At 34.4% G+C, this 144,179-nt stretch overlaps 8 protein-coding genes, 1 long non-coding RNA gene and 3 pseudogenes across 10 annotated transcripts; 6 read left to right on the top strand and 6 right to left on the bottom strand.

The window, feature by feature from the left end:
- Positions 1-4,634: 4,634 nt before the first annotated feature.
- LOC148578600 (uncharacterized) lies at positions 4,635-7,573 on the bottom strand. Its single transcript, XM_088499660.1, has 2 exons — positions 5,697-7,573; positions 4,635-5,613 (listed from the first exon to the last, which is right to left on the bottom strand). Exons 1-2 carry the CDS (start codon positions 6,493-6,495, stop codon positions 4,655-4,657), a joined length of 1,758 nt encoding a protein of 585 aa, XP_088355786.1. The 5' UTR covers positions 6,496-7,573; the 3' UTR covers positions 4,635-4,654.
- Positions 7,574-54,325: 46,752 nt separating this feature from the next.
- Positions 54,326-54,688, top strand: LOC107619704 (cysteine proteinase inhibitor 1-like). Its single transcript, XM_016322000.3, has one exon. The coding sequence runs from the start codon at positions 54,326-54,328 to the stop codon at positions 54,686-54,688; it is 363 nt and encodes a 120-aa protein (XP_016177486.1).
- An 11,864-nt stretch (positions 54,689-66,552) lies between these two features.
- Positions 66,553-66,918, top strand: LOC107619711 (cysteine proteinase inhibitor 1-like). The gene has a single exon (XM_016322009.3). The coding sequence runs from the start codon at positions 66,553-66,555 to the stop codon at positions 66,916-66,918; it is 366 nt and encodes a 121-aa protein (XP_016177495.1).
- A 20,431-nt stretch (positions 66,919-87,349) lies between these two features.
- Positions 87,350-90,103, bottom strand: LOC148578599 (uncharacterized; annotated as a pseudogene).
- A 4,535-nt stretch (positions 90,104-94,638) lies between these two features.
- On the top strand, positions 94,639-95,036 carry LOC148578598 (cysteine proteinase inhibitor 1 pseudogene; annotated as a pseudogene).
- Positions 95,037-96,246: 1,210 nt separating this feature from the next.
- On the bottom strand, positions 96,247-102,708 carry LOC110266809 (zinc finger BED domain-containing protein RICESLEEPER 2-like). Its single transcript, XM_088503118.1, has 4 exons — positions 101,089-102,708; positions 100,733-101,008; positions 100,545-100,601; positions 96,247-96,624 (listed from the first exon to the last, which is right to left on the bottom strand). The coding sequence occupies exons 1-4, from the start codon at positions 102,706-102,708 to the stop codon at positions 96,247-96,249; spliced, it is 2,331 nt and encodes a 776-aa protein (XP_088359244.1).
- Positions 102,709-111,929: 9,221 nt separating this feature from the next.
- On the top strand, positions 111,930-115,953 carry LOC107636673 (putative MO25-like protein At5g47540). The gene is made up of 11 exons (XM_016340168.3): positions 111,930-112,445; positions 112,644-112,805; positions 113,024-113,142; positions 113,627-113,701; positions 114,147-114,240; positions 114,314-114,373; positions 114,567-114,635; positions 114,777-114,875; positions 115,224-115,268; positions 115,370-115,472; positions 115,549-115,953. Exons 1-11 carry the CDS (start codon positions 112,326-112,328, stop codon positions 115,623-115,625), a joined length of 1,023 nt encoding a protein of 340 aa, XP_016195654.1. The 5' UTR covers positions 111,930-112,325; the 3' UTR covers positions 115,626-115,953.
- A 5,402-nt stretch (positions 115,954-121,355) lies between these two features.
- On the bottom strand, positions 121,356-122,530 carry LOC148578597 (uncharacterized; annotated as a pseudogene).
- A 1,926-nt stretch (positions 122,531-124,456) lies between these two features.
- On the top strand, positions 124,457-127,930 carry LOC107636682 (inositol-phosphate phosphatase). 2 transcript variants are annotated; one of them, XM_016340176.3, is made up of 12 exons: positions 124,457-124,598; positions 124,706-124,761; positions 124,860-124,910; positions 125,002-125,082; positions 125,252-125,355; positions 125,450-125,534; positions 125,736-125,790; positions 125,871-125,914; positions 127,021-127,089; positions 127,176-127,276; positions 127,375-127,431; positions 127,572-127,930. In XM_016340176.3, exons 1-12 carry the CDS (start codon positions 124,586-124,588, stop codon positions 127,666-127,668), a joined length of 813 nt encoding a protein of 270 aa, XP_016195662.1. In that variant the 5' UTR covers positions 124,457-124,585; the 3' UTR covers positions 127,669-127,930. The 2 variants fall into 2 exon arrangements, with proteins under 2 accessions (XP_016195662.1, XP_020959437.1); XM_021103778.2 differs by having other exon boundaries at positions 124,540-124,598; positions 124,706-124,774.
- Positions 127,931-128,791: 861 nt separating this feature from the next.
- On the top strand, positions 128,792-131,006 carry LOC148578596 (uncharacterized). The gene is made up of 2 exons (XR_015902511.1): positions 128,792-130,709; positions 130,762-131,006. It is a non-coding gene; the product is annotated as an uncharacterized LOC148578596 (long non-coding RNA).
- Positions 128,912-130,910, bottom strand: LOC107636700 (cytochrome b561 and DOMON domain-containing protein At5g47530). Its single transcript, XM_016340196.3, has 2 exons — positions 130,057-130,910; positions 128,912-129,800 (listed from the first exon to the last, which is right to left on the bottom strand). Exons 1-2 carry the CDS (start codon positions 130,684-130,686, stop codon positions 129,207-129,209), a joined length of 1,224 nt encoding a protein of 407 aa, XP_016195682.1. The 5' UTR covers positions 130,687-130,910; the 3' UTR covers positions 128,912-129,206.
- A 3,168-nt stretch (positions 131,007-134,174) lies between the features above and the next one.
- On the bottom strand, positions 134,175-136,957 carry LOC107613248 (inositol transporter 4-like). The gene is made up of 4 exons (XM_016315156.3): positions 136,882-136,957; positions 135,889-136,502; positions 135,097-135,810; positions 134,175-135,021 (listed from the first exon to the last, which is right to left on the bottom strand). Exons 2-4 carry the CDS (start codon positions 136,426-136,428, stop codon positions 134,524-134,526), a joined length of 1,752 nt encoding a protein of 583 aa, XP_016170642.1. The 5' UTR covers positions 136,429-136,502; positions 136,882-136,957; the 3' UTR covers positions 134,175-134,523.
- Between the last annotated feature and the right edge of the window lie 7,222 nt (positions 136,958-144,179).

The following is a 144,179-nucleotide window of genomic DNA, read 5'->3' as shown; positions in this document are numbered from 1 at the left end:
CCAACAGATAGCAGAAAAGGGGATACTGTCGAAGCCCCGACCACTGAAGGACAGGACGGGAGGAAACAAGAACCTCTACTGCGAGTACCACAAGGGTTACGGGCACAAGACCCAAGACTGCTTTGACCTAAAGGATGCCCTCGAGCAAGCTATCAGGGACGGCAAACTCGCCGACTTCTCCCACCTTATAAGGGAACCAAGGAGACGCAACCGGGACAACGACAGCGAGGACAGATCCCGACCAACAAGACGACGACAGGAGCCAGAGGGTGACGACCACGGTCTCACGGTGGTAAACGTGGTGACGGCCAGGAATACCGCCCCGAGGTCGAAATCGGCGCAGAAGAAAGATGCCAAGGTCCTAGCGATCTCCACCCCACCTGGTAGAGGTCTTAAGGGTCTCCCACCTATCTCTTTCGGCCCGGAGGACCAATGGTTCGACGAATCGCCGGAAAGTCCGCCCATGGTCATCACGGCTAGGGTCGGAACTGGCCTCGTCAAACGAATCCTGGTAGACACGGGGGCAGACTCAAACATCATGTTCCGAAACGTTTTCGATGCCCTGGGATTGAGAGATTCCGACCTGGCGACCCACCAGCACGGTGTGGTAGGGTTAGGAGACCACTTCATAAAGCCAGACGGAATCATCACACTCCCGACCTCTGTGGGACAAGGGCAAAGACGAAGGACAATCATGGCAGACTTTGTAATATTACGAGATTCAACGGCCTATAACATCATCCTGGGGAGAAAGACCATTAACGACCTGGGGGCAGCTATCAGTACGAAACTACTGGTGATGAAGTTCATCGCCGATGACGGATCCGTGGGATCCCTCCGGGGCGACTTGGAAACGGCAGTCGCTTGCGACCATGCCAGCCTCTCTCTCAGAAAAAAATCAAAGGAGGCGTCAGGGGTTTTCCTGGCCGACCTGGACGCCAGGGTAGACGACAAACCCAGACCAGAGCCAGAAGGAGACTTGGAGAAGTTCAGAGTCGGCGAGGAGCACGACAAGTTCACATTCATAAACAGGAACCTCCCGCACGAAATAAAGGAGCCTTTGATGGAGTTGATCAGGGCTAACGCCGACCTCTTTGCCTGGACGCCTGCCGACATGCCAGGGATAGACCCCCAGCTCATGTCGCATCACCTGGCCGTAAAAGCAGGAGCCAAACCAGTGGCACAGAGAAGGAGGAAAATGTCGCAGGAAAGGGCAGACGAAGTAGCCAAGCAAACGGCCAGCCTCTTAGAAGCGGGATTCATCCGGGAATTGGATTACTCGACTTGGTTGTCGAATGTGGTTCTGGTTAAAAAACACAACGGGAGGTGGAGAATGTGCGTAGACTATTCTGACCTCAACAAGGCTTGTCCCAAGGACTGCTACCCCTTACCTAATATTGATACGCTCGTCGACACAGCGGCAGGGTACAGATATCTGAGTTTCATGGACGCCTATTCAGGGTACAATCAGATTCCGATGCACCGACCCGATGAGGAAAAAACGGCGTTCATAACGCCAGGGGGCATCTATTGTTACAAAGTAATGCCATTTGGCCTAAAAAACGCAGGAGCCACATACCAAAGGTCGATGAATAAGATATTCAGTGAACTCCTGGGCAAAACGGTGGAAGTCTATGTAGATGACATACTCGCAAAGACCGCCCGACCTGACGATCTCCTGAGTGACCTTAACGACGTTTTCTCGTCCCTACGACAACACGGCATGAGGCTTAATCCACTCAAATGCGCGTTCGCAATGGAGGCAGGAAAGTTCCTAGGCTTCATGATCACTCAAAGAGGAGTGGAAGCCAATCCCGAAAAATGCCAAGCCATCCTTCAAATGAAGAGTCCGGGTTGCATCAAAGACGTCTAGAGACTTGCTGGGAGATTGACAGCTTTGTCCCGTTTCCTCGGCGCATCGGCGGCAAGGGCCATACCTTTCTTCAACTTAATGAGAAAGGGAATGGCGTTCGAATGGACACCAGCGTGTGAAGAGGCGTTCAACCACTTCAAGCAAATCTTGGCAGCACCACCAGTCCTCGGAAAACCCAGAGCCGGAGAACCGCTCTACCTCTATCTATCAGTAACCGAGGAAGCGCTCGCCGCGGTCCTCGTTACAGAAGAAGCGAGGACACAACAACCCGTCTACTTCGTGAGCAGGGCACTCCAGGGACCAGAGCTGAGGTACAGCAAACTGGAGAGACTGGCGCTGGCGCTCCTAGTATCCTCCCGAAGGTTAAGACAATACTTCCAGAGTCACCGTATAGTTGTGAGGACAGATCAGGCGATTCGGCAAGTACTGCAGAAACCTGATTTGGCTGGAAGGATGATGACCTGGGCCATCGAGCTCTCGCAATATGACCTACAGTATCAGCCTCGACACGCGATCAAGGCCCAGGCAATGGCTGACTTCTTGGTGGAGGTAACGGGCGATCCTCCCGAGGAAACGGGCACACGGTGGAGGCTTCATGTGGACGGAGCCTCCAACCAAACGTCCGGAGGAGCAGGGGTCATCTTGGAAAGCCCAGCAGGGGTCATCTATGAGCAATCGACCAAGTTCGAGTTCCCAGTATCGAACAACCAAGCAGAATATGAGGCTCTCCTAGGCGGACTAATGCTGGCTCGGGAAGCCGGTGCGACGAGGGTCGAAGTATGCAGCGACTCCCAAGTCGTCACCTCGCAGGTAAACGGAAGCTACCAAGCCCGAGACCCCCTCCTCCAAAAGTACTTGGAAAAGGTTAAACAAGTGACAAGCCAGTTCCAGGAGGTCATTATCCAGCATGTTCCAAGAGAAAAGAACACACGAGCAGACCTTTTGTCGAAGCTAGCGAGCACAAAGCCAGGATCGGGTAACCGGTCGCTCATCCAGGGCATGGTGAAGGAACCAACGGTCGCCCTCCACCTGACGGAGGCGAGCCCCTCATGGCTGGACCCCATTACCAACTTCCTGGAACTCGGCAAGTTACCTGAAGATGAGAAGGCGGCCAAAGCTTTAAGAAGGGAGGCGGCCAGATACGCAATCATACAGGGACAACTATTCAAAAAGGGACTCAGCCAGCCCCTATTGAAGTGTTTGCACCCCGATCAAACGGACTACGTGCTTAGAGAAGTCCACGAAGGGTGTTGCGGACATCACATCGGGGGCAAAGCCCTAGCAAGGAAGCTCGTCCGAGCAGGATACTACTGGCCAACAATGATGAAGGACTCGAAGGAATTTGTCACAAAATGCACAAAGTGTCAACAAAACGCCAACTTCCACAAGGCACCGGCCTCCGAGCTAAGCTCGCTAACGACTACACGTCCTTTCTCACAATGGGGAGTCGATCTCCTGGGACCCTTCCCGGTCGGCCCAGGACAAGTCAAATACCTCATTGTAGCCATTGACTACTACACCAAATGGGTAGAGGCTGATCCACTAGCCACCATATCGTCCTCCAACTGCCGGAAGTTCATGTGGAGGCAGGTGATAACCCGTTTCGGCATCCCTGAGGTCGTTATCTCGGACAATGGGACTCAGTTCACCGACAAGAAGTTCATGGAATTCCTCTCTGGCCTAGGGATTAAGCAAAAGTTCTCCTCAGTAGAACACCCCCAAACAAACGGGCAGGTAGAGGCCGCAAACAAAGTCATCCTTCTTGGTCTAAAGAAGCGCCTAGACAGTAAAAAAGGAAACTGGGCCGACGAATTCCCCTCTGTCTTATGGTCCTACCGGACAACCGAGCAAAGCGCCACGGGGGAAACCCCCTTTCGCCTAACCTATGGGGTCGACGCGGTAATACCAGTTGAAATCGGCGAACCAAGCCCCCGACTACTCCTCGCGGGCATGAGCGAAGCGGTTGAGAAAGACCTGATCGAAGAAACACGGGAGATGGCCCACCTAACAGAAACGGCGCTGAAACAAAGAATAGCCCTGCGTTACAACGCAAAAGTCCGCAAACGAGACTTCGAAGAAGGGGACCTCGTCCTGCGACGCAACGACATCGGCGTCCCGGCCCCAGGAGAAGGCAAGCTGGCGGTAAATTGGGAAGGACCCTACAGGGTAAGGGAAGTACTCGACAAGGGCGCTTACAAACTTGAAAAACTGGATGGCAAGGAAATACCCAGAACATGGAACGTGAGTAACCTAAAGAGGTTCTACTCCTGACCCACCGGCTCATCGACCAGGGAACCTAGCCAGATAGTTAGTATTCGCCCCATCCCCATGTTAATTCAACTTGTTTACTTTGTCAAATACTTACCCAACTAACGAGCAATTTTCACTTGTTCAAATTTTTTAAAACTCTTACTTGATATCTCTGTTCCTCGTGACCAAATCTAAAACGGCACCCCGGGACTGATCACCCCGGGAGCCAGACGGCTCATATGCCTCAACCAATTCGACGACTACGCGACCGAATCGGTCCGAACCGCTACCAAATGCGAAAACAGCAAGACGGGCACAAGACATAAGCCCGCCCAGAATAAACGGTAACACGAAAACGACAACACGACAAAATAATGAAACAAGCAAAAAATCATAGCAACCAAACGACGATAACTTACAAAGCGTCAAAATACGCAACGGACAAGTAAAATTGTTCAAGGCAAACAAAACGACAAAGCACCAACAGGTTGTTCAACAAATACATTACAAAATATCCTAAGTTACGAGACTTCACTTCTTCGGCATATCAACAATTTTCCCGTCTTGGATAGTTTTGAAAACACCAATTGACGACGTCTCGAAATCAGGAGCAGCAATCTTCAGCTGAGCTTTCAGGGCGTCCTCGGTCATCAAGATGGCATTCTTCCCTTGTTCCTTGGCCACCTTAAGCTTCTTCTTAAGCTCAACGGCCTCTGCCTTGGCGGCCTTCGCTTCTGAGATAGCCTGCTCCCGTTCCCTCTCCAACGCGACAACCCGACCCTGAGCGGCGTTCAGTTGACCCTCCAATGTCATCTCACGCTCAAGAAGCCGGGGCACGGTCTCGTCGGACGCCTTCAACCTCTCCGCAACAAACGAGGACTTCTCCTCAGCAGCATTAAGCTTCCCCCCCATCTCGGACAGCTGACCCTGGAGGAGTTCAACTTGAGCCTTAAAATCATTGTTCGCCTTAACAGAAGACTCAAGCTTCCTCCGAAGCGCCTCCATACCGGATAACTCAAACTCGGCCTTCCGAGCTATCACGGCCCCACGAAGCAAGGTGCGATACATCCACCTCGCCTGCCCGGACAGCTCGGTTGCATGAAAGTGCTCTTCTGTCCCCGGTATCAGTTGGGAATCAATGAACTTAGAAGCATCAAAATTCCTCTCCATTACGGTAAGGACCCCTTCCGGGCTAGAAGACATCTTTCGCTTCCTAGGAGTGTGGATAAGCTCCACGTCGCTATCCGGTTGAGGGGTGTGAGTCGCCTGCCCGTCAGCAGGTCCCTCCTCATGAAAAGGGGAAGCCTGACCCCCCAAGCCCTGCTTTCCCGACGCTTCGGTATCATGAGCAGGGGAAGCTTGGCCCGTCTTTTCCCCTGATGGGCCCTCCGACTTGCCGGCGTCCTTCTCTCCGGCATTCTCATCATCACTAGCATCAAAAAAGGTCTTCATCAGGTTCTCAAGACCAGTCACGGTAGCAGACATTTCCACTGCAATAAACAACAAGAACGTTAGCCGTCAAACAAGAAACATAAAAAGCAAGAAACATATGCAAACAAGAAAAGGAACTCACGAATATAGCTCCGGCCGGCCTCCCGTTCACCCATGAGAAGGTGGGGGTTCACGGGATTCTTTTCAAAAATAGCAAGAAGAACGTCCGCTATCTGTTTATCTACAGCCGACAACCTCTTGTACGACACTTTCACAAAAGGATTCGACCCCGCGCCAAAGCTCCAGTAAGTCTGGATAAGGCGCTCTCCCTCTAACGACAACCAGAAGGGATGGCGACCCTTGACAGGGCGAACCTTGAAATACTTATCTTTGAAACCATGGTAGGAATCCTCAAAAAAGCTAAAAATCTTCCTACCCTGGGCAGCACGGAAAGAAAGAAACCCTTTTCTTGCTTTCCCCTGCTTGGAGGGGTTGGTAAGGTTGAAATAAAAGAGAAAAACGTCCACCGACGCCGGTAGCTCCAAGTACTCGCAGACCATCTCGAAGCAGCGGATCGAAGCCCAGCTGTTCGGATGAAGTTGAGACGGACAGACGGATATCCGGTTCAGCAGCGCCATTTGAAAATCGGAGAACGGTATCCGAACACCGACTTGTGTGAACATGGACTTGTAAAACCAAATCCAATCGGGGACACGAGGAGAATGAAAGTTGAGCTCATAAATACGCTCACGAGGAAGCGGGACAATGGCCTCGTAGTTGGCCTCCTCGTCAGTACCCCCACACAGGTAACCGGCTTGCCGGAACTCCGTCAATTCCTCCAAGTCCATCTGGTTGGGTGAACTCCTTATATCGTCTGTCACCCAAGCATACGGGTCGTAAGCCGCAGCGGATCCGGAAGACCGGGAGACAACACGAGGCATACCTACAGCGGGGTACCACTCCGTTAGTCTATGAGGTCGGGAGCCCGAAAAAACTCAGAAACTATGCCTTTTCAACTCAATCATGACCAGATACGGCTAAAAACTACGCCTACCTCACAAACCACCCAAAAAAGCCTATCCTGGAATGGTACCCCTCTCCTAACCCACCTATCCCAACACTAGAAAACACTCTTAACAAAAATAAAACCAGCCATGCAGTAGATGCAAACAACAAATTACACAATAACAGAGCATAACACAGACACCAGAAGGGAGAAATCAGAAGATTACCTGGAACGATGAAAGAAATCTGGGCTGGAAGTTGAAGCAGGAAGAAGTTCGCGCAGGAAACTTTGGATGTTAGGGAGAGAAGAAGTTGGAAATGATAAGAGTGGGGAGTGGATAGGGAGAAAACTGTTTAAAAACCACCCCCAAAAGCGCGAAAGGAAGCAGGGGCAAGATAGTCTTTGCGCACGGATTTTTTCAAATCATTATGAGCATTAAATGCCCAGCGCGGAGAACGAAACGGCAAACAGGTACCACAGCAGATCAAGAGACACGCGCACAAGGGACGCGTCCCTCCCACGATCAGCCGACCCAACGACAACGCACGAGTGTAAACGTCACGCGCCACCAATGACCTCCACGGCCATCGCTGACGCGTCGGGGGCACTGTTACGGCCTGGCCCAAAACTCACGCGGGTCAGCCCGACCCGAGTCCACGCCGGCCCAATGGTGCGTCCTCCACCCGACCCGGACACGCGTCCCGTATGGCTCGCTCACAGCCGTGGGACAACACCTTTGGGGACGTGGGCCTGCTCATCCGAAGGGCCCACCACTGACATGTATATAAGGGGGAGACTGGCTCTCCCCCCAAGGTACGTCCCATTCACACATCATTCCCTCTCCGCCTGCACATATTCTGACAAGGGCGTCGGAGTGTCTTTGCAGGTGGCACCCCCCTTTTCCATCAGAAGTGCTCGGGACCTCGCTCGCCCGGAACCAGGAGGCCACGACCAGGCGAGCCTCTCCACCCTCCGAAGTATTGACCTCAGGGTCCTGATCCAAACCGTCCGGTACCCGACTTACCGAACAAAATTAAATCAAATATAATTTTTTATTAATAAAAACAACAATAATTATATTTAATGAAATAATTTAAAATTTAAAAAGACCATATTAGATATAAATATAAAAGTAAATTTAAATGATTATTAATATATGAGGTTATGCTAGATTTTTTAATTTTATTAAGCATAAGTTAATTTTAAAAAACTCTTTTTTAAATATTTTTATAACCACCCATAACTTTTAAAATCTACAAATATAAATACATAATTTTTTATTTACTAAATTCAAATTGAAGTAATTATACTTTAAAAATGTATAAACATTTTTTTCAAAAAGCTTACCAAGCCAGAGTTAAGACCTTAGTAGTTTTTTATTCGTTTTATTAGTTTTAAATGTGAAACCTTATTTAATTATCAACTAGGCGTCAAGGCATCATTAGATCGGAAATCATGTAGATGTTCTTTCAATCTTTGTTGTCCAACTAATTGGAAAAATAATTTATTTATTTATTAAATTAAAGAGAAATAATTGGAAGGATAATAAACACAATTATTCCGCTAACTCTATAAAATTAGAACATTAAAAATTTATCCAGTTTATTAATATGTATTTCTCTCTTTCTATCATCAATTTTTTATTTCTATTTTGTTCATAAAAAGCCAATTATAATATTCTTAATTAAATCATCAATTATAATAAAATATTATAAAAATAATATTCATTATTTTTATATTATTAGATTCAAAATAGAAAGGAAATATTCATTATTTTTTTATATTATTTGGTTCAAAACCAAGGTTCTAAAAATCGGATCGAACCGGTCGGTCGAACCAGTTTAATCGAGAACCGACATAGAAAACGATCCAATTTTCTTTCTAAAACCGTCAATTTTTAAACCGTTCAAAAACCGTTGAACTGGCTGGTAATTGACCGATTGGATTGGACCGAAAACCTACCAGTTCTTGTGAACGGCGTCGTTTTTTTAATTTAAAAAAAAAAAAAAAAACCAACGTTCAGCCCTCGCTCACTCACTCACCCCCTTCCCCCTACACCACCCCTGCCCCAAATCATGAATCACTATTTGAACTCTAAAGCAAAGTTTAAAATCACCTAACTAAAACCCTAGGTTCTCCCTGCAACGGTTTTGCCGCAGTGTCGCCGCCGTCCGTGCTGTCGGCACATCCGCATCCTCTCTTGTAGCTCAGCGTCTTCTTTCCCTCTATCCCCGTCCTCCCTGGCTTCTCTCGAACTTGGAATAGCTCGCCGTTGTGTCGCCGCTCGCCGTCGTCTCGCTGGTTGCCGTCCGTGTTTCCGTCAAAGGTTAGCGGCACTGCTTGTACTTCTTCGGTTCTTCTCTTTCTTTTATGCTCTGTTTGTTGATTTTTGAATGTGAAAATTGTGAATGGATTAATGGAAAATCAAATAATTGATTTTGTGCTGCTGCTCTTTTTTTAATTCTTGAAATTTTTGTTGAAAATTTTCTTGATGCTACTAAAAATGAAAATCAAATCATTATTGAAATTTTTGTTTAGTTTTATTGATTTCAGGTTTAGTGTGATTAGGGATTACTTATTGCTATTTTGTAATATTTGTTGTTGAATGTCAGAAATAGAAATCAAATCAAATGCTTTTTGTTACTGAATGATAATTTTTGTTCTTGAATGCTGAATGCTATTGCTGGTAGTATTAATTTTTTGCTGCTATTAATTTTCTGGTGTGCTGTTGTGTGTTTTGTGGCTCTGCTGTGTTGATCATCTTTCTTAATTGTCAATGTCCACTCTTCACTTGCGTTGTGTTGATCATCTTTCTCAATTGTCAATGTTCTTTTTCAGAACTGAGAAGGAAAATGGCAATCTGAACCAGCAAAAGAATTTCGCAGCGTCAGTGCGTGCTCACACTCGCAGGAACAAGAAAACGAACTCTTTTTCTGCCCTCTAGTACCTCTTCATTTTTCCTTTTATGTCTGCACTCGTTCATTGTATAGTAAGTCAATTATTTGGATTACTGGCATATTCAATTGGAGATTCAAGAGACAGTTGATTTCTTAATACTGAAAATTCACCTTTAATTTTGATCTAATTGTTTTGTTTAGTAGGAACTAATAGAATCTCTTCATGGCTTTATCATTGTTGTTTTCCAAGTTATACTAGTTTCTTGTAAGAGAATTAAAGCTAGCTAGTCTGGCCTTCCGTTTTGCACAAATAAAAATATGTAAATACTACCATTTTATCAAACTATAGTCACAATTAGGAAAATTAATTTAATAGTATATGATGCAGATATGCCTATGGTACAGATATTTGAGTAGAAACAAAGTGTTTGTACATTATAGCTTACATATGTTGTGAAATAGGATAATAACAATTAAGAGTATTGAGTATTGTTATACTTGTTATCTCTCTTTGAAATGTTACTTTCAATATTTATTGTTTTAATTTAGCTTTGCACTCTCACAAGACTTCTTGAAACAGCAATTATAGTATTGTTTATTGGGTTTCTTTCAATATATTATAGTATTATCTGATATCTTCACACTTTGTACTATTTGAATTGGCATTTTTTTCAATAGTCACTCACAAGCTGCTTCTATATTCTAGGATGTTTATTTATAATTTATTTATTATTTTATTCTAAAATAATTTTTTCGATTAAATCACAGTTAAATTAGTTAAACTAGTGAATCAGTGACTAAAACAATTCGATGACTGATCCGATTCTCACAACTTTGTTCAAAACTCATCTCATATGAATAAAGGAATGATAAAGTAACAATTCAACTTATAAAACAAAAACGGCCAATAAAAAATAACATAATAAAAGTAAAATAATATATCTAATTAATGCATTCACTAATCCCAAAAAAAAAACGTAAAAATAAAAATTCTTCATATATATCCACTATAACGTTCTAACGGTCGAGAAAATCATATCTTCGCAATTCTCTTCTAAAACATTTTCCATAATAGTTTATCAAAAAACAATTTTAGAAGATAATATTTTAAAAATTATAGTATTTATATGTGATAAATTAAATATAAAATTATTTTCAATAACAATTGTATTTAATAAAATAATATTTAAAATTAAAGAAGACCATATATATATATTACAAGAAATTATTACTATAGCGACCGATATTTTTTTAAAAATCGGTCGCTAAAAACTTAGGGACCGATTCTGGTAGTCGATAAATCTTTATCGCTAAATTTAAAATAGCGACCAGTGTTGGTTACTAATTTTTAGCGATTAATTTTAGCGACCGATTTTTAACCAACGCTACTAAATTTATACCAATCAAGTCGTGCATGAGAGCAAGCTGTAAGAACGCGATGGTGAAGAATATGAGGAGCCTGAAAATACCTACAATCACACTTACCCTCATCAAGTAGCACTTGGTAATTTTGTTGCCTGGATCCAGGCACTGCCGCTCAAGGTAGAAAAAATCGAGATTTTACGTGAAATCGAAAAAGTAAATAAAAAACGTAAAACGTAAAATTTTAACAAGATTTAAATCGTAAAATCGTCAGACTTAGTACAAATTTCATAAAATCGATAAACTCATTTAAAATCGTAATATCGGAAGATTTTAAGAGTTAAATCGAGATTCTAGCTACTATGCTGCCGCTAACTCTTCAACCGTGAAGGTAGTCCTCGACCGATCAAACTGGTAAACATTCACAGTGTTGACGTGTTTTGAGTTGAATTCTATGACATTCATCAACATTTGTGAGAATTCAACACCGACTTGAAGCTGGGCAAGGGCCTCTGAATCATTCCTAGCAAAAAGTTCACCCAAACAGAAATAACTTGACTTAACAAGAGTCGTGATGGAAAAATTTCGAGAACCCTTCATGACACTGTTAATGCACTCTGAGATGTTTGTCATCATGTGACCAAACCGATGACCCTTATCCGCATACTATGCCCAGTGTGACCAAGGCATTTTTTCAAGATAGTTTGTGATGGCTGCATTCTCGCCCCTCAGACAGCCAAAATAATGAGCGAACTCCCGCTGCGACTTCGAATACACTGCGTTAACCAGAACCTTCTTCAAGTTCTTATTTTTGAAGTGAGTCATGAAGTTGGTAGCAATGTATCTTGTACAAAATGCCTGAAAGGCATGAGGTGGTTTCCATAATCTTCCCTCGACGTTCAACGCAGCATCAATTGATTTGTGTCTGTCTGAAATCACTAAGATGCCTGGTTGTGGTTTGACATGCTGCCGCAGATATGCAAGAAAGAATGACCAAGCCTCCTTCGTCTCACCCTCAACAACGGCAAATGCAATAAGTAAGATGTTTGCATTTCCATCTTGAGCAATGGCCATCAGTAATGTTTCTCCGTATTTACCATATAAGTGGGTGCTATCGATGGAAATAAGTGGCTTGCAATGCTTAAAAGCCCCAATGCACGGTAGAAATGTCCAAAAAAATCCGATGAAACATGACTGTGTCAACTGAACCAGGTCAAGGCTGTGTCACAAGTTGCATCCAAGTACCTAAAAATCCATCAACAGTTAGCACATGTAGATGGTGACTTTATACATAACTAAGGACAATGAAATGAATCTTATCAGGCAAGTACATCTGCATAGTGAATAACCAACGAGAAAGCTCATTGTATGACTCCTCCCAATCGCCATATATTCTAGCAATGACTCTCTGCTTTACAAGTGAAATCTTTTTGTAGGACGCCTTGTAATTGAAGTGATTTTTCACACCTCCTTGCAGAACCTTGATGCTGATTGTTGGATCTACTGCTTTGACCATTATAAAAATGTGTTAAGCAATCACCTTTGAATCCAACCTACGATGGTCTTGGCCCATGGATGTTTGTATCCAAGTATGAGGACCATTGTATCTCCTAACCTCCCATTTTTCTTGTTTTCGACGATATGATATGCGTGTGCTCCGAGAATAACCGGGCCCGAACTGGATACATTGTACACCATACCTCAACTGGTCACTCTCTAGTATTTTATACTCCACAGCCCTCCTGATGTTGTACCTCTTAACTGCCAACATGACTTCTTCCTTGTTCTGGAATTGTTGTCCAACCTCGAACTCATTGCTTGGATCCTCTTTGGGGCCTTCGGGGCCTCTCTAGGTAAACAACCAATCCAAAGTCATTGCATTGATATTCAACCTGGAGAAGTGATCTGGCCGGTCATATGGTCGAGAAATGGCAGGTTTTGTCAGAGTGATTTGTGTCACCGTAGTAGTTCATCTCTTCTTCCTCGTCACTATCATTAGGAATTTTTTTTGGTTCATCATGAGCATCGTCTCTATCATTGGGGTTAACTTCATACTGATCCATCATTGAATCCCTGAAAGTAGAGAACCCTTGTGACTTTAAACATTATCTTCCATCTTGTCAGTATTACCAAGTTCAACGTTAGAGCCCTCTTGACTACCTTCAGGTGGCATATTTAGATTGACCATCGTCCTTCTAATAGTTTGTCTAACAGCTCCACTTAACGGACTATCATCGACAGTATCCGCAGATGATCCTCGTCCACCCAACTCAACGAGGAACACAAATAATTCAGACAGATGAACATTTGTCCATCGGTTGTACCACGGCCTTATAAGACGTACGTCCTTGTCGTTACGTAACCGATACCTAATTCAAAACATAAGAAATATTTATCAAAACCGTGTTATAATAAACATAATAACAACAGAGCCAAGATAACTGTGACATACCTTTTATAAAACAAATAGTCATCTACTTCGGTCAGATATCTATAGTAATTTTTTTCACTTTTTTTGACTGTTGCTGCCCGACGGAATGCAATATTGAACAAACGGATTTTCTGTAAGTAAGAATTTCATAAAAATAATCACGTTGTAAGTATAGTTTCTAAACCAGCAAAGAATCCTTTCGTGCAAAAGTTTGGTTGCCACAAGTAACAAAACCCCTAAAAAGTAATAACCGAAGTATTTGAACCTCGGGTCGTCTCTCAAGGAATTGCAGGGAAGTATGATTTATTATTAGTTATGGAAAATTATCTTTTTGGGATTTTTGAATAAGGAATAAGAAAAATAAATTAGCAAGGAAGTAAATTAATTATCATGAAAACCCTTGCAAGGTATAAGAACTGGAAATTCCATCCTAGTTATCCTTATCAATTGTGATGAGAATTATTTATTGCTCCCACTTAGTTAACCATTACTAAATAAAGGAAAGTCAAGTAGACTAATCAATGGGATTCCTTAAGTTCTAGTCAACTCCTATGGAAAGACTAGCTTTAGAGTAATCCAAATCAATCAGCAAATTCAAATTTTCAATCAACAAGGAGTTTGATAACTCAAGTGTCACCAATTACTCAACCAAAGCAAAAAGGGGAAAAATCTAAATTAAATTGGAAACATCAATAACATAAATAGAAGAAACGATCATAAATATGAAATACCTCAAATTGCATTAAATAAAGAAAATCAAATCTAACATGGAGTTCATAAATCAAATTGGGAAAATAAACAAACTAAAGTCATAGAATAAATAAAAGTAGAAGAGAAACTAAATTAAAGGAATATTGTACCTGGAATGAAGAAGAAGTAAACCTAACCTAAGAGAAATCCTAAATTCTAAAACCTAAGAGAGAGGAGAGAGCTTCTATCTCTAGAAAACTATATCTAAAACCTAAAATTATGTGTATGAAAAGTTGTATGAATGAATGGATTGATTCTCCCACTTTGTAGCCTCTAATCTGTATTTTATAGGCCAAAAACTGGGTCAAAAATAGCCTAGAAATCACCCCAGTGATTTCTGATACGTCCAGCACGCGGCAAAGTCACGCGTACGCGTCGTCCACGCGTACGCATGGATTGAATTTGCTCCAGGTCACGCGTGCGCGTCGCCTATCTTCGGGGCAGCTATAGCAAATTATATATCGTTGTGAAGCCCCGGATGTTAGCTTTCTAACACAACTGAAACCGCCTCATTTGGACCTCTATAGCTCAAGTTATGGTCGAATTAGTGTGAAGAGGTCAGGCTGGACAGCTTAGCAATTCCTTTAGTTTCTTGTATTCCTTCCCCTTTTGTATGCTTTCTTTCCATCCTCTAAGCCATTCCTGCCTTATAAACCTTGAAAACACTTAACACACATATCACGACATCAAATGGTAATAAGAGAGGATTAATAATTAGCAAAATTAAGGCCAAAGAAGCATGTTTTCAATCATAGCACAAAATCAGGAAGGAAAATGTAAAACCATGCAATTAGTATGAATAAGTGTGCAAAGACTTGATAAGAACCACTCAATTGAGCACAAGATAAACCATTAAATAGTGGTTTATCAATCTCCCCACACTTAAACATTAGCATGTCCTCATGCTAAGCTCAAGAGAAGCTATAAAGGAGTGAAGAGGAATGGTAAAACTTATGAAATGCAACATATCTATATGAATGCAACTAAATGTAAAATGCTCTTTCCTACTTGGTTTAAAAGTAAATAAATTCTCCAAGAACAAATACAAGATGGATTCCACTAATTCAAATCACACAATAAGAGACAAGTAAACTTGTAAGAAGATAGCTCATGAAAGCAGGGAACATAGAATCAAGCATTGAACCCCCACATGAAGTGTATATGCACTCTAATCGCTCAAGTGTCTAGGGTTAATCACTCTACTCTTCTCTAGTCATGCTTTCTAAAATTTTGTTCTTCATCTAACCAATCAACAAATATTTAGTATACCAATACAAACATCATGAGGTCTTTTCAAGGTTGTAATGTGGCTAAGGTAAGGGTGAGGATATATGTATGGCCAAGTGAGCTATAATATGAATCTTTGACTAACCCAAGCTTTCACCTAACACACACATACATTCTTATGTAATTCTAAAATCATGCCTAGCTACCCAAAATTCCTATTTTTGCATTACATACTCATGCATCAACTCTTTTTTTAATATGTATCACATATGCATTGATTTTTTATTAACTTAATATTGAGGTAATTTTGTGCCCTTATTATATATATATATTCTCTTTTTTCTTTTTTTCTTTTTTTTCTTCTTTTTTTGTATTTATTTATTTATTTATTTATGATTAAAAATATAAAAGTAAACATAACATATCAATGCACATGGATTTTTAATATTTTTGGTCTCACATGAGTATGTACCCAAATTTCTAATATTTTATCTTAACACATTCTCTATTAACCCATGTTTCCACAGTTTCTACACACTTAGTTAACACATAATCTCTATCTTAAGCTAACCAAAGATTCAATTTGGGGTAATTAATTTATTTTTCTGCTTAAGGCTAGTGATGTGGTAAAATCTAGAATAAATTGGGATTAAAAGGCTCAAAGTTGCTAACAAAGGTAAATGGAAGGGTAGGTTATTTGGGATAAGTGAGCTAACAATCAAATAATGGCCTCAATCATATGCAAGCATGTAAATACACTAAACAATGGACATATAGAATGGAACAAAATATAGATTGCAGTTATAGAGAAGAAAAGACACAAGAATAAAATATTATGGTTAAATAATATAACCATGTAATTAAGCTCAAATCTCATAGGTTGTGTGTTCTTTAGCTATAATTCATGTTCCAAATTACAATCTTCGAACAAATTTAACACAAAATTTTTTATTTAAATTAGTAAAATGCTATAAAAAGGGTCTTGAAAAGAATTTATCACTCCAACCAAGTAGTGGTAAAATATGCACAAAATCAAGCAACATGGAATCAAACATGCAAATGCAACAACTAATTTAACAAAGAAAATTAAGCATTGGTGTTGAGAAGGAAATAACTAACCCACGGAAGTCGGTATTGACCTCCCCACACTTAAAGATTGCACCGTCATCGGTGCATGCTAAGATGTGCAGGTGGACGGGCTACTACAACTGATGTTTTTCTCCAAAGATTGTGCAAATGGACTTGTTTGTTGCCCCTTTGAGAAGCTTTCCCTTTTCCTTCTTCGGTGGCCATCCTGAAAGAAGAGAAAAACGAAGAAAGGTAACCCAAAAACAAAGATAGAAAACAAATAAAATATAGGTGTTAATGCCAAATAATAAGGGTCTCAATTACATGGTAGCTACAACATGCAAGTGAGAAAATAGTAGAAGCAAATGGCATATCAATAGTGCAAAAGTTGCAACAATGGGAAAAAGGCAGTATAAATTCATGTCAATACAAAAAGAGCACATGTATCATAAAAATTGGCATTTGACCAATAAATAATATCACACAATCAATGTAAAACAAGTCACTAAGCACCAAAATAATACCAGAAAAGACACAACAGTTGAATAAGAACATGTGACACCAATGTAAAAAGAATAACTTTAGAAAAGAAAATAAAATATACACAAAATTAAAATACAATGAATGAAAGTATGCAAATAAATTAAGAAAAATAGAATGACAGAGAATAAGGATGAGAAGCTAAAGAAATGAAGGAGAAGAAAGTAAGAAAGGAGGAAGAATAAGAAAGGAGAGAAGAACGGGGAAGGGGAATGAAAAACGGGGTGTGACGCGTAAGCATGCATCACGCGTACGCGTGAAAACTGGGTTGGCCGTTGACGTGTAAGTGTCGCCCACGCGTACGTGTGGGTGATCTGAAAGCGAAATGACGTGCACGCGTCAGGGACGCGTACGCGTGGGGTGATTTTGTGCCTCTAGCACAGTACTAGCCCCACACCATCAGAACTCTCTGTTCAACACGTTTTTACGCTGATTTTTCATGCCCACGCGTATGCGTCGCTGACGCTTACGCGTGGGTTGAACTTTCTGCAGGGGACGCGTACGCGTGAGGTACGCGTACGCGTGGGGTGGCTTGTGCGCCATGCACCCCTCCCGCGCGTCTCTCGCGCAACTCTCTGTTTGGTTGCACATACACAAACAACACGTGCGCGTCGATCCCCCTTTTTTTTATGCAGTATGCAGAATGCAAAATGCAGATGTTGATGCAGACATTATGAATGAACACTAAGAAAAGTAGAATAAAATAAAACTAAGAATAAAACAAAATAAAATAAAACTCATACTGAAAAAGAACGATCATACCATGGTGGGTTGTCTCCCACCTATCACTTTTAGTTAAAGTCCTTAAGTTGGACATATTGGTGAGCTCCGTGTCATGGTGGCTTATGCTTGAACTCATCCAGGAATCCCCACCAATGTTTGTAATTCCAATGGCCTCCGGGATCCCAAACTAGGCGCAAAGAGCCTTCAAGCAAGATTAAGCAAGTGACAAGGCCCCAAGAGTGTTGATTGCTAGACTGAATTCCGGGGTCCCAAACCTTGCTTTTGCACCCGTCTTTTTGTTGACCATCTTTGTTCCATCTGGGTGGTAAGCAATCCGAATTCTCACTGAGGCATCCAAACAGCTTCCTAGACCCATACAATTTAGTATTCTTCCACCCATGATAATTTAGCCGTGAGCTTCCTACCACAATGAACCTAGGATTGTGTTGCCAACCACTAACCATCTCCCTCTTACTCTTATAGCCACAAAGAGCTCTAAGTTGCCCATCCGTCTCAAGCAAAGCATATTCAAGTGGGCTAATTAAGCTTAGAGATGAGATATTTACCCACTTGAATGAAGGGATGGATGGTGATGGCTTTGGGGAAGAGGTTTTCAACAACCTTGGCAATGTGATCTCCAGCTCCATTTTCTTGGGCTCTTCTTTGACAACTTCCACCTCTTTGCAAGCTTCTTCAATATCAACCTCTTCCTCTTGGTAGCTTTCTTCCAATTCGATCTCTTCTTCATTGTTCACCAAGGGCATGGGAGGTTGTGCTTCTTCTTCTTTAATCTCCATGTCAAGTTCAATGGGAGAGGATTCAAATGTAGATAAGAATTCATCAATGATTGAATCCATCTCTTGATCATCCCCTTCAAAGTCTTCAACCATTATTTGCCTTGGAGGTTGTACACCCTCCTCAACATCAAATTCAAACTCCTTAGAAGGGGGCTCTATGACTGGGCTCTTCCATGGACGTTCCGCATCTCCTAAGTTTTCGACCACTTCTTCCTCTTCAACGATTACGGCTTCCTCCAATTGTTCCTGTAACAACCCTGATTTTTGAGTATGCGAGATCTTTTCTGAAGGCACGGAATCCTCCGGAAGATTAGTAAAGGGAACACCTCTATTGTATCATCAAGCATCTCAATCCTCATTGTCATTATGTCATCCTTAAGATAGAACCTCTTTTGAGGCAAACTCGATAACGCAATCGCGAAGAACCTAGTTTTTGAACCATATCGATTTGGAGTTTTGATCCTATTTTTCGTAAATAATCTCAGTTTGATGAACCGGGCTCGATTCATGAGAGAAGAGAGATAATAGGATAATATTATCATTATATTAGTATTAGAAGCTTCTTGAATGATATTATAAGGTTACCTGGTCAGTTTTAGTTAAAAACAGAGAATCGGTTTAACCGGGTTCACAGTTTACTGGTGCAGCTTAACACCAGCACTCTCTGATGACTTTAGCAATGCTAAGGCCTCATTATACATGTTTTATTCTCATATTAAATATGTTACTAGCATAAAGTAGCTCAGAAAATAATTTTTAGAGATGTTTTTACAAGTGTTCCGATACATCTAGTTTTAGTAGTTATACACCTGAGATATTTTAATATTATTTTAATCCACCTTCAATCCAACCAATCACACCTCACCTTACACCCCCAAGACACTCCAAGGCTGCTCATTTACTCCCTTTGGCCGAAAATGAGAAGAGAGAAAAGAGAGAAACTTTCATGACACTTAAATCTTCAAAGCTTGATTTCTTCTGAACTAAAACTCAAATCAAAACTCTGATTTCACCAAAATGATCCTCTCTTCTTCCTCTACATAACCATGTAACTTATCAAGGCAAGAAATAAGGTTAGATGCTGTCCCTTTCCCATTTGAATTCGGTTTTCAAGGAAACATGCTCAAACATATATTTTCTTGATGTTCTTCCTTAGGAATCATGCTTAACTTGACTTGAGGGCCAAGAAACGTTAATTTTCAGCAGGTTTAAGGTGAGAAATATCTTCCTAAGATGCTGAGGAAGATTTGGTCAGTTGAGGATTTTTGGATTTAAAGTTGTTCTTAATATGATTTAGGAGGAAAAAGTGCTTAAGGACCACCTGAAAGTATAACTAAATTTGGAGCAGCTTGATTAGTTGTGTTTGAGATGTGTGATTATGATATGGTTTGGTTATGCTTGAAATTGATTGCTTATATGAGTTATTCTTAGTGAAAGTTTGTTGAAAATTTGATGAAATTTGATGATATTCAACTTTGAATTTGTGTTCTTCATGGCTGCTGGAAAAACGAACCCTAGGACTTAAATTGGGGTTGAATTTATGTTGAAATCAAGTAGGAAATAAGGGGCTTTAGTGGCTGCAATTTTATTTTCAATTATGGTAAAAATCGGTTGCTGAAAAGACTGAAAAACGGGTAAAAACAGAGAAAGAATCTGAAAAATTTATGAAGAACACGAAGAACACTTTAAGTGTGATGAAGAACAATGAAGAACAGGCTTTAGATCCTTAAAAGGACAAGGAAGTAAAATTTTTGGTGTTTGGGGGTTATTTGGTAATTTCTGAAAGTTAGGGTGGTAAAAGTAGAAATATTAAAAGTTACGGATGGTAAAAAGTGAATTTTAAAGGTTAAAGGTTAAAGTAAAGTTAATTTTCGAAAATTTAATGATAAAATAATAAATAATAATAAAATATTAAATAATAATATTTAATTAAAAATAATATTTTAATAAAAATAATAAAATAATGCGAAAAATGCAGTTTTCTGTAAAAGCTTTAGAAAGACAACTTTAAGCGCAGAATCTCATAATTACCTTCATAAAACACCTAGGGAGTGGTAATAACATGATAGTGAGGCAAAGATAAAGGAAAGATAAGATGTTAAAGAAAAGATATACACCAAAGAGAAAGTCTGTAAAGTTTTAATGACAGAAAAATAGACAGAAATTAGTAAACAAACTAGGGCAACATAGTTAGTCCTTGAGTTGCGGCTAGGGTTAGGTATAATATGAAAAGTTAAACGGTTTTAGTATAGACTTAATGAACCTATACTTGGGACAGGATAACTATTCATACCAAAATTTACATAAGCTTTAAATATATACGTTAAGCAGAGAAATCAGAGCAGAGTAAAGAGATTACAGAGAAAAGAGTAACCAGAGCAGAGTAAAGAGATACCGAGAATAGAGTAACCAGAGTAGAGTAATGTGATCAAGAGAAAAGAGTAATCAGATCAGAGTAGAAAGACAAAGAGAAAAGAGTAATCTGATAAAGAGAAATGGTTTGAGTTAAGATGTTGTAAAAGTAAAAGTTGTAAAGTTTGTATAGTATGATTAAACAGTGAAAGAAAGAGGTACTGCATAAGAATGTGAAAGTGATGATGAATAATGAGAATGATAATGAATGATGATAATGAGAATGATTATGTAAGAATCTGCTGTAGAGAGGCAGTCAGATAGATGGTGGTATGACCACTGAGAACGCTTTCCTAGGATACCTTGCTATAATGTTTTGCTATAAGATAGAGGTTGCTTACAGATGTATCGAGATCAGTGTGCTCCTATAAGACAGAGGTTGCTTACAGTAAGTGTGTTGTTGCTCCTGTAAGACAGAGATTGCTTACAGTGAGTGTGTTGTGCTCCTGTAAGACAGAGGTTGCTTACAGTGAGTGTGTTGGGCATATATCGGCTAATAAGTGCTGCCCTGCAAGACAAAGGTTGCTTGCAGTGGGTATTGCCAACAGGAAAGCCTTATCCAGACAGAGATTGCTGGATAACATCGGGAGCGGGTATGTAACCGACAAATGAGCTCATTATCTGCACTAGGGCTAGACATGCATCATATTTGGTTGTGCATTTCCTCTGTTATGATTGTTGTTTGAATGTATGCTTTCTTTGTGTGTATTCTATTCTTTGTGTTTGTGTTATTTTCTTGTATTCTTCTGTTTGTGTTCTGCTATCTGTTTTCTCTATCGTCTCTATTTATCGGTATCTTCTATTTACTGCTTTTTGTATTCTGCAATTTACCTACAAAATAAAACGGAATTAATGAACTTAACTAATAACCCCGGCCCTACTAAGAACTCCCCAGTTCTTACCCTTTCTCTCTCCCTTCCCCCTTCAGATGGAAGCATGAGTTCCTTTCCGTAGTTCGCTGACGATCGTACGCAAAAAGGATTCCGCTCTAGGTAGTCTTCTGAGTCTAGGGTGAATCTCATTCTCTGTTTATATGTATATACTGTGAGACCAGCCAATGTTTGCACCCCGTTTGTACGTGAACTTGAACCTAAATCCTATATACGAGACTCATGTTGTGTGGATACTTGATGAGGTACCAGAGAGACGTCATATGGCAATGTCTGATCGTGCAGAGGAGTAGTAGATGATGTTCTACCTTTTGATGGTGTTCCACCTGACTTGAGTTTTGAAGACTTAGAACGTACTTTCCCTCGCGTTAGTAGTTTAGAGGGACTAGGTGAGTATAGAGTCTAGGCTAGCCTAGGTGCCAGCTTAGGGACCTCTTGAACAGGTCAGGACCTGGGATGTTGTATGTATGTATATGTATATAGTTATTATCTAGCTATATCTAGGGGTGTTCTAACTAAAAGTCTATACTCTAATAAAGGCTGGATCACTGAATGTTGTTAGCTGCTTGTGATGTATTTATGTGTGGTTGTTTATAACTGTTTTATCTGTTATCAGTTGTGAGTTGATTTGAATGATTCCGTCTATTAATCCAAACGTTTTAAAAAAAAATACCTCACAAATTAACTACACTTTTAACAACGAATCAGGTTCATATGATAAATAATAGATAATAATTAGGAAGACAAATCGGTAGCGCTCAGTTTCCGGTATGATCTAGACATATTGAAAATTGGGTCATTACAGTTCCAATACAAAGTTATGCTGCTCACTGTCCACCGGAGTTTCTAGCTTCTCCATCATGCTGCGTTCTTCAGTAGATTCTCAACATGAAGCCGTGGGAGTTCCTTGAGTGTCCGAATATTGGGAAGCTAATCGATTTATCGCTTGCTCCAATTGATGAAGGGTTGCATGAAATCGATCCACTGTTTTCTCGGGACGATCCTTTGATTCTTGTTGTGCTCGGCTATCATAAGTAGGATCATAGTGCTCTTGAATTGATGGATGTGGACATGGTGTATATGAAGGTGGTGGTTCTTGGGAGTAATTGGGTTGGAATTGGGGTGGCTCTATATATGGTTCATACGGCTCATAGGGTGGTTGGCATGGTGGATATGGGTTAGGGTCATATGGAGGTAAATGGTGTAAAGGGGCTTGTGAGTATGGTGGTTCAAAAGTGTGTTGGGGAGGTAGTTCATAAGTATATGGTGGGACTTGTTGGTGACTACAAGGGGGTCCACCATATTCATCATCTTGGTACGCACCTCGGAATGGTTCTTGACCATAGTAATTTGGTGGAGGTTGGTTGTCACGAAAAGGTCCACCATAACTATTGTCTTGGTATGCATCATAGAATGGTTGTTGGTTATAGCACATTGGGGGGGTTGTTGCCAAGAGGGTTGATCAAATCCTTGTAGCTCATCCCATCTTTGATTCTTCCAACCTTGATGCCTGTTCTCATTATAGCTTCCATTCCTTACAACAACATTGGAACCAAACTCAAAGCCAGATGGTGAGAATTCATAGTAGTCAGGGAAATAAAAATTAATAAAAATTAAAAAAAATAAACTCCTAAAACTAGAAACACTAACAAAGAAATGAAAAAGCAAATATTTACAATAACCAATAATAAGGCACACGTTTGCAACTCCCCGGCAACGGCGCCATTTTGAACGAACGGATTTTCTGTCAGTAAAGAATTTCATAAAAATAATTATGTTGTAAGTATAGTTTCTAAACCAGCAAAGAATCCTTTCATACAAAAGTTTGGTTGTCACAAGTAACAAAACCCCTAAAAAGTAATAGCCGAAGTATTTGAACATCGGGTCGTCTCTCAAGGAATTACAGGGAAGTATGATTTATTATTGGTTATGAAAAATTATCTTTTTGGGATTTTTGAATAAGGAACAAGAAAAATAAATTGGCAAGGAAGTAAATTAATTATCATGAAAACCCTTGCAAGGTATAAGAACTGGAAATTTCATCCTAGTTATCCTTATCAATTGTGATGAGAATTGTTTATTGCTCCCACTTACTTAACCCTTACTAAATAAAGGAAAGTCAAGTGGACTAATTAATGGGATTCTTCAAGTCCTAGTCAACTCCTATGGAAAGACTAGCTTTAGAGGAATCCAAATCAATCAGCAAATTCTAATTTTCAATCAACAAGGAGTTTGATAACTCAAGTGTCACCAATTACTCAACCAAAGCAAAAAGGGGAGAAATATAAATTAAATTGGAAACATCAATAACATAAATAGAAGAAACGATCATAAATCTGAAATACCCCAAATTGCATTAAATAAAGAAAATCAAATCTAACATGGAGTTCATAAATCAAATTGGGAAAATAAACAAACTAAAGTCATAGACTAAATAAAAGTAGAAGAGAAACTAAATTAAAGGAACATTGTACCTGGAATGAAGAAGAAGTAAACCTAACCTAAGAGAAATCCTAAATTCTAAAACCTAAGAGAGAGGAGAGAGCCTCTATCTCTAGAAAACTACATCTAAAACCTAAAATTATGTGTATGAAAAGTTGTATGAATGAATGGATTGATTCTCCCACTTTGTAGCATCTAATCTGTATTTTCTGGGCCAAAAACAGGGTCAAAAATAGCCCAGAAATCGCTCCCAGTGATTTCTGATACGTCCAGCACGCGGCAAAGTCACGCGTACGCGTCGCCTATCTTCGGGGCAGCTATAGAAAATTATATATCGTTGCGAAGTCCCGGATGTTAGCTTTCCAACGCAACTGAAGCTGTCTCATTTGGACCTCTATAGCTCAAGTTATGGTCGAATTAGTGCGAAGAGGTCAGGCTGGACAGCTTAGCGATTCCTTCAGTTTCTTGTATTCCTTCCCCTTTTGCATGCTTCCTTTCCATCCTCTAAGCCATTCCTGCCCTATAAACCTTTAAAACACTTAATACACATATCACGACATCGAATGGTAATAAGAGGGGATTAATAATTAGCAAAATTAAGGCCAAAGAAGCATGTTTTCAATCATAGCACAAAATCAGGAAGGAAAATGTAAAACCATGCAATTAATATGAATAAGTGTGCAAAGACTTGATAAGAACCACTCAATTGAGCACAAGATAAACCATAAAATAGTGGTTTATCAAATATCAAATTCTTCAACGCTGTTAGAGTATTAACTTTTGGTGTCATGTACGTAATTATCTATTGCCCAGACTTAAAAATGATAGAACATTCTTCATCATATACTATTTCACCATCATAATGAATGGATAACAATGAATTTATTGACATTGTAGAGAAAAAATGCCAAGGATGAGAATCAAAGAGGAGAATGAAATTCTGGTTTTGAGCTCCGTTCTCCAGCGGCCATGCTTTTATTTTGGAAACTTAACTTGAAGTTCGTCGGGGGTGCAACGAACTTGCCCTAAATCTAAAAAAAAATACGTATCTGAGAATTTAAAGTTGGAATAACGGGTTTAGAAAAATAATTATTTTTTATTTTATTTCAGAAAAAAACTGAATTTGAAATGGGGAAAGATTTAATATTAATGGAGCTATTCTTTTTCGGAAAATCTCCACTGAACTTCAAATTTCAAATTTCAATTTTCACATATTGCTGTTTTGATAAGTTACACGTGTCATGTAATGAAAGTTAGCACTTGTCAAGCATTGGATGTGTCCTTTGTCGTTGTCGAGTAAAGAACCTATTACTACTCTCTTATTATATATTAATAGATATGATTAGAAAGTCATAGGAGACAAATATTATCACAAATAGTCCATTTTTCAAACAATATGAGGAATATTAGAGGGTTATCAAAATTTATTATTTTTATTATTATTTAATGATTAATATATAAAAATATATGATAAAATATATTGTTAAATTAATAAACTAAATATACAAGACTAAAGAAATTGAGTTGATGACTAAGTGATAACTAAAAATAAAAATTATGATTGTCCCTAGCATTTTTTCAATATATAATTAGAAAGTAAGAGAAGACAAATATGATCGCTCTAACTGCTTTATTACCTGATTTTTTTTGTTAGTCGCTGAATTGGTTGCTAATTTTATCATTAGCGACAAATTTAGAGACCAACACTTTAGCAACTAATTTAGCGACTAGCAAATTTTTAACCTATTTTTTATGTTAGTCTCTAAATTGGTTGCTAATGATAAAATTAACAACTGATTTTGTGATTGAAATGGTTTTTCATTACCAAAAATGTTGGTCACTAAATTCGAACTTTTAGTGACCAATTAGAATGATTTTGGTGGCGGTCGCTAAATTAGGAATTAGCAACTAACAAAATCAATTGGTCACTAAACTATTAGCAACTGAATTTGTTGGTCGTCATTATTTCAGTAATTTCTTGTAGTGATAATAAAATTAGAGTTAAATATTTATTAACGTATGAAGTTATATTAGACTCCTTAATTTTAATAAGCAAAACTCAACAAATCAACTTTAAAAAGTTCTTCTTTAAATGTTTTTAAAACCACTCTTAATTTTTAAAAACTACAATCACAAAATATAATCTTTTTTTATTTACCAAACAGAATATAAGATATTCGTACTTTTAAAAATGATAAGTAAATTTTCAAAAAATTTTCACAAATCAAACCTAATCTAAGAATGTTTTACTAAAATAAGCTAAGATTCTTTACAATTGATAATTTAATAATTTAAAGAGAAAAAAAAACAAAACTTACTTTATTTAGTTTTATATAATTTTTTTGTTATCAAATATTTCTGTTTAATAATATTGTATTGACCAATTTTAGATAAAATAGGAAAAAATTGATAATAAAAAAAGAAAAATAGAACTAGACAAATTTTTTAAAATAATCAATTTTAAAAGAGTCAATTTTATGTAACGAAAAAGATCATTAAATTTACCAATTAATTTTTTCAATTATTTTCTAAATTTAAATATACTTAAATTTTTTAGAGGTTACCATGTGGAGTTTGATTTTAAATGCAAAGTAATTATTAATTAATGACCTTTATTTACTATTATTAATTATTTATAATGCACTGTCATACCTAAATTTAACCATCCAAATCTTTACACGGGTCATTACTAAGGTAGTTGTGTTTGTTTACATGTATAGGACACTGAAATAAAAATATAGAAATACAAAATCGTATTTAGCAAATGAGACATAAATAGAAACAATAATAGATCCAAAAAATTTTAACAATGGGGACAAAATTTATGTAACATGACAATAATTTTATAAAAAAAATATTATATGTATATAAAAAATCAACAATCAAATCATCTAAAAAAAAAGGACAATAGCCTTCCAGTTATCTAAAGACAAGCACAAATGAGCAAGGTTGACAAGATGAAAAATCAATTTTGGAAAATTTCCTTGGAGCTCATTGTTGCACAAGTCTAAATGCTCTAAGGAATAAGATGTAATTTCACTTATGTGCCTTCTGAATCTGTTATTTGATAGATCTAAGTATCTCAAAGACTTGAGGGATAATATGTTGGGTTTTTTTCTTTTCTTTGTGAGGCCTAAGCCCAACATTTTGAGGGTGTCTATTTGCATCTATTGTGTAACAACTCTAATAAGATTTTGGAGTCGTTAAGAGGTAGAGAGTGTAGCCACCAAAGAGAGAAAGAAGAGAAAAAATAGAATTCCCATTTTTATGCAAAGTAGTAAATTTCAAATGGCAGTTTCTCATTTATTCACCGTTGGATCGGCTTGAAATTTAAATTGCATGTTTCTATCATCTTTTTCTTCATTCTGGTCAGTGAAGATGTTGATTGGAGATTTTTCGTGAGAGAAATTGGCTTTGTAAGAGAGAAATTAGGTTTTCCATTTTTAGACAGAGCAGCAATCTTTGAACGGAAGTTTCTCATTTTTCACCGTTGGATCAACGTAAAATTTAGACTGAAGATTCTTCTTATCTTGTTCTTCATTCTCAACAGTGAAGATTTTAATTGGAGTCTGTATTGGGAGAAATTGGCTTCGACAGCAGTTCTGTTTTTTGGGTATATTTCATCTTCTTGCTTCTCATTTGTAAGCTTTAGTGATTTGATGTTTTGACTGGTTATATGCACATTTTTGTGCTTTGTTTGAGACTCTCTTGTACCTCATTTGATTATAGTGGAGCTATTTCATTGGTCTGGACGACCCGTGGTTTTACCTATCACATTGAAGGGATTTTTCACGTTAAAATCTCGGTGTGTTCTTGTTATTACTTTACTTGCTATATTTGCTTGTTATAGTTGCTACCATATTGTGTTGTGAGTGCTTCCATATTGTTCTTGTGTTGGAAATTTGTGTCGTTTTCGCTGCTAGGCTCTTTCATATTGGCATAAGAGCTTGTTGGTATTTTTCTGAGCTTGTGATTCTGTGAACAATGGAAGCTAATACTAATACTAGTAGGATGATTACTCTTAATGGTCCTAATTATGATTTGTAAAAGTCAAATATGGAAGATTTGCTTTATGTCAAGAATTTTCATCAACCAATTTTTGGTACAAAGAAGCCTAATGATAAATCTGATGATGATTGGACTTTATTGCATAGACAAGTCTGTGGATATATTAGGAAGTGAGTTGACGATAATCTGTTGAACCATATTATTTGAAAGACACATGCTCGGACCCTTTGGATTAAACTTGAACATTTGTATGCTCGAAAAACTGAGAATAACAAGATATTTTTGATCAAGCAGTTGTTGGCTTTGAAGTATACAGATGGAACATCAATGACAGATCACTTGAATAATTTCCAAGAAATTATGAATCAGTTATCTTCCATGGGTATCAAGTTTGATGAAGAGGTTCAAGAATTATTACTTCTTGGCTTCTTACCAGACTCGTGAAAAATTCTCAGAATGTTATTGTCCAATTCTTCTCTTGATGGTGTAATCTCTATGCATCTTGCCAAGGCAGTGTTTTGAATGAAGAGATGAGAAGAAAGTCACAAGGTACATCAACTACACATTCAGATGTTCTTGTTTCTGAGTCTAGAGGGAGAAACAAAAGTCGAGGTCCTAAAGGTAGAGATCAAAGCAGAAGCAAGTCTCGAGGAAAGTATAAGAATATTGAGTGTCATCATTGTGATCAAAAGGGACATGTGAAGAAATTTTGTTGGCAGCCAAAAAAGGAGAAAGCTAAGGCAAGTAAAGAAAAGAGCACAAATAAATATGATGGTAACAAGGAAGACAAGGTTAATGTAACTCATGATGATTTTCTTGTTGTTGAGGAGTTTGAATCTGTTAACCTTGTTAATAATAGCACTAGTTGGGTGATTGATAGTGGTGCTTCTATTCATGTTACATCTAGGAGGAATTTGTTTACATCTTATACTCCTAGTGATTTTGGTGATGTTAAAATGGCTCATCAAGGTGTTGCAAAATGTGCCGGTGTTGGACAAGTTTGCTTAGAAACCTCCAACAGTACCAAGTTGACTTTGAAGCATGTGAAGCATGTTCCAGATATTTGATTGAACTTACTTTCTGTTGGTAAGTTGTGTGATGAAGACTTGGATAGCTCATTCTCTCGCGATAGTTGGAAGCTCACCAAGGGTTCCATGGTTGTTGCTAGAGGTACATGACACTCTACTCTTTATTTAACTCAAGCAAAGATTGTGAAAGATGTTGTTAATGCTGCTGAGTTTATTGATGAAACTGATTTATGGCATAAGAGATTATGTCATATGAGTGAGAAGGGCATGAATATGTTATCCAAGAGGAATCTTTTATCTGGTTGTAAAGGTTGTTTTACAAAAGTGCAACCATTGTTTTGCTAGAAAACAAAATAGGGTTTCTTTTAAGAGTCATCCACCTTCAAGAAAGCTGGAGATACTTGACTTGGTGCATTTTGATGTATGTCGGCTGATGAAGACAAGAACACTTGGAGGGTCTATCTTTTTTGTAACCTTTATTGATGACCATTCTAGGAAATTATGGGTTTACACTTTGAAGGACAAAGATCAAGTTTTGAATGTGTTCAAGCAATTTCAAGCTTCTGTTGAAAGAGAAACTAGAAAGAAGTTGAAATGCATTCGTACTGACAATGGTGGTGAGTACTCAAGTCCATTTGATGCTTATTGTAAAGAGTAAGGTATAAGACATTAGAAGACTCCTTCGAAGACTCATTAGTTGAATAGCTTGGCTGATAGGATGAACAGAACATTGGTTGAAAGAGTTAGGTGTTTATTGTCACAATCTGGATTGGCAAAATCCTTTTGGGGTGAAGTTTTGAACACCATTGTTCATGTCTTGAACCGGACACCATGTGTTCCCTTGCAATTTGAAGTTCTAAAAAAGGTATGGTCAGGTAAAGATGTTTCTTATGATCATTTAAGAGTCTTTGGATGTAAAGCTTTTGTTCATATTCCTAAAGATGAGAGATCTAAGCTTGATGTAAAGACTAGACAGTATATTTTTATTGGCTATGGCATGGATGAGTTTGGTTACAGGTTTTATGATCCTGTTAGCAAGAAGGTGATTTGGAGTAGAGATGTTGTCTTTGTTGAAGACCAAACATTAAAGGATGTTGATAATGTACAGAAGCCAATGGTTCAGCCTAGTGATGATTTTTCTGACTTGAATATTACTCCCTCTATGCCTATGGTAGAAGATGGTAGAGTTGAAGCTCAAAATAATGAGCATGATACAAGTGCAGGTGAAGATGGAACAATTGATCCGATACTTGAGGAAGTTGGTGATGATGATCAAGATGAAGAACCAACTTTGAAAATTCCTACAAATGCACTCAAAAGGTCAACAAGAGAGAGGAAGCCTTCGTCAAGGTACTTTCCACATGAGTTTATTTTGTTGACTGATGGGAGAGAACCTGAATACTTTGGAGAGATTGTTGAAGATGAAAGAAAAGCTCAATGGCTTGAAACTATGCAAGAAGAAATGAAGTCCTTACTTGAGAATGATACCTATGAGTTGGTGAAGCTACCGAAGGGTATGCTAGTTTTGAAGAACAAATGAGTATTTAGAATCAAGAATGAAGAACACAATTCTAAACCTCGGTATAATGCTAGATTGGTTGTTAGAGGTTTTAGCCAGAGAAAAGGTGTTGATTATGAGGAGATCTTTTCTCCTGTTGTGAGGATGTCATCCATTCGTGCTGTGTTTGGATTAGCAGTGTCTCTTGATTTAGAGATTGAGCAAATGGATGTGAAGACAGCTTTTCTTCATGGTGATTTAGATAAGGAGATCTACATCACTACAAGAAAATGGAACATAATAATAATGTTACATAATAATAATGTTTTGTAACAAAAATTTGTAATTGTTACATAATAATAATGTTTTGTAACAACAATACAATTTGTTACAAAACGTTTTGATATTTTGTAACGACTTGATTTTTTTTGTTACAAATTATATTGGCTTTTGTAACGAATCAGTGTTTTGTTGCAAAATTTTAAAATATTTTGTAACAAAAGATGAAGTTGTTGCCAAAGTTTAAAATATTTTATAACAAAATATCCATTTATTTCAAACACTCCAGTTATTTTGTAACAAAAAATTAATTTGTCACAAAATTCAATATTGTTTGTAACAAGTTATTTGTTTGTCACAAAATACAAGAATTTTTGTAACTAAAAAAATTATTTTAAAATGTTAAAATCTTTAAGATAATTTTATTTTATTTTAATAATTTTATATTTTAAAATATTATTTGTGTTAATTAATTATTTTTTATAAAAAAATTAAAGATTAAATGATTTATTTTTAAAAATGATATATATGATTTTATATTTTTTTATAAAATTAATATATAGCTTTACTAATAATTAAGTTTTAAATGTTGATTAAAAATTAATTTTTTAAATTAAAAAATTAATTATTAAACATAAATAAAAATAATTAAAATTTAAAAATAAAAACAAATATAAAAAGTAAAAATTTTAATTCTACCCCTCACCGTTATTTTTCATTCTGCTGTTTGCCGTCCTCGTCCATTTAAATAAAATTTTGAAAAACTCCCTTAAGAATAAAATATAGAGCTCTGGTTTTTTTTCTCTTTCTACTAGTCCTAAATCCATCATAACCCAACTATAACATCCCAAGTTTTTTGATAATTAAATTTATTATATTTGTTGAGAATTTTATTTTAAGAAAATTATTTTACTAAAAGAAATTAAATAAAGTTTTATGATACTTTAAATTTAAAAATAATTAGGAGTTATATATAATTTTTATAATAATTAGAGTTTAAATTAATTAGAATTTTTATATAATCTTTATTGGATATTTGGTATAATTGAAATTATAATTTTGGTAATTAAAAAATAAGAAAGAATTATATAATTTAATTTAAATAAATTCTATCATTATTAATTTGAACTCGTAGAAATTAATTTATTAGAAATGATTAGATTTGATTTTTTATAAATACTTTAAATTTAAGTCAGTTAATATTTATGTACAATTTTTATTACAATTAGTTATTTTATAAATTGAAATTAAAATTCCGGTGATAGAAAAATAATAAAAAATTATATCATTTAATTTGAATAATTAATATTGAGTTTAAACTATATTTTATAACAATGTGACTAATATGTTCATTTTATATTTCAAATTAAAAATAATTAATTAAATTTAGCAATATGTTGATAAATAATATTTTTAAATATTTTGAATAGAATATATTTGGTGTTAAAATTACTCTACTCTCCAATTTTATCAAAATATCTATTCATATCTATCCTTATTCTTTTATAAAATCCTAATTTCTAACTCTAATTCCCAAATTAATTCAAAACCCTAACTTTCCCAATTTCTATCCCTAACAGCCGCAGCCTCACCCTCCTTCAACGTAAGAAACACACACAGAGCATACCCTTACACACAGACACGCGAAACAGAGAAGAAGAGAAGGAGAAGAAGAAGACCGCGCCAGTGTCGCGCCTCACCGCCGTGGAGTCGCTGTCCCACACGTCGCCGTCGACGTTGACGAAGAGGGGAGAGAGTGAGACGTTGAGACAGAGAGCTGCTGTTGCGGGAAACGCGATGGAGGAGAGGAAGTTGCCAGCTCTGTCGTGCCTGGTCGCTACCAAGCTCGCCGTTGGAGATCGTTGTTCCTTCACCACTGATGCGTCGTCGTTGGGCTACTCTGCCTCATCTCGTGACTCTCGCGTCGGCCCCTGTGCATCTCTTTCCTGGCTCGTCGCCTCCTCTGCGTGACAGCGTCTCGCGTCGTCATCGTTATCGTCGTGCCCTCGTCCGGCGTGGCTCACCGTTGTTGCTGCCTTCCCCTTGCCAGACTCTGCTTCGTCGTGCTTGGTCTCCCTCTTCTCAGGTATTTTTTAATTTTTTCATTTATTCAGTTATTAACTTATTGCCTCATTGGGTTATAATTTGATTAACTAAGGAACTAATTAATCTGTCGATTCTGTAAGGGTTTTACAATGTATGATAAAAAACGTTGAGATGAGAACTAACCAAACCTGTAACTTATCAAATCAATTTCTACTTATCAACCTTACTTTTCTTGTTTTGGAGTCAAGTAATTCTGCCGTGTACTAACAGATTCTTTATTGTTGATTATATTTGGTTGATTGTAATTTTGTTGATTCAGGCGGATTATTTAATAGTGTAATATATTCTTGTTTTATATTATTGTTGTTCTAGATGGCTTCATCAAATATACCATCAGAAATACCATCCTCCCAAATTTTGTTGGCAGATCATTCAAATTTTGTTGATACATTGTAATATATGTAGGTTTAGTGGTTGATTGATGCTTTTGTTTTTTTAATTATTAGTGTTTAGAGTTGATTTGTTGCTGTTTTTATACCATTATGATGAATTGCAGAAGCATACGGAACCAACATCTGCTCTCTTGAGTGGTGGTGGTGGGGTCTTCTTGTTTCGGCCATTAGTCCAATTGGTCAGCTTCCCAGGTGAGCTCCCTTCGACCCAGTTCTTTTAGACTTCAGTGTCAATTTCAGAGTTGAAAGAGAATCATCCTGAGTTTGGGCTTGTTCTTGACACCAGTGGTGATAAGCTTCCTAATACATTCAACTTGGCGTACAAGAGTGTTCCTGTGCATGATGTAACTGTAGGATCATATATCTTTGTTGGTGCTGGTGAGGTAAGTTATGATAGAATCTATTGTTTACCTACCTTGCATTAATTTTGAAGTTTGAATTGGTTGAATATAATTATACCTGCAACCAACGACTGGAGTTCTTTAGAATTTCTGGGGTTTTAATATATAATGAAACCTGGTGTGTTTGATTTTTTACTTAATAAGCCCAAATTGAATTAATAATGTAACAATCCAGTTGATATCCAAAGATAGAAGAATTAAAGAGTGAACGGAGTTAAAACTTAATTGCCTTCAGCTTATCTTTCTCTAAGGTAATAAGTGTACCTATAAGTGTGTGTTTTACTGTTCTTCAAATTAAGAGGCATAAATAATTTTGGGTAGGATGAATGGCTTTAATGGCCTTAATAGTTAGTCTAAGGACATTACTATCATCCAAACAGCATGTGGATGATTATGAAGGTTTTTATTTTTATTTTTTATTTAAATATCACATATATTATTGTTATATGAAAATTACAGTAGATTATCCATATATATTTTGTTTTGGAAGGGTCTTTTTCAAAATTTACTTAGAGAGAACAGTAATTCTCTTAGTCCCTTGCAATTTTTTGTCTCGCTCTTCTCTGTTTTAAAAAATAATAAATTATACTAATTTTATAGTATTATTATTTATTTTTTTCACTAATAGTGTATGAAATAATGAAAATGAATTATTTAGTTATTGAAATGCTTTCTTTTTGAGAAAAAAAAATGTGAGACGTGTATGTAAAGACTTTAATCAGACAAGAGAGAGATAGTAAAGAAAAATATATTTTTCTATATATAGAGGGACAAATTAATAATAAGTATTCAAGTAATGACTTATTATGCTATTCTCACGGGTTTGAAATTATAATTTTATGATGGTGGACTGGTGGTTGTTGTTGTTGTAGTAGTATTTGGTATTTTAGAATTATTGCTGAACCTGAGCAAATTTTTTTGTTGCTGGATAACATCATTGAGTTGAATTTTGTTGCTGGATAACATCACTGGGTTGAGTTTAATACTTGAATAGTTGAATTTGTTGTTGTGTTGCTTAAAAAATTATTTAGCTAAATCTTTTGTTGCTATAAATTTTTTTGTTCCTTTGCCAAGTATATTGATTTTTTTTGTTGAATGAAAATTTTAGGATGGGTGTATAGTTTCTGTGATGAGGATATTGATGCTTTGATATGCATGTTCTTATGCCTTTGGTTGGTAATGCAATAGAGTTTTGAATTTCAGCAGATTATTGATATTGGCAAAATTCTGCCATTGTTCATGGAGCTTCAAACTTTAGGTGACAAGACGTGAAGAACCATGCTCTGCAAAGTGTCTTGTTTTCAATGTTGCAAGTCTTATTTAATTTGAGTTGAACCGTTTGGTTATATTGGCTATGTGATTTTCTCACATGTTTGTGCTAACTGAACAATTTGAAACTATAGGTACTAGAGACAGTAAAGCTCAAATTTTCTAGACAATTTTTTAGAATTGCATTAATTAACATCATATTGTTATTGTTGGTCGTCTTTTTAGGTGTTTGACACTTATTAGAAGCTTCTCCATGAGAAAGAAGATGTATGAACATGATAGAGTTTGTAATTTGTAGTTTATATTTTGGAGATTTATAATTCCTTATTTTTCTTGTCTTTATGTATCTATCTAGTTCATTAGGATTCTTCAATGTGTCTTGTTAGTTTGTACTTTAAAGTTTATATGTTGAAGATTTATAAAACAATCTTAGTTAAATGAAAGATATTTGAAATATCTATGTTATTATATATTATATGAATGTTGACTTGTTAAGTAAATTAGTTAATATATTAATTAATTAAAAAATAATATAATTTGACAAATTATGCGTGTAATTCACTACAAGATTAATATTTATTTGAGGGAATATTCTAGTGAAAATTTTTAAAAACCTCCACAGTATATTTTATTTATGGCAATTTTAAAAACCTTCACCCATAATTAATTAAAATTCAAAATTTAGGAAACAAATCTCATTTTCCCTTATTCCCGAAATGAAAGGCGTTTAGTTAGAGTGGGTATGGAACCCTAGGTTTTCTACTGCCAGTTTCGCCGCCGTTTCCGCTACCGTTTTCATTGCCGGCGCCGTTACCACTGCCATGTTCATTGCAGTAGAGAGCTTCTGTAGAGAGCTTCTGGATCGAGCCACCTCTTCTGTCAACGCATTTTTAGATCAGTTCTCTTCTCTATACTGTCGTTGCTGCCACTGTTGCCACCGCAGTTTCCATCACCGTTGTCGCCACAGTTTCTGCCGTCGATGCCGCCGTAGTTGCCGTGGTACAACGCATTTTCAGCTCTGTTCATTCCTGAGTTTCTTCTTCAACGCTGCTTTCTCTCACTCCAATTTCTCCTTTGAACTGCTGCTGGTACTTCTTTTTCTTATTCTTCCCAGTTAATTTGTTGATATTTCTTCTTTGTTAACAATTAATTCTCGCCTCCTCAGTTCTGATGCAACTTTCGTACTGATACTCCCTCTTGTTCTGTATTTTTTTATTCTTTTTCATTTGTGTTGATAAGGAATCTTGGAAACGAGGCAGGGAAGGCATGATAATTGATAAAAAAATATTAGAATTATGTTATATTAGTTTATTTTCTAATGGAATATATTTTAGGATTGTATTATTTATTATATTTCAGGATTGCATTGTTCGAACAAACAGGAATTGGAAAGAATGCCAGCCACGTTTGTTTCTTCAATTTCAATCACTTCTCGATTATTTGATTCTTTTTCATGAGGTTTTTTTTTTCTACAAGGAAGATCATTGTTATTTTGTTGAATGTTACTTAATTTTGTTTTCTTTATCAAAGTCTCAATGCAATTATCTTATTAACTCAGCCGATTTTGGAGGTTATGTTAGTTACTACTACACCTAATGTTTACAAATTTAGAGCAGACACTTGTTTAATTTAAAGCTTCAACTTACAACTACTCTAGTGAAGGTTTTGAATTGAATGATTGGTTTTATTTATGTTACCCTTGAGATGATTTCTCTTATGAAAATACATGAAGCATGTCCATAGATGTCAAAACGACATGCATTTAACTGTTTCTCAATCAATCTCATGATGTGTGTCAGGGACACTGAAAGATGCCAAAGGAGTCGCCATTTCTAAGGTTCCTTTACCTTATCATCTTGCCTTGCTCTTTATCAACATTTTCCTGAAGATCTTGGGATATTAGCATGCGCTCTTTTTTGCTTCCATGGGTCCCATCCCCATCCCAGTGTGTTCACAGGGCAATTTTAACTTTTAAAGTTGCTGCTTGTTTTCATAAGCTATATTATACACTGTTATAAGATAATTTATTAGTTAAATCTTATTATATAATAATTATATGTTGTCCATTTTCTTTAGTTACTGGACACATGTGTGGTAACTCATGGTTTGGACTAATACCATTTTGACTGTGTTTACGAGACGTGTTGTTTATATGTTTAAAATTGGATGTAAGTCAAAGAATGAATGATGGTTTGAATATTACAATATGGAGTATATTAACTTATTCCATATGGTTTGAATGTTACTTAATTTTGTTTTCTTTAGAAGCTCTATATTGTTATTCTTCTCTCAACATGGGACAAAGGATTTGAGATTTTACTTTGTTAATTATTTGGTCCAACAAGTGGTAAAAGTTGAGTTATGCTATGATTAAGAGGAAACCATTTTGGCATTACTGATTTAGATTTAATGCTTAGGATTATGCTTTTATTCTGGTTGCTCTGCTGTTCTTAGGTGATTTGATATAATTGTAACTATTTTTTGAAGGAATTGTTGAGGGACTCCAAACAAAATTCTTTCGGCAGAAGAAATCATGTGAAGATAAAAATAATCATTTTATTTCTTCTTATTACTTTTTTGTTTGTTTCCTTCTTACATGGTTTTAATTTCACTAATTGTTAGTGCTGATGATGTTATTAATTAATAGTATTTATTTATTAGAGCAGATCTCATATGAGAAGACAGCCACTAATAATAATAACAGAGGCAGAGTTTTATACTTCACCAGTTTCTTGCTATTGCTTTTGAATAAAGTTCGTTGAGGTAAGATAAGAATTATGATATCAGTTTTAATATTAGTTTTAATTATTTGTTTGGCTTTGAATGCAAGTGGATTTTTTGGTTCCATTCTTCAGGCTGAGTTGCCAGTAGACCACACTGGTGTATGCCTTGTGTAAATAAAATTTTAAATTAATTCTATTAACAAATCTGTTGTGAACTTATGCACCTTTATTCACAACAAATACGTTGGTATTAGAGGATTAGCAGTTGAGATTTGAGAATAAGAATTTGTAAGAGAGAATTTGTAACATTTGTCAATTTTGTAACTTCATTCATAAAAAACTTGTAACTTAATAATAATTTTTTGTAACAGGTTAAGAAATGAGTGAGAATCACTGGAGACTAGATGTAACTCATAACTAGATGTTCATTATCTCTTACATCTGAGCTATGTTCCTCTAGTTAGATGTGGTTAGAGCGTTAAGTTGTGTTTCTACTAATTTATCTATCATTTTAAATTACCTCAACTTTATTTATAACAATCAGAACCAGCTTTAATTGAAGAAGCTTAAAGTCTCTTGCTGAAATTGGACTGAGGAACTGATTGGTTGGTTGCATCATTTTGAAGTACATATTCCTTTTCTATAATATTTTGAAAGGTGATAATCAGTTTCATTTAAGACTTTAGAAGTTCTTTTAACCAGCATATTCTTCTTATTTTATACACACTGTGTCTTATCTTTCTTCCACTTGCATCACCTTTCTTAATCATAACTAACTCTACTTGTTGGGATAATGCTCGATATTCTTTAGTTCTCTATTACTAACTATATTAGTGTACCATTATACTTAATTTTTATGCCTCTCATAACTAGAACTTTTTTATCTTAGCGTATTAAGTATTAACAAGCACTAGTATTTTTTATTAGATGCTTGTAACAATAACATATGTATAATGTTATTTTAAAAAAATATAATATATATGTTGAAGAGTATTTTAAGAAAGAAAATTAAGTATAAGTGAGAATCATTTATGCTATTAGGTTGAACATGTCCTGATCCATAATCATTTATGCTAGCTTTTTTTGTTAGAGAGGCCGAGCTGTTGAACACAAAACAAACGTTTTTTGGATTTTTAATTTAGTAGTATAGAATTAAAAGATTGAGAGAAAAGGTAGAAAGTTGGGTCTAAAACCTTTTTTGACTGTTTTTATTTGCTTGAGATCCTATACAGCTGTAATGTAAAAGCATATCTCCCAACTCTATCTATATAGCTAAAGTGAGTTCACCCTCATATATAGTTTTCCCCAACAATGGCAAGCAACTTGGCAGGAGGATGAGAATTCAAGCACTTCCAAAAAAGAGTAGTTGAATTAATGTTTCCTAGTTCTTCCTACCCTCATCTGTCTCTTAATATATTGCTCTATAGAGACTAGTCAAAAATAATGGCAGGAATATAAATTTGACATTGTATTAAATTCCAACTCTCATTAGTGCAGAAGAATTACCCATATAGATTTTGTACGTTCAGAATGCAAGAATTTTTTGTTGTGTCCTTGAAATTGTTATCAGACTGAGAAGTTCACTTCATTCGGTTCCTAGAAAGTAATAGTGCTGAGGCAAATTCTTCAATGGACCATTAAATTTTTGAGTTATATAGTCTTAGATGAAATGGTAGAGCAGAACCAGAAGCAAATTGCTGATAGAAAATTCATTGATATCTTTGGCCAGAGAACATCTCAATATAGAGGTGTTACAAGGTTGGTACTTTTGTTGCTGTTAAAAAAACTAGTGTTTGAACAATAATAGGTTCAATGATTTGTATATATAATTGCTTTCTTATTAATAAATCTTTATTAAATTATTTAGGCATAAGTGGACCGGTAGATATGAAGCTCATCTATGTTTAAATTGGTCCTTTTAATGTCACTGAACTATTTCTTTCAGGGTATTGTGAGGCTCAATCCCTGCTTGGACTTTCTTTCTAAGGTTGCCCTTACAAGATTATGGATGGAATATTGTGGCCAATTTTAGAGGTAGTAACATCGGCATTGGAGGAGATGAACTTGTCAGAGGACACTATAATAAAGAGACAAAGAACTGTGTAAGGACTTGTTATTTATACTGCACATGTATCAAGTGCCTTGAGAAGGAATACATAGCTCTTTGTAAAGTATAGCATCTTTTATTTTTTTTTCTAAAATTAGCTTTACTGTTTACTTTTATTCAAAGTTTATATATTTACTTATTCTGCTGAATTAAAACTATATGCTTGCATGTTTGTATCATTTCATTTGTTCCTTTTCAGACTTTTATTTCTTGTTGAATTTTGTGCATCTTGAATGGATAATTTGATGTTGCAGCTTATAAAAGATACAAGTTGATTCATGAAAGAAGACATTTTCTTTGTATATTTTTTTATTTTATTCTTTCTATTTTTAATTTGAGAATATGTAAATGAGATGAGATTAATAAATGTTTAGGATTTTAACTTGAGATTAATGAATGATTTGAAATTAAAAATAAATAACTACAAAGTTTGTGGAGGTTTGAAAACCTCACAAAATAATTAATTTGTGTCAAATTGAAAAATCAATTTGTGGGGGTTTAAACTACCACAAAAATGATTTAAAACTGCCACAAAAGTTCAATATAAAATCCCCACTAAATACACACAAAATCCCCTACAAAAGACCTCGTGGCACCTCAAATTTTGGGGGGTTTTGGAACCCCCTCCCACAAACCATTTGGTGGAGGTTATAAACCTCCACAAATAAGAAAAAAACTGCCATAAATAAACAAAAACCTTATAGTGATTTGTATTATAAAAAATTATTACAAAATAAATAGTGTTTTGTAACTAAAGAAAAAAATGTTACAAAATCAAGTTACATTTTGTAAAAAAATTTTAAGATAGGAAAAAATATATTGTCACCAAAAATATTTTGAAGATCAAAATTTGTTATCATTTTTGTAACGACTTTTGGTTTTGTGTATTAGAAAAATTTGTTACAAAATATTACCTTGAATTGTAACAGTTCCATTTTTTGTTACAAAAACTTTTTGTAATGGGACATACTGCAACGGCCCATTTTTTTTGTTACAAAATCTTTTTGTTTTAAAATTTCTATTTTTTGTAATAATTTTTTTTGTTACAAATATTTTTTTTTTTTGTAGTGCATGGAGCAACCGGAGGGCTTTGTTGTTAAAGAAAAGGAAAATTTTGTGTGCAAGTTTAAGAAGAGTCTTTATGGGTTGAAGCAAGCTTCAAGACAGTGGTACAAGAAGTTTGAATCTGTTATAAGGGAGTATGGTTACCGTAAGACAACTTATCATTGTATATTTGTGCAAAAATTTTCTGATGATGATTTTATCATTCTTTTGTTTTATGTGGATGATATTTTGATTGTGGGTAAGAATGCTTTGAGAATTAAGAGAAAAACCCAAAACAGCCCCCTGACAATTACCTCAAAAGACAACAAGGTCCATGACAAAAAAAATACCAACCCGGCCTCTGAGCTTTACTTTTACGGGATTGATTAGCCCCTGTGCAAAAAAAAGTCAATATTATTTTTTTTGGCACAGGGACTAATTAGTCCAAAAAAAAAGATCAGGGGCTGGGTTGGGTGTTTTTTTTTCTTGGGGTCTCGTTGTCCTTTCGAGATAATTATCAAGAGTCGGGTGGGGTATTCACTCGAGGATTAATGAATTGGTTAAACTCGATGAAGACCATTTCGGTGAGGTTCGAATCCCTCTCCTCAATGAGAGAGATGTCATTCACAACCACCAAACTGTCATGCTTCTTGTAATATATATGCAAATTAAAATACATATAGATATCTTTCATCAAATAGTTTACTTCTATTTAATTTATTTTAATTTTAGTTATAAACTCATTCATTCTTAAATTAATTGTATTTTTATGTAACAATAATTATAAACTCATTTATTTTTTTTATAATTATATAATATCTATTAATATTATTTTTTAGTAAATATTTATAGTATAATAGTATGATAGATATAAACTAATTAATAAATTATTAAAATTTAAAATTAATAATAATTTTAATATAAAAATAGAATAAAAAATATTTATGATAGAATAAAAATAACAAAATACTTATTGTTCCTATTCTATATTATTTTAGAATAGTTAAATATTTTTAAAATATTAGTGAAAATATTAATTTTAAATTTTAATTTTAAATTTGTAATTATTTTTTATTTTTTATTTACATAAAACTAAATTAACCGGTTAAATCAATAATTCACCAATTAAACTAATAACCCAATTATCCAATAACTTAATTAGTTTGATCACCAATTTAATTCTAACAATTATGCATCTAAGTTTATAGGGGTACAATACCACATTGGTGCCGATTCGGGACAGGAGAAGAGACGGTGCAAGATGATTTTCTCAACAACTTGGCATCTTGAACAAATTGGTGTGGTTGATTGGAATCTTCAATGGATTAGTTCCATACTTTCATTAACATGTTTATTTTAAATTTTGATTCGTGTTGTACTTTAATTTTTATATTTTAAAATTTATATTAAAATATATTTATATTATTTTTGTGTATTTATTTATAATTTTATTGGTGAAAACTCAGGTGCAGTCGACTTCATGTGAAGTTGATACTGAGAGCCGTTAGATAATTTGACTGATTTGACTAAATTTTTATCTAATAGCTCTGAGGTACCAACTTCACGTGAAGTCGACTTCACTTGAATTTTTACCAATTTTATTTATTATTTTATTATAAAACAGCTATTTTAATTCAACTACTAAATCAGTAATTAGAGCAATTCGACGATCGATTTGATTTTCAGAACTTTAATAATCAACTATCAAATCAGCCACTCATATAAAATATAAAATTTATTATATACTATTAAAATTGAATTTTTTTTCAATTAATATTATAGCTAAAGTGGCATGTTCTTGAAGGTATTTTTTATTTATTTTATTTAATTATTTAAATATATTAATTAATTAAATATTTATTTGATTTGAGTGAAACAAATATTAAATTATTTAATATTTTGCTTGACCATAGTAACTATAACTATTTAATTAAATTAATTATTAATTTGACTCAAATAAATAAATTAATTTTGTTTAAATTTGCATTAATTTTTTCATCCAATATATTTTGATTAAAGATTTTAAAAAATATTATAATTGATCATTTATTTAATTTGATTGAGATAAATATTAAATATTAAATATTAAATATTTTATTTTACTACATTAATTATAACTAATTAATTATATTAATTATTTAATTTGACTGAGATAAATAAACTAATTTTTTTAAATTTGTTTGTCTTACATATTTTAACTAATAATTTTTAAAAGTATTATAATTTTTACATAGCATATTTATAATATATTTTTTATTTATTTAACTTAATTTATTGATCCAAATAATTATAATTAATTTATTATATCAATTACTTAATTTAATTAATTCTAATATATGTTATTTTATTCAATTTATTCTAAAGTTAATTTGTGAGTCCTTGTTTACCAAAAATTTTTCTTCCTATCTTCCTTAATCTTAAATATTTTGATTTTAAATTTTAGATTTTTATTCATTATTTACTTTTTAATTTTAATATAAAATTTAATATTTCTATTAAGGATAAAGTATTATTTTTGTCCTTGATGTTTGGGCTGAATTTTAATTTGGTCCATTACGTTTCAAACATCTTATTTTGGTTCCAAAAATTTTTAAACGTTCTATTTTAATCCCAAAAAAGCTTTATTTGGGTTTAAAGTTATCCCACCATTAAATTTGACACAAATAATTCGCATATTAAAGAGCCAATAACATTGGATTTAGTATGTAAGTAAAAATCGATCTGCCAATAATTACTATATAAAAGTTTTTTCATTGATTTTGAAGTGTTGATGATTGATTGTTAGGATTTAGAATTTTGTATTAAAAAAATTGAGGAGAAGAAGTGTTACAAAAAAGTTTTTGTTATATTTTTATAACACATGGAAGAAGATATAACTTAACTAATAATGTTATTAACGTCTACGTCACTTATTTCTTTAACCATTAGCGTCAAATTTAACGGTAGGACAACATTAAACCTTTTTGAAACTTTTTGAGACAAAAATAGAAAATGTTAGATATCAAATTAGAATTTAACCCAAACATTAGGAATAAAAATAATATTTTATCTTTCTATTAATATTTTCTTGTAATTTGTTGTCTAATAACTATACGCTTACTATCAATTATATGGTCATTAATATTTTTTCAATTTATGAAAAAAAACAATTTTATTTTTTTATTTTACTTATTTCTATATTTCATAACTTATTTATAGTAAAAAATCATATATGCTAGAAGAGAATGTAATTTTTTTACCTATTGTTCTTTTATTCGATAATATTTTTTTTCTATGATACATTATTTTTACTCTTTTGATTTTGTTATAAACTATAAAATATTATTATTCGTTATTGTACTCGATCTCTTCTATTTCTTTTATTTTGTTTGTATTTATTTAGATTTTTATAATTTTTTATTATAAATTTTATCATTTTTATCTCATACAAATTAATTTATTATAATTCTTAACATATTGAATCTTCTCAATGTTTAAATTATATTCTTTACATATTTAATTTTATTTTTAATTCAAAAAAATTAAGTGATAAAATAATATCGATAAAGATTATTGTGTGTCTTTTTCTTCACTTTTTTTTATCACTTATTACCTCTCTTTTTATAGGAATAATGAATAACTATATATATACAATGATAGTTATACATAAAAGGTAAATATAAATTACACTTTAGACCTATAAATTTTATCTTTGTAAAAATTAATACATAAATGGTTTATAATAATCTCATTTATTGTTAATAATTTTTATTTAAATTTTTATTTTTATAAAGTCCGCCTTTGAAGAAAATGGAATCATGTCAAAATTTTATTCTAAATAGTTAAAACATTATACACTCATTGATGAAGTTGAATTTTTTAAGTTTAATTTAAATATTTTATTTGAAATTTAAATTATCTACTTAATATACTAAAATTGAGTTTTCCTCCGACTAATGAAAATGAGGTGTCACTTTCTCGTGAACCCATTTTTCCTCCAAAATGAATGCATTTAATGAATAATGTATAATTATACTAATTTAGAAAAATGTCTTTATTATAATTATATAAAATCAATATTTAATGCATTATTAAACTACTTATCAATTATTAATCAAAAATATTTTTAATTATTTTAATAAATAATGCATAATTATACTAATTTAGAAAAATATATTTATTATAATTATATAAAATCAATATTTAATACATTATTAAACTAATTATCAAACGAAAATATTTTTAAACATTTTAATTATATTCATTTTAATTATATTTATATCCTTCTAATTCTTATTTATTATCCAATGATTTTATTAGTGGCAAGTTGTTAACCCATTTATATTGATAATAATAATTTTATTAGGATAAATATCAAATTCTATTCGTAATATAAAAATATAAAATTTAATTCCTTCCATTTTTATTTTACCACTATAAAAGACCATGTATGTTAGAAGAAAATATTATTTGTTTACCAATTATTCTTTCATTTGATAGCTTTTACAACAATTATTTTTCTTCCTATTAGGCGTCGTTGCAAGAAGGTAGCTATCATGGACACAAACTATCACACTCTCCAATTTTCGTGCTCATCATTCGAAGCTATATAAGATATGTTATCTATGAAGTATTTATAGACTATGGTGTTATTATGTATGCATAAATAAAAAATGTTTCGTATTTAAATTTAAGTCATTTACCTGTTTGTGATATATTGTAGTGTAAAATTACTTTCAATATGTGTTGTGTAATGATATTATGTTCTAATTTAAGCTTTTACTTTAGAACTGTATTATGATTTTATCTCATCATTTTTTCTTAGATATCAAGTTGACGTATTTTTATTTACTATTATTATTGAAACGGATGTAATATAAAATGTACCAAAAAAAATACTCTCATATTCAATTTATTTTATTATAGTCTTCTATCTATTCTATTTATTTTTATTTTCTTCTTATTCATTTTATTTTCTTTTTAAATGTTATATAATTTATTATAATTTATATCAATCTCCTTAATATATTAAAACTGGATTTTTTCCCAACTTATGATGGTGAGGTGTCATTTTCTCGTGAATTCATTTTTCTCCAAAATGATTGTACTATTTCTCTCTTTTAAATTTATTTTTAAAAATGATCTTTAATTGATATAATTATATTATAATTAGTATTTAATGAATGCATGATACATAATTATACTAATTTAAGATAATCTCTTTATTATAATTATACTAATCTCTTTTAAATTTATTTCAGAAAATTATCTTAATTATAATTATATAACAATATTATACTTAGCATTTAATGAATAATTCATAATTATACTAATTTAGAAAAATATCTCTATTATAATTATATAAAATTAATAATTAATTTATTATTAACCTAATTATCAATCATAAATATTTTTAACTATTTTAATTATATTGATATAATTCTATTTTTTATTCATTATCCTAAAATTTTATTAGTGACAAGTTATTATCTTAATGGTGACCTATATAATAATAATAATAATAATAATAATAATAATAATAATAATAATAATAATAATAATAATAATAATAATAATAATAATAATAATAATAATAATAATAATAATTTTTTCTTTTATTAAAATACTCATCTAATTGAATTAATATAAATATTTAATAAAAATAAAAGATGAATTTTTTGGCTTGAAGGATAATACAATCAAATTTTCTTGAAGATTTTAAAGCTGTGAGTATATATTCTTCCTATATTAATATACGCATGCATGTTATCTCATTTTTTCATAAATAGAAAATAACATTTACCCATTAAATTTGTTAGTTGCTCAACCGATTCATCTTATTTATTGTGATTGAGATTGATATATAATCATAAAGATTTTTTTTCCTCCATTAATTTTAGTAAAGAAATTCATGACGTAAAATAAAATAAAGTAAAGTCAGTATCTATTTTTTTCTCAATATTTTTTATATTTACGGTAAATATTAAATGTAAAAAAGAAAAAAATAATATTAATTATTATCACTTTTATTTATTTACATTCATAATTAAATTTAATATAATTATATATCTCCTCTTTTATATATACTTAGCAAGTATTTCTATTTATATAATCTACTTAATATATTAAAATTGAGTTTTTTCTCAACTAATGAGAGTGGGGTGTGAATTCCTCCTGAATTCATTTTCCCTCCAAAATGAATGCATTTAATGAATAATGCATAATTATACTAATTTAGAAAAATATCTTTATTATAATTATATAAAATTCATATTTAATACATTATTAAACTACTTATCAATTATCAATCGAAAATATAATAATAATAATAATAATAATAATAATAATAATAATAATAATAATAATATACTTCTACTTAATATACTAAAATTGTATTTTTCTCTAACTAATTGAAGTGAGGTGTCAATTTTTCATAAATTTATTTTTCTTCTAAAATGAAATCACTATTCTCTCTTCTAAATTTATTTTAGAAAAATATATTTATTATATTTATATTACAATTAACATTTAATGAATAATGTATAATTATACTAATTTAGGAAAATATATTTATTATAATTATATAAAATTAATATTTAATGCATTATCAACTAATGAAAGCGAAGGGTCAATTTTTCATGAATTTATTTTCTCTCCAAAATGAAAGTACTATTCTCTCTTCTAAATTTATTTTAGAAAAATTAAAATTCCATGCTGAATATAGGTGGCAAGTTAAAAAAAAAAAGCAAGTTAACGGAATCAAATTATATTTCTATAACATATATAAGAATGTATATTTTTATTATATAAAAATTGAATTTCTGCACTTCATGATGGGCGTGGCATACTTCTTAGCGTGTTTCTTAATTTATTTTTTATAACTCATTGAATACAATTTATTACAGTAAATTAATTATATCAACTAATTGATTTGATTAGGTATTTAAATATCACACGATTTATTATAATTTATATCAATCAAATAATTGTAATTTATTATATCAATTATTTTAATTCATTAATTTATAAGGTACATAATAACATAGATGATTTGTTACTGATACTGATTAAATACAATAAATACATGTTAATTTAGTTAAAAAAATCATTGTCTCCTATATTTTTCTATTTATTTTTTTAATTCATTAAATCCAATCAATTATAATAAATTAATTATATCAACTAATTAATTCAATTAATTATTTTCTAATTTATTTTTTGAATTCAATAACTCAAATAAAATTAATTATACTAATTATTTATATTGACTAATTGATTTGATTAATTCTTAAAAATATTTTTATTTTATTTATTTTATTTATTTAAATATAATTCATTAGTTATTTAATTTTATTAGGATAAATATTAAATTCTATTTCTAATATAAAAATACAAAATTTTATTCCTTCTATTTTTATTTTACCACTATAAAAGACCATATATGCTAGAAGAAAATATCATTCATTTACCAATTACTCTTTCATTAGGTAGTTTTTACAACAATTCTTTTTCTTCCTATGAGGCGTCGTCACAAGAAGGCAACTATCATGGACACAAATCAGTATACACTCTTCAACTTCCGTGCTCATCATTCAGAGCAATATATGATATGTTATCCATTAAGCATTTATAGACCATGGTGTTATCATGTATGCATAAATAAATAAAAAATCCGTAATTAAGCTTAAGTCATTTACCTATTTGTGTGGCATATTGTAGTGTGAAATTACTTTCAATTTGTGTTGTGTAATGATATTATGGTTTAATTTAAGCTTTTATTTTAAAATTGTGTTATGATTTTATCTTATCATTTTCTCTTAGATGTTAAGTTAATGTATTTTTATTTATTATTATTAAAGCGGATGTGATATAAAATTTGTAAAAAAAAAAATTCATATTCAATTTATTTTATTGTAGTCTTCTATTCTTCTATTTCTTTTTATTTTTTATTCATTTTATTTTCTTTTTAAATATCATATAATTTATTATAATTTATACTAATTAATTAATTATAATTTATTATATCAGTTAGTTTAATTCATTAATTTATAATATACATGATAAAATAGATCATTTGTTACTTATACGTTTATTTTTCTAAAATCTAAATCTGAATAATTATATTTTCAGTTTTTGTTATGAACAAAATATTATTAATAATGAATAATAATTAACCACTCATACTTTTAATCAAAATGTTTGGATGATTTTTATATTTATTAAGAGTAAAGTATTGTTTTTGTCCCCAACGTTTGGGGTAAATCCTATTTGTGTCCCTAACGTTTAAATCATTCTATTTGTATCACTAACATTTGTAAAAGTGATTCAATGTTATCCTGCTGTCAATTACACATCATGAACGCTTTAGTTTGAGTTTTAAAAATCTCTTCTTGAAGTTAGAATATAAATGTTTGGGATAGAATCGATGATTCACTCTGAAAAATAGCTCATCAAAAGTTGAAACTAATTCCTACAATATTTACATAATTCACTTTTCTAGAGACATAATTGAATTTAAACACAAATAGTGGGTATAATATTAAAATCGAACACATCTAAGTGAGACCTAATTGATAATGAATACATCTAAGTGAGAATAATTGAAAAATATAATCTGATTTGTTAGTATAATTGATCGTAGGATAACATTGAATCACTTTTATAAACGTTAGGGATACAAATAGGACGATTTAAACGTTAGGGACACAAATAAGACTTACCCCAAACGTTGGGGACAAAAACGATATTTTACTCTATTTATTAATATTAATTATTGATTATTTTTTCATAAATAAATTATATTATAATTTTATGTTAGTTCATAATTGATTAATGATTAATGTTCATGAAGCTATGTTACTCTAAATTTTATATTTTATAAATATTTTATTTAAATATAAATTTTTTAACATAAAAATATATTATTTTTAATAATATCATAATTTTATATTTTTTAATTATTCTAAATGAATATTTTATCAAATACTAATTAAAGTCATTCTTCCCTTTGCTTTTACTAATCTATTATCTAACTATTATATAAAATTAAAATCGTATTAATGAATTTAATATTAAAGTTAATTTGGCTTTTTATTATTTAGAGTGTTTTTCAATCAATAATTTTATACTCTTTACTTTTTTTTTTCAGTTTCATTTTGAATTTTAATTTAGTACTCAAAGGTAGTGAAATTTTATTGATACTGAAATAAAGTTACAAAAGGGTCCATATGGTAGAATAAGTAAAATAATGTGATACCCACATTGCAACATCTAAATGAAACAACTTAGGATCTAAAATTTTTATCTTTCTCTTTCTCGCCGTCTATTATATTATCTATTCTATATCTATTCTATTATATAAAAATCAAATTTTTACCTTTAATGATAGAATCAACTTAGCATGCTTCTGCTTTATTTTGTTTAACTCATTAAAGACAATTCATTATGATAAATTAATTATATCAACTAATTGATTTGAATAGATATTTAAATATCACACAATTTAAAATTATGTATATTAATTATTTAATTTAATTTTTATGATATATAAATTTAAGGAATAAATTAAAATAAGATAATTTGGGTATGACATTATTTTAATATTGTAGTGTGCAATTAAAATAAGATAATTGGGTATCACAGTATTTTTATTACAATTAGCATTTAATGAATAATGCATAATTATAATAATTTAGAAAATTAAAATAAAGTCCAATAATTTATCTTCCGACTGCACACGTGTGTAGAATAACTTTTAAGAATGAGTCATATATAGTAAATACGGTCGATAATTGTAAAAATGTATACTAACATTGATATAATATTATTTTAGGTATATGTTTTGCAAGCATCAAAGAAAAGTGTTGAGTTATTTTTTAGTAGATTTAAATTATTTATTGTTTATTAGAGAATTTTGTGCATTAGAATTTTTTAATAATTTATTATTTATTTTGAGCTAATTTTGATATGTTATTACTTAACAGTAAAACAACATATAAAAATTTGTTAGTGGGTCTAAGTATTATTAAGTTATTTATGGTTGAGTATATATGTTTGATTTATTGAAAAAAGTAGATTACTAAAACCAATTAATAACTATTTTAGAGTTAATATATTTAACACTAGATTAAGAAAAAATAAATAATACATAACATATTATATTTTTATTAATCAAATTATTATAATTTGGGTTGAGTACTGAAATCGTCCCTAAGGTTTGGGGTGAAAATCAAAATCGTCCCGAACCTTTTTTTGTTATTAAAATCATCCGTTACAAAACGTTATAAAATCGTCCTTTTCCATTTCAATTTTATTTTTTTACCATATTACCCTTCATTATTAATAAAAATAATTAAAAATAATATTAAAAAATTAAAACAACCTCCCCTCCCCTCTCCTCCCGTAACTCCCCCACTTCCTCACTCACCCTCCCTCACCCCCTCAGCCCACTCCCTCACCCCTCACCCGTCATCCCTTTCTTCTTTTTCTCTGAACCACAACCACCCTCCAACAAGTCACGCAACCTTTTCCTTTCACCTTCGCCATGGCCGAACCACCACCGGCGACCACCTCAGCCGCCTCTAGCAGCTGCTGTCCTCACCATCACTCGCACCAGCGAGCCACACCACGCTTCGTCGCGACCACATCGCCAGAATCCACATCGCCACCGGTTCTCCTTTGCTCTGTACGAGACCCATCACATCCAGCTCGCTCTCCTTTTCACTGAAACGGAACTTTCAGAGCAGCGGAACAGAGCCCCTTTCCTTCTCAAGTATAGAAACCGAATCACAGACTACCATGACAGTCCTTCTTCCTCCTTCCGTCATGCCCAGACCGCCAATGACCCATCAGCTGCAGCTGTCCTTGTCGCTACCTCCCTGTCTCTGCGTTTTCTTTTCCTGTTTGCAATTAGATTCTTAATTAATTCTGTTTAAATTTTGTTTGCTGTTTTAGTTAAAAAAATTGAAATTGAAATTGGAGTTGGAGTTTTGAAGATAGGGGCATCAGGAAGGGGATGGGGGGTTATGGGAGTGGGGCGGGAGTGGGGTGAGGGGGTGAGGGAATGGGCTGAGGGGGTGGAGGGAGTTACGGGAGTCGGGAGTGGGGTGAGGGGTGAGGGGTGAGGGATGAGGGGTGGGGGTGGGGGGTTAGGGAGTGGGCTGAGGGGGTTACAGGAGGGGGGTGGCAATGGGGGTGGTGTGGGCGAGTGGGTGAAGGTAGGGGGAGTTGTTGGGTTTGGCGGTGAAGGTTGGAGACTAGGGATGGGGGCGGTGAGGATGGGTGGAGAGTGGGAAGTGGTGGAGCTGCGGCTGTGAGTGGCGGGTGCTGGGGGAGGGAGTGGGGGAGTTACGGGAGGGGAGGGGAAGGGAAGGGGGATTTGTTTTAATTTTTTAATATTATTTTTAATTATTTTTATTAATAATAAAGGGTAAGATGGTAAAAAAAATAAAATTGAGGTGGAAAATGACGGTTTTATAAGGTTTTGTAACGTTAAGGATGATTTTAATAACAAAAAAAGGTCGGGGACGAATTTGATTTTCACCCCAAACCTTAGGAACGATTTCAGTACTTAACCCTTATAATTTAAATTAATCTTAACAAAATAATTTAAAATTATAATTTCAATCTTATCACGTGCATGGCACAGGTTAATACATTTGTATAGTACTATTAATGAGTAATTATTCTATTTTAAAGATACATATAATTTTACTCATTATTTTATATATTTTAATATTAAAAACATTTAAACTTTAGATTTAACCATTATTTTGTAAAATTTTATAGTAACGATTAGTTTATTGTTTATGTTTGAAAAATAAAAAATACTTTACGAAAGTATTTTTTAAAGTTAATTTTATAAAAATTATAGCATTTATTTTTATAAATTAAATTAAAAATAACTTTCAATAAGTACAAGTACAAATAATTATTTTTAGTAAAATAATTTTTAAAATAAAAAACATAAATGGATATAAATATAAAAGTAAAGTTTGATATTTATTATGGTAGTAAAATTACATTAGATTTTTAAATTTTGATAAATATAAATCAATTCTAAAAATTGCAATCACAAACAAATATATCATTTTTTTAATTTATCAAAAACAATACAAAATTTTGTAGTTTTCAAATATAATAATTTTAAATGCGAAATAATTACTAATAAAAAATATTATTTATATACTAAATATTCTTAATACCTATATAAAAACAGCATTATTACAAATTAATTGTATATTTAAATTATTTTTAATTAATAAAATAAAAAATTGTATATAATTGTTAAAAAAAATACTCACATTAACATAGTGTTTATTATCAATAAGTTATAACTCAAATAATACAATTTTTCCATCCTCACTTAAAGATTGTGAATTTGAGTCTATTTATGTTTAGTAAAAAAAAAATGTAGTGTTTATTATAAAAAATGGACTCATAACGCATTCATTACTAACCAATCTTTCGGTCAACAAGTAATTATTATAATTAAATAAGAGGAATATTATAATAATTTATACTTATATTTGCATATATTTACATACAATAATTAATATAAATTATATTTGTTAGAATTTATACATATAAATTAATACAATTTATATTCATATTTTACAGAATTTATACAAATGATTTTGGATTAATACATGATCGTACTAATTTATACCTATATTTATAAGTATTTACACACAAAAAATATATAAATTATATTTATATTTATCAAAATTTATATACATAAATTAATACCATTCGTATTTTTTTTAATTTATACACATAAATAATAATTAATATTTATAATAACTAAATAAGAACTAAAATTATAAAAAATTTAGAAAAAGTCTATAAAACTAACAAAAAAAAATGAATAATCCCACACTATTAGATAAAATAATTAATTAAATATATTTAGTAATAATTTTAAATACAAAATAATTAATATTTATATATAAGTATTAAAAATATTTAGAATATAAATAATATTTTTAATATATTAAGAATTATTACTAAATATTCTTAATACCTATATAATTATAATTTATCAAACACAAAAATATTCTTAATATTTATATACTAAATATATTTTTTATTATTAAATATTCTTAATACCTATATAAAAATTGATACCCCTACCACTCCTCAAAAACTTAACACATCGAGTTTCTCATTAAATAATTAATTATTTATAGTGCACTACCTTACTTAAATTTGACCACCAAATCTTCCACGTGTACCGTTATGACGTAAATCTCTATAATTCTTCAGCTATAAAATGGAAGTTGATATTGCAATAGTATATACAATTAACAAGTTCACGAGTCACAGAAACCTTTTGACGAGAAAAAAAAAAAGAAAGAAAAAAGTGAACGGTTACATTATACCGATTTCAATACAATGAGACGTGAATGCTATGTTGTTTGCCTCCTCTTTGGTCTCTCCATTACCGCCACCATGGCTTCCCGTAAGGAAGCTTCAGGAGGACTAATCGCCGGTGGTTGGAACCCAATAAAAAATCTCAACCCTCACCTGGTAGATCTCGCTCAATTTGCTGTGACAGTGCATAATAAGCAATCTGATGACCCTCTCAAGTTGTTGGCGGTCAACAACGGCTTCACGCAGGTGGTGTCTGGCGGCATAAACTACAAAATCATCCTATTGGCAGTCGATGGCCTCACTAAACAATACCAGGCCATTGTGTTTGAGAATCATTCTCAGAACTCGAGGAAGCTCATTTCCTTCATCCCTTATTTTAGTTGATGCTTGATGCATGTATCTGCTACTATCTGCTATTATTATTCTATATAGTCATATCCTGGTTATGTAAAGTTTATGATTTTGTATGGGAATAAATAAATCGAAAATAGTATACTAAAATTTCATACTATAATTTTGATTATGCTTTCTTTCTGTTCGGTTTCTCGGGTCCGAAGCGAGTCTGGTGTTAAAGAGTTCAAGAATTGGTGGGTGGCTGGATACTTGGCTTCAACGGGTTTCGGAGGGCAAGAGGGCGAGACTCTTCCGAGCAGACGATGAGGGTGTTGCCATCTGCAAAGACTCCAATGCTCAAGTTAGTGTCCGTACAAGTAGCGGCAGTTTAGGATAAAGTGAGTGACGTACTTGGGGGAGGGATAGGGTCCTCTCCTTATATAGTCTGTACTTTAGTGGGTCCCGCATGCCCAGACCTTCCTTGCTTCCTGGAAGCTTCCTTTCCAGCTGTCCAAGTTCACACGGAGGGGGAGGTGACGTGCGGGTCACCTCTCGGTTCGGGTATGACAAATAATCGGATCGGCTAACCGCCCGACCGTAGACTCTTGGTTCTTTTGGGCCGGGTCGGAACAGTGCTCCCAACGCGTTAATCACGGAGGTGATTGGCGCGTTAAGGTAGCTCGCCTCTTCTCCTGTTGAGCGCCTTACAGTTCGGGAGCCCGTTGGTAAAGGACGCGACTTTACACGCGTGTTTTGCCCCCATGCGTAGCTTGACGTGTCGCTTCGACCTTTGCGCTAAACATTTAATACTCGTAATGATTGATTTGAAATCCTAGAAGAAAAGACCATTGTACCCCTGTCTTTTCGCGCTTCCTCTTTTGACGGTTACCATTCCGATTTCCTCAAAACCACCACCTTTTTCATTTGCTTCTACCTTCTCATTTGCTCTCTGTCCCGCTTTTGCTCATCGCTTCACTTTTTGGGTTACTTACAAGAGAACCTCAGTGTGTAGTTCTTGTTTATTACCTCTTTCCTGCATATTTCCATGTAAGTGCTTCATTCTCCTTTTGCTTATCCCATTGCTTTCTTATTCTATTCTGTCATCGCTGTTTTCGTAATGCACGCCATTTTCTGTTTTCATTTTGGTTCATGCTTGCTTGAATAAGTATACTCCATGTTAGATAGTTGCTAGGGAATACCATTCAGGTGTTTATAGTGAATCCAGACTTTAGGTATTGGCGTAGGTGTCATATATCAGCGATATATTTAGTCATAGATCCATTTTGTTTATTTTCCGAGCTAGCAATCTCCCGTGTTAACTTGAGTAGTGCCCCCACTGTAAGTATGGCGCGACCACCGGCTCCGAACGTTATTGACTTTTACGCCTAAGTGACCTCGGACGTGAAGGACACACTATCCCGAGTGACCAGCAAGGAATTCCAGCCTCTAGAATTAAAAATGTTAGCATTTGGGCTCATACTATAGGCCCAATAAACAAAATTTATTTTTGTTCTTTATTTTGGTCATTCATAAATTTTCTAACGTCCAAAATAAGATTTTTCTATTAATATTTATTTATTTATTTGTCGTAATTATTTTTATTTTTAAAATACTAGTATAATAAATTTAATTTAAACTGATAAAAATAAAAAATTTAGGAATTAAAACACAATTAAATTAATAAATAATTTTTTTGTGTGGTTATTCTTTGTCATTTTATAATATATAATATTATAAATTTTATACATAATTAAACTTTGATTGCATTTTAACACATTGGACCTTGAGTTGATTGCATTTTATTGTAAATTTAGAATGGATTTTTTCCATTATTAGATTCACATGTTTAATTTAATTTAATTAACGTGTTTTTTTTTTCAAAAAGTAAATTTGCATTACTTAATAATATAAGGAATACAAATGTTCATTAAAGAATTAAATAAAGCAAAAAAGGATTCTCTCGTACATCACATTTCAGTGATAAAATAAAACACTTAATAGAAAGGTAGAAGTGAAACAACAACATTAGGTTATAGTAAAAAAATTCGAGCTCTCAAAATTTCTTGATGCATTTTCTTGGTGGCCTTCACAATTTCTAAGACCAACTTCTCTCTCTGATCAAATATAAATTCATTCTTCCCTTTCCATAATTTCCAACATAAAAGAGCGATATACTCTATCTTCTCCCTTCTGTCATTCTCTGTTCTATCAGCTTCAAGTCTTCTACTCCACCACTCAGCAAAATTCAGTTGGACCACCTCTCCAACATCTAAGTTTATAGGGGACAGTACTATGCTGGTGCCGATTCGGGACAAAAGAAGGGACAGTGCAAGATGATTTCCTCAGCAACTTGGCATCTTGAACAAATTGGTGAGATTGATTGGAATCTTCGGTGGATTAGTTCCATACTTCCATTAACATGCTTATTTTAAATTTTGATTCCTGTTGTACTTTAATTTGTATATTTTAAAATTTGTATTAGAATATATTGATATTTTTGTGTACTTATTTATAATTTTATTTATTATTTTATTATAAAATAGTTATTTTGGTTCAACTAGTGAATTAGTAATTAGAGCAATTTGACAATTGGTTTGATTTTTAGAATTTTAATAATCAATAATCAAATCAACCTGCACTCATATAAAATATAAAATTTATTATATATTATTAAAATTGTATTTTTTAATTAATGTTATAGTTGATTTGGCATGTTTTTAAAGGTGTTTTTTATTTATTTTATTTGATTCATTTAAATATATTAATTAATTATTTATTTATTTAATTTGAGTGAAATAAATATCAAATTATTTAATGTTTATTTTGATCATATTAACTACAACTATTTAATTACATTAATTATTAATTTGACTCAAATAAATGAACTAATTTTATTTAAATTTGTATTAATTTTTTCGTCCAATGTATTTCGACTAATAATTTTTAAAAATACTATAATTAATCATTTATTTAATTTGATTAAGATAAATATTAAATATTAAATATTTTATATTTTATTTTACTATATTAACTATAACTAATCAATTATATTAATTATTTAATTTGACTAAGATAAATAAACTAATTTTATTTTAATTTGTATTGATTTTTTTGTCTTACGTATTTTAGCTAATAGTTTTTAAAAATATTATAATTTTTACATGATAAATTTATAATATATTTTTTATTTATTTAACTTAATTTATTGATCCAAATAATTATAATTAATTTATTATATCAATTATTCAATTTAATTAATTTCAATATATGTTATTTAATTCAATTTATTCTTACGTTAATATATATGTGAATCATTGTTTACTATAAGTTTTTTTTCATTTTCTTCTTTTAATCTTAAATATTTTAATTTTAAATTTTAGATTTTTATTCATTATTTACTTTTTAATTTTAATATAAAATCTAATATTTCTATTAAGATGAAAGTATTATTTTTGTCTCTAATATTTGGGTCAAATTTTAATTTGGTCTCTAACATTTTAAACGTACTATTTCAATCCTAAAAATTTTTAAACGTTCTATTTCAATTCTAAAAAAATTTTAATTGGGTTCAATATTGTCCTATCATTAAATTTGATACAAACAATTCACATATTGAAGAGCCACTAACATTCAATTTTAGTATGTAAGTAAAATCAATCCGCCAACGATCACTGATATAAAAGTTTTTCCTTTGATTTTGAAGTGTTGATGATTGATTGTTAGGATTTGGAATTTTGTATAAAAAGAAAATTGAACAGAAGAAGTGTTACAAAAAGATTTTGGTTATATTTTTCTAACATATAGAAAAAGATATAACTTAACTAGTAACGTTATTAACGCTTATGTCACTCATTCCTTTAATTATTAGTGTCAAATTTAACGGTAGAACCACATTAAACCTGTTTGAAAATTTGTGAGACAGAAATAGAATGTTTGAAATGTTAGGGATCAAATTAGAATTTGATGTTAGGACCAAAATAGTATTTTACCTTTCTATTAATATTTTCTTGCAATTTATTGTTCAATAGTTATATGTCTGACGGAGGAAAATCATTGGTCTAGAATTTCTCAATAAAATCGTGTTGCAAGTATAGTTCTAAACTGACAAATAATCTTCGGTCAACGTTTGATTTGTTTGTCACAATGCAAACCAATAAAAATAACCGAAGTATTTAAACTTCGGGTCGTCTCTCAAAGGAATTACAGGAAAAGTGTGTTTATTATTGGTTATGGGTTGTATATTTTTGGGTTTTTTAATGATGAACAAAGAATGTAAATAACAAGAAAATAAACTAACAACTAAGAAAAGTCTTAGCAAAGGTTGAGAATTGGAATTCCTATCCTCATTATCATCGTCAATTGTGATGGTAATTGCTTTTTGCTCTCACTTAGTTAACCTCTAACAATTGAAGGAAAGTCAAGTGAGTAAAATCAATTTGAGTTCACAAGTCCTAATCAAAGACTAGATTTAGTGAAACTCAAGCCAACTAGCAACTTTCAATCACCAATCAACAAGAGACTTTGACAATTCAAGAGTTTCCAGATTACTCAATCCAAACCAAGAACACAAAAATCTAATTTAAAATCCAACCAAACATTTTATCAAACACTTGGAAGGCACAAAATAAAAACATAGAAAATTAACACGAAAGAGTAAAATCTAAAACTAACAATTGCAAGAGATCGAGCAATAACAACAAATTAAAGAAAGCGACAATAATCATAAAATACCTCAAAGTGCATTAAAAGAAAATTGGAATCAACAAGGAGTTTATGAACAATAAAGCAACAAAGTAAAGGAAACAACATATAAAACTAAGAAAGCAAAGAGGTAATAACGAGAAATTAAAAGAAGAAATTAGGAATTGAAAATAAAAGAAGAAACCATAAAACCTAGAGAGAGGAGAGAGCTTCTCTCTCTAGAATTATTGTACATCTAACTAAAACTAAAATGTGTGAAAAATGAATGACCGAATGAATGTCCCAGCTCCATCCCCAACCTCTTATCTTTATTTTTGGGCTTGAAACTGGGCCAAAAGCAGCCTAGAAATCGCCCCCAACGTTTTCACTTTAGTGAGACACGTGCCGCCTTGTCACGCGTACGCGTCAACCACGTGTACGCGTCGTTGAACTTTGCACCTGGCCATGCGTACACATCAGTCACGCGTACGCATTAGTGGACGAAGCTCATGGTCATGCGCACGCATCAGCCACGCGTACGCGTCGGTACCAGCATCTTAACTCTTTAATTCTTTGTGCTCCTTCCACTTTTGCATGCTCCCTTTCCATCCTCTAAGCCATTCCTGCCCTATAAACTCTGAGATCACTTAACACACGAATCACGGCATCAAATGGTAATAAGAGAGGATTAAAATTAACATTTTTAAGGCCTAGGAAGCATAATTTCAATCATAGCTCAAAATTAAGAAGGAATCTTAAAAACATGCAATTTATATGAATAAGTGTGAGAATATTTGACAAAATCCACTCAATTCAATACAAAATAAGTCATAAAATAGTGGTTCATCAATGTCTACTGTTAATTATATGATCATGAATATTTTTTCAATTTATTAAAAAAAATACAATTTTGTTCTTTCCTTTTTATTTTACTTATTTCTATATTTCATAACTTATTTATCATAAAAAAATCATATATACTAGAAGGTAATATCATTTTTTTACCTATTGCTCTTTCATTCAGTAATATTTTTGTCTTCTATGATGCATTATTTTTACTCTTTTGATTTTAGTATAAACTATAAAATATTATTATTCGTTATTGTACTCGATCTCTTTTATTCTTTTTGTAAAATCCGGTCAAATCGTAATTAATTAAATAATAAATTAAATAGGAGCGAATATGGTTAGAAAATTTATCAATCAAAATTTGATAATTTAAATATGATATTTGGACTCAGTGAATTTTTCTGAGTCGAAAAACATAGTTTTTTGAATAAAAATGCGCACTGAAAATTTGATCGGCAATACCGACTGAGATCTGTCTGGTACTGCAGTTGAGAAAATTAATTATAAGTGACTAAGGTTAAGAAATTAGGATTTGTAATTAGGGAAGGTAGAAATATTTAAAATGCGATTTAAAGCGCTAATCTTAAAGGTTTTGGCCCAAAATTAGGCCAATGGACTAAACCAAATGAATTGGGCCCAAGTGGACCCAAGCCCAGCATATATAAGCCTTAATTTAAGGCCATTCAGCAGCCACAACTCCCATTTAGTGGGTGAGGACTGAAATTGAGAGAAGAGAGAAGAGAGGAGAAAACCTAATCCTAGTTCCAACTTCAAATCACCATAACTTAGCTACGGAACTCCGATTGACGAGCCGTTTGTGGTCACGCATCGCTCTTCTCCTCCTCTTCGAGTCTATCTAAGTTTTGTGGTGAGTATTTAATTCTCCTCTACCCAATTCTGTTTTTTTCCTTGTATTTTGAATTTAGTTTGGGTTTTGAGGAAATCTTGTGATTTTGGTTGTTTAGGGGTGCTCTAGTATTAGCCATTGGTGATATTCATCACAAAATTTCATAGGTTAAGGTAAGGAACCCTCCAACCCTTGTAATTTATCATTTTTATGAACCCTAGGTTAATGTATATATGTGAAATTGGTTATGTTAGTGTATTTGGTGATTTTGGTGCACAATTGGGAGGTTGGTGTTGCTTGAGGAGCTTTGGTGAAGCTTGGAGCTAAGGGTTGGTGGAGACTCTCAAGAAGAAGCTCAATTATTTTGGCTACAAGAGGTATGATTTAAGTTTCATTTAAGTACCGTGTGGTGTAATGAGAATTCCTAGGCTAGATGCCCCTAGGATTATTGTGTAAATAGTTGGTACGAATATGCATAGTTGATATGTAATGTAAATTAATGATTGGGTTGAGAATTGTGTGAATTTGTATGTTTGGTGTGTTGAGGATTTGATGAATTGGATAATGAATATTGGTTTGTAGAATATGCATTTAAATTGTGAATTTGGGTCGGAGGCCGTGAACCTTGGGCCAGAGGCCTAAAAGAGGTAAGGAAGGTAATTGATGTGTGTATTGTGTGATGATATAAGAGATTGGATGAATTTTAGATATTGAATGTGTGAATAATTGGTTTGATTATTAAATAATAAGGTTTGAGGAATTGAGGTGTGAAATTTGATAGTTTTGGGTGAAATTGTGTAGATGAGGTGGGTTTGGTTTTGGTTGAGTGTAATTATGTGAATGTGGTTGGGTTGTGGTCATTTGAATGAGTGAAGATGAATTTGGCTTGTGAACATTGGAAAAATTGGTGATTTCTATTTTTGGGTAAAAACTGATTTTTGACCAACTTTTGCGGTCCGTAACTCGGTCCACGGAGTTTGGAATTCTTCAAAATTGGATGTTTTTGAAAGTTTATTCAACGATCTTTCCAACGGTTCAGAAATGGTTAAAAAAAATTTTGTAGAAGAAGTTATGTGTATTGGAAGTTTGGGGTATGAAAATGTAATTCTGCAGCTTTTTAACTTAGTAAAATTTTTAGTAAAAAGTACTCCGACGTGCACGCATGGTCGACGCACATGCGTCACTCACTATTTTCACCCTCTCACGCGTGCGCCTGGCCGACGTGTACGCGTCAATGTATTGATGCAAGTTCCCAATAGAAATTCCAGAGAGTTGTGCTGGTATGTTGTTGGTTTTGTGTGAGGAGCACAAAACGCACCCACGCGTACGCGTCGCGCTACCTTTCTACTTCCCATGCGTGCGCATGGACGATGCGCATGCGTCACTATAACTTTTCTGCTTTCCACGAGTGCGCATGGGCGACGCGCACCCGTGACCCTGTTTTCACCCCAAAGCTGATTTTGAGTTTTCAAGCCAAATTTCAGACTTCTAAATTTCCATTCTCACCCTTTATGTCCTAAATACTTATAGTATGCCTAGCGATGGGAAGAGGCTAGGAGATGTGCTAACTTGTGGACGAAGTAAGGGGAGAATTAATGATGAATTATGATTAATGATGACTGTATGGGTTGCTGAGGGTGATGATGGAAGTGCGGTGTATGCCGTGAGCCAAAGGGCTGTATTTGATAATGATTATTGGCTGGTTATGGGTTATGCCATCAGCCGGATGGCTATGATAAATATTGATTTATGGCTGGAAATGAAAATATGGCTTTAAATGATTGTTTTATATTGAGCTCTCTTTCTCGGAAGTGCAACACCAGAGAGATGAAGGAAGGTGAGGATCCCCTTCTTTGTTCCTCCTGGTATTGTAAAATTGCCCCCAGAGAGATGGTGGGAGGTTAGGATCCCCTCCTTAGTTCCTCCTGGGCATATGAGAACGTACCTCCTGGGTAGATGCAAGGGTTGTGGTTGCGTCCCACTTTCTCCAGGTTGGTTAGTATAGAGGCTCCCCGGATGGACGCAAGGGTTGTGGTTTCGTCCCACTTGCCCCGAGTTATGATGAGTGATATATAAAATGTGCAATCATGTGATGTATAAATGACGATATGGTCATGATGAATTATTATGGAATGTTATGAATGAATGTGAAACGATTATTTGAGATACGAGTTTCCCTGGATGAAAGCAATGACTAGCCACCACGTGCTCCAGGTTGAGACTCGATACTCTGCTGACCCTATGTCGTAAGTGTGGCCAGACACTGTGAAAGTTTCGAATGAGCTCGTCCCGTGGATAAACATCAGTGTGGTTGTTGTATGATTATGATTATGATCATGTTTATGATTGAGAATAACTCGAGTTAGGGATGCACGACAGAGGGACAGTCCAATGGTTAGCTACTAGGACTTGTCGGGTTGGCTTTATAACCGACAGATGAGACTCGTCAGCCATAGGACAGGCATGCATCATTGCATATGTTTGAATTGTTTGAGTTTGCCTATTTATTTTGGATTGCTATATCATATATGCTATATCACCTGATTATGTGCTACTTGTTCTACTTGTACTTTAATTGTGTATTACTTGCCTGTATTGCTTGTGTTTGTACAACTGAGAGGTCCCTCATGCTGGTGTCAGTGGATGCTAAGGGCTGTTTTTGATTAGATGAGTTGATGACGTAATTGAATAATGATGATGATTATTGAATGAGATAATTTGAGCTCACTGGGTAGACGCAATGAAGTGATTTCACTTGCTCCAGGTGAGGATATGATGTATTAATATAGGATTGCTGAGACAGAATAACTGGTGATGGTTTTGTTTATGACTCTGATTCTGATTCGTTGGAAAGTTAGAGAGAGTTGAGAAGCATGAAAAATAAGAATTAGACTTAGCATTCCCTTATGACAGTTGCCTATTTATGGATTAGCGAGAACATAGGGTAAATATTTGGTGAAAGGAAGTTTAGGATGCTTAGCGAGTTTTTATTACAATGCATTGTATTTATTTGGCACTTTTATCGTACTGGGAACCCATGGGTCGGGGGTTCTCATTCCGTATATATCTCTTGTTTTTCAGATACAGGTCCAGGTGCTCAGAAGTGAGCTGTGGTTCATCTGAGAGATGGCGAAGATCTTTATATTCTCTACTTTATATTTTGTTTAGAATCTCTCTACCTTTATTTTGAAAAAGCTTATATTATGTATTGAACTCTTTTGAACGTGCCTATAGATGCTCTCATGTTTATTTTGGGAGAGATTAGGAGATACTGTTGTCAACTACTTTCATACTGTACTCTAGCCGGCCTAAACTTCGCAGGTCGCGACTAGTGGCTATTTACTTATGTTATATATCTATATACTATCCTTCTCTTACTCTCCTTTATGCATTCATCTGTATATCGCTTTCGACTTCACGTTTTATCTTTTAAGTTGTCGATTTCGTGAGTGATACGACTTCGCGATTTTATTTTTATTCTTTTCATGCTTCTCGATTAATATCCTTTCAATTATACTTATATTTATATATTAAAAATTCACTTGAGAGTCGTACCACCGTAATATCATTGACTTATGATTCGAGCATAAGGATTTGAATATTAGGATGTTACACTTTTTATTTTGTTCGTATTTAAATATTTATAATTTTTATTATAAATTTTATCATTTTTATCTCATATAAATTAATTTATCATAATTCTTAACATATTGAGTCTTTTCAATGTTTAAATTATATTATTTACGTGTTTAATTTTGTTTCTAATTTAAAAAATTAAATGATAAAATAATATCGATGAAGGTTATTGTGTGTCTTCTTCTTTACTTTTTTAGCTTATTACCTCTCTTTTGTAAGAAAATACAAAATATTGTAAATTACACTTTGGACCTATAAGTCTTATCTTTATAAAAGTTAATACATATATGATTTATAGTAATCTCATTTATTATTAATAATTTTTATTTAAATTTTTTTATAAAGTCTACTTTTTCATGAAGATGGAATCATGTCAAAATTTTATTCTAAATATTCAAAACAGTGTATATTCATGGACAAAGTTGAATTTTTTAAGTATAATTTAAATATTTTATTTGAAATTTAAACTATTTAATATTATTAATGAGTAATTATTCTATTTTAAAAATACATATAATTTTACTCATTATTTTATATGTTTTAATATTAAAAACTGTTAAACTTTAGATTTAATTATTATTTTGTAAAATTTTATAGTAACAATTATTTTATTGTTTATGTTTAAAGAATAAAAAAATACTTTTTGAGGGTATTTTTTAAAGTTAATTTTTAAAGATGATTTTATAAAAATTATAGTATTTATGTTTTATAAATTAAATTAAAAATAATTTTTAATAAGTACAAGTATAAATAATTGTTTTTATTAAAATAATTTTTAAAATAAAAACATAAATGGATATAAATATAAAAGTAAAGTTTGATATTTATTAATGTAAGATTATATTAGATTTTTTAATTTTGATAAATATAAATCAGTTCTAAAAATTATAATTACAAACAAATACATGATTTTTTTTTAATTTATCAAACACAATACAAAATTTTGTAATTTTTAAAGATAATAATTTTGAATGCAAAGTAATTACTAATAAAAAAATACTATTTATATACTAACTATTCTTATCTTAATACTTATAAAAAAATACCGTTATTACAAAATTAATTGTGTATTTAATTATTTTTTAGTTAATAAAATAAAAAATTCGTATATATTTGTTCAGAAAAAAAAAAACTCATTAAAGTAGTGTTTATTATCAAAAAACGGACTCATAGTGGCATTCATTACGTACTAGCCAATAAGCGTTTTCAGTCAACAAGTAATTATTATAAAGATAATTAATATTTATGATGCACTATCTTGCTTACTTAAATGATAATTAATACACATAAATGATCATTAATATTTATAATAGCCAAATAAGGACTAAAATCATAAAAAAACTGACGGTAACATTATTGAATTTCTCATTAAATAATTAAAGATTTTGTTATGTGGATAATGATTTTTGTAAATAATAGGTTCTAGAACTGATTGGATAAAGTAAAAAAATACTCCACTTTTAAATTACTTCTTAAATTTTAACATTAGAATAATCATCTGCACACCTAATGAATTAAATATTCAGTGATTATTAACTATGCATAAGTAAATCGAATTAAAAGAAATAATCATCCAATTAAAAATAATGAACATAATTAATCATCTACATACTTATTGAATTGAACATCCAATATATCTATTATTCACATTGCTTAATATTATCATGGTCTATCTATATTTTTTCAATAATTAATTATTTATAATGCACTATCTTATTTAAATTTGACCACCAAATCTTCTGCGTGTACTATTACGATGTAAATCTCTGTAATTCTTCAGCTATAAAATGGAAGTTGATATTACAATAAAATATACAATTCACAAGTTCACGAGTCACAGTCTGAAACCTTTTGACGAGGAAAAAAAAAAGGTCGACGGTTACATTCTACCGATTTCAATACAATGAGACGTGAATACTATGTTTTTTGCCTCCTCTTTGCTCTCTTCATTACTGCCACCATGGCTTCCCATAAGGAAGCTTCAGGAGGACTAATCGCCGATGGTTTGAACCCAATAAAAAATCTCAACGACCCTCACGTGGTAGATATCGCTCAATTTGCTGTGACAGAGCATAATAAGCAATCTGCTGCCCATCTCAAGTTGGTGAAGATCAACAACGGCTACACACAGGTGGTGTCTGGCGGCATAAACTACAGCCTCCTCCTGTCGACATTCGGTGGCCTCAGTAGTAGGTACGAGGCCATTGTGTTTGAGAATAATTCTCAGAACTCAAGGAAGCTCATTTCCTTCCGCCCTCTTCATGATTGATGCTTGATGCATGTATCTCTTACTATATTATTATTCTATATAATTATATCCTCATTATGTAAAGATAGTATATACTAAAATTTCATACTATGATTATGATTACGATTATGCTTTCTTTCAATATATTATTGTTATTATATTATGTTAATAATTCAGTGATTCACACACTGTCCTAGTGTCCTCCATAAATTAAAAATAAAAACTTAATTGCCTTAGTGAAAAAATCGATTCTGTCGGTTGTATATTAACTTTTTTTTTCTAAAAAAAAGTGAATGCATGTGTGAATGCATTTAATAATTTTTAATTAGTCTTGTTGTTTTTTGTTTCTTATTGGATGAATTTTTAAGATTAATTAAATTAAGATTAATTTTTTGTGTGACTAAAATTAAGATTAATTTATGATAAAATAATACAATTTAGCTAATAATAATATTTAGTTTATTATTTTTTTATACACAATTATCTAATACGGTTTGAGAGAGAGAGAGAGAGAGATCAGTCTAGCATGCTTGTAATTTTGATGACTATGCCTGGCTATATATAGAATTTGCAAATCAAGAAGCAAGTGGCTTGGTATTGACATATATGAATGCAAGTTTAACTCTGTAATCGCTTCTTAATTTGATTTAGGTAATAATTTTTATATAGAGTCCTATTATGTATTTAAAAAATCAATTAATCAATTAATTATACAACGTGAGTCTAAATCACGCTTTTTTTTTTTCGCGTTCCCTCCTTTTCTTTGTATATTTTTACTTTATTGTCGTTCTTGTTGTTTAAGGGAGTCCACGGTTACTCCTCCATCACTCATGTCTACGACGCCATTGTATGGGAGAAACCTTAGCAGAGGTTCAGGAGTCTCACTTCCTTAAGACTTGTTCATGTTTAATGCTTGATGCATGCCTCATGGATTTGGTATGTGTTACCTATTGTTATTAATATGATAAAAAATGTTATTGACACTAAAATTAGTTATTAAAATCAGTTACTAATATATTTATGTATAATTTAATTTTAATATGTATTTTATACTATTGACTGATTTTAGTATACACATAACATAATCCTTCTACTTATACTAATGGTTATCCTCTTCCAATAAAGTTTATGCTCTCGATGTGAGAGTAAGTAAACAAATTGAAAGTTGTTTTGGATAAGAATAGCGTAGCAAGAATACAAAACGGCTAAACCATTAAGACTAATAAAATTAAGTAACTCACGAAACTGTCAAACACATATATTAAAGACAGTAAATATTTAATAACCGTTATATCAGAGAGATGTAATAAAAGGAAAAAGGAAAACTCAGCAGGTAATGAACAGTTTACTCTATCACTTACTACTAACTTAGTAGGTTGCCCTCCCGGTTTTGACATCTCACAAGCTCGTAACCAAGGTTTTAAAAACCGAATCACTCATTGAACTACTTTGATTATTGATTCATCAGTTTATTGGTTTAACTGGTTTAACTTTAATTAGTCTAATTGAAAAAATAAATTTATAATAAAATAATAAATAAATTATTAATAAATTCTTTAAAACATAATTATAATCTAATATAAATTTTAAAATATTTTTTAAATTCAAAACATTACATCAACTAAAATTTAATATAACCTTTGATCTTATTAATTATTAACAATTTATTACTTATTAGTCATTATATCACTATTGAACTCATTAATATCGTTACAAGAAATAGAAAAAAATCATTGAATTAACCAAACCAAATATAAATATTCGATCATCTACAAATAAAAGCTTATGCTTTGACATAATTTTAACAAAGATTAGCAATATTTTCAGCAAACAGTATACTTATCACAATTTTAACAAGATTTTAGCATAATTTTAACGAAGATTAACAAATTTTTAATAGAGATTAACAAAGATTAACAATTTTTTTTAGCATAGCACAAAAAAGCAACAAAACAGAGTATACACATCAATAGTGAGTAGAATTAAAATTAATCATTCAACAATTCAATCTGAATAGTACTAGCAGTAGTAGAATAGTAAACCAAAGAACAAAGAACCAATGTTCAAGAACCTTCAGCTATTTCGTTCAATGTTTAACTTTGTTCCATGTTTATTGTGGTACCAGAACCAACAATGGGACGATGCTGTAACAGTGCGAAACAACAATTGAAACAAGAACAATTGAAAACAAGAACTGTAACAACATACTAATAATTAAAACAGCAATTGAAACTTTAAAATACAATAAACCAACAATCAAATAACAACTTTAAAATACAACAAACTAACAAAAGAACAAAAACTGTAACAAATCATTAAAATTTAAGACAACAATTGTAACACCCTAATATTCAAATCTTTATGCTCGAGTCATAAGTCAATGATATTACGGTGGTACGACTCTCAGGTGGATTTTTAATAAATAAATACAGGTAATTTCGAAAGGAGTATTAATCGAGAAGCCTGAAAAGAGTAGAAATAAAATCGCGAAGACGTATCTCTCACGTTTTGACAACAAAAGATAAACCGTGAAGCCGAAAACAATATACGGACAAGGCGTAGAGGAGATTAAGAGATAGATAACAGATAGATATATATAACATAAGTAAATAGCTACTAGTCGCGACCCGCGAAGTTTAGGTCGGCTAGAGTACATTATGAAATTAGTTGACAACAGTATATCCTAATCTCTCCCGAAGGAAACATGAGAACCTCTATAGGCAAATTCAAAGAGTTCAATACATAATATAAACTTTCCAAAACAAAGGTGGAGAGATTCTAATCAAAACACAAAGTAGAGGAAATAAAGATCTTCGCCGTCTCTCAGACGACCCACAACTCACTTCTGAGCACCTGGACCTGTATCTGAAAAATAAGAGATATATACGGAATGAGAACCCCGGGCCCATGGGTTCCCAGTACGGTAAAAGTGCCAAATAAATTCAATGTACTGCAATAAAAACTCACTAAGCATCCTAAACTTCTTCACCAATTATTCATCCTAGGTTCTCGCTAATCCATGAATAGGCAACTATCATAAGGGAGTGCTAAATTTAATTCATGTTTCACATGTTTCCCAACTCACTGACTCTTCCATGAATCAGACTCAGAATCATAAGCAAAACCATCACCAGTTGTTCTGCCTCAGCAGTTCTATATCAATACATCATCATGCAATCGCATCATCAATTCATCCCATCAAGAACAGCCCTCACACCCACCGACACCAGCATGAGGGGCCTCTCAGTTGTACAAACACAAGCAATACAGGCAAGTAATACACAAATATGGTACAAGTAGAACAAGTAGCATATAGTCAGGTAACATGGCATATATGATGTAGAAATCCAAAACAAATGGCAAACCCAAACAATTCAAACATATGCAAATGATGAATGCCTGCCCTATGGCTGATGATATCATCTGTCGGTTATATAGCCAACCCGACATGTCCTGGTAGCTAACCATTGGACAGAAACACCCATTGCGGAGCAAGTAGGTTTGAGCTACAACCCCCTTGCTACTGCCCGCTCAACCCAGAGCCAGTGAAATAATCACTACTGCGGCTACTACCCAGGCGGGTGTCTAAAAGCTCAACCTGGAGCGAGTGGATTCACCACTACTGCCGCTACTACCCAGGCGTCGCAATCTCTGACCTGGAGCAAGTGGGATGAACCACAACCCTTGCTACTACCCAGGTATCTCAAGCATTGGCCCGGAGCAAGTGGGACGAACCACAACCATTGCTACTGCCCAGGCATCTCAAACATATATTCATTCAATCTCAATTCATATTATCAACATTCATTGTTACCAAATCTCAAACATTAACTTGGAGCAAGTGGGACGAACCACAACCCTTGCTACTACCCAAGTATCACAAATAAACATTTATTCATAATCACCCTTCATTATTATCAATCCTCAAACAATGACCCGGAGCAAGCGGGACGAACCACGACCCTTGCTACTACCCAGGTATCTCAAATACACATTTATTCAAAACCCCACGATTAAACTCGTTTATCATAATCCTCCTTTCCCGTCTCATACCCGGAGCAAGTGGACAACGCCACTGCCTACTACCCGGGGTCGCACATCACATTTCAATATTTTTTCATTATTATCCGTTTAACATATTCATTCATTAATCATATATGCATTTATACTCAGCCATAAACAATAATGGCTTTGCCGTAACCCGGTAATAACTCAGCCATCTGGCTCATGGTCCAATCAAGAACGGGCCATTTATCAATAAATATAGCCCTCCGGCTCATGGCATACACGGTACTTCCACCGTCATCCTCCATATCTCATATAATCATCTTTGATCATCATTGATCATAACTTTTCCCCTTGCTTCACTCGCAAGTTACCACATCCCCTAGCTCCTTTCTCATTGCTAGGCATATCATAATGATTTAATACATAAGGGGTGAGATCGGAGGCTTAGAAGTACGAGATTTGGCTTTAAAAACTCAAAAATCAACTTTGGCATGAAAACAGGATCACGCGTACGCGCACTCCACGCGCACGCGTGGATGGCCACAAAACTCATCGACGCGCAAGCGTCATACGCGTGGACGCGCAGGTTGAAAAATAGCCAAATGACGCGCAAGCGTCAGCCACGCGTACGCGTGGGTGCTCTTGCGCCCCAGGCACAAAACTGGCACAACTCTGGCACAACTCTCGGGAAAATAGCTGGGCATTTGGTGCAGCACATCGACGCGCCCGCGCACACCACGCGCACGCGTGGATAGTGCCTTCTTGAAGAACGACGCGTACGCGCCAAGTGCGCCTACGCGTGGAGGGTCATTCTGCTAAAAATTTTCTAAGTTAAAAGCTGCAGAATTTACAGATTCAACCCCCAATCTTCCGACGGACATAACTTTCTCATTTTAAATCATTTTTCACCCGTTCTTCAAACGGCATGGACATCCCGGATCCAATTTCATTTCTAAACAGATTTGGCACAAAACAGAGATCCGTAGTCCAAGTTATGTCCCGTCAAAGTATGCCCAAAAACCATGTTTTCATACAAAACCACTAGGTGCCATTTTCAAAACAAGCCATTTTCAACTCTTTTCAAAATCAACCAAAACATGCCAATTTCAACCCTTTTTGAAATCAATCAAAATGTACCAAAATCCACATCAAGCCATCCTCAACTCACACATTGACACTTTACTAAAAATTCCCAAAACCACATCTAACCATTTTAACACTTCTCAATCAAATGGCTAAAGGACAAACACAATATCATGTCATACATCCTTCCTCATCCCAATTTCCAATAATACCATTTCCAATCAACCATCATTATACGTAATCAATATCATACTCACTATCACGTGATTTCACCCACAAATCAACCTTAATCATTCTCCAAGCATATATCACAACATACATATCTCTAATGCATCATCATACCATCAAGGCATCAATAATCATAATCACATATATGATCACATAATATATCTCAACTGAACCAAACATACCTCGTCTACATAATTTTACCCAAAATTACCAAATTCCACGCTTCAACTTCTCAAACCTTATTATTCAATAACCAACCTAATCATTCATATATTCATTATCTGAAATTCATCCAATCACTTGTGCCATCATACAATACACACATCGGCTTATCTTTCTTACCTCTTTCCGGCCTCCGGCCCAAAATTCACGGCCTCCGGCCCAATTTTCACAATTTAAATGCATAAACTACAAATCAATACTCATTACCTAGTACATCAAATTCTCAAATACACCAAGCATACAAGGTCACACAATTCTCAACCCAATCATTAATTCACATTACATATCAACTATGCATATTAGCACCAACCATTTACACAATCCAAACTTAATCCTAGGGGCATCTAGCCTAGGAATTCTCATCACAACACACGGTACTTAAATGAAACTTAAACCGTACCTCTTGTAGCCAAACCAATTGAGCCTCTTCTTTGGAATTCTTCACCAACCTTAGCTCCAAGCCTTACCAAAGCTCCTCAAGCAATACCAATCTCCCAATTGTGCACCAACATCACCAAATACACTAACATAACCAATGTCACATACATACATCAACCTAGGGCTCATAAAAATGACAAATCACAAGGGTTTGAGCACTTCTTACCTCAGCTCATATGAAGTAGGGATAGAACCTACTTAGAATCCATGTTGGAGTATCCCTAAACACCCAAAATCACAAGATTTCAACACTAACTACCCAGAAACGTGTAACAGTGGGGAATCTCGAAAACTGGGCAGAGATGAATGAAATACTCACCACCAAACTTATATAGAATTGTAGAGGATGAGAAGAGCAACGCGTGGCCGCAAACGGCTCGTCAATCGGAGCTCCGTAGCTCAAGTTATGGTGGTTTGAAGATCAAAGAGAGTTAGGTTTTCTCTCTTCTCTTCTCTCTTCTCAAATCAGCGCCCCAACCCTTCTTTTTAGGGTAAAATGAGCTGAAATGCTCACAACTAATGTTTATATATGTTGGGTCTTGGGCCCACTTAGGCCCAGTTCACTTATTTTTGCCCATTGGCCCAATTTTGGGCCAAAACCTTTAAGATTAGCGCTCTAAATCGCACTTTAAATATTTCTACCTTCCCTAATTATAATTCCTCATTTCTTAATCTTATTTACCCATAATCAATTTCCTCAGTTGTAGTACCAGACAGATCTCAGCCGGTACTGTCGGTCAAAATTCCACTGTGCACTTTTACGCAGAAAACTATATTTTCCGACTCGGAAAAATTCACTGAATCCAAATATCATATTTAAATTATCAAATTCCAATTGCCAAATCTTCCAACCATATTCGCTCCTATTTAACTTATTATTTACTAAATTTCGGTTAGACCGGGTATTACATTCTACCCGCCTAACAGAAATTTTCGCCCTCGAAAATTCCATCCATCACTATCCTCTCCCTCTGCCAAGCCAATTACCACTAATCACAGCTCAACTCCAAGCATAACCTCCAAACTTACATTCTTATTCTCAAACCTTCGAATTTCTACATGACTTGCTGTTATAAAGTCTCTGACTCATCAATCAAAAATCCCTTTCATTTCTAGAAAGCAAATGAGTTTGAAATAACAATTTAACAAAAATCATAAGAATCCGCTTTCTTTTAATAATCTATAAAAGCATTCGAGACACATCTATTTCGTTAAAGTTACTCATATAAAAAAAATTATCCTCAAAACCATAACCAGCACTCTTTCAAATTTTTTGGAGAAAAATTTTCAACAGTACCTCCCCAAAAATTGGAGTTTACCACCCGTCACGGGCTCCCTCAAACCAATCTCAGTACTGCATCTGTATTTCAATTTAGTGGCTTTCACATTCGTCTTTCAAAACCAATCATTATAAATCTCAATCTAATTCCAAGGTCACTATGACCAAACATCATGGTACTCATCTCTCAAACACGACAACTCGCACTCTCTCATCATCTAAATCCAATTATGCATCAATGATAATTTCCTCATCCGTTTCAGAACCATCAAGGCTCACAGCCGCAATTAATTCCAATTACCTAGAATCATTATCTGCATAAGCTCACTAAACTTTTAAGTACTCAAAGCATAAAGCATTTCCAATCATGCTCTACTTTTCCTTATTATTACCATACTATGCTAACGCTTTAGCAAGCTTCCGCTATGCCACCTTGATTTCTCGTCAAGTATTAGTTCCATCACTTATTTCCTCAAGTACTAAACCACCACTTAACTTGACCGAAAATTCGAATTAACGTTTCCAAATCCATCATTTAGGACCATCCCTTATCTATTTAAATCAAAGGAACTAAAAGTCACGAGTTCAATCCATTTCACCAAAAATCCAGAAATCAACCAACTACATAACAAACACAACACATCATTCTCAACAGAAAGTCATTTACATCACAGGCATTTATCCATTTGTATTAAGGCAATTACCTCAATCTTACTGTCGCAATCGGCCCGCATCCTGACTCTCTCCTTGTTGGCAATTTCTTAATACATGCCCTGGTAACCCGCACTTGTAACATACACCTAACCCCAATCGGCACGGCCTATTTGGGTGATGACTTCCACATCTCTGACAGCTTGAAACATCAGAAGCAGCCGCTGCCCGTTTTCCCTTACCATTCCTTTGGGACTCCTTACTCGTCGCAAAGTTATTCTGTCCTTGGGGAAAGTGTTGTACGTATCCTCTCTCCTTAAACTCTCGACCCCTTGGTGCGAATCCTTGGTTGTGCTCTCTATGACTTCCCTTCTCTGCAACCCTCCTTTTCACACACTCTTCAGCAATTCTGCTCTTATTCACTAACTCTAAAAAAGTTCAGATCTCCATTGGTCCCACTGAACTTAAGATGTCGCTCCGGAGCCCTCCTTCATACTTAATGCATTTCCATTCCTCGAAGTCTCCCGGAGCTCCTTGACACATGCGGGAAAACCTGAATAGCTCCTCAAATTTGTCTGTATACTTAGATATGGACATAGCACCTTGCTTTAGCTGCAGTAACTCCAATTCCTTGGCTGTCCTGGTGGAATTCGGAAAGTACTTCTTATAGAATTCCACCTGGAAGGCATCCCAAGTGATATGATCATTCCCCTATTGCAGGAGACGTCGAGCCCCTTGCCACCAATGCGATGCTTCCCCCGTGAGTAGATAGGTAGCGAATTCAACACGCTGCTCTTCAGGCACCAACTGCGCTTGCAGTGCTTGCTCCATGGCCTGAAACCAAGTATCAGCTTCGGTCGGATTGGTGGTTCCCTTGAACTTAGGTGGATTAACCTTTAAGAAGGTTGCCAGTGTCATCGGGCCCTAAGCTTCCCTTCCGCCATTGCCATTATTGTTCATCTGTTGCCCAAGAGCCTCCGTAGTGGCCTGCATAGCAGCAACCATATTCTCCAACGCCGCCAAAAGGTTTACCGGGTTATTCGGGTTGATTTCCGGTTCCTGCGTATTAGTACGATCTCTTCCACGTCCCCGACTGGGTCCACGAGGTGCCATCTGGTTCCTATACACACCAAACAATTGATATCAAGTTGATCAGTCTCAATATCAGAAGTATAGTGCTTCAAAGTACCAAAGGTACACTCATGGACTTCATGCTAGATGTATCGGTTAGATACCCTAACTAGCACAGGCACAGACTCAGAGTATGCATTGAAGCATAAGCAGTTCCATCCCTCAGGCTCACGAGGACGAACTGCTCTGATACCATAATGTAACACCCTAATATTCAAATCTTTATGCTCGAGTCATAAGTCAATGATATTACGGTGGTACGACTCTCAGGTGGATTTTTAATAAATAAATACAGGTAATTTCGAAAGGAGTATTAATCGAGAAGCCTGAAAAGAGTAGAAATAAAATCGCGAAGACGTATCTCTCACGTTTTGACAACAAAAGATAAACCGTGAAGCCGAAAACAATATACGGACAAGGCGTAGAGGAGATTAAGAGATAGATAACAGATAGATATATATAACATAAGTAAATAGCTACTAGTCGCGACCCGCGAAGTTTAGGTCGGCTAGAGTACATTATGAAATTAGTTGACAACAGTATATCCTAATCTCTCCCGAAGGAAACATGAGAACCTCTATAGGCAAATTCAAAGAGTTCAATACATAATATAAACTTTCCAAAACAAAGGTGGAGAGATTCTAATCAAAACACAAAGTAGAGGAAATAAAGATCTTCGCCGTCTCTCAGACGACCCACAACTCACTTCTGAGCACCTGGACCTGTATCTGAAAAATAAGAGATATATACGGAATGAGAACCCCGGGCCCATGGGTTCCCAGTACGGTAAAAGTGCCAAATAAATTCAATGTACTGCAATAAAAACTCACTAAGCATCCTAAACTTCTTCACCAATTATTCATCCTAGGTTCTCGCTAATCCATGAATAGGCAACTATCATAAGGGAGTGCTAAATTTAATTCATGTTTCACATGTTTCCCAACTCACTGACTCTTCCATGAATCAGACTCAGAATCATAAGCAAAACCATCACCAGTTGTTCTGCCTCAGCAGTTCTATATCAATACATCATCATGCAATCGCATCATCAATTCATCCCATCAAGAACAGCCCTCACACCCACCGACACCAGCATGAGGGGCCTCTCAGTTGTACAAACACAAGCAATACAGGCAAGTAATACACAAATATGGTACAAGTAGAACAAGTAGCATATAGTCAGGTAACATGGCATATATGATGTAGAAATCCAAAACAAATGGCAAACCCAAACAATTCAAACATATGCAAATGATGAATGCCTGCCCTATGGCTGATGATATCATCTGTCGGTTATATAGCCAACCCGACATGTCCTGGTAGCTAACCATTGGACAGAAACACCCATTGCGGAGCAAGTAGGTTTGAGCTACAACCCCCTTGCTACTGCCCGCTCAACCCAGAGCCAGTGAAATAATCACTACTGCGGCTACTACCCAGGCGGGTGTCTAAAAGCTCAACCTGGAGCGAGTGGATTCACCACTACTGCCGCTACTACCCAGGCGTCGCAATCTCTGACCTGGAGCAAGTGGGATGAACCACAACCCTTGCTACTACCCAGGTATCTCAAGCATTGGCCCGGAGCAAGTGGGACGAACCACAACCATTGCTACTGCCCAGGCATCTCAAACATATATTCATTCAATCTCAATTCATATTATCAACATTCATTGTTACCAAATCTCAAACATTAACTTGGAGCAAGTGGGACGAACCACAACCCTTGCTACTACCCAAGTATCACAAATAAACATTTATTCATAATCACCCTTCATTATTATCAATCCTCAAACAATGACCCGGAGCAAGCGGGACGAACCACGACCCTTGCTACTACCCAGGTATCTCAAATACACATTTATTCAAAACCCCACGATTAAACTCGTTTATCATAATCCTCCTTTCCCGTCTCATACCCGGAGCAAGTGGACAACGCCACTGCCTACTACCCGGGGTCGCACATCACATTTCAATATTTTTTCATTATTATCCGTTTAACATATTCATTCATTAATCATATATGCATTTATACTCAGCCATAAACAATAATGGCTTTGCCGTAACCCGGTAATAACTCAGCCATCTGGCTCATGGTCCAATCAAGAACGGGCCATTTATCAATAAATATAGCCCTCCGGCTCATGGCATACACGGTACTTCCACCGTCATCCTCCATATCTCATATAATCATCTTTGATCATCATTGATCATAACTTTTCCCCTTGCTTCACTCGCAAGTTACCACATCCCCTAGCTCCTTTCTCATTGCTAGGCATATCATAATGATTTAATACATAAGGGGTGAGATCGGAGGCTTAGAAGTACGAGATTTGGCTTTAAAAACTCAAAAATCAACTTTGGCATGAAAACAGGATCACGCGTACGCGCACTCCACGCGCACGCGTGGATGGCCACAAAACTCATCGACGCGCAAGCGTCATACGCGTGGACGCGCAGGTTGAAAAATAGCCAAATGACGCGCAAGCGTCAGCCACGCGTACGCGTGGGTGCTCTTGCGCCCCAGGCACAAAACTGGCACAACTCTGGCACAACTCTCGGGAAAATAGCTGGGCATTTGGTGCAGCACATCGACGCGCCCGCGCACACCACGCGCACGCGTGGATAGTGCCTTCTTGAAGAACGACGCGTACGCGCCAAGTGCGCCTACGCGTGGAGGGTCATTCTGCTAAAAATTTTCTAAGTTAAAAGCTGCAGAATTTACAGATTCAACCCCCAATCTTCCGACGGACATAACTTTCTCATTTTAAATCATTTTTCACCCGTTCTTCAAACGGCATGGACATCCCGGATCCAATTTCATTTCTAAACAGATTTGGCACAAAACAGAGATCCGTAGTCCAAGTTATGTCCCGTCAAAGTATGCCCAAAAACCATGTTTTCATACAAAACCACTAGGTGCCATTTTCAAAACAAGCCATTTTCAACTCTTTTCAAAATCAACCAAAACATGCCAATTTCAACCCTTTTTGAAATCAATCAAAATGTACCAAAATCCACATCAAGCCATCCTCAACTCACACATTGACACTTTACTAAAAATTCCCAAAACCACATCTAACCATTTTAACACTTCTCAATCAAATGGCTAAAGGACAAACACAATATCATGTCATACATCCTTCCTCATCCCAATTTCCAATAATACCATTTCCAATCAACCATCATTATACGTAATCAATATCATACTCACTATCACGTGATTTCACCCACAAATCAACCTTAATCATTCTCCAAGCATATATCACAACATACATATCTCTAATGCATCATCATACCATCAAGGCATCAATAATCATAATCACATATATGATCACATAATATATCTCAACTGAACCAAACATACCTCGTCTACATAATTTTACCCAAAATTACCAAATTCCACGCTTCAACTTCTCAAACCTTATTATTCAATAACCAACCTAATCATTCATATATTCATTATCTGAAATTCATCCAATCACTTGTGCCATCATACAATACACACATCGGCTTATCTTTCTTACCTCTTTCCGGCCTCCGGCCCAAAATTCACGGCCTCCGGCCCAATTTTCACAATTTAAATGCATAAACTACAAATCAATACTCATTACCTAGTACATCAAATTCTCAAATACACCAAGCATACAAGGTCACACAATTCTCAACCCAATCATTAATTCACATTACATATCAACTATGCATATTAGCACCAACCATTTACACAATCCAAACTTAATCCTAGGGGCATCTAGCCTAGGAATTCTCATCACAACACACGGTACTTAAATGAAACTTAAACCGTACCTCTTGTAGCCAAACCAATTGAGCCTCTTCTTTGGAATTCTTCACCAACCTTAGCTCCAAGCCTTACCAAAGCTCCTCAAGCAATACCAATCTCCCAATTGTGCACCAACATCACCAAATACACTAACATAACCAATGTCACATACATACATCAACCTAGGGCTCATAAAAATGACAAATCACAAGGGTTTGAGCACTTCTTACCTCAGCTCATATGAAGTAGGGATAGAACCTACTTAGAATCCATGTTGGAGTATCCCTAAACACCCAAAATCACAAGATTTCAACACTAACTACCCAGAAACGTGTAACAGTGGGGAATCTCGAAAACTGGGCAGAGATGAATGAAATACTCACCACCAAACTTATATAGAATTGTAGAGGATGAGAAGAGCAACGCGTGGCCGCAAACGGCTCGTCAATCGGAGCTCCGTAGCTCAAGTTATGGTGGTTTGAAGATCAAAGAGAGTTAGGTTTTCTCTCTTCTCTTCTCTCTTCTCAAATCAGCGCCCCAACCCTTCTTTTTAGGGTAAAATGAGCTGAAATGCTCACAACTAATGTTTATATATGTTGGGTCTTGGGCCCACTTAGGCCCAGTTCACTTATTTTTGCCCATTGGCCCAATTTTGGGCCAAAACCTTTAAGATTAGCGCTCTAAATCGCACTTTAAATATTTCTACCTTCCCTAATTATAATTCCTCATTTCTTAATCTTATTTACCCATAATCAATTTCCTCAGTTGTAGTACCAGACAGATCTCAGCCGGTACTGTCGGTCAAAATTCCACTGTGCACTTTTACGCAGAAAACTATATTTTCCGACTCGGAAAAATTCACTGAATCCAAATATCATATTTAAATTATCAAATTCCAATTGCCAAATCTTCCAACCATATTCGCTCCTATTTAACTTATTATTTACTAAATTTCGGTTAGACCGGGTATTACAACAATCAAATAAAATAATAACGGAATAATTAATAAAAAAAAGAACAAGAAAAAGAAAATGAAATCACCTTAGGTTGGTGCATGTTCTGAAATTTGAACAGAACAGTGAGAGGGAGCTGGAGCTTTGAAACATGACAAAGAAGCCAAAACGTGGGTTGAACAGCGGCGGAACTGGGGCTGAACAAAGGCTCCAACATGCGACGGGGAGATGGCGAAACAGAGGGCTAATCAGCTCTAATTGGAAGACAAGGGTAGGAGCCTGGCGGAACAAAGGCTGAAGAGCGGCAAAACCTCGACGAGACAGTTGCAGAATCACAGCGAAATAGAGGCAGAATCTCGGCCGAAAAGGAGGCGAAAGCACGGCGAGCAAGGGCGGAACAAATTCCTTGCAACGATTCTGTAGCAGTGAGGATGGTGGCGGTGACTGGACATTGAAGAACAGCGATGAATGGAGGGGCGACGATGACTGGACGTTGGAAAACGGCGACGAGATGGATGGCTGCTTCCTCCAATTTTTGAGTTCTCACTTCTCTTCTCTGTGTTCATGCATTGAGTTCAAAGGCCAAAGAGAGATGAGGGAAAGGCATTAGGATTTTTTAAAATTGTTGAAACAACTTCATTTGGATGATTTTCCAAAAACTGGCTGGGTCCCAGTTCGGTCAGACTGACCGACCGATTTTTGACTGGTTTAACGGTTTTTGATCGATTTTGAAATAGGCAATTTTCCCTATTATCCAAACACCGTTACAGTTAGCGGTTCTTGGTTTCACCGGTGTAATTGGTCGATTCAAATCGTTTTTCAGAACCTTACTCGTAACCTCAATGAAAGGTACGAACATTCAATGGTAGGTGGTGTTCTTAAACTGGGAAGAGTAAAAATACTTCTGAACATTGGCGCCGTATGTAAGAACCTTACGAAATTCGAATAATAGGTGATAGGAACGGGAGAATCCAATCTAATGTTCACACGGAAACTCCTCTTAACGAGATCCAGCAATTGTTGTGCATTTATTGAAATAAAATATTAAAAATTTTTTATTAATAATAATTTTCACTTGATTAGTCTAAATAATTTTACTAAATTTACAATTAAGTATTTGTCAGTATAAAAAATATTCAAGTTAACATAATATTTTTTTGTAAATTAAAAATATTTATAATTAAAAAATTAATTAGATATTTAATTACATATTTTTTAAGAAAAAATTCTTTTAATTTTAATATTTTTAACACGAAAAAATTTAATTATAAAATTAAAAATAATATAAAAATTCAATTAAAAAAATAAAAAAATTTAATTACAAATTTAATAAAACAATAAAAATCAACAAAATAATTAAAGAGTAAAGTATCGTTTTTGTCCCCCAACGTTTGGAGTAAATCTTATTTGTGTCCCTAACGTTTAAATCGTCATATTTGTATCCCTAACGTTTGTAAAAGTGATTCAATGTTATCCTGCCGTCAATTACACATCATGAGTGCTTTAGTTTGAGTTTTAAAAATCTCTTTTTGAAGTTAGAATACAAATGTCTGGGATAGAATCGATGATCTACTCCGAAAAATAGCTCATCAAATATTGAAACTAATTCCTACAACATTTACATAATTCACTTTTCTAGGGACATAATTGAATCTAAACACAAATAGTGGGTATAATATTAAAATTGAACACATCCAAGTGAGACCTAATTGACAATGAATACATCCAAGTGAAAATAATTGAAAAATATAATCTGATTTGTTAGTATAATTGATAGTAGGATAACATTGAATCACTTTTATAAGCATTAAGGATACAAATAGGACGATTTAAACGTTCACTACAACAAAACAGCGAAACGGCGGCGGTTATTTTGGGGGGTTGCGGCGGTTATAACCGCCGCTAGAATCAGCTCCCGGCAGTGAGCAAAACGTGGCCAGGTCAACCATCGGCACAGCAGCGGCGACGGTTTTGAAGAACCGCTGGAACAACCGCAGCCAGAGTCTCTCGGCAAATAGCGGCGGTTTAAAACCGCCACTATGTGCATGAACCAAGCAGAGTGGGTGTACGGCGGCGGTTTAAAAACCGCCGCAAAATTCGAAATTTTAGTTACCGTTGAACATTCACGGTGGTTTTGAACCGCCACTAAAAGGTCGACAGGAACTTCTACCATGATAATTGCGGCGGTTAAAAACCGCCACAAAAATTGTATCATGTTTTTTTTTTTTAAATAAATAAATTTATATATAAACTATTTCCTAATGCTTCGATTCTAATAAAAAAAATAACTACTACAAATATTAAAATCTACATCTCAAAGTAAAATAGAAAAATTGACCAAAATAATATGAACATTGCATTTCAAAATATAATATATATTTAATAAGTCTTACATAATCATAAATCCAACACAAGCAGTGTTTAACACCTATATTTACATATCAAAGTAAATTCAAATAATAGAATACTAAAATTGAACTAGAAAAGAATTTTGCTATTAATATTTAACTAAGCTAAAAGCCTAAAATAAAGAGTTACTTTGATAATAAAGGTCTTCAGTCACTTCAATCATAAAATTCTACAACTACTTCATGGAATAGTAGAAGGTAACCTTGTCTCTATTAGAGATTCTGTAACCTAGGATTAAAAAAAAATAAAAATATGTTAGAATAAAAACAAAGACCGTTAAATAATTTAAGTCTAATATGAAAAGGCATAAGTCATCTGCACAAATTAAGAAAATGAACAACAATAACTAAATCATTATTTTACTAAATCATGCACAATGAAAGATTTAAGAAAAAAAAATCTATATATAATATTTACCCCATTATTCGTAGCTGTAGGAAAGTCATGTGGCACTTTTCCACCCATACAATGATTAATGAAATATGTCACTTGGGCTTGTAATAAAGAAATTATTGCTTTATTTCTCTTGTAATTCTACTTCCATAGAGCGAACTTTAGCCATATCAAAGTCATGATTGCATGAAGAAGATGCCCCTCCTAAACTATTAGAAGATTTCATGACTTGGGAGGGACAAACACCAAATCCTACACCTCTAACACGACCCGAGTGTTCTTTTCCAAATAACTTGATATATGCATCATCAGTAGAACTCTCATTAGCTTGAAGCAAAGTTAATTGTTCCTATGGTAAAAATTTGAGAAATGCATAATCATTAGAATAATATCCATCATCATTAACAAACAAAGCCAAAATAAAGTGAAAGTGCTTACACTTTTCTCTCTAGGCTCATCATTAACAAAAGATCCATCCTTCTTCTTATGACTAATTGGATACATTTCAGCTCTAGTAAAAACTCTCTTGTTTGCAGTTTCCTATCAATTCAATAAATCGAAATTCAATTTCAACGCATGTAAAAATTAAATAACATAATGTTATCTTGATAAAGACTCAATCACAAACCAACTCGTGTTTCTTCCTAGCAATCGTCTTCGATCCGAGTGTATGAGGAATTGTTTGTTTTTCTCGATTACTTGCATTTTTCTCACACATTTCCTACCCATGCAAATTCAATTAGCAACTTGTCAATATAAAGTGAAATATAGAATGTGTGTTCATACAATTACCTGAGTTCTGGATTTTAATCTATAATCAATAAAAGTTGCCCATTGATTCAAGCTGACTCCAACTCCTTTTGGTAACAATGCTATATTTTGCTCTCGAGTAAGATTCCAATTATAATTGTCGTTAAACAATTTGCATCTATCATCTTTCCACTTTCTACCAAGATTTTGTAGTATGTACTTCTTTTGATGTCCATCATCAACTTTAAAGAATCTCTACATAGTATAAACATAAAAATAATTAACCTAAATAATTATAACATAGACTTATAGGTAAAATTGTTTAAACTTATTAATAACTAAAATTGGAACATAATTCACAAAAATGTTCATAGACTCATGCTATGCCCAATTGCCAATCTGAGATGCAGGAAGTTAATTATTAGCATAATATGGCACCAAGGAAGTTAATTATTAGCATATCAGAACCACAAAATGTTATTTACAACTAAAATAATGGCATAATATGGCCATAAGAGGCATGTAGCATAAGAAAATTTATGATATGAAGGAATGCTCAGAAGTATAGACCAAAAATCAATCACCCCTGTACAATACATATTTATTAGTGTGAGCCAGATAATATTTTAGAGAAGACAACTCAACAGAAAATTAGCGCATCTTTGATTTGTAGTTTTATTTTCAATTTTTATTTTTAGTTCTTGTTTTTCGAAAATTTTATAAATGAAAAATTAAAATTTAACAAAATAAGATTTAATTTTTTCATAAAATTGTATAAATAAAATTTATTAAAAATAATAACTCTAACATGAACAGAGAGGTTCATCAACAAATTGTTCGATAGTGGTACACTTATGCACGTGTAGAGAAGTAATATATTTTACATATTTATCTAAATAAAAAAGCCAGGAAAACACATAGTAAAACAGTGAATGCCTGAAAATCAAATAAAATAAAATGAAAGACAAGTTTCTTGCCACCAATAAAAAGAAACATAGACCCAGTTTTTTAATTGGTTTTTTCATTTATAAATTTGATAACAAAAAATTTAAACATCAATTCTTTTTCTGCTAACAAAAAAAAAACAGAAGTAAAAAGAAGGATGAGGAAAGAGTGAAGAATGAAATTAACTTTAATGTTAGTTAAAAAATAGTTGATTATCTAATTACCTAACCAAGCACATTCAATAGTTAAATAAATAAAACATAGAATATCTGGTGAGTGGCCAATACAGATTTAATTAAGAGAATAAGCTAGCTAGTAACTTTTTCATGAATAGCCCATCTTCAATTATTCAACAACAATACGTATTAGGCTAGGGGGCATTTAGTGAGTTAGCCAGCTATATTATTTTCATTAATAAATAACAGCTGAAATTGTCCTTGGATGACACAATACTAGAACATAGGAATGCATGTATTGAAAATAATTAAATCATTATTAAATAATTAAATAAAAAAGAACCTGAATAATATCCCTATAGGCTCCATTTTTGTATGGCTCTTTTGGAACCAAAGGCCATTTCTCATAACTTATAGGAAAGTTCTTGAAATTTCCAGCAACAACTCCCAAAAACAATCCTAAAAGTCCACCAGATTCAGCAATCGGTTGGCCATGCTCATTCCAATGCACAATAATTTTTGTCTCACGAGACAGCACCCACACATCTTTCAACCTTAAGTGACCTTCCTTAATCATTCCATTTGCATCTATCAAATTATTCAAGTAGTATATCATACATTATTATACTTCCTTCCTTGTAGAAATTTAAATATACAGTGCTATAATTGAACTAAACTTAATAACGTACCTTCCAATTCAACTGTCCAGTACTTATTGGACTTTCTTTCTTGTACATCTAATTGAACATGTGGAACTTCTGAATCAGTAGATAAAGTAGCTTCAGGCTCTATAGATTGAGAGGACTCATCTTGATCAATGGGTGGTGAATCATTAAACTCATGAGAGATGTATTCTCACGTGAAGAAACAACCTTTCTCTTAGTCATTTCTACAACGTATCAAGAGATATTAAGATTAATATATCAATAATATAATGAAAAGGAAATAATAGTACTTAATTTTATCAACTAAGAACCAAAGAAACAAGAAACCACTAATTCAAACTATTAAGTATATGTAATAAAACATAAAATTATGAAAGAAAACAATAAATAACACTCTATGACTTGCAACTAAAGACTTACATTACTCTAAACTTTCTTCGTCTATAATTGATATTGCTAATGGTACATGTGAAATGTTATCTGAAAAAAATTGTCCCAAATCTTGTGATGGATAACCCACACTGTCATAAATTATGTCTTCATCCTCATTGCCCATATCATATAAGTCTCTTGGCTTTACTTGAATTGGTATGCTCCAACCTTTTTCTTTCTCATCATTCACATAATAAACCATTTGAGCTTCGTTAGCCTTAATATATGGCTCATCATCCTCATGCTCACCGGTATGTATCAATCTACTAAAGTTGATAGAGGTAAAACCTAACTTGTCTACTTTCATGGTCCTTGGGTTTGTTGTATTAGCCCATTCACATTTAAATAAGGTTACAAAGAATATACCATCATAATTAAGTTCAATGATATCGACTAACTTTCCATAATAAGGAATTGCTCCAAACCTCATGTTGGGATCACTATTGCGGGAGTAGCTTCTTGTTCCAAATGTCCCAAAAATACCACTGTTTTGAGTTTTTAAACCTTTTTCACGTTCTACAGTCCTAAACTTGTATCCATTGACATTATATGCAAAAAATCTTCTGGCTTGGTCAATCGGCCCTTTGGCAAGACTAAAAAATACCATTCTCTTAGATTCTTCAATTTTATCAAGATCTCGAACAATCTAAGAAAGCGTGATGAATTTTTTATCAACTTCATATGATGGAAATTGAAAAAAATAACTTCAACGATGAAGAATTTGACTCACACGGGTAGAGAACCAACTTGCAAACTCTCTATGAACTTCTTGTCTATCTCTAATGTATTTCTTGTGCGACTTCTTAATTGCTTTCGTACAATGTTTCTAAACTCCTTATATATGTCTTAATATTATGATTCAAGGTCATTAAAAGAATTTTACATATATGAATTAGAACATGCTGAAATACTCACTGGAGATAGTTGTCAACTATGGAGCAATTAGTTAACACATGTCTATGAGCTTGTAACTTCTCGGTGGTTGTTAAAGTGAAATATGAGGAAACACCAAGTGGTTTACCTACTTGAGGAAACAAAGTATCTAACCAAGGATTTGATTCTTCATGGGTTGGTTCATCATCAACTCGGCGAGGTCGATTCCATCTAGTCTCAATGTTCTCTAAATATCTGGAGCAAAATGTAAGAATTTCTTCCATTAAGTATCCTTGCGCTATGGATCCTTCTGGTTGTGCTGTGTTACGTACATATGACTTCAAGTGTCCTAAATACCTATCCAGGAATGAAGATTAAATACTATCCAACAAAGTTATAAATAACGATCTAAGCTAATAATTTTACCTCTCAATAGGGTACATCCATTTATAATGGACAGAGCCTCCAAGTTTAGCTTCTTCTACAAGGTGCACCATCAAGTGAACCATAACTGTGAAGAATGAAGGAGGGAATAACATTTCCATGTGGCATAACGTGAGGACAATTTGATCTTGTAACTTTTCTAAACAGGGGGCACTTAACGCTTTACCACATAATTGTCTAAAGAATGAACACATCTTAATAAGCACTGCAGAGACCTCATCAGGCAGCCCTGTTCGCATGGCTAACAGTAATAATTGCTCCATAAGTATATGACAATCATGACTTTTTAGCATCCCACTCAACTTAAGAGACTCTGGTCAATGCACCTTGAAATGTTGCTTGCATAACCATCGGGAACAGTGATGTTTTTCAAAGTTGTCAAGAATCTCTTCTTACCCAAATTGTTCAGAGTATAAATTGTTGGAGGACACTTTCCATTTTCCCTTGGCCACAGATCAAGCTTGATACCCATTTCTTGAAGGTCTCTTCGAGCATTTATGTGATCTTTTGACTTCGAACTATCATTTAACAAAGTATATAGCACGTTGTCACATACATTTTTCTCAATATGCATCATATCGAGATTGTGATGCAGCAAATTAGACTTCCAATATGGCAACTCAAAAAAATGCTCTTCTTTTTCCATTGTTGAGTACCACCTCCTTCAACAGTTCCACCAATGCGTAATCTTTTACCACTTCTTCCTATTTCTTCTCTTCGGCCAAATGTGATATTAATATTCTCAACTTGTGAAAGGATTTCACTGCCAGATAATGTTCTTGGTGGAAGCCTTGTTTCTTTTCTTCCATTAAATTGAACGGTGTTTAATCTAAACTTGTGTCTCTGATCCAGAAAGCGATGATGACCCATAAAACAATACTTTTTGCTGTGATTGAGACGATGATGGATGTTATCGAAGTTGCAAGATGGGCAAGCAAGTCCTGTGTATGTATTCCATCCAAAAAGAGTCCCTAACCCAGGAAAGTCACTAATTGTCCACAATAAAACTGCGTGCAACTTAAACACTTCTTGTGTTAAAGCATCATATGCATCGCAACCCTCAACCCATAACTCTTTTAACTCTTTTATTAGAGGTTGCAAATAAACATCTATGTTATTTCTTGGCATTTTCTTGCCAGGAATTATCATTGAAATTATGAATGATGTCGATTTCATACACGTCCATAGAGGAGTATTATACGGAATGAAAATGACAGGCCAAATACTATGATTTGCACTCAAAGTTCCATGTGAATTGAAGCCATCGGTAGCTAATGCAAGACGCACATTTCGTGGATCGGATGCAAAGTTGGAGTGCTCCAAATCAAACCTTTTCTAGGCCTCAGAGTCTCTTGGATGTCTCATTGCGTTATCCTTATTCTCAGCTGTAGCATGCCATCGCATATCAGCAGCAGTCTTTGACGAGTAGAACAATCTTTTCAATCGAGATTTTAAAGGAAAGTAATGAAGAACTTTTGCTAGATGCTTCTTCTTTTTGTTACCAATAATACTCGATGCCTCAGCTGGACATTTTTTCTTATATGTCTTCCATCTAGACCTATTACAGACCTTACATGTCTCCCTGTTCTCATCTTCGCCCCAATACAACATACAATTATTTGGGCAAGCATGTATCTTCGTGCAATCCAAACTGAGTTTAGAAATGATCTTTTTTGCCTCATAAAAAAAGAACTTGGAATCCTTGCATATTCAAATGCGTCACTCAATAGTTCTAAAATTATCTTCATGGACTTGTCGGTCATACCACAAAAGGATTTAATATGGAACAACTTCAATAGAAAAGATAACTTCGAGTATCTCGTACACCCTTCATATAACGGCTCTTCTCCATCCTTAAGCAGCTCACTAAACCCTTTCGCTTCAAGAGTTGCATGAGATTTAGTAGGATCCAATATTTGAGCACCACCATCAATGACTTCATTTGCTATGACGGGTGTTCCATTTCTGATGTTCCCACCAACTCCTAGACCTTCACTAATCAAGTTTTGAATTGAATCAACCTCGACCATAGGATGCTGCTCGTCGGCCATAGAATTTTGTTGTACGTCTGAAAAAATACTACTTGAGACGTTGCTAGTTTCTCCTATCGAGCGCTCTCCATGATAAAACCAAAATGTATATCCTATTGGGAATTGTGTACAAATCAAATGATCGTACACCTCGTCCCTTGTTAGCCACTTCTTAAAAGCACATGCATTACATGGACATATGATTGTTCCATCGGCAGAATGATGTGCAAAAGCAAACTCAATAAATCTTGACACACCTTGTGCATACTCAAGAGAATTTCGTGGTCTCTTAATCCACGATTTATCCAGAACTTCCATAGCTTTAAAGTGTTTTGTTCTGGTTTAAAGCCATGTGCACTATTTAGTAACAACTATGTAAATATATATTTTTTTAAAAATACTAATCTACCAACCATAGGGAAAGAGATGTTACTTGTTTTTCAAAAAAAATCAGCAGATAAGTAAAATGGAATAGGTAGGTATGTTACTTCCAAACAAAACAGCCTTCACTGCGAAAGAAAAATAATAAAATAAGAATTAGAAATAGAATCAGAAAAATGAATTAACATGGATGAAAGATAGTAGCTATGTAGGTTGGCAAAAACCACAAGAGGTTGGCTTGTTATCCTGCCAAACGCACCTCAAAAATACAATTCCGAAAACCAGCTCAAATCATAGTTTTCCCCTGCCCCGTCCCCCTCTCTTGAAATAATAAAAATTGGATATCATTGCATGCATTTACCGCTCTTACGGGTTGGAATAAATATTCTGTTACTTAGCACCAATTTTAGACATAAAACGCAACAGTTCCACATGCAGTTGCATTTGTAGTTTCACAAAGAAAGTAAGAGAGAGATGGTACTACTCTTAAGACTTAACTGTTAATGCATCATCACTATTTACTATACATTCTCCATTCTTTCAATTCCATCCAAAAAAAGGTTCATAATTAGTTAGCTAGCTATGCACCCAAAACTAGACAATTTAACTTCAAGACCATCTTAACAACAAAATAAATATCTCTATAGCAAATGCATGAAAATATGATCAGAATAAATGCACGTCTGGTGTTGTTTACAGCAAGTAAAACTAAATAATGGTAGACCACGAAGAACACACTAATGAATGATTATATAAATTAATTTATGATCTAGAGTTTTTATGCAAGTTGACTAATTTTTACGATCCATTACCAGGCTATCTATCATGTTTAGAAGTTAGGTACTCATTCGGATTTACCTTTGATTAAGTACTAATTATATTCAAAACTAGTCTAGAGTCCTTAATCAACCATATAAGATGTAATTTTACTCATTGAGCTCTCATTCATGAAAAGTCCTAATGTAAAAGTATACAAAAATGTCAATGATATCACTACGTGTGAATTTTAAATAGACACAAACCTATTGCACAAAATAGCCCAAAGCATGCTTCAACTATTGAATTCCTGATCTACTTCTTTCTTCCGAGAAATGCCCTTGATATCTTTGTTTTTCAATTGATTACCACTCATCTTCAATTTAATACTAATAAAATAATAAGTGAATCAATCTTAAAAATAAAAAATACTATTTCTCTTTTATTTCTAGTATTCTCTAGCTAAATCTTTAATTTTTCCCTAACAAATATAATAATAAATTAAAAATAATTTAACGAATATATACTTTAAAAACACTTGATAAAATTACTAATTAAATCAGTTTATAAAAAAAATTAACAGGGTAATCCCCATCACCAACCAACTTTGATGAGGATGTCTCCATTAAACTACGCAATTAGCATAATACTAATTGTTTTAGTCAAATTCGCTATGTAAAGTTGAATGGTCTATGCTTCAATAGACTAATGCTTATTGTTCTCTGCATGGAGTCTCTGCATCATATGATCTATTATTGAAGCATATAGTAAAATGTCAATAAAAAAAGTGCACAACATCGAACATGGAAGAGAAGTAGTGGATAGGAAATCAGCTGTTTTAAGTTTATGCAAAGAACTAATTTCATCCATCTTATTTGAGTACTCATGAACTGTTTTAGTTTATAAAAATTTATAAAAGCTAAATGACTCACATATGTATGTATAAAGAGGCACCAGACTAACAAATAACTATATAATGATTCAAGCCTTTTAGACCTCTAAATGTGTGTGCATGTGTTTTGTTTCTAATCAAAGAAAAGCATGTAAAGTAATAATAAAAAAATCAGGTTAACTTATTCTTTATCTTGCACTTATTTCCAATTCCTTTTCTTGGGTTGTTTTAGTTGTCAATTAGTTTAAATCCTGAAATCTTTCATAACACCTTTTTGGTTTCAGCTGAAGACAGCAGCAGATGCATGTGTGCTTTATGACATCAACAAAAAACAGAAGCAATCATTTTTCATCCATGGACATGAATCTCTTGTCTTTGCCATTTATCAAGTTTTTAACTCTTGATGGTAGTATAAATTATTATCTTAAAGGGCAATTTTGTTTAAATTGTCCAGGTTTTTTTTTTTTTAATTTACAGAAATAGAGAAGGGATAAACTAGAGAAGGGATAAACTAAAGAATATCAATTGTCGCTTGTTACATGAACAGTGGACCCCTTGCCTGTTGTTGCATGTGCTAATACTTTCAAAAACTTGCCAAATCATGTTTATTTCATTGTGTTTATTAGATTTAACAATTATAATGGTGGGTGCACACACTTACTTCCCTTAAATAAGTAGCAAACAAAAGAGGCCAAGAAACAAATAAACATTCATATCAGCTAATCAGATCTTTGTCAAAACATTTTTTTTAAATATTTGAAAATGTTTCATTAAAAGAACTCATTATTAGCTAAACTTTAATAATAATTAATAAAGAAATAGATAAATAAATAGCACGCAACAAACGTAACTAACTTACCTTCCAGAGATGAGCTGTAAGAACCTCAAAGGTTGAGAATGGAAGAGATCCTGTCTTGATGCACTACAACAAAAAGTTTTACCAAAGTTTTACCAAGTATAGACGAGACAAACACAAAGGGGTAGTAGCTATTTACTTGATTGATAGGAGAATTAGTAAACAGCATTTTCTTGGTTACTTGCATGTGTTCAGTGGTGGAATAGGAATAATATAATCTATACTTTTAGTATTGGCACTTGGCAGTAGCTATTTGACTATAGAAGTATGAATACATAAGAAAACAGGGCTAGCATTCATAGTAAAATAAATAATCCATTTTTGCTAACTTTAATTATCAATATTCATCAACAAAATTAGACAAATCTTAAAATACTAATAATTATTACCTGTGCCAAAGTTGGTCTTGACTCAATTTAGCTCCCTTTGCTAAGAATATAAACCAGAGAGGATAACTATTTCAGCTTAAGACCTGCAAAACCCAATTAATCAATTAATCAAACAAATTAAATACCTCTCTGATATGCATGTGTGGTGGTTTCTTTGGAGTTTTATTATTCCATTGTAGTCAGTTCTACCTACAATCAGTTTTGGGTCTATTTCTTCTTGTGTTTTATATCTCAGATTTTGTTTCTTTTTTTATTTGTCATGATTATTATTCTCTGTAGAATTTTTACTTTGCTCACAAATAAACAAACACACCCTCCTTTCTTCTCTTAGTTGCTCATTTTACTTCATAATTTAGACCTCAATTGAGAACTAATTTAAACAGAAAATATGATCAAATATGCAACTTCGATCCCAATGATGAATTCATCAATGAAATTACATAGATTGCATACAAATTAAATCACATAAAGAACTTCTTCAAGCACACTACTTCATCGGACAATTTCCTGTTATTAGTTTCAAGCTAGATTGTCTTTTAATCAAGACATTATTAAGTAATAAGTACGAATTCATCCTAATACCAAAAAAAGAAAGTACGAATTCCTCTTTACAGTTTATATCCAATAAACCCCTAAATTCCTAATAGTAGAGAAAGAGACAGAGTAACCTTAAATTGCAGAAATTTGCACTTCCAGGAGAGAAATTCGTGCGTTCTCACAGTGATGACCAAGAAGGAGAAACAACTAGATAATAAGATAATGGGTTATCAGTGATTATTAACTAGAAGAAGGATAAAATTGAATTGGAAAAGAACAAAGAAAAACATAATTAGCTTACCAGAGACAGGAACAAATGCGTATAGTTTTGCTAAGCCATGATTCCTTGCAGATTTTCGTTCTGCACGAAGAGGTTTTGTTCACTAGAATTGGGGTTCTGGGCGCCAAGCTAGGTTTTGGAAAAATGAAGAACTGAGGTAATGGCGGATAGTGGGTAGTGGAGCTAGTGAGAAGTGCGAACGAAAGAGAAATTAGGCGGTTTAAGCATAGAATGGCGCAAATTCCATGAACCGCTGTGGAGCGAAAACGATGGCCGCCGCTGGATTTGTTTTTCAGAGGCGGGTTGCTCTCAACCGCGGGTATGTGAAATTAGGGTAGCAGCGACGGCGGTTCTAATTGACCGCTCCCCTAATATAGCCGCTAAAATTAGGTTTCCTTGTAGTGGTTAGGGACACAAAAAGGACTTACCCCAAACGTTGGGGACAAAAACGATACTTTACTCATAATTAAACATAATTTTAACTTATGTCCTTACTACACATGTGGGCAAAACCTATCTTATATTTGATGCACTACATTACCAAATTATGTCCTTACTACACGTAGGCAAAACCTATCTTATTTTTGATGCACTACATTACCTAAATTTGACCACCCAAATCTTTCACGTGTCCATTACTGTGTAATTCTTTGTATTCCTTCTGCTATATATTGGAAGTTGGTATTGTTTCTATTAGTATACAAGTCACAAGTTCTCGAGTCACAAGTTGAATATATCTTTTGACGAAGAAAAAAAAAGTAGATGGTTATATTTTACCGGTTTCAAGGCATCAACATGATGAGGCTTGAATGCCATGTTTACTCTCTCCTCCTTGTTCTGTTTGTTATTATCACCATTGTGGCTTCCCGGAAGGAAACTTCAAGAGGACTCATACGTGGTTGGACCCCAATTAGCAACGTTAACGACCCTCACGTGTTAGACATTGCTCAATTCGCTGTAACAAAGTATAACAAGCAATATCTGGTGCTTCTCTCAAGTTGGAGAAGGTCATTAAGGGTGACACTCAAGTGGTGTTCGGTGCAAATTACCGTCCCATCCTCTCGGCATCTTCCGGTTTTGCCACTAGTAACTACGAGGCCATTGTCATCACTACAAGAAAAACATCCATTCAGCCCTCACTTTTTTTAAACTACATTTGAAAAGCATAGCCTATTCCTAGAATAGGCTACGCTTTTTCACATGGTGCCCTTTTATAAGAGAAAAGGAAACACTATTGAGGCATCACTTCAAAAGCGTCTCCTTAGATATTTTAAATATCACTTATAAAGCGTAGCCGAATCTAAAAAGCTATGGATACACTTTTTTTACCAAAAGGAGCGCTTTTAAAAAGTAACCCATTTGTTAAGTTTTGGGTGCGCTTCAAAAGTATTACCTAATCTATGTAGGCCTAAATCCATGTGAAACTTAGTATTTTTTTTTCTTTTTCATCCATACTACACTAACACTTGTCCAAATCATCAGAGAACATAATACTTACCCTTCTTCCCTTTTGGGTGCGCTTTCAGAAGCGTCTTCTAATATACGCACCAATGTATCATATACTGAGCCAAATGAATATTTTTGCTTCGAACCGTCACCAATTCACGCTACATGCCCAAACTCGCGCGCCTTCTCCTTCGATTCATCACCGCCGCTCATCTCTTCTTCGATTTTATCAAGAAATTAGCGGCGGTTTTAAAATCGCCGCAAAATCAGAGGCTGGCAGTTCACCTGACCGCCCTGGTTATGAGCGTCGGGATTAGATTTGGCGGCGGTTTTAGGAAACTGCTGGTATAACTGCCGCTAAATGAATATTTTACGGCACACGATTAGAGAACCGCTGCCAAATGTGAATTACAGGATTTGCTTCATGTTTACCGGCGGCTTTGAAACCGCCGCTATTTACTTAAATGTTGTCAAGTTGGCGCACATTTAGCGGCGGTTTTAAAACCGCCGCTAAACTGTTCTAAGGTTTCGATCAAAGTTACCGGTGGTTGCAAACCGCCGCAATATGTAACATTTTTTTAAACTTTAAATCACTCATCGGTGGTTTAAAATCGCCGCCAAATTAAAATATTTTAAAAAAATAAATTTTGAGTTTTTATTAAAAAAAAAAAGCGTATAAATTTTTAGAATATTACAAGAGTATTTTTTTCTTTTTAAATTTATTACAATTTTAAAAGTTTATATTTTCAACCTTAATATCTAAACTTGTAGCAAAAACAATAAGATTATATCCAAAACAAAATAATATATTCATGAAAATACGAAGAAAATAAATATCTTGCAAAGAGTTGCATAGTATAATTCAAAATAATGTTTTAATCAATCCAAAATAGCTCCAATCCTAACATACTATATTTCACTCTATCATTCCAAATTGCTCATCTCTGCAGCGATGTCTGGTAGCAGCTCCTCACCCTGCCGGTGAAATAGATAAATCAGAGTACTCTCCATCGCCTGCCTCTTTTTCTTCTGTGCTGCTGTCTCATCCTCCATCGTCTGTCTCTTCAACTTCTCACCTTCCAGCTCTGCCTGCAGTTCAAGCAGCTTCCTCTGGGTCTCTTCTACTTGGACTTTGTTGCCCAGCGCATGTGAATTCGGATCGAAGAATTGATTAGGAGTCGGTCCGAAACCCACACCACGTACTCTACCCGGTTTCTCTTTTCCGAAAACCTGAGCAATGGAATCATTTTGAGACAACATTCTAGAAGACTCATCCTGTTGCTCAATCTCCTCGATTCTTTCCTACATACACAAATTAGCAAATACCATCATTTTGTTGATAGGTCCATCTCATGTCAAGAACACGCCAAACAGGACGATTAACTGTATCACTTATATCACAATAAAAAACACACAAATATAGTATTAAAAAAATTGGTTTAAAAAATTATTTACATAAAACAACCAAAATAAAAAAATCTATTTCATAAGATGCCAACCACTATAAAAAATAAATAAAGGTTAAGTGAAACTGAATTATTTTAAATATAACAAACAGAATTTTCCTAATAAATATGAAACTTTACTTAAGGATTGAAATCTCATGCAGTAACAAATATTCTAGGTAACATATATATAATCTGCAGCAATAACTAAAAAATTGTAATCCATATATCAATGAAATCACTGATGAAATTTAACCATAAACATATCATTAGGCACTCAAATTAGACCTAAAATTACTTAATCTGCTCCCTAAAAATAACCTCCTTTATCAAAATTTGCTATAATCACTTATTAATGATTGATGCTTGATACATGTATCACGGATTTCGTATTTGCTACTATTGTTATTCTATATAATCATATCCTCGTTATGTAAAGTTTATGTGCTTTTTTATGAGAATAAATAAATCGAAGATCGTATACTAAAATTTCATACTATGATTATGATTATGATTATGCTTTCTTTCAATATATTATCGTTATATCATGTTAATGATTCAGTGATTTACACATTGTCCTCCAAATTAAAAGTGAAAACTTAATTACCTTGTATTTTAAGGAAGTTGTTCGATGATTAAGTATTTTTTTTGAATTCCAAAAAATATGTCACAAAGAAGATACTATTAACTTTTCATAATTTATTCTAATGTTTAATAACTCAATTTTAGTTTATGATATTAATTGTTATATTATAACTATCATTCTACTATTAAAGTAAAATGTTATAATATTAACTATATATAAGCTTAAGAACATTATATGAACATATAATACAACAAAATATCAAATAAACAATTTGATCATGAGAATAACAACTCATTCTTCTAGATCAACTTAACCTAAGATAATTCATAGCCTCTAAAAGACATAAAAAGAAAAGCTCATGACATCACAACCTCACAATATATGCATTATTCCAAATACGTGCCCTAAGTTATGATATCTAATTTAGTTTTTCTTGCGACCAGGGACGGATATATTCTTATGGGTGTGGGGGCAAGCGCCCCCACTATAATTTGGAATTTTATTAAGTAGTATATAATAATAATATTTATTTGCCCTCACTAAATTATTAAATTTGACCCCACAATAACTTTTTATTCAACTTTGGACACTTAATAGTCAATTTGAGAACTTCAGATTAAATGCCTATTATAATGATCAATTTTGAAATTTAAATAAGATTGGTGTTTTTTTTTTAGAAATTGATTCGAAAGAATATTATCTATCCATTTGTGTTTTTTCTTTTGAAATTAGCTTTAGTTTTTTTTCATAACAACTACACTAATTGAATAAACCTTTTCAACTATAAATATCATCAAGAGCTAACTATATGAAAGTTGAGTTTTAAATAATTATTTAACGACATATATATATATATATATATATATATATATAAAGACATTTTGATTATATTGTCAACGTTTCAAAATATGAAATATAAAAAATTAAATTTTAAATTATATATTATTATTTAAATTACTATTTTAGTATTTTAATTCGTAATTAGATATTTTGAAACCTAATCATATTTTACAATAACAAAATATAATTATAACACCAATTAAGCTACGTATACATAAAATAATCACTTGTACAAAATAAATTTTAAAATACAAATTTTGAAATACAAAATACACATTAAAAATAAGTTAATTAATATATGAATTTATACACAAATTTATAATAAATAATTTGATAGCTAATTTTTTATATAAACATAATATTTTTATTATAAAAATTATTATCATGTTATATATATTTCGCCCCTACTATCAAAATTTTCTGGATCTATCACTGCTTGCGACGCATGACAGCAATATCGTGTCTCCAATCTACTCTTTACAATTTTATTTAGATAACTCCTAAATTCAATAGAATAAAAACACTTTTAAACACTTTGAGTGAAAAGATCAATTTTACCACTTATATATTTGGTTTTTCTTTCTAAAAAGTAGTAGATTCATGTGCAAATGATTTTTAATTAATTTTGCCTATTTTATTTTTTAATGGATGGATTTTTAAGATTAATTAGATTAAGATTAATTTATGATAAAATAATACGATTTAGTTAATAATAATATTTATTTTTTTTTTATTTATACGCAATTATCTACTCAGGTTTGATATTCTTCATTTATTACTTAGATAAAATAAAGTATATACACATATATATCTCAATGCTACAATTTGTTATTTTTTAGTTAATATTTGGTCAATATTCACTAAATTTCAAATTCTAAAATTTAATAATATAAAAATAAATATTTACAATATTAATACAAAAAATATTTATTTTCTAATATATATATATATATATATATATTGTGACTTCTCCTAACATATATATATGGGAAATTGGGAATAACGAAAATTGACTGCACAAAAAAAGATTTTTGTGACGTAATTGTCAGTGTATTCTGTATTGCATTGCTCCAAAGAAATAACTAACAACTTAATTGCAATAATAATTACTAAGAATAATTTACTGATTATGTTGATCTGACAAAGAAATCCGGCCAAAATCCAAATGAGCAATTTGATACAGCTCTAACAAAAGTTTGTCAGCCTCAAATCCAGCATCAACAGTGACACTTTTGAGTTCATCGTCGTCCCTCCCAACGACATTATTGGTTTCCAATCATGTTGATTGCACGGCAGCCACTACTCAAAAATCATGAGTAGGAGGAGAAGGAGGAGTAGAAGAAGAACATTTGCATCTTCTCTTGGAGTGTTTGATGAGTGTCGTCTTCTTCTTGCTATTGGATGATGATAATGACGATGATGATTTTGGCTAAGTCGAAGCATCTTCTTCCAACAATCCATGATCTATTCAGTGTTATTCCCGTGCCATCAATAACTGAGGTGCCGCTGCTCGTCGCAGTAAATCCAGCCTCTAGTGGCGGGGATGCCGAACACTCACTCCCAGGAACGAAATTAATCTGCAATTGGGCGGCGAAAAGAGTAGGCTCTAGGGACTCCCCAAGTACGGCTTTTTTACTTAAATAAATTAAACAAGTTTTAAAATTACTCAAATCTCCTAAAGCAACCTTTGAAACGTGAATACCCTAATTCTAATAATATATAAATCAATAACAACAACAATAAAGTCTTGTCCCACTAAGTGGGGTCGGCTACATGAATCAAACGACGTCATTGTGTTCTGTCATGTATCATGTCTATAGAGAGACCGTTTACATGTAGATCTCGTTTGACCACCTCATGGATGGTCTTCTTAGGTCTTCCTCTACTTTTCACCCTTTGTCCATCTTCCTTCTCATCCACCCTCCTGACTGGATGTTCCATCGGTCTTCTTCTCACATGTCCAAACCACCTGAGACGCGATTCAACTAGGGGTGGCAGGTGGGGAAGCCCGCCCCGCCCCGCCCCGCCCCGCCGGAAGCCCGTCCCGCCTAATGGCGGTATGGCGGCCCGCCTAATTAATTTTTTTTATATTTATAAGGACATATCTAATATCTTCTATTTAAATCAATATAAATACAAATATTAAATATAAATAGTCTTCAAAATAAATAAACATAATCCAATTATCCAAAATACAAAAACATAGTTATAAATAGTCCCATAGACAAAATAAATATATAATCCAAAATCCAAAAACATAATTATAAATAGTCTTCAAAGCAAATTAAACTTAATTCAATACACTTAATTTTCATCTTCATCTTCATGTAAGTCAATAACATCATTGGAACCAACTCCTGAAGAATAGCCTTCTCCTTTTGCAATATCTTCCTGATCTTTATCTTCCTCTAGAAAAAAGTAAATAAATATATTAGCAAAATAGTACATAATAATGTCCAAAATTACTCAAGTATGTATGTCATAAATATAATATACCAAAATCATCATATCTACGTATCTAATTTTTGGTGCAAATCACCGCTTCAACATTATCTGACAACAAACGACTTCTATATTTATTCAAAACATGAGAACCCATGCTAAATGCAAATTCTGAAGCCACGGTAGTAATAGGAATGCTCAACAAATCTCGTGCCATTAGTGATAGTGTTGGAAAATGATGATAGTTGTCTTTCCACCATTGCAAAACATCAATGATTGCATCATTGCAAAATAATGTTGCCTCACTCAAATAAATATCCAGTTGGTTCTTTCCACTTTTCACTTCAGCTTCTTGATTACGGGACATCAAATCCTTTACATTACAAACAATATATGAATCAAAAAGCATAAAAAATAAAAAATACATATAACCAAGTAGATAAAAATACTTACACCAATAATTTTAATAAGCTGAGTTCCAATTGCAAAAGATGTTGCTTGAGAAAAATTACTTGAAAGTTGGGAAGAACTCTCTACAGTTGTAGAGGAATTTTGGTCATAAACCTCAAAAAATTTGTATAACTTACTCTTCACATGCTCCACTTTGTCTTTAGCACCAATAGGATCAATCTCATTATAGCAATGAACCAAAGTGTTGAGTTTAAATCTAGGATCAAGAACTGCCCCAAATGCAAGAACAACACTGTATTCTTCCCAATATTTCTTGAACTTAATCATCATTTTTTCTCCCATGTTCCTTATAAGCACTTCATCATTCTTCAAACTATTCATTAAAATAAGCTGGATTTGCCAAACTTGTAAAAAATACAAGTTGGATGTTGGGTAAGAAGTTCCAGACATCAACTTGGTAGTTTTGTAAAATGGTAACAAGAAATCACATATCTTTTCAGTTCTTCTCCACTCATCTGATGAAGGACAATACTCCCTAAACCCAACTTCTTTTACTTTATATATTTCAAAAGCTTTTTTATAAGGAATAGCACTTGCAAGCATTGCATAAAGTGAATTCCACCTAGTAGGAACATCTAAACATAATGCAGTCGTATACTCAAGTCCCTCAATATCTTCAAAACATTCTTTAAACTTAACCATTTGACTTTCAGATTTTCTCAGAAACTTAATAGACTCTCTAATCTTATACACTGCATCATCACATATATTCATTCCATCTTGGACAATAAGATTTAAAATATGAGCAGAGCAACGAACATGAAAGAATTCACCACCACACAACAATGAACCAAGCACATCCAAAGTACTTTTCAAGTGTTCAATACAAGTATCATTAGAAGAAGCATTATCCAAAGTAATGGAAAAAATCTTTTTATCAATTTTCCACTCAGTCAAAAGCGTAAAGATTTTAGAAGACAACTCAAATCCTGTGTGAAGAGGAGGCATATGACAAAAATTGAGAATTTTACTCTGTAATTTCCAGTTCTCATCAACAAAATGTGCAGTCAAATATATAAACCCCTCATTGGTACTGGAAGTCCAAAAATCAGATGTTAAGCAAATTCTATTTGGAATGGAAACTAATTTTTTTTTAAGTTTCGCAGCTTCTCTCTTGTGAACTTTCACTATGTCAGCCTTAACCGTATTCCTAGAAGGAAGTTTCAAAGTTTGACTAATATATTTCACCCAATTTCTAAATCTCCTATCATCAACCATATTAAAAGGCTTATCCCCAGCAACTACATACCCAGCAAACATATCTCTAGCCACTCCTGAATCAATCTTAAGTGAACCCATTTTAAGTTGCAATTCTGCTATAGTCTGACCAATATCTTCATGCTTAATTTGAGTACAACTATCAAGATGCCGTTTTATAGTAGAAGTGTCATATCGCTTACCTCCAGCTTTAAACACCTTCTTGCATCCTTTACACTCAGCACGTTCTACTCCATCCTTATCTGGACCGAGCTTTTTGAAAAAATTCCAAACATCGGAGGTTGCTGTTCTCAGCCTTTTCGAACTAGGTTCATCAGCCTCGACTGGAGCAGCCTTAGAACCAGCTCCAGTAGTAACAAGGTTACTCACAGTTTCAGAATTCATATTTTCTGAAATAAAAGCAAATGTAAATTGTTTATATGAACTAGGTTCATCAACCATTAGCAAACCACATAAAAAACAGCAAACAATTTCTAAATCCGCATCAGATTCAAGTATTCAACCAAATATCAACCATTATCAACCATAATCAAAACTCAACCATTATCAAACAACACAAAAAATAGGAAATAATTTCTGAATCTGCATCAGATTTAACCAAATATCAACCATTATCAACCATAATCAAAACTCAACCATAATCAGATTTAACCAAATATCAACCATAATCAAAACTCAACCAAATATCAACCCTAATTTACCTATATCAAACAGCACAAAACACAACAAACAAACCTAAATTGATGAATCTCAAACCCTAAGCCAGAAAACTAACCAGAGGGGGCGAGGACCAGGACAGAGGAGGCGAGGAGCAGCCGTGTCGCAGCGATGAAGATAAACAAGGAGACCCAGAGTCCCAGAGAGCGAGACCAGCAGCGAGAGGACAAGACCTAGGAGCCTAGTATGCCACGACGACCGAAGATCGACGGTGACTCAGTGACTCCGACTCAGCGACCGTCAGGGGTGAGGACGGAACTCTGAAGTGCGAGCTGAGGTCGATGGAAGTGCGAGACGGCGGGTGTGAGGTGTGACCGTGTGAGAGACTGAGAGTGACGGTGAGGATTGAAGACCTTGGGGACGAAGCTGAAGGCTGAACGCTAGAGACTGGAGAAGCTGAAGGCTGAAGGCTGAAGCCTCTGTGTTGACTGTTGAGGATAACCGAGTGAGAGACTGAGAGTGACGGTGAGGAACTAAGGAACTGACGCCTGACGGTGAGGAACTGAGGAACTGAGGAACCGAGTGAGAGCCGTCGTCCATCGAGGAGACTGGAGACGAGGAACTGAGGAAGCTGCAACTGCAAATCTGGAACTGGAAGTGGAATTAGGGATTCATTAGGGTTTCGCTGGGGAATGGGGATTGGGTCGGGTCGGGTTGGTGGGTTCATGGGTTCAGCCTTAAAAAAAAAACTTAAGCCCGCCGGGGAAGCCCGTCCCGCCCCGCCAAAGCCCACGGTTTAAGCGGTTTGGGTTAGGCGGGCTTTTGTCTTTCGGCGGTCCCAAATTTCCAGCCTATCCCGCCTTTTTTGGCGGGTTATGCGGGCCGGCCCGGCGGATTTAGGCCCGTTTGCCACCCCTGGATTCAACCATCTTTTCCACAATGGGTGCTACTCCAACTCTCTCCCTTATATCTTCATTCCTTATTTTATCCAATCGCGTATGACCACTCATCCATCTCAACATCTTCATCTCTGCCACACTCAGCTTATGTTCGTGCTCCCCTTTAGCCGCCCAACACTCCGTACCATACAGCATAGCCGGTCTTATAGCGGTGCGATAGAATTTACCTTTAAATTTTAAAGGCACTTTTTTGTCGCATATAAAACCAGATGCACTCCGCCATTTTGACCAACCTGCTTGGATCCTATGATTTACATCCTGTTCAACCTCTCCATTATCCTGTATGATGCACCCAAGATACTTAAAACTTTTAACTTTTCGTAGGATGTTTTCTCCAATCTTCACCTTTATATTGGGTTTTCCCTTCTCAGATTGAACTTACATTCCATATATTCTGTCTTGCTACGGCTTATGCGCAGACCATACACTTCTAGAGCTTCTCTCCATAACTCCAACTTCTTATTTAGGTCTTCCCTTGACTCTCCCATAAGGACGATATCATCGGCAAAAAGCATGCACCATGGCACAAGCTCTTGGATGTGCTCTGTGAGTATTTCCAAGACTAATGTGAAAAGGTATGGACTTAAGGATGATCCTTGGTGTAATCCTATACCAATAGGGAATTCCTCTGTCACACCACCTTGAGTCTTCACACTAGTTGTAGCCCCATTATACATGTCTTTAATTGCCCGAATATATGCGATCCTTACTCTCCTCTTTTCTAAAACCTTCCATAAGACCTCCCTTGGTACCCTATCATACGTTTTTTCCAAATCAATAAACACCATATGTAGATCCCTTTTATTACTACGATACCTCTCCATCATCCTTCTTAATAGGTATATCGCTTCAGTGGTAGATCTGCCTGGCATAAATCCAAATTGGTTCTCTGTTACTTGTGTCTCTTTTCTCAACCTCCGTTCTATCACCCTTTCCCATAACTTCATAGTATAACTCATAAGTTTAATCCCTCTATAGTTTCCGCAACTTTGTATATCCCCTTTATTCTTGTAGATAGGTACCAAGGTGCTCTTTCTCCACTCATCAGGCATCTTCTTTGACCTTAAAATCTCATTAAAAAGCTTGGTTAACCAGTTGATGCCTTTTTCTCCAAGACCCTTTCAAACCTCAATCGGGATATTATCAGGTCCTACTGCCCTGCCATATTTCATCTGCTTTAGAGCCTCTTTTACCTCGAAGTCTCGAATCCTTCGATAGTACTCAAAGTTTTCATCTTCTTCCCTTGTGCATAATCGACCAAGGCTCGGAAGAGTCTTCTGTCCCTCATTAAATAACTCGTAGAAGTAGCTCTTCCACCTTTCATTAATCTTCTCCTTTTGAGCCAACACCTCTCCATCCTTATCCTTTATACACTTAACCTGATCCAAATCTCTCGTTCTTCTTTCCCGACTCTTTGCGATTCTATATATACATTTTTCTCCTTCTTTCGTGCCCAAAGACTGGTAGAGACCCTCATATGCTCTTGTTCTTGCTTTACTTACAGCCACTTTTGTCTCTTTCTTAGCCGCCTTATATTTTTCCCAGTTATCTGCATTGCGGCATAAAGACCACTCTTTAAAGCATTTCCTTTTTATCTTTATCTTTTCTTGTATACCCGCATTCCACCACCAGGACTCCTTGTCTCTTGGTCCTATTCCTTTAGATTCACCAAAACTTTCTTTTGCTGTTCTTCTAATAACTTCTGCCATCTCCCTCCACATCTCTTCCGCGCTTCCATTCCCATCCCACTTTGCCTCTTCTCCTACCCGTCTTAGGAAGCTTCTTTGTTCCTCACATTTCATCCGCCACCACCTCGTCCTTGGGTTCTTTGTATGATGTCTTTTCCTCAACTTTTGCTCAACGCGAAAATCCATGACGAGCACCCTATGTTGTGTTGTCAAACTCTCTCCCGGGATAATTTTACAGTTAATGTAAAATTTCTGGTCGACTCTCCTCAACAAGAAGAAGTCGATTTGAGAGATTGTCATGCCACTTTTATAGGTTATAAGATGTTCGTCTCTCTTTTTAAAATATGTATTTGCGATGAGAAGATCAAAAGTTAAGGAAAAGTCCAAAATAGTTTTACCCTCGGCATTGATCACTCTGAAACCATGGCCTCCGTGAATACTCCCATATCCAGTCACTTCTCTCCCAACATGGCCATTTAAATCTCCTCCTAAGAAAATCTTATCTCCCAAAGGTATGCCTTGAACCAAACTCTCTAGATCCTCCTAAAATCTTATCTTGTGTTGTTCGTCCGAACCCACTTGCGGTGCATAGGCGCTAATCACATGGAAAGCACCTCCCTCCACCACAAGTTTGATAGAGATGATCCGATCTCCCACCCTCTTGACATCCGCTACGTCCTTCTTCCACTGCTTATCCACAATTATTCCAACCCCATTCCTATTCTTCACCTTTCCTGTATACCAAAGTTTGAAACCAGAAATATCCAACTCCCTAGCCTTTGCACCAACCTATTTCGTTTCTTGTAGGTACATATTGTTAATCTTTCTCCTTGTCATGGTGTCCACCACCTCCATGGACTTTCCTGTTAGAGTGCCTATGTTTCATGTCCCAAATCTCAACCTTCTGTCGCTTCGACCTTTACCTTTTACTTTGTGAACTAGCTTATTTACCATTGTCTGTTCACGAAAACGCGAGAACCCTTGCTCATTTAACACTACATCCGGGCACCGATGCAGCGGCTCTTGCTTTGACACCGTACTCGAGCCATACGGTGTGTTGCTTCCGGGCAACGACCTAGCTTTAGTGCAATAATGTCTTTGATTCATGTCATGAGGGTTCGGCTATATTTTTATGTTGGTTACCGAAGACCTAACACAACCCTCCTCCTTTATCCGGGTTTGGGACCGGCTATGTACTGCAAGTGTAACATAGGCGGAGTTTAATAATGTGATTTATATAATATGTTAACCACTATATTCTGGGACGATTTATGCATGAAGAGTTTCTGAGAAATAACACATAAATCGTCCCAAAGTTACCAGCTTTACCAATTGTATGTAAATCGTCCCAGACTAGAAGAATTTACGTGGTTTCAGGCAAAAACACAAGATCCTGCCACGATTTATGTATAAGTTGTAACCCCAATACCCTGCCACGATTTATGTATCAACTGTAATCTCCAGCACTACACGATTTATATTCTAGTAACACCCCTTAAGACCCAACCACGAGTTACCCACAATTTTTAATATTGCATACAAAAATCTTCATTTTCACCCTATCTAAACATTCAGTGACAAAGTTGGAGAGAAAGAGAGCCCGCCGCAGTGGGAAAAGAGGCATTGAGTGACCGCGTCTGGTGTACATTAGTGGAGGGAGGAGCATTAAGAATATCAAATTAAATAAAAATAATATTAAAAGAGAATACTGAAATTAAATAAAATCAAAAGAAAACGTATAGGTAGACAATGAAAATACTAAACAATGTGAACAATAGATATATCAGATGTTCATTTCACTAGGTGTACGGATGGTTATTCTAATTTTAAGATTTAAGTGGGTAATTTGGAGGTGTAATGTGTTTTTATTTGATTGGTGATTGTTCATGTTGTTCAAGAAAGTTATTGGTCATCTAGCATAACTTAAATTTTTATATGACCATATCCCAGTCGGTTTATATACAACTACGTACTTGTACATATTCTGGGTGCAACCATGTTTTTTTAGGAAAAGTATAGGTAGACAATGAAAATACTAAACAATGTGAATAATAAATATATCGGATGTTCAATTCATTAGGTGTGCGGATGATTATCCTAATATTAAGATTTAGGTAGATAATTTAGGAGTATAATATGTTTTTACTTTATTTGGTCAATTTTAAAGCTCATTGTTCACAAAAATCATTGTCTACTTAGCAAAGTCTTTTTTTTTTAACATAAACAAATCAAAATTTCTTAATACTGAAATATTAAGAGAGAGTTTAGGATTCAAGATTCATAAAAAAAATTAATATAAAATTTTTAATACTCATTATTCATATAATTTTTTTAATTATTTTATTTATACATATTTTTTTATAAAAAAATTGTTATTTTTTATTTGATTTTGTATATTTTTACTGTATATTCTTAAATTAATATGTATTTTATTTACTATTGTTATTTGTTTATAATATAAATTATTTATTCTATTAGAAAGATTAAATTAAATAAAAATAATATTAAAAGAGAGTATTGAAATTAAATAAAATCAAAATTTTTTAATATTGAAATATTAAGAGAGAGTTTATGGTTTAAGATTCATATAAAAAAAATTAATATAGAATTTTTAATGCTCATTTTTCATATAATTTTTTTAATTATTTTTATTTATACATATTTTTTATAAAAAAAATTGTTATTTTTTAGTTAGTTTTGTATATTTTTACTGTATATTCTTAAATTAGTATGTACTTTACTTATTATTGTCATTTGTTTATAATATAAATTATTTATTTCAATTAAAAGATTAAATTAAATAAAAAATACTAAATTTTAACATATAATTTATTTTTTTAATTGAGAGAAAAAATATTAAAAAAATATAATTTTGGTTAATATAAATTCATGTTTTTTTGAGTAATATAAATTTAAGTAAAAAAAGCACATAGAATTTAAATTATTAAACAAAATTATATGTTAAAATTTAGTATTTTTTAATTATAATTTTTTAGTACTCTCTTTTAATATTATTTTTATTTAATTTGATATTTTAATGCTCCTTCTCCTACTGCTGTATGTCAGATGCCCGGCTCTCTTCCTTCTCAATCTTATCGCTAAATGCTTAGATAGAGTGAAAATGGAGGTTTTTGTGTGCAACGTTAAGAGTTGTGGGTAATTCATAGTTGGGTCTTATGGTGTGCTACTCGAACATAAATTGTAGTAGAATACTAGGGTCACAGTTGATACATAAATCGTGGCAGGATGTTGGAATTACAACTTACACATAAATCGTGGCAGGATATTGTATTTTTGCCTGAAACCACTAAATCCTACTAGCCTAGGACGATTTACATACAATTGGTAAAATTAACAATTTTGAGATGATTTATGTATTATTCCTCAAAAGTCATTTATGCATAAATCGTCTCACAGTGTAGTGGTTAATATATTATATAAACCACATTCTGCTGACACAATTTATATATTAATAGAATTAGGGTATTCACTTTCAAAAATTGCTTTAGGAAATTTGAATAATTTTAAAACTTGTTTAATTTATTTAAATAAAAATGCCTCAAGTACCGTCGAAATCCTAGTTTCTAGACGACCATCTTTGCAGCCGACAATAGCTAGTCTTGAGAAACATTCATTTCTCTATTTTTCCATCAATTTTAAGTTTTTAACCAACAAATTTAATTATTTCACAAATTTTTTTCCATCTGTAACTAACCTATTTTGTTAAGTATGATGATTAACTAATTTTAAATTTTTTGTAGGAGCTATTCGAATAAAAATGTTAAAAATATTTTTCTTTTATAAAGATGTTTTATAAAAAATGTAATTTATTTATTAGGTCACATTTTAAATAAGAACACATTTTTATAATTATTAAAATCTAATTTTATAATTTATTATTTAAAGATAAAAAAATCACATAAAAATAATTATAAAATTTATTAGAATATCTACCATTTTTTTACCTCCCTCTTCATGAATGCTTTTATTGTCTTTTATGAAGACAATTTCTCTAAATTCTCAAGTATGTCAACTAATATGAAATTTACTTTTTATGATGTATCAACTTTTAATTGAATATTATCTTAATTTGATAACTAATTATACTTGAGTTATTCTAAATTAATTAGAATTAATATTTTAACTATAATAAAATTATTTTGTAATTAAGTTATTATTTAAAATAATTGATTATATAATTTCTTAAAATATTAATAACCAAATTTTATTTCCTAAATTATTCTCTCTTAAAATAATATTTATGAGTTTTTGTTACTTTTGAGTAGTGAGTATCTCATATTTGTCATGAAATATTATGACAGTAACTAAAATTTGATATTTTGTCACATACAATATTTTCTTTGACCTTTGAATCACAAGTTTATAATGGTCCCTTTAGCAAAACCGTTACTTTTCATGACCTTTAAATCAGAAGTTTATAATAATTCCTTTAGCAAATCCATTTTTTCTCTTTTTTCAAAAATGACAAATCAAATCATAATTCAGTCAAAACTCAGTGCCAGAATCATTATTAATATTTTAAGAAATTATATAGTCATCTATTTTAAATAATAATTTAATTATAAAATAATTTTATTATGATTAAGATATTAAAGTCTAATTAAATTAAAGTAACTCAAGTTATAACTTATAAATATAGTTAATTATTAGATTAAGATAACATCTAATTAAAAATTAATACATTATAAAAAATAAATTATATATTATTTTAAAGAGAATCAAATAAAATTCACCTAGTTTTTATTCTCTATTGGCATGATATAATATCAAATATTTACTTTATTAAATGAAAATAAAATTTCATATTTTAGGTAATAAATTATATATAGGAATTAGATTCTAAAATGTTAAACAAACATTAAAAATAAAATATTTTTATAAATAATATTCATAAATAAAATAAAATTTCTCAAAATAAACGCCCACTTTTAAAGTACATCTTTTATCACTTGTGATTTGTGAAGTCAAAAAAAGAATCCCTAATTAAATTTTCTGTTTTAGTGGATGACGCCCGCCGGCCCCCGGCGGTTAAGTTAATAAGAACTTTTTGTTCTTATGCTGTTAGCCTGTTACTACAAAATAAATAATTCTTGTTAGTTCAGGGAGAATAAAACTTCGTTTCTTTTTTTTTTTTTTTAATTTAAAAGCTTTTGTGGGAAATTTAGCTTCTTCCGCATTAGCATTTTGCAACAAATAAATATTGACTGATGGTTATATTTTCATGTGAAAACAATAATAAAAAATTGTAAAATAATTTAATAAATTTAAATAAAATATATGATATAATACTATATATCTATTATTTTAGTTATTATTTTTACATATTAACATAATTTATTTACTTATTTTTTCTATTTTTTAAGATTATTTAGAAGTTTTAACATTGTCAAAAAATTTTGCACGTAAAAAAGTTATTGAAAAACGTTTTACAATAATTGTGATAATATTAATAGATAATCATTAGCTTATCATGATTAAAGAAAACTCAATTGTTATAAATAATATTATTTAAATACAGCCAGGAGAAAAGATCGTAATATAAATTTCTAATTTTATACCTTGCTTGAAGTTTTCCGTTTTATACAAATTAATCTATAAGATCAGAGATTAATAGTTAAATTGGTTTTTAAAAAATAATTCGTTATTTAAATTTATTTTAAAAAATTTTATTAATCAAATTAATTTTTTAAAATTATAAATTAATTATTTTCATGTTTTAATCATTTAATTAATAATTTTTGTCAATAATTAATAATATAAAATATTAACTTATATCATACATGATATTTAAAATATTTAATATTTAATTAAATATTAAATAAATATATTTATAAAAATTTATTAATTTAGTTTTATTAAGTTATATTAGGATTATAATTTATATATTTAAAAAATAAATTGAATTGATAAATTTGTATAAATATATTTATTTAATGTTCAATTAGACATATTAGATATAACATATATTATGAGTTAATATTTTATATTATTAATTAAATAATAAAAAATAAAAATAATTAATTTATAATATTTAAAAAATTGATTTAATTAATAAATTTAAAATATTTATTTTTTAAGAAATAATTCGACCATTAAAGATCAACTAACCTTGGCCTTTAGCAGGTAGTTATAACTTATAAACTTATAATAAGTAGTCACTTACCCTTTCCAATGAATTCTATAAAAGAAACGAAGTTTAAAACTTTAAATAAACAAAATAAAGTTAGTCAGGAAGAATATCCTTTCGGCTTTTAATTGAGATTTGGTGGTGGGGTTATTTGACTACTTGGGTAGGCCAAGGAACGAAAAAAGAGAAGAAAAGGGAAAGAAACTAGACACGTGTGAGGGCAAAAGTGTAAATTAAAACGAAGTATCTTTGATCATCTCGATTCTGTAGAGTAGTTGGGAGCAAACTGGAGAGAAGCACAAAACACAATTAACAGAGTGAGGTCCATAATGTGGAAAGCATGTTAGCGTCATAGCAGAGGAGAATCCAATTTGGGAATCGCAAACCCTAATCGACTTACTCATTTAGAAACAGGGGAAAAGGAAAAATACAAAAATAGGACTCTGCGTCTCAAAACCCAAAGGGGCCCGAAGGGGCTCTTCGCCGGAGGTGGTGGTTCGGTCGGAGCCGCCGCCGCCGCCGCCGCCACTACCTCCGGATTCACCGAAGATGAAGAGCCTCTTCAAGAACAAGCCTCGCACTCCCGCCGATATCGTTCGCCACACTAGGGATCTTCTTCGCTCCCTCGAACGCGCTCCCGATGTACGTGATCCAAAGCGCGATGACAAGGTTAGTGATCTCGCCAATGTGCTTTCGTTCTTTTACTTCGGTACTTTGCTACTGCTTCTGTTATATCGAAGTTCAATTCTGATACTACTAAGGTTCAGTTTATGCGTAACATATTTGATCGTTTTAGCTGAATATGCCTGCTCGTGTCACCGATCATATGATTTAATGGCTTCTAATGTGTGATGCTTCTATCGGCAGATGTCGGAGTTATTTAAAAATATCAGGGAGCTGAAATCGATTCTTTATGGAGACAGTGAATCTGAACCTGTGGCAGAAGCTTGTGCGCAGTTGACTCAGGAATTCTTCAATGAAGACACACTGCGAGTACTTATCAAGTGTCTCCCCAAATTAAACTTGGAGGTAAAGTCGCAATTTCATGATAGGGCTCTGGAGTCCTGATATTTGCAGTTTGGTAAACTAATTCTTTAGATTGTTAGCACCGTCCATTATTCATATGTTCGCCATTTTTAATGCTTGCATGATAGGTTAAATCCGGACACAAACAATTACCAGGATGCTATGCTGGGGTTATTTAACGTAACAATGTTGATTTATCTTCATACTGTGGGCTTTTGCAGGCTAGAAAAGATGCTACTCAGGTGGTTGCAAATTTACAGAGGCAACAGGTTCAGTCTAAGTTGATTGCGTCTGATTACTTGGAGAAAAACTTGGATCTTATGGATAGTTTGATATCTGGGTATGACACTGTTGGATGAATACTTTGGTTTGGTAATGTTTGTTGTAGATTTCTTTCTAGTCTATGCGTGGATTCCCCATGCCCAGATTGGCCAAATAAACTGAAATATGGGTTTATAAGTCTTAAGTCTCAACGATAACAACAGTTAACTGTGATAAATGGTAAGGTTACCGCTGGTAACTGGGTGGTCACAAGCTATAGTCACAGTAATAGCTGCTCTGTCCATTCAAAGAGGAAAGCATAATTTTGGCCCTCCACCAACTGTGCATTGTTGGATACAGTGTGCTGTACTGCCATTTTAACAATTGAATTTAGTTTTGGTAAAATAGACTTGGCGAAACAATCACATACTTACCATATTGTATGTGTTCTAAGTGAAAGTTGGCCATGTGTTGTAACCATTATATGTGTGTGACTTGTTCTGTTTCTTAACGTGCTTCTTGTGAAATTAATGTGCTATTCACTAATAGTAATTTCTTTTTAGCTATGAAAACACAGACATGGCCTTACACTATGGTGCAATGTTAAGGGAGTGCATAAGACACCAGGTTGTTGCAAGGTAAGGAAAAAGAAGTTAATTTTATTTATTTATTTTTTCTTTGCATCCCACCATGGGTTCATTTGTGTGTGTGTGTGTGTGTGTGTGTGTGTGTGTGTGTGTGTGTGTGTAACTTTCAAGCTTAAGGTAATTAAATGTGACAACTGGAAACTCAATCATTTTGGTTAGGGGTTGTAATCTATGTTTGAGTAGTCTGATGGCTTAAAGTACCTGGGTGCTTTTAGTTCCTGGATTTTTTTACATAAAATTGCATCTCAGAGTTTTATGTTTAATCCCAAATAAGAAGGGTATTGTGTTGGAAGCTCATAAATAGCTGAAGAATATAAGTAGATTTGTCTAGTTTTTAATTTTGTATTATTACTTATAAAAAATTATCTATGTAGATAGTTAAGCACAGATCCTTTCATTTGTACTGCTGCTACAATTCTTCTTTGTTTTATCTCAGATATGTTTTGGATTCGCCAAATATGAAGAAGTTCTTTGACTACATTCAACTGCCAAATTTTGACGTAGCTGCAGATGCAGCAGCAACTTTTAAGGTAAATTTTATTATTCGCTCCCATGAGCTTCTTTAAACAAATATAAATAATATTTTATGTCATTTTGCTGCAGGAACTCTTGACAAGACATAAATCTACTGTAGCTGAGTTCCTTAACAAGAACTACGATTGGGTAGGTTCCCCTGCCACTCTCATATTAAGAAGAAATTTTCGGTGTGTGTCTGTGTGTGTTTTCTTGACACTTTCTTCTTGTTTCTATATGCTTTATTGTGGCTGTTGTTGCCTATTATATCTTGATGCGCTTTATTTTATATCTGTCTTCCTGAATATGTTCTTTTACTAACCATTGTATTATCTGTTTTCAGTTTTTCGCTGAATATAACTCCAAGCTGTTGGAATCTTCCAACTATATTACAAGGCGTCAAGCTGTGAAGGTATGATAAAAAGTTCTGGTGCAATCACTGTTTTTCCTATCCAATGATTGCAATTCCCTGTATTTCTGTATATCTTGTGTTTTTCCTTGTTGCATTGATGCATATATATGTTTGTTGAGTGCGTTTCTTTCTCTTTCACAGTTGTTAGGAGATATGCTACTTGATCGATCAAATTCAGTTGTAATGACACGATATGTCAGCTCAAGAGACAACCTGAGGATTTTAATGAATCTTTTAAGAGTATGATCCTTTCTGTAAATCTTTATACTGTGACCTTCGTCCTGCTTTCCTACTACCTTGCCTGTGTCCTTTCCATTCTCCAGTAAAAACAAAAGAAAAAAGATATTATGCAAGCCTCAATATATAATTACATATAATGTGCTGACGTAGGATTATTCAATTGCTGTTTTTGAATGGGAAGATGTATCTGTTTTGCCAAAATATCTTAGGCCTTCAAATTATTGTGGCGATTCATCCTTGCCTAGTATTACTATTTTCTAGTCAGTTGAACGCTGAACAGAAAGTTTTGAATTTAGATATATTTTGATACAGGCATTTAATAGGTCATTGCTATATATCTTTCTGTAGGAGTCAAGCAAGAGCATACAAACAGAAGCATTTCATGTTTTCAAGGTACTATAATTATACAAAGGCACACGTTTTTAAATGTTCATTTGTAACCATATTCTTGCCAAGTTTTTCTTCTTTGTATTGATGTGCCATTGTTGTAACAGCTATTTGTTGCAAATCAAAAGAAACCAGCTGACATCGTGGGCATACTTGTTACAAACAGAAGCAAGCTTCTGAGGTTATTGGGTGACTTAAAACTCGATAAAGGTATTGTAGGGAATTTACAGCACTTGTTTTTACTGAATCATGTTCCCATGATCACATTTATTGGAATTTTGTGCAGAGGACGAACAGTTTGAAGCTGACAAAGCACAAGTTATGAAGGAAATTGCTGCTCTGGAACCTAAGGATCGCCCTTGAGCTTAAGATAGTGTCAAGTGGCAGATTGTGTTGTGGCATTTTGCTTACTGAAATGTCTCTTGCTATAGTTTTTTAAGTGTCCATCGACTTGAGACGAGCTCTTCACTCAAATTTCAATGATTCCATTCTGTAATTTAATTTCCATTTTGTAAATTAACTGACAAATAAGTTGCTAAAATGAGCCACAACTAGAACTAGGGTATGGGGCTATGGGCATTGGTGGTTTTAGAAAGATGTGGGCAGCAGCCTGCCTTGACTCCTTTACTATCAATTTTTGAGTTTATAAATTGTTGGAGCTGGAGGTCATGCAATCTTTGACCGTCTACAAGTTTGTGACTTATTGAACCTGAATGATGGCTGTTTCTGGTGTCTGCGTACTTCACGGTCAACACACTAGCTGCTCAAAGCCTCAAACCAGATCAGGCCTTTTAGCATGCGTTGCAAATCTTAAATAATTTGGTTGGGGTTTCCGTTGCGCATTGGAAAGGGCGCAACTCAATAGACCAACGGGGCCGTGGCGGTGGAGGCGTTAGCAACAAGTTTCATTAAATTAAACAAGTCTGTTCAAGAGGTAAAAAAATGAAATGAAATGAAAAGAAAAGGACAGGACTGGACTGTGCTGGAGAAGTGGCGCGAAAGTTATTGTTGTACACTAATTTTGCATATTCTTTGATTAATAGGTACTGTAATAATCAAAATTAAAGTCACCGTAATCAGCGGTTGATGAATGAAGGTAGTCGCTGTATGGAAGATTGGAAGCCTTTTGTTGGGGCATTTTCCATTCCAGACGATACCATATGCATCTTCCTTTTCTCCTCTATACTTCCCTAGGACTATCATACCCTTCCGTTTACTACTGCCACTGCAAATCTGCAATGACACTTGTATGATTGTAGCTGCAAATAAAACTTGCTTCCAACAAATGGTACACGATGATCCAATAATATAATGCACGGGAAAGGAGGACCCCTATCATTTCATGTAAAATAGGGGCAATTATGGATTTGCCTAAAATAAAATAAAGAAGAAAGTGACAATTAGATTTTTGAGAATTTCGATCTAAGACTAATTAGTCTTTGAATAAAAGAAAAGTATTAATTAGGTCTTCTATGATAGTAAATAATTTTTTTTTTGAACAATGGAGCTCTACACAACACAGTGGAGCGACAAAAAAACAAACAAACATGTAAAGCCAAAAACAGAAAACTATCCCTAGTGTCATCTCCGGCATTGCTATCAACAACAAAAGAGATCCAAACTATTTCACTCTATAACTGATTAAAGATTTCTGGAACACCTCATCTGCACCCCCTTTCTTGTTGTTGAAAATTCGCCCGTTCCTCTCTAGCCAAACGTTCCAAATAATCGAAAAAAAGCATATGAGCCACTTGTTGCGCTCTCCCTTCCTGTTAGCAACACCTGTCCAGCTCTCAAAGTGTTATTTTAGTGAATCCGGAATAGACCACAATATTCCAAAGTCAAATAGCCATTGACACCACACCTGCCAAGTAAACTCACAGCCTAGAAACAAGTGTTGAATATGTTCAACGTCTTTTTTACACAAAACACATATGTTATCACCATGACTAATAATGCCCAGCCTATGCAGTCTTTCTTTTGTATTTACTCTTCTTATCAAAGTAAACCAAATAAATAACTCCACTCGTGACGGAGGCAAACCTTTCCAAATGGTTCTGGTGAAGCTATAACTGGTTATTTCCTCCGAGAGAGTTTCTGACTGCATCACCTACACAAAAGAGTTAGTTGAAAATATACCTTTTTTGTCGAACTTCCAAACAACTTTGTCTTGCTTATCATATGCTAGCTTAATAGGCCTTAGAGCCTCATGCAATTGATCCACTGATTCCATCTCCCATTGGTATAACTCTCGCCTCCACTGGAAGTTCCAGATCCACTCTAACTCATCCCAAAACCCACAATCCCCTATGACAGATCCTTTTTGGTTTGAAACAGAGAAAAGTCTCGAAAAACTCATCTTTAACAAACCACTTTGTAGCCAAACATCTTCCCAGAATCGAGTCCTCCTTCCGTCACCCACATCCATAGACAACTCCGCAATCATCTTATCTTTCACATTACTATCCCTAACCTGCAGCTGACAGATATCCTTCCATGGACCCCCTCTAGTAGGTAATGTCTGAGCCGATAACATCACATTGGGGTTCAAGTCATAGCAAGAGCACATGACCTTCTTCCATAATGGACACTCCTCTTTTGAAAACTGCTACCATCACTTGAAAAGAAGTGCAGTGTTTCTAATTATGGCGTCACCTATCTCCAACCCACCTTCCTTTTTAGGGGCCTGAACCACCTCCCACTTAACTAGCGCCAACCCATTTCTACCTTCCTCCTTGCTCCACAAGAATCTCCTCTGCAACGATATCAACTTTTTTGCTACTACCTTCGGTATCTTATACAGGCTCAAGTAGTACACTGGCAAGCTATTTAACACAGATTTAATAAGGACAAGCTTACCCGCTTTATTGAGTACTTTTGCCTTCCACAAGCTAAGCTTCTCCTCAACCTTTTCAATTATCGGTTTCCAAGTCTTGACCAGTCTTGGGTTCGCTCCTAAAGAAATGCCAAGATATCTGACTGAAAGGCTAGCCTTCTTGCATCCCAATAAGTTGCACATGTTGTAAGTCCATTGCTGTTCACAGTTGATTGGGATTAAACTTGATTTATCAAAGTTAATAGTTAACCCTGACATCATCTCAAACCACCTTAGCAACCTGGCATAGTTTCTGATGGTCTCCTCCTCTGGTGAACAGAATAAAACAGTGTCGTCTGCAAACTGTAGGTGTGATAACTCTATATTGTCCTTTCCAATCAGTAGTGGCAAAATACGTTTGTTCCTGACTGCCTCCCCTATCATCCTATGCAGAATATCAACAACCAGAACAAACAAAAATGGAGATAGTGGATCACCTTGTCTCAAACCCCTCTCCATCTTAAAAGGTTTAGATGGTGAGCCATTTATCAGGATCGACATAGACGATGTACCAACACACTCCTTCACCCATGCCCTCTATCTCTAACCAAAGCCCATCTTCTGTAGCACAATATCCACAAAACTCCATTTCACTCGGTCATAAGCCTTCTGAAAGTCTAATTTAATGATTGACGCTTTCTTCTTTCTCATCTTTAACCAGTGCACTGTTTCACAAGCAATAAGAGCCTCATCATGTATTTTTCAACCCTTCACAAATGCGCTCTGAGTCTCCCCAACTAGACCTGGCATGACTGATTTCATCCTCCTAACCTTCACTTTGGAAATTACCTTGTAAACGCAACCTACCATGCTGATCGGTCGAAGGTCCTTGATCTCCTTAGCTCCAGTAAACTTAGGTGGAAGGGCCACCCAAGTGATATTGGAATCAGAAGGCAATCTTGACGATTGAAAGAAATCCAGAACAATTGTCATGAACTCTGTGCCAATCTCATCCCAGCACTTCTTAATGAAGTTCATGTTATACCCATCACTTTCTGGAGCCTTGGAAGATTCACAATCCCAAACAACTTCTCTAATCTCCTCCATTGTCGGTATTCTCTCCAGAGCTATCAAATCTTCTTCATCAATCCGATTCACCAGTCCGTCCTTAAAACCCACAACCGGTGATCTCTCCCAGTTATACAGATCTTTATAAAAATCTTTGATAGCATTCTTGATTCGAGCTTGATTTCTTATCAATCTTCCGTTAATTACCAGAGCATCAAGTCTATTGTTCCTTCTTCTTGCTAACGCCAAGTTATGGAAGTACCTAATGTTCCTATCCATATCATTCGCATGCCTGGAGCGCAACATCTGCTTCTAGTGTATTTCTTTTCTGACATACCATCTACTGCTTGCAACAGCTTACTAGAGCCTTCTTTCTAGCCTCCACTGTACCATCATAAACTTTATTTCTTGCCAACTCGTCTATCTTCCTGATCTCCTCCTCAAAGCGCTGAATTTTCTTATCCATGTCACTAAATTTGACCTTATGCCTTCTTCCCAAAGGCACCGTTAAAGCCTTCAACTTACCTGTGAACTGTATCTCACCAAGATTCTTCCATTCTTTCCTGACCATACTTAGGAAACCTTCATGTGTAAACCAGGAATCTAAGCTTCGAAATGGACGTGGGCTACCTCTGAAAATGATATCCTCTACTATAATTGGATAGTGATCTGACAGGCCTCTCGGTTCCCCTTTTAACCAAATTTCCGAAAACTCCTCCGTCCATTCTACACTCACTAGAACTCTATCAATGCGACTACAAGAGCAGCCTCTAAACCATGTAAATTTACGATCATTCAACGATAAATCCACTAACTGGATATCTTGTATCCAACTCTTAAAATCTTCTGCAGACGCTGTTAACCTGTCTTGACTTTTCCTCTCTTCAACCTGTATAACCTCATTAAAGTCACTCATGTAGCATATCGGGACTTGACATAAACCAGCTATAAAGCTCAGTTCCTCCCACACAGCAAGTTTTCCCACTCTAGTATGAGCACCATATACCAAGCAGAAAGCACAATGAAAATCATTTTTCAATAGGACTCTTTCAGCACATAACCATCTCTCCCCTTTGTAACAGTTATTCATTCTAAACAACATGACATCCCACATTAACAGCAGCCCCTTGAGGTTCCTTCCGATCCTACATACTCCCACCCGACAGCATCGCTCCCCCAAATACGTACTACATCAAACTTAGCCACAACTTGCATTTTAGACTCAATCAAACCTAACATGTTCAGTTTCTATTTCTTTTTTAGTTCTTTTACCATACTCAACTTACCAACCCCCGTAATCCCCTAACATTCCAAGAGATAAAAATCATATTAAACCTTTATTACACACCTTTTTGAGCTTTTTCGATCTGCACCTTCGTGCCTTTTCTTTTTGCTTTGCCAACCTCCTCTTTTGGGCTAGCACTTCATTCTATTCTTGCAGAATCACCATTATGTCGTCATCTTTGTTGTACTGCACTGCTCTGGATTCTACTGCTAGCTCCCATGCCCTTTGATTTTCGATCATCTGCTCTTCTCTTTCCAGAACCTTTCCACCACTGAGCCCCTGTTGTCTAGTGCCAATATCCACACCTGCCCCATTATTGCCACTGCCTTCATCAAGCCTTGCACCCAACAGAGTCACACCGTCTTCTAATACTTCATCACTGTCTTCAAAGATCCCATCCTGGATGCCTACAACATCCTTCTCCGGTGCTGAATCCGTCTCCTTGGTGTCTCCTTCGAGCCCATCTACCCTGGAGGAACCGAATCCTAACATCACCGGTGAAGAGTTCACTGAGGGCGTTGGGAGGTGGCCCATTGATTCCATAACAGCCACGCAGTTCCCTGCCTCAACATCTATAGCTACACCTATAGCGTCGCGCTCAACCCAACAACGTTCTTGCTCGCCGGCTCGAAGGTCGCCCTTGCCTCGTGGTCTAGTCGTGCCACCAGCATCCAGGTTCACCTCTTCAAAATGGACATTTGCAGCGGCGCACAACCCAGAAGATAGAGGGCACCCATCCGGATGGATCCCAACTCAACCCGGACGCATGATCAAGGCTTCCGTTGCCTCATCAGTGTGAAATGGGCCTGCGGTAGATGAGGAGCAGCCCATTGTCCTTCCTTCATCATATTTGCCAACCGTTTGCTTATTGGGCCAACACTTAAGCCCTTTTTGGTCATGTTTTTCCTCCAACAGCAACCTTTGTTCAGCCCATCAAAACCATAATCACAACTAACCATTTTTTTTCAGATTCAGCATCAATAACCAAATTATGATATCTCTTGAACTCAGCAATTCCTTTGTAATAGCATCCTTCGTTACTCGTGGAGTTTTAAAGTCAATTGAATTGCAATAACTCCATTCATTCAAAATATTTTCAGGAATTACCAATCTACTCTTATTAGCTTCTTCCTCCCTTGGCACTGCCATCACCCCATCAACCACCGGATCTCTGCTTGCCACTGGCGCTATCGAGCTCAAACTGCTTGTACCCAAGATCTCGCATGCTTTTGGGGGTCCAGGTTTACTAACGTCCTCAAACTTACACTGCAATCCATGACTCTCGTGTCCAACCTCTTTAACTAGGACGTTGAATCTACTAGTACCAATTGTGATGTGAATCTACTCGTTGATAATGTCCATAATACAAGTGTCAATCTGTACTCGTCCCACACCAAAAGAGAGGCATGATTTCGTGGCTTCGTCACACCCAACAACTTCCCCCCATTGACTTCCTATCAGCTTGAACATCTCCACTGACCACGTATGCAAAGGAACACCAAAACACTCTAGCCATACCCTTCGAGTTTCACTACGCTCCTCCTCATCCCATCTCCATACGCTATGGAAAAACTTCAAGATATTGTTCATTTTGAACATGTAGGCTTTTTCAGTACTGAATATACTATCAAAAGTCAGGAGTGCTTTGTACGCTCCTAGTTCTCGTACTTCCATGACTTGTGGTAAATTCTTTCCAGTCATGATCTTCAGAGACTTATAGTCAATAGCCTTAGTCATACCACCTATTAAACTTCTCTGCAACCAGACCAGGTTCTCTTTTGCCACAGGCACTTCCATCTTCTTCGTCCACCCGTTGCCGTGGGGGGTCTCCTTTTTTTTCCTCTTTCCTCAACTCTTTCACAATTCTCCCTAGAACCCTTTGGCTATCCTCATGTTGAGGATGGACTTTAACCGTATTCTGGACGTCAGGTGCCTCATGGTGTCTCTTAATATACGTCACTTCATTCATACGTCGATACCGAGCTTCTCCTACCGAAACAACCTTACCTCGTAACCTCATTCTATTCATTTCCGTAATAGCCTTCATAACTCCACCCTTTGTTGTATACCGGATGAATGCAAAAATGTATGTTTTTCCATTTTTTTGATTTTGTGATAAGTAGATATCATTTATGCGTCTAGTCCAGTTGAACAAATGATATAGCTCTTTCTTTGATATATCTTCAAGAAGATGTTCTACAAAGATAGAAAACGACTCGTTTTCCAAATGGTAGTACTCTTCTCGATTCCAAACCCTAGGATCTCTGCTCAAATGCCTAGTTCTACCCCTCCTAGTGTTTCTCACCCCTCTCTCTCTCTCTCTCTCTCTCTCTCTCTCTCTCTCTCTCTCTCTCTCTCTCTCTCTCTCTCTCTCTCTCTCTCTCTAGATTATAGAGATTTAAAATGCACTTTTAAGATATAACCTTACACAAATCATTAGGTGATAGATATGTATATCCTTCTGTCAATGAATAGTGCAAAACGAAACGAAATTGTCTATATATTTCGTTATTTACATTGGTGCGTATCATGTTGCTGTCAAATGAGCATGGAAACGATGTAATTTTGGACAATAAAACATTCGTCATCTTTTGAGTTTCTATATAACCGTTATCAACGACTCTCTATTTATCATGAATTATACTAAAACATGTGACGTTTTGCTTCAAAAGTTGTTATCTACAAAACAATCTTTTATAAATAGACACGTCATAGTAGTTAATGGCACATATAAATACCACCGTTAAGTTTTACTTTTATGTAATAAACTGATAGAAGGATATAACGTATCTACTGTTTGCTATTATAGAGGACCAAATTGATTTTTTTTTTCAGAGGATAATTAGTCCGAAATCAAAATCTTCAGATACCTAATTATCACTTTACTTTAAAATAAAATAAAGAGTAATACTCCAAATAGGTCCCCAAAAAATTCACGAGCCGACAGATTTGTTCCTAAGAAAATTTAACTAGGATTTTGGGCCTGACCTTTTTCATTATGCGCCAGATACGTCCCTAACCCAGTTTGAACCGGTCAAGACTAACGGCAACGTCCTACGTATTAGTTAACTCACTGGCATATCTGATTAAGTGAGACATGTCACGCGCAGGATCATCTTCCTCCTCTTCTCCCTACCAATCTTCCTCCTCTAGCTCAACATCTTCGCCATCCGCGCCCTCCACCAGCACCTTAAGATCGCCACCATGGCACGCACCTACCTCATCTTCTCCCTTCCGGATCTTGTAACAAACTCATTCCTCCACCCAATCTGCATTTACCTTCGAACGCAGGAGATCACCCACCCTCTCGCGCAAGCCTTCCTCGTTGGCACCCTCCTCCACCTCCCCTTCAACTACATTCTCATCATGAGCCTCTGCCTCGGCGTCACCGGTGTTGTTGCTGCCTTTGCCGTCTCTAACTTCTCCATCCTCCTCTCATTCGTCGGACGCGTCTTGCTCTCTGGCGTCCACCACCCCACGTGCTCATCCAACCCACTTTCTTCATTTATATGTTCCCTTCCTCCTTAGGGTTTGCAGTCTCCACTCGGGTGGAATATGAGCTTGGCGCCAACCGTCCCTTCAGGACTAAGCTCTCTATCGTGGTTTCCATCTTCCTTGTAGCCATGATGGGCTTTTCGTTGAAGGAGTTAGTCCCCCATTCAAAACAGTGTCGTTTCACTTTTTTTGGCTTCCAAATGAGGGATTAATTTGTTCATTTTGAAACGACATAGTTCTATTCTCATATGATACGTCGTTTTTGTCCATGTGACCAGAGATCAAACTATCTTGTATGTGGCACATCGGCGAGTTAACTGATACGTAGGACGTTGTCGTTAGTCTTACCCAATTCAAGTTGAGTTGAAAACATATTTGGCGTATAATAAAAAAAAATCAGGCCCAAAATTCTAACTAAATTTTTTTTGGGAATAAATATATAGGATGGTAAATTTTTTGGGATTTATTTGGAGTATTACTCTAAAATAAAAATCCAAAAAAGAAACTAGAGGGAGGGCAATGCCAACGCGTGTGGTGTTATAAAATAAAATCCCAGATGCTTTATGTTAGGTGCGTTAGAGACACATTTGATTGTGAAGTGAAACTAAAGCGGAGTCGGAATTGGAATTAGATTAGTTAATACTTTCTCAGTAGCAGTTCATGGCTGACAACGGTAGGACTAGGAGCATTAAGAAGAAGACAAGAAGTGATTATTATTAAATATTAAATGCTAATTACTAATTAATGGGGTCTTATTCTTGGTTTTGATTGGAATTACAGATTCTCTCTCCGAATTCCTGGCATCTGCAGTAGACGCTGCTCGAAAAGCTGGTGATGTCAGTTACTCGAGTTCGTCAAACGAATTTCTTTCACTCTATTCTGTTCTTATGTGCTCTTCCCATTCCAATTCATGGCTTCGTGCGTTGCATTGCAGATCATTCGGAAAGGCTTCTATGAAACCAAGCATGTCCAGCACAAAGGCCAGGTTGCCCATTCACTCTTTTCAGCTTAGAACCCGTGAAAACCGTAGCTATTTGCATTGCTATTCATCTTTTAACTTGTTCCGTGATGCACAGGTTGATTTGGTCACTGAAACTGATAAAGCATGCGAGGAACTCATTTTTAAACATCTCAAGCACCTTTACCCTACTCATAAGGTTACTTCACCTTTCCTTTTAACTTAACTCTTCTTTCCTTAATAAGTTTTGTTAGAGAATCATTAGAATCATTTTAGATCAGTTAGTATCGTTTATATTTATATAGCATATTTGTATATTAATTGTAGGATCTAACAAGTTTCATTTTAATTTTGGTTTTGGTATTAAGTTCATTGGGGAAGAAACCACCGCTGCGTTGGGCACTACTGAACTTACAGATGAGCCTACATGGATAGTTGATCCTGTGGATGGAACTACTAATTTTGTGCATGGGTAATTAATTAATTATTATGCATCTGATCATTTCCTTCATACACTCGTGTCGATTTCCGTGTTAATTGTCACACAATACTTATATTTTTGGTAGGTATCCCTTTGTTTGTGTCTCCATTGGTCTTACGATTGGAAAAATTCCTACAGTTGGTGTTGTTTACAACCCCATTATCGAAGAGGTCAGTATCTTCCTCTTGCAGACACTTCAGTCCTGCTGACCACAAAACCATCTAGAATTTCCTGAAATTTGAATGTTGAAACATATACATTTTTCATTCAGTGCTGAATATACACATCTTATTGTCATTAAGTGTTTGTTTTGTACTTGTTTTCATCTTTTGCTCTGTATGCCAACTGAAATTTGATAGTCCCATATGTAGCTTTTCACTGCCATTCGAGGAAAAGGTGCTTTTCTGAATGGGAATCCGATCAAAGGTCTGTCCTATATTCTATTTTATAATTGTTACTGTCAATTCAGTATGTTTCCCTCATGAAATTGCCTTGGAATTTTGCAGTGTCGGCACAAACTGAACTGATTACCTCTCTTCTTGGAACTGAGGTATGTCAAGTTTGTTTGGGTTGATTATGAGAAAGTTATTCACTTATCTTTATTGTTTGGATAATATGGTGTATTCTCTCCCTCTCCTTATCGATCATTTGAGGAATTGGGGTGTTGATCACATGCATTAATTAGGCAATAATTTCCTGCAAAATCAAAATATCATTGGAGAATTCTACTTCTGCAAGTCATGTTTTCATTGACAAATTTATAACAGCCGCATACCACATTCCACATGGTTCTAGTCAAGGATTCGGTCTAGACACCAACTCATGTTATGTTTGGCACGGTTTTCTCTTTCTATTAAGTAAGGGGTTCGTTCAACACAATTTTGTCTGGTGCTGCAACCACGTGTATTCCCACAACATTTTTTAAATGCTCAGCAGCTAGCTATCATATATCAACATGACCTATAACTGCGAGCCCTTGTAATACCCACAATATGGTCATTTAACAGAATGTAAATTGTTCGGTAAAGTATACTTTTTGCCCTGAAGTTTGCTAAAAGTTTCAAAATACTCCTAAGTTTTATTTGTTTCAATTTTGTTCCAAAAGTTTTTAATTTGCATCAAATGTATCCCTCGCAGCTAATTTTTTATGAAGCTTTGGATCAATTTAGCAACTTCAGAAGGACAACCTTCAATACAAGCAAGCCACACACGAAGTTCTATCATTTACTCTTAGTTGTCATGCATTATTGCTGGAATGGTCTTAAGCTTCTTGAAAATTTAGCTGTCATGGGAAATTTTGGTGAAAATGAAAAACTTCTAGGGAAAATTTGAAACAAAATAAAACTTGGGTATTTTTGGAAATTTTGGCAAGCTTTAGGAACAAAAAGTATATTTTACCTTAATTGTTTTTAGTATGTCTTCAGCTTTACTTTATAATCCCCATTGTGGGTATTTGTCCTTCTTCCCTGCACTATATTGTGTTCAAGCACATAGAAATCTAGGCCTCAGGTTTGTAAGATTATCTTACTTTTGGAATGATAGCTTGACAGGGATGGCCAATAGATATATATTCACATTTATATGTTCATGAACTGTGTTGCCTTGTGAATCAAGATTGAGTTGAAAATTCATAAGTTTTTGTTTTTGTAAGAGCAGGCACCCACACAACGTGACAAGTTATCTGTAGATGGCTGTACAAATAGGATTAATAACATGCTTTCCAAGGTAAAACAAGGACTTTCCTAAGAATCTATTGGTCAGACGAAAGTGATATCATTGCTAAGCCATAACAGTGCCTTTAATATGATCAGGTGAGATCCCTTCGAATGAGCGGCTCGTGTGCTTTGAACTTATGTGGAATTGCTTGTGGAAGGCTGGATGTATGCTTTGAACTTGGCTTTGGTGGTCCTTGGTATGTGATTTACATTCTGCACAAATGTCGTGCATTGTGATAACTGATAACAATGAGATCATGAAATTGAAAAAGCTCTTTATTTTCCTCTTTACCAGGGATGTGGCAGCTGGTGCTGTCATTATTAGAGAAGCCGGAGGTGTTGTTTTTGATCCGTAAGTGACTTACATAAATATTATTCGACTACTTGCATAGTTGCATGGATCTTCATGTAATAGAACTTTATGTAGACATGATTGGTGGTTATAAAATTTAATACTCGTGTCAAAATCTGATGATGGTTCGTTTGTTTCAGTTCTGGTGCAGATTTTGACATCATATCTCAGAGAGTAGCAGCCTCAAACCCTTTCTTAAAAGATGCACTTGTTGATGCTCTGCGCCAAGACCAGTGAGAAACTTGGTCTTCATCAAAGTTGGTGGAATATTGGCATATTGAGTAAGTCAACCTGCGTTAATGCATTTTGCTGATGCTTGTTTTTTTCTAGTTGTTCTATTTCTATAGTTGCTACATAAGCGTCACCAAAATATTTGTATAATCTAATTATTACCATTTTCACGTTTGATGATGCAACTCCGCTTCGGACTAATTCAATTCACATATCCGATAACTACAATATTTCTATCTTGATTATGCTGTGTTGTTTTTTTAACAAATTTTTAAGGATTTCTATTTAAATTTTATTATTTTGCTCGGTCTTCAGTAGTTGGTATTTCTTTTTTGGGTAGAATTTTGGTAGTTGTTAACTTGTTATGATCTTAAAAAAATGGTGAATATATGATAAAAATTCCGGTTAGTTGGTTAATCATCCGTCTGAATATGAGTTGGCATCCGCATCTGTTTCAAGGATGTAATAATCATGGATTATTAAATATAGGATATAGTACTAGTCAAACAGAACAAAGCTAAGTTTGAAAACAGACTCAACAGAGACTTGAACAACCTAATACGTTTCTTCAGTGAGAGAAAAATAAAATATAGAGAAGACATTGCTCATTCCTTTAGTGTGCTACATATATTGTAATTTCTACGTATTGTTTGCACCTGCCAATTGGAGTATTCACCATTTCATGTTTGCATGGTCCCACACAGAACAATGATATATGATATATCTAATCTAATGGATGTCATTACTGTGAAAGAAGAAAGGGATGCTAACTATAATTTTTCTTCTAGTTGAGACTGTTGCTGAATTGTTAATGTACTTACGCAGGACTAACATGGTCGCTTAGTTAAAGTGAGATACAGAGTTCTTTTCATTTCTAGCATTCGAGTTTGAATTTGAGTTTCTGCCTTTCTGGTATTTTAAAAAGTTGTTGACAAAATTATCTCTCTTATGATATTTTCGATACTTGAACAATACTATTTTTAATAATCAAATACTTATAATTTCGTGTGAAAAAAATTTACCTATTCACGGAATCTATGTTGTACATGTACGTTTAAAGTTCAAATCATATTCACCCAAGGTGTACGTAAATTCTTACACTTTACTTCTATTATGGGTCATTTTTTTTTACTTTTATATTTCTTGTTTTTTTTTAACTTTCTTTTTCTGCAAGTATTTTGGTAAAAGTCCCCATCTTTTTGATTCACCAAAAGCCGAAGAAAGAGAGACAAAAAAGAAAAACAAAAAGTGAAAAACAAAAATACATATATGAAGGAGACTTTTACATATATACCCTGGAGGCCTGGAAGGTCAGAAATCATCATTCCATCAAAGAATTTCCCCCAACTCCTACTCTAAGCTAGAGTTGGGGTACTAACTACCAAAGATAAGAAAAGCAAAATGTTATACATAGTCCTCAAAAAAAAAATTGATTATACATAACTAAGTCCAACAAGAAAACCAAATGGAAAAGGAGTAAAGTAAGGCACAAAATAAAAAAAATAAATAAATAAATAAAAACAACATCCATTTGGCAAAACGTTCTACACCTGCTGAGGCCTAGAAGCATAGCCGTTGACCCCGTTTGCTCCGTTGACCCCATTGCCATGAGGAGGCATCTTGTTCTCTGAGCCCTTTCGGTTGAAGTAAATGATCCATGTGAGTGCTTCCAAGAATACGGCAATGGCACCCAATGCTCCAATAATGCCAATGTAGGCATGCTTCCAGTTATTGTAGTCTCCGAACTTTTCCAACACATCGAATCCTTTAAAAATGTTGGTAATACTTATTATTATGGTTGTATATCCCACAATGTGGTGGTAGACATTCCAGTAGAACCTGTACTTATGGTTTGGGTTTGGCCTCAGGAACAGAGCAAACATCTGAAGGGTTCCAAGAGCAACCATGATGATGCCTAATGCTTTGTGATCGTCAGTGCCATCAACAGGATAATCATCTCCCAGTTTGAGACCAGTTCCTAATCCAGCAACACCAACTATGTATGCAGACACCTGGCATGCCACGTGTAGGTAAAACCATGCTGTTCCCGTTGACTTGAACACCTTCAAGTACCTTGCTATCACTGCCCCCATCGGCATCAACACCCCCCAGCTCACGGCGTTTACCACTCCGTGCATCTGAAGTAATCATCAGATTCGAACCAAAACCTTAAGTCAGTCTTCCTCAATCAATCATGCTAAGTTTATAATAAAAATCAGTCCCCGTATTAAATACATGTTAAAATAAAAAATATATATTAAAAATGATTTAAACACCACATGTCTGTATATATGGTGGCTGATTTTTTGTGTTTTTCCTCAATATATATCATTCACTTAAGATTGAACTCAAGATTCTAAGAAAAGAAAGATGAAACCAAATTGAGGAACTTACATTTCTTTTTCTTCTAGTTGAAGCCCCGCTACTTCCTTGCTGTGTCTGACCAGAAACAAGGTACAAGGTTTCCATGGAGCTTTGGTGGCCAGAATCATGCCTATGCTCCTGAGGGACGTTAGAGGCAGAGAGAGGACCATCTTGCCAGACGTGGACGATGGAGGAGGTGCCGTTGGGAAGGGTGAGAGTAGCAAAAATGGTAACCTCGTTGTTGGAATAGGTGGCACTCAAGTCAGAGATAGGGTATCTGATAGATGATTCTTGCAGCTGTGTTTCGGTGTTGGCGATTGATGTAGTATAGGCTCTTGGGTTTCCACTTGACTGTGGAAGATAGACCAGAGCCTGTGCTCCGATCATCGGAGTGACAAGGTCGTTGTTAGGGTTGATACCCCAAGCCACCCACCTGTTTGTTGTGGTGATACCGCCATGTCTGAATGCTATGTCAAGGATGCCGCTTGGCTGGTCATATGTCCAGTGAAGATAAGAAGTCAACTGTGAAAGATCATGGCAGTTCTTGAAGACTTTGTTGTTTGAGAAGCTCTGGGTCTTGCACGTTTGAGCTAAGGATGTTGTCACAAGAACAGAGCTCAGAACACACATCCCCAACATAACCCTCCACATCATCGTCATTATCTCTTCTTTCTTTGAGTTTGGTAAGATGTCAAAAGAAGCAAATATGTGAGACTCAGATATAAGACCAAACAGATATTAATATTGAGTCTATTTTGATATTTGATATGATGAATTTGAATGGAGTAGGAATTGTTAGTGGAGATCGAGAGAAATATAGAAGGAGGTTTAATTATATATAGGAGTTGGTGGCTTTAGGTAACAATGTCATGGTTGTTGAGGATGATGGCGGAAGGAAGAAAAATTCATATTATTTCGTTTTCCAACTTTCAATTATTAATAAAATAATGAATGGATATATGCTTGAATAAAATAATAAAGTTGCTGTATAAAATATTCCACTAGTCATTGATAATTGCCACCCGACCTCCTCTCTGTTCGGAAGCTTCCGCCGTTTCGTTTGATTTATTTTGGTAATTTGCTTTAATTTTGTAATCAACAAATGATTCACCAAACTCAAACTTCAGATACATTAAACTCAAGTTATAGTGATTTGAAAGCAAGCAAATATAGATTTAAGTTGTGCATTGATGTTAACTTGAATAGCATCAGAATTCAGAAACTGCTTACCTTATTACATGGGCGAGTCAACGTGAGAGCTTTAGGTAGTGGTTTGGTGGACAGACACAAAAAAATTGAGACCGATAGAAATTAAGAGATAGAGATCGAAATAAATCTCAATATTCTGTTTGGTATAAAATAGTAGACAGAAATTGAAACAAGAATGAAATTCTAATTTAATTTGTATAAAAGGTAAAATTAGAATTAATTAATTAAAATAACAGTATTTTAGGTATAAAATATTATTAAAGTTTTAGTCTCTATCTCTAAAAATTTTAATCCTCTTGTGTCTCCACTTTTTGAAGATATTGAAATATTGAAATTTTGGAGATAAAAACAAAAATTTTAATACCAGTATTTGAACCAACAAACATGATAATTTTGCTATCTCTTTTCTTACAAGCTAAGCGAAGGTTTTTGTGGTGAATTTTTATTTACTTTTTATTTTTTCACTGAATATATTAATATCTTTAAATTTTGTTTTTATCAATTAAAAAGTTTTCAATTTGAAAACCTTAGTAGTAATGCCACTGATGGTAAAATCTATATTATTTGTGTAATTCAAATAAATGCCGAATGTGACTTTCTTTTTGTTGTTTATTTCACAATCGGAAAAAATTTATTTGCAGTATTTTTTTTTCATCAACTAAGTTTCTATTTTTCACTAACCCAAAGTTTTAGTTTAACAGTTAATTTAGAATATATATATATATATATATATATATATATATATATATATATATATAATCTTTTGTATACACTTCCTATACGCTTTTTTTTTATGTTAACAAAGATTTTTTTTATTTTGTATCAAAAAATTTAATATTAAAAATAAAAAATATTAAAAAATTAATATAAACATAATGTATATATCATTATTCGTTTAATTAAGAAATAAATATTGCTTTGATCACTTGCAGGCTATCATTTGGTGTTGTGATTTAGTTTTTAACTTTTAATTAACGTTGTGAGAGAGAGAAACTGAGTAAGTCTAAATTCTAAAATATTGCCACTGTGTATAAGAAAATGGAATGGCGTGTGGAGGGAGCGTGGATGGCAGGTGGCAGTGGAACCCACACGCATTCAGAGCAGTTGATATTTTGTTTCTTTATTTGACCCACCTCGCCACTTGTTCACGCTGCTGTGCCGTTCGCCCTGTGCTTTCTTAGCTTCGTCTACACCAAAAACCAAATGAATCACAGTATATGACGTTAACTTTGGAGTTGTGATTTGTGAACAAGTCACTGTTAAGCTAGAAATAAAAGTGATTGTTATTATGATTCTGTGTCTAATTTATTAAAAAAGATAAATAAATAATATTTAATAAATTTTAAATATTTTATTTTTATTTTATATATTTTATTTTTTATTTATAAAAATAAATTAGATAATTTAAACACCCTAATAAAAAACACCATAAATTAAACCGAATAAAGTTATAAATTTTAAGATCTGCACAACAAATCATGTTATCAAACGATATAAGTTTTCTTCGTATATATATATATTATATCAAAAATATTATATATATTAAAATTAATTATTATATATTTATATATAAATATATAATTTAATTTATTTAAATATATATTTTATATTTTAATACGTATTAACATGATTAACATTATAGGAAACATTTTAAGTGCACCGGGGAGTACCGGTACACTAGTTGTTTTAACCGTTGATTTCAATTAATATATATTATATATTTTTTATAATTCAGATCAACGGTTAAAATAACTGGTACATTGATACTCCTGGTGTACTTGAAATATTTCCAACATTATATACTAAGACATTCTAGCTATTCAAGTAGTTCCAAATAAGTAAAATGCCTCAGTAATGTGGAACTGTGGATTTTCCAATCTAGGGGCAAAGAGTAGTACAGGTTTCGAGCGTACTACAGTTTTAGTACAGGTTTAGATGACACTTTTTCAACCTGTTTGGAACCCATAATGATCGTGGCTTTTATTTATTTATTTATTTATAATGGCTGCAAATAATGATGTTTAGTTAAACTGAGTTAAATATAATGTTGAGTTAATATCAGTTAATTAAACTGACGAATAACATAGTGAAGTCACCGCCAAAGGTTCGTGTGAAAACTTTTGAGAAAGAAAAACTTGAAGCGACTAACGTACACTTTATCTTTGTTTTTCCTTTAAGCGTTTGACTTTTAAGTTTTAACATTTTTCATTTAGTATCTCAAATTTACTTAATAATGTATATATTGCTTAAAAATTTAATAATTTGTTGAGTTTGTGTAAAATTAAAGGTCATGCATGCATGCGCCGAAAATAATAACTTAGTTTAGACGGATTCTTATCGAAGTTGAAAATTTTAATGTGGTATTAGACTCGTTCTGGAATAAAGACTTAAGAAAAAAAATAATTTATGAATTTTTTAACATAATTCTCTAAAATATATAAATTATGTGCTTACTTTAAAATTTTTTATTAAAATATTGTATTCTCTTTTTGTATTATCACTTTTTAACTTTATAATAAAAATATATAAAATAAATAAGAGGCTATTTTTTTTTACATATTGATGATTGTTGTGTGAAATATGATATTTTTTTCAAAGACAATAGTAATATTTTATTTAATAGAAAAATAAATATAATATCCAAAAGTTAAGACAAAAAAAATAAAAAAAAGTTCTCAAATATTTACAAATGAGTAAAATTATAAGAAAAAAATAATTATATAAAGACAATATTTTATATTTTTTAATTATAAAAATAACTTCTCCGATCCGATGTTTTGTAATAATTTTTTTTACTAAAAAAAAATACAAAACCTCGGTATCAAATTGTAAAATTTTTTTTAGACGGTAAATTGTGAAACATAGAAAGACGTTAACCTACAGTTTAGATTTATTTTAGGGAATTTAACTTTAGTGGCCCAATATAGAGAAACAAAAATAAAAGTATTCATACAACGTGCCTCTTTTTTTATTTAATACGTTGGATACAAATCGACATACATGAATTGTGTATTGCATAAATGGAGAAATTCTCTATTGCACTGACAACACCAGTCCTTTGGATTTTGAGTAGTTTTATTTCTCCGAAGGAAGAAGAGAACGCACGCACATGCAGCAATCATATTTATCTCCTTCTTTAATTTCCGTTCCTTGAAGAGAGGATCTTCCAAAAAGAATTCCTCGATCTATATGAAAGATAACTAACAGCTTCATCATATCATATGGTTTTATTAATTCAACCATCCACTGATGTGATCCATCAAAATGGTTATGGTGAATGAAATTTATTTATTTACTAGTACTTGCTTTCTCTTCATTTGCTTTCTCTTCATCTGTCTTTAAATTAGTGCAATTGCAAGGATTGAACCCTTTCTGAAGCAACTTCTCAACTTCTTCAAACTGAAGTCCTTTAGTTTCTGGTACCAATAAATAGATGGCAACAAGGCTAATTGTAGAAAATCCAGCAAAGAGAAGGAATGTTCCTGCAGCTCCAAGTGCATGGATCAATGACAAGAATGTCAAACTCACTATCAGATTAGCACACCAGTTTGAAACTGCTGCTATGCCTCCACAAATTCCCCTGAATCTCAATGGATATATCTCTGAGTTCAAAACCCAAGGTACTGTTCCCATTCCTGGAGAGTATGCAAGGATATATAGCCCCAACACTATAACTGCTAATACTCCAATTTTGCTTGGACATCCGTCAGAAAACCACACGCGCTTCTGCTCACCACACACCGCTCTCACATCCTTTGTTTCTGCCAGGCACGCTCCCGGAAGATTCTGCACCATGTTCATTGATTACGTTAGATTAGATTAGACACATAAATTGATAAGAGAAGAAATAACTGAACTTACATTGCCCCCAGTGCTGGCACAAAAGGCACATTCAGCTTTCAAACACTTCATGCAGTTCCATGAAGAGAAATTGGGGGCATCAAGATAAGCCTGGCATGTAGCGTTACCACCGAAACTGAGGGTGTCAACGTTGTCAATTGGAGGAGCAGTGGTAGCTGCCTGATAGAAAACTCCGGTGAGAGTGAGGAGGCAAACAATGATTGCGATAAGAGAGAGGAGCATGAGCTTTCTCCTTCCATATTTATCGATACAAAGCATGCTGAGGATAGATCCAACGGCGTTGAGACCAGATGTGACGAGGGAGAGTGCAAGTGCTGTTGATTTTGATGCAATGCCGGCAAACTGAACAATGGTTGGGCTGTAATACATGACGGTGTTGATACCAACGAATTGTTGAGCGACTTGAGCAGTCACGCCTGCATACAATCCTCTTCGGACAGCAACGTTGCTGAAAGCAGCTTTCATTTTCTCTCCAAGAGTTTGACCGATCAACCCTTCTTGTTGCTTCTCTTGTTCTACGGCTTCTCTCATCGCATTTATCTCCCCTTCAATCTCATCTGCATCGTAAATCTTTTCTAGAATTTCCCTTGACTCCTTTTCTAACCCCTGGTTGTACAACCACCTGGGTGACTCAGGCAGGGTCAGCATTAAAACGAACTGAACCACCGCTGGAAGTCCAGCCACCCCAAGCATCCAACGCCACGTTCCAGGAGTCTGTATATTATGTTAAACAATTTAGTCAAATATATTAAATTATTTAATCATTATTAATTATTATCCAAGTAGATATACCTCGGTGAACGCGAGGTTGATAAGGTAAGAGAGAAATTGACCAAAGGTGATGAGGAGACCATTAATACACACGAGAGCTCCTCTAATGGCAGTTGGAGAGGCTTCTGAGATGTAGAGAGGAGAAGTCATAGAAGCTATGCCAACTCCAAAACCAACTAAAATTCTTCCAACAACAAGGACCCAAGGAGCTGGGGCAATAGCCATGACAATTGCGCCAAGAAAAAAAACAATATCAGCTCCCAAGATAGAAGTCTTTCGGCCAAGCCTGTCGTTCATCCATCCACCAAGTGCCGCACCAATGATGGCACCCGCTACAGCCATACTTACAATAACTTCTTGCAACCATAATTTCTTATCAACTTCTACGAAGTCCTCGCGAATATAAAGCAAGGCTCCCGAGATAACACCGGTGTCGTAACCGAAGAGAAGACCTCCAATTCCAGCCGATAAAGCAAGGCGCATGATGTAGGGCGACCTGGTTGCTCTTCTCCAAAATTCCGTAAACTCTTGCTTACTTGCCGCCTCCGGCCCTCCTTCCATTTTTACTAATCACCTTAATTTAATGTCAACCCTATTGATAATTTCTAGCTTACCTCTATCACTTGCACTCCACGCTGAAAACATTATTCATCAATCATAATTATTAATTATAAATTATTTTTTAAATCTCATGCATTATACGTACATTTTAAAAATGCTAGTTACTTATTTTTCATAACATCATGCAAACTTTCAAGTTAAAGTGAAATTTGATCACAACCATAATTAATATTATTATTCTACGTAATAGCCTTTAAAGCCTAGTATATATCTACTCTTTTTTATTAGTGTAATTTCATTCAAGAATTTATGTAAAGTTGAGATCAGAACAAGAAAACAATTAGAAATATATCTTATCATAATATATCATTGTTATTTATTTATGTATAAAGAAAAAATTACGATACGAAAAGATTGAAATAAATTATACAGATGAAACATATTACTACGTACTTGTACTACAGAAAAAGCAGAGAGAAAATGAGCTTTGCTATGGAGACCACAGCACTCTGATATTAATTTTTCGTTGAATCTCTCTAATTTGTGTAATTGAGATCGATCTTATGTAGTGGACAGAGTCGCAGAAGTTCTCTCAGATGTGTGGTATTACGCTCCCTTTTGTCTCGGAAGTCCGAAGTTACTGTCTTGTGTTGTTGGTTTAAAGTCTGTGTTTTCTCTCCTTTATATATAAATCTTCCACGTTAGTGGCAGCTAATATATTCATATCTTTAACAAATAACAGCATCAAAATCTGTCTATAGTAAATAATAAGTGAAGGTTGCCTTATTCAACTCTGTCTTAACCATAGATTGGTTTTCTTGATCCTATCCAACTTGTTTTTTTTTTTTTTTTCTATAAAAACTGATCTGTTTTTTCATGTATCTTAATAATCTTATCAATTTATAATCTAATTAAAGCTAAGTTGATAACTTCTCTAACAAAATAACAAAATAAAACAAAAGATTAAAATAAATAGCGGTGTAATTTTTTTTTTTGGAAAATTTTACTTCTTTTGAGAAATATTAAAATAATACTCTTTTTTCTTTTATTTGTAAAATATGCATTTTTCTTTCTTATAATTTTTTAAAAACTTTTTTTTAATCTATTTTAAATTTTTGTGTTAACTAATATTAACTTTATCAAATTTTTTAAGAAAAAAATAAATTATTTTTTACAAAAATACCCTTTAATAAAAATTTTATTTTTTATCATTAAATTTTGCTTACTAAAATATCTTTTAATAAATTATTTTTTTAAAGATACCCTTCAATAATTTTTTTAATTATTAAATTGTGATTTTACCAAAATTTTTGTTAACAATTATAGTTATATTATATTTTACTATTATTTTTTCAATATCAATATATATTATTTTAATATTAAATAAAAAATTTTTATCATTGTTAATAGGTATAATATTTAATATATTGATATCAGAAAATAATCTTACCAAGATTTTTTTTAAAATTTTAAAATAATATATATTAATATCAAAAAATTAATAATAAAATATAACTATAATATAATTTAATGATAAAAAATAAAATTTTTGTTAAAAAATATTTTTATAAAAAAATCATTTATTATTTTAAAAAATAAATAAAATTAATATTAGTTATTTAATATTAATTAACACAAAAAATTTAAAATAAATTAAAAAAATTTTAAAAGTTATAAAAATATATATATTTTATAAATAAAAAATATTATTTTAACATCTTTCAGAAAAAAAAAAAGTAAATTTTTTTTTTATATTTACCAATATATAAAAATCAAACCCTTCAAGTTATGTGATTTTACTTTTACTTTATTCGGAAAAACAAAATTGTGTTGGTGCCTGGTGGTACACTTTAAAGGAGACCTATGTTACTTTAATGTTTTGGTAATTTTCAAAATATATTCTACTCGTTTCTAACGACTAACCAACAGTTATTTAATTAATTCAGAACATATTTCGGAGTGAATATTTACTTTAAAGTTGTTCAAAGAAACGGTTTACACTAAAATTTGAAGTTAGTTTCTAATATTTTCCTTTCAAATAATCTTAATAAAAAAACATGAAAGATTAATTTTTTATCTTTTAGAATATGCTCGTCGTTTAATGTTGGCCGTGTGCTGATCGATACGAGCACGTTTGATGTCATTCATGAAAAAATGTCCATACTCGTAGGCAGGACTAGGTTTGAGGTGTTTGTCTCAGAGATGAGAAACGGGGGTTATGCCTCTATGGGATGTACAAGGAGGGATAGGGTCGACTGGAAACAAGGACTGTGTATCGGAGGAGGTCCTGCTACTATGGGCAGTAAAAGTAATGCTGCTGTTAACTGTAGCGAGGGGCAGCTGACCAGAGAGGATGAAGCGGCGGCGGTGATCTTGCCGCTGGGACGAGAGGAAGAACAGATGAAGGGTAGAATTGTAATCTCCTCGGAAGTTTTGAATGAGTGGAGTAATGTACGTTTGATTTCTAAAACGGTTACGCCTATAATTAGGGAGATTGATCTCAATATGGCGCAGGCGGATATTGCGGGATCGCCTCTCAACGGTGCAGACGATGACTCAGATAGGACAGTGTCCTGGGACTTTGCTGATGGGCAAATACATAAGGAAACGGATATCACTAGTAGTGCTAGGCGGAGTGTCGATCCGGTCCAGGCCAATTATAATCCTACTGGGATTGGGGCCCAATATGTTATTTCCAAGGAGAAGGACTATCCTTTGGGCTTCACGCTAAGAGGCCCGCCAGAAGGGTTAGGGGATAGGGAGGAGTTGGACTGGGTTGCAAACAGCCTGGAGCGGGAACCTACCAAGATACGGCCCAAAGAGTTGGCGACAGGGGACTCGAGGAATGCTGCTGGCAAGGCTCTCCAAGACGGCGCGGATGTTCCAAATCCGTGGGGAAGACCGATACCGTGCGCCATTTTCTGTTCGGAGGAAGGGGTTCCCTCGACTGGATCGATAGGCTGCAGGGGACAGGGGCGTCGGACGCCAAACGAGAAAGGGGGTAGGTCGAGCACTAAACAGGCTGTCGATGGGGGGCCGAGCTTGATGTCGCTGGCTGTGGTTGGTGATGATGGTCGAACAGAGACACTGAGGGCAACGGACATCAGACCTGGGAGGGAGATCGAGATGGTGGTACAGAAGACAGGTCCGGAGTTGCAGCGGAATACTGTCTCTGGGTGCTTGGGGGTCGCGGAGATGCAGCGGGATGCAGATGGGTTGAGAGTGACGGAGACACTGGTGATGGGAAGTGCGGGGACTGGGGAAGACATGGACAATGTGGGGGATGAACGCCTTGATGCTGAGGAGGACGCTGGTTCTGAAACTTCTGAAATTAACAGGAAAGAAGTCATGGAAGAAAATAGGAAGGCCTGGACTTTAGCTGTGGAATCTGGAGCTGAGCCATATGATGAGGAAGATGATATCATGAGAATACTTCAGGAGCAGAATGAGGCAATAGCATTGAAGAAAAAGCAAGCTAAACTGAAAGAGAAAATTAGAAGAAGCCGTCCGAAAAAACGAAAAAAGGTGTGTACAACTGTTTTAAAATGAATTTTTCATCCTGGAATGTTAGGGGGTTGGCGGGAATTGGAAAATTGGGTATGGTAAAAAATTTTAGGAAGAAATTTAATTTGCATATATTAGGCTTGATAGAGACAAAAAAGGAGCTCCTGACTAAATTTGATGTTGTACAACTGTGGGGTAATGACGTAGTGGGTTGGGAGTTTGTGGAAGCGGAAGGTGCTTCTGGCGGTCTGTTGTTGATGTGGGATACAACGGTGTTTAGCGTAAGCAACTGTTATAAAGGAGTTAGATGGTTATGTGTGGAGGGAGTGCTGGTAAAAAACAATTTTCGGTGTGCTTTCTGTTTGGTTTATGGAGAACATATTAGAGAGGAAAAGCTTATTGTTTGGGAAGAGTTAAGCTTCATATCCGGATTATGCCAAGTACCTTTCTGCTTTATGGGGGATTTTAACGAGATTGTTCAAATAGAGGAGAGGAAAGGGACCACTTCTCTGTCGGCATCCGCAACAGATTTTATCTCTTGGGTACAAGATATGGAACTAGTGGATCTAGCTTTATCTGATCGCAAGTTCACATGGTTCAGGGGCCGGTCATGTAGTCGTATCGATAGAGCTTTGGTGAGTTTGGAGTGGTTAGAAGAGTTTCCTGAAACTAGATTACGGGGAGGACCAAGAGGCTTGTCGGACCATTGTCCAATGATTATGGATGTCACAAGGATGGAAGGGGGCCCAAGGCCTTTCCGGAGTCTGGATTCTTGGTTTACTCATGATGGTTTCTTGAGGATGGTGAAGGAGCTTAGGGGAGACTCAGTTCTTGGACAAGCTAAAGGCTATGACGGTGCCACTGCGCAGATGGCATCGACAGAACTTTGGCGATATGGACTTGAGGATTAATAGGTTTGAAGAGGAAATTAGAAAAGTCGATGATATGGTGAGTAACGGAGTGCATGATGGAACAGTGGAAGCAAGGAGGAAGGCGCTTGTGAGCTCTTGCAAGATATGGTATATCAGGAAGGAGATACATTGGAAGCAGATGTCACGATCCAAGCATGCTAAGGAGATGGACAAAAACACTAGGTACTTCCATAATATAGCCTCAGCACGGAGGAGGAACAATCGGATTGATGCCTTGAGGATCCATGGGAGATTAGTGAGAAATCAATCCCGGATTAAGGTTGCTATAAGAGGCTTCTATAAGGACTTGTACCATCAGGAGCCGTCCCCTAATATAGGCTTTCGGGATGGGTTGGTGAGACAGATATCTGAGGAAGAGGCGACAGGACTGGAACTAATGCCCACTGCTGAAGAAATCAAGAATGCAGTGTGGGATTGTGAATCCACAAAAGCACCAGGGTGTGACGGGTATAATATGAACTTCATAAAGAAGTGTTGGGATGAAGTAGGGAGAGAATTCATTGAAGCCGTGTTGGGGTTCTTCCGGTCAGCTAGACTGCCTAGGGATTCAAATGTTACTTGGGTGGCATTGGCACCAAAGTTTATTGGAGCGACTGAAATAAAAGATCTTCGACTAATTAGTATGGTAGGTTATGTGTATAAGGTTATATCTAAAGTGATGGTTCGGAGGATGCGGCACGTGATGCCAGGGTTAGTAGGTGAGACTCAGAGTGCCTTTGTACAAGGAAGAAAAATTCATGATGGAGCTTTGATTGCCTGTGAGACTGTGCAGTGGGTTAAGGCAAGGAAAAGGAGCTCAGCGATAATTAAACTGGACTTTCAAAAAGCTTATGATAGGGTCAAATGGAGTTTTATAGATATAGTTCTACAGAAGATGGGATTTGGCAATCGATGGAGGGGGTGGATTAAGGAGTGTGTATGTTCTGCGTCTATGTCTGTGCTTATCAATGGGTCCCCATCTAAGACTTTCAAAATGGAAAGGGGCCTACGCCAAGGAGATCCTTTGTCGCCTTTTCTGTTTGTGCTAGTTGTTGATGTACTCCATAGAATGATTGGGGAGGCAGTGAGGAATGGGCGTATCTCTCCGATGTTGGTTGGACGGGATAACATTGAGCTGTCGCACTTGCAGTTTGCGGATGATACTATCCTTTTCTGTCCTCCAGAAGAAGAGACTATCAGGAATTACAAGCGGCTTCTACGTTGCTTTGAGATGATGTCTGGACTGTGTATTAATTTTGAGAAGTCAAGTTTTATTCCAGTTAATTGTGAACAGCGTTGGACGCAGAAGATGTGTCATTTGCTGGGCTGCAAGGAAGCCTCTTTACCCGTCCGATACTTGGGATTCTCTCTGGGAGCAAATCCAAGATTAGTTAAGACTTGGAAACCGGTGATTGATAAGGTGGAAGAAAAGTTGAGTTTGTGGAAGGCAAAGACCCTCAATAAAGCGGGAAAGCTAGTCCTCATTAAAGCTGTTCTCAATAGCTTGCCCATATACTATCTTAGCTTATACAGGATGCCGAAGGCAGTAGCGGAGAAGTTAATCTCGCTACAAAGATGGTTCTTATGGAGTAATGAGGATGGGAAGGGTGGGATGCCACTAGTGAGATGGGAGGTTGTGATGGCTTCTAGAAAGGCGGGTGGATTGGGAGTGGGAGATGCAGTGATCAGGAATACAGCCCTGCTGTTTAAGTGGTGGTGGAGGTTTTCGAAAGAAGATTGCCCCTTGTGGAAGAGAATTGTATGCTCTTGTCATAGCATGAACCCTTCTGAGATGCTGTGTGGCCAGCCTGTCCCTACCAGAGGGGGTCCATGGAAGGATATCTGTCAGCTCCAAATCCGAGAGCCACGTATCAGAGAGAAAATGATCAGAGGCTTGTCTATGGATGCCGGGAATGGCAGAATGATCAAGTTTTGGGAGGATGCCTGGTTACCTAGTGGTATATTGAAAGAGAAGTTTCCCAGACTTTTCTCGGTCTCAAACCTTAAAGGATCTGTTATCGGGGACTGCGGGTTCTGGGATGGGCTAGATTGGATATGGAGCTTTCAATGGAGGAGAGAGTTATTCCAATGGGAGTTGAATCTGTTAAACCAACTACATGAAGCCTTGCAGCCTGTGAGGCTAACAAATGAGAGAGAGGACAGGGTGGTCTGGAAATTTGATAAAACTGGTATTTTTTCTACTAAATCCTTTGTACAGGTGTTGCAGGAAGCAGTTCTCCCGGAGGAAATAACAAGCTATAGTTTCACTAGTGCTATTTGGAAGGGTTTTGTACCGCCACGGGTCGAGTTATTTTCTTGGTTTGTATTGGTTGAGAGAGTGAGTACTAAGGAACGACTAAGCAGATTAGGTGTCATTGATCAGCATGATAATATGTGTGTCTTATGCTGTAAGTCTGTTGAGTCTGCTTTTCATCTATTTATTGGCTGTGAGCTCACATGGCAGGTGTGGTGTGCTTGGCTTTTCGCCCTCGGAAGGATATGGACTATGCCAGGTACACTCAAGCAACACTTTGAGAGTTGGACGAATGCTTCACAGAGAAAGAATGAGAGGAGAAGATGGTTCGTGGGTTTCTTTGCTGTCCTTTGGGCTATTTGGCTAGAAAGAAATGGTCGAGTCTTCAATAATCAAGCCTCAGGTGTGGCGGAAATTATAAATAGGTCGTTTATGCTATCCGATGAGTGGCTTGGTGGCTAACCTCTTGGTTGTTGATGGCACTGCCGAAGATGACTAGAAGGTCTTTTACTTTTTTAAATTGTCTGGTTTGGTGTGTACTTTGAATTGTTTGCTACTAGACTTCTGCTCCACCTTTTTTGTGTTGAGCATTTTTTACTTCAAAAAAAAAAGAATATTAGATAAATTAATCTTTAATAAAACAAAAACAAATGAATGACAAATTAATCTATTATTTTTTTAAAGAATCATAGATATCACTAAATTAAAAAAAAAGTATGATTGACAAATTAAATTGTTAATATTTTTCATCTAAACAAATCCCGTTTCTAGACAAAATAGTTATAATGTTCACTTTAGTAGAATAACAATATCAAATTTAATAATAGAAATAACAATCCACTTTTAGTTTATGTTGTGAAAAACAACCGAAATTTAGATAAGAATTTATCTAACAGCAGAAATATCAAAATAAAATTTTCACAATCTATATAATTAAATACACAACTCTAAAGATATTCCAAATAATAAATATAATGGTAAAAATTAAATAATTAAATATCAAAATTTTATTGTAAAAATCTTCAAAATGAGAGACAAAAAATTTAAAGAACCTATTCTGCTAAAATCTTTTAGAGTAAAGT

This window comes from Arachis ipaensis, chromosome B1 (genome assembly GCF_059453495.1).
Source record: "Arachis ipaensis isolate K30076 ecotype BB chromosome B1, ASM5945349v1, whole genome shotgun sequence".
Taxonomy (NCBI): Eukaryota; Viridiplantae; Streptophyta; class Magnoliopsida; order Fabales; family Fabaceae; genus Arachis; species Arachis ipaensis.
This window is presented reverse-complemented; position numbering and strand designations above follow the sequence as displayed.

Bases quoted from the DNA above. Each gene is read 5' to 3' on its own strand.
- LOC107636673 (XM_016340168.3), top strand. From the start codon at position 112,326: ATGAAGAGCCTCTTCAAGAACAAGCCTCGCACTCCCGCCGATATCGTT. The intron at 114,636-114,776 runs GTATGATAAAAA...TCTCTTTCACAG, and splicing joins CAAGGCGTCAAGCTGTGAAG to TTGTTAGGAGATATGCTACT. The intron at 115,473-115,548 runs GTATTGTAGGGA...AATTTTGTGCAG, and splicing joins TGACTTAAAACTCGATAAAG to AGGACGAACAGTTTGAAGCT.
- LOC107636700 (XM_016340196.3), bottom strand. From the start codon at position 130,686: ATGACGATGATGTGGAGGGTTATGTTGGGGATGTGTGTTCTGAGCTCT. The intron at 129,801-130,056 runs GTAAGTTCCTCA...TGATTACTTCAG, and splicing joins CAACTAGAAGAAAAAGAAAT to ATGCACGGAGTGGTAAACGC.
- LOC110266809 (XM_088503118.1), bottom strand. From the start codon at position 102,708: ATGAATTCTGAAACTGTGAGTAACCTTGTTACTACTGGAGCTGGTTCT. The intron at 101,009-101,088 runs GTAAGTATTTTT...TGTAATGTAAAG, and splicing joins AGCTTATTAAAATTATTGGT to GATTTGATGTCCCGTAATCA. The intron at 100,602-100,732 runs GTGATTTGCACC...ACTTTTTTCTAG, and splicing joins TGTCAGATAATGTTGAAGCG to AGGAAGATAAAGATCAGGAA.
- LOC107619704 (XM_016322000.3), top strand. From the start codon at position 54,326: ATGAGACGTGAATGCTATGTTGTTTGCCTCCTCTTTGGTCTCTCCATT.
- LOC107613248 (XM_016315156.3), bottom strand. From the start codon at position 136,428: ATGGAAGGAGGGCCGGAGGCGGCAAGTAAGCAAGAGTTTACGGAATTT. The intron at 135,811-135,888 runs GTATATCTACTT...CATAATATACAG, and splicing joins TCAACCTCGCGTTCACCGAG to ACTCCTGGAACGTGGCGTTG. The intron at 135,022-135,096 runs GTAAGTTCAGTT...AACATGGTGCAG, and splicing joins GTGCCAGCACTGGGGGCAAT to AATCTTCCGGGAGCGTGCCT.
- LOC148578600 (XM_088499660.1), bottom strand. From the start codon at position 6,495: ATGCCTCGTGTTGTCTCCCGGTCTTCCGGATCCGCTGCGGCTTACGAC. The intron at 5,614-5,696 runs GTGAGTTCCTTT...TGTTTATTGCAG, and splicing joins GGCCGGCCGGAGCTATATTC to TGGAAATGTCTGCTACCGTG.
- LOC107619711 (XM_016322009.3), top strand. From the start codon at position 66,553: ATGAGACGTGAATACTATGTTTTTTGCCTCCTCTTTGCTCTCTTCATT.
- LOC107636682 (XM_016340176.3), top strand. The intron at 124,762-124,859 runs GTCAGTTACTCG...GTTGCATTGCAG, and splicing joins CTGCTCGAAAAGCTGGTGAT to ATCATTCGGAAAGGCTTCTA. The intron at 125,083-125,251 runs GTTACTTCACCT...TTTGGTATTAAG, and splicing joins ACCTTTACCCTACTCATAAG to TTCATTGGGGAAGAAACCAC.